This window comes from Cornus florida, unplaced genomic scaffold (genome assembly GCF_030987335.1).
Source record: "Cornus florida cultivar Cherokee Brave unplaced genomic scaffold, ASM3098733v1 CherokeeBrave_3.0.0_Hap2_Chr11, whole genome shotgun sequence".
Taxonomy (NCBI): domain Eukaryota; kingdom Viridiplantae; phylum Streptophyta; class Magnoliopsida; order Cornales; family Cornaceae; genus Cornus; species Cornus florida.
The window spans coordinates 113,942,550-114,086,728 of record NW_026775581.1 but is presented as its reverse complement, the minus strand read 5'-3'; the positions used below and the strand labels follow the sequence as shown (position 1 = coordinate 114,086,728).

General features: G+C 34.3%; 10 protein-coding genes and 1 long non-coding RNA gene across 16 annotated transcripts in view; 7 read left to right on the top strand and 4 right to left on the bottom strand.

Moving 5' to 3' along the window:
* LOC132284879 (myb-related protein 308-like) overlaps positions 1 to 655 on the bottom strand; it is a 1,616-nt gene extending 961 nt beyond the window's left edge. Inside the window, exons 1-2 of one of the 2 annotated variants that reach the window (XM_059787014.1) lie at positions 417 to 655; positions 142 to 271 (exon numbers count right to left, since the gene is read on the bottom strand). In XM_059787014.1, coding sequence (XP_059642997.1) covers positions 142 to 271; positions 417 to 513 — 227 coding nt within the window. In that variant the 5' untranslated portion in view covers positions 514 to 655. Of the gene's footprint in view, positions 1 to 141; positions 272 to 380 lie in introns of both variants that reach the window. The other variant, XM_059787013.1, reaches the window with a different exon arrangement.
* A 2,884-nt stretch (positions 656 to 3,539) lies between these two features.
* On the top strand, positions 3,540 to 14,863 carry LOC132282386 (actin-interacting protein 1-2). Its single transcript, XM_059784049.1, has 6 exons — positions 3,540 to 4,114; positions 5,318 to 5,479; positions 8,400 to 8,586; positions 9,854 to 10,276; positions 12,009 to 12,416; positions 13,757 to 14,863. Exons 1-6 carry the CDS (start codon positions 3,723 to 3,725, stop codon positions 14,012 to 14,014), a joined length of 1,830 nt encoding a protein of 609 aa, XP_059640032.1. The 5' UTR covers positions 3,540 to 3,722; the 3' UTR covers positions 14,015 to 14,863.
* Positions 14,864 to 16,221: 1,358 nt separating this feature from the next.
* Positions 16,222 to 19,551, top strand: LOC132281902 (beta-glucosidase 44-like). The gene is made up of 11 exons (XM_059783560.1): positions 16,222 to 16,438; positions 16,592 to 16,650; positions 16,836 to 16,911; positions 17,053 to 17,124; positions 17,779 to 17,864; positions 17,989 to 18,237; positions 18,353 to 18,468; positions 18,576 to 18,796; positions 18,920 to 18,951; positions 19,069 to 19,171; positions 19,274 to 19,551. Exons 1-11 carry the CDS (start codon positions 16,222 to 16,224, stop codon positions 19,549 to 19,551), a joined length of 1,509 nt encoding a protein of 502 aa, XP_059639543.1.
* Positions 19,552 to 26,581: 7,030 nt separating this feature from the next.
* LOC132283860 (beta-glucosidase 44-like) lies at positions 26,582 to 32,882 on the top strand. Of its 2 annotated transcripts, none has more exons than XM_059785893.1 (12): positions 26,582 to 26,807; positions 29,771 to 29,919; positions 30,050 to 30,108; positions 30,202 to 30,277; positions 30,434 to 30,505; positions 30,749 to 30,836; positions 31,001 to 31,253; positions 31,383 to 31,498; positions 31,591 to 31,811; positions 31,959 to 31,990; positions 32,136 to 32,238; positions 32,387 to 32,882. In XM_059785893.1, the coding sequence occupies exons 1-12, from the start codon at positions 26,608 to 26,610 to the stop codon at positions 32,662 to 32,664; spliced, it is 1,647 nt and encodes a 548-aa protein (XP_059641876.1). In that variant the 5' UTR covers positions 26,582 to 26,607; the 3' UTR covers positions 32,665 to 32,882. The 2 variants fall into 2 exon arrangements, with proteins under 2 accessions (XP_059641876.1, XP_059641877.1); XM_059785894.1 differs by having other exon boundaries at positions 26,673 to 26,807; positions 29,695 to 29,919.
* Positions 32,883 to 37,501: 4,619 nt separating this feature from the next.
* Positions 37,502 to 41,378, top strand: LOC132282288 (beta-glucosidase 44-like). Of its 2 annotated transcripts, none has more exons than XM_059783902.1 (12): positions 37,502 to 37,742; positions 38,399 to 38,567; positions 38,748 to 38,806; positions 38,927 to 39,002; positions 39,130 to 39,201; positions 39,325 to 39,412; positions 39,595 to 39,847; positions 39,961 to 40,076; positions 40,183 to 40,403; positions 40,511 to 40,542; positions 40,677 to 40,779; positions 40,931 to 41,378. In XM_059783902.1, exons 1-12 carry the CDS (start codon positions 37,629 to 37,631, stop codon positions 41,206 to 41,208), a joined length of 1,581 nt encoding a protein of 526 aa, XP_059639885.1. In that variant the 5' UTR covers positions 37,502 to 37,628; the 3' UTR covers positions 41,209 to 41,378. The 2 variants fall into 2 exon arrangements, with proteins under 2 accessions (XP_059639885.1, XP_059639884.1); XM_059783901.1 differs by having other exon boundaries at positions 37,502 to 37,786; positions 38,422 to 38,567.
* Positions 41,379 to 41,700: 322 nt separating this feature from the next.
* Positions 41,701 to 47,212, bottom strand: LOC132282287 (alpha-dioxygenase 2). Its single transcript, XM_059783900.1, has 10 exons — positions 46,903 to 47,212; positions 46,108 to 46,368; positions 45,633 to 45,782; positions 44,865 to 44,998; positions 44,365 to 44,578; positions 43,931 to 44,076; positions 43,518 to 43,742; positions 42,714 to 42,916; positions 42,371 to 42,614; positions 41,701 to 42,246 (listed from the first exon to the last, which is right to left on the bottom strand). Exons 1-10 carry the CDS (start codon positions 46,993 to 46,995, stop codon positions 42,021 to 42,023), a joined length of 1,896 nt encoding a protein of 631 aa, XP_059639883.1. The 5' UTR covers positions 46,996 to 47,212; the 3' UTR covers positions 41,701 to 42,020.
* A 5,227-nt stretch (positions 47,213 to 52,439) lies between these two features.
* Positions 52,440 to 76,901, top strand: LOC132287150 (uncharacterized). 3 transcript variants are annotated; one of them, XR_009472938.1, is made up of 12 exons: positions 52,440 to 52,965; positions 55,416 to 55,933; positions 59,579 to 59,778; positions 62,083 to 62,253; positions 69,947 to 70,261; positions 72,895 to 73,053; positions 73,132 to 73,281; positions 73,366 to 73,572; positions 73,651 to 73,689; positions 73,840 to 74,070; positions 74,167 to 76,312; positions 76,439 to 76,901. XR_009472938.1 is itself a non-coding variant. In XM_059789668.1 (11 exons), exons 1-11 carry the CDS (start codon positions 52,605 to 52,607, stop codon positions 75,869 to 75,871), a joined length of 4,056 nt encoding a protein of 1,351 aa, XP_059645651.1. In that variant the 5' UTR covers positions 52,440 to 52,604; the 3' UTR covers positions 75,872 to 76,901. The 3 variants fall into 3 exon arrangements, 2 of the variants coding, with proteins under 2 accessions (XP_059645651.1, XP_059645652.1); XM_059789668.1 differs by having other exon boundaries at positions 74,167 to 76,901; XM_059789669.1 differs by lacking the exon at positions 52,440 to 52,965 and having other exon boundaries at positions 55,419 to 55,592; positions 55,678 to 55,933; positions 74,167 to 76,901.
* A 2,360-nt stretch (positions 76,902 to 79,261) lies between these two features.
* On the bottom strand, positions 79,262 to 82,578 carry LOC132281661 (small ribosomal subunit protein RACK1). The gene is made up of 2 exons (XM_059783342.1): positions 81,618 to 82,578; positions 79,262 to 79,582 (listed from the first exon to the last, which is right to left on the bottom strand). Exons 1-2 carry the CDS (start codon positions 82,494 to 82,496, stop codon positions 79,484 to 79,486), a joined length of 978 nt encoding a protein of 325 aa, XP_059639325.1. The 5' UTR covers positions 82,497 to 82,578; the 3' UTR covers positions 79,262 to 79,483.
* An 11,421-nt stretch (positions 82,579 to 93,999) lies between these two features.
* On the top strand, positions 94,000 to 106,679 carry LOC132282976 (peroxisome biogenesis protein 3-2-like). Its single transcript, XM_059784828.1, has 7 exons — positions 94,000 to 94,218; positions 94,561 to 94,722; positions 94,835 to 95,034; positions 95,182 to 95,312; positions 104,555 to 104,682; positions 105,349 to 105,576; positions 106,182 to 106,679. The coding sequence occupies exons 1-7, from the start codon at positions 94,214 to 94,216 to the stop codon at positions 106,441 to 106,443; spliced, it is 1,116 nt and encodes a 371-aa protein (XP_059640811.1). The 5' UTR covers positions 94,000 to 94,213; the 3' UTR covers positions 106,444 to 106,679.
* An 11,519-nt stretch (positions 106,680 to 118,198) lies between these two features.
* Positions 118,199 to 138,550, top strand: LOC132282775 (pre-mRNA-splicing factor SPF27 homolog). The gene is made up of 7 exons (XM_059784562.1): positions 118,199 to 118,484; positions 123,051 to 123,226; positions 124,475 to 124,558; positions 136,475 to 136,544; positions 136,778 to 136,911; positions 137,014 to 137,067; positions 138,183 to 138,550. The coding sequence occupies exons 1-6, from the start codon at positions 118,248 to 118,250 to the stop codon at positions 137,060 to 137,062; spliced, it is 750 nt and encodes a 249-aa protein (XP_059640545.1). The 5' UTR covers positions 118,199 to 118,247; the 3' UTR covers positions 137,063 to 137,067; positions 138,183 to 138,550.
* Positions 138,551 to 141,666: 3,116 nt separating this feature from the next.
* On the bottom strand, positions 141,667 to 143,028 carry LOC132284869 (uncharacterized). The gene is made up of 2 exons (XR_009472388.1): positions 142,276 to 143,028; positions 141,667 to 142,103 (listed from the first exon to the last, which is right to left on the bottom strand). It is a non-coding gene; the product is annotated as an uncharacterized LOC132284869 (long non-coding RNA).
* Positions 143,029 to 144,179: the final 1,151 nt, after the last annotated feature.

Below are 144,179 nucleotides of genomic sequence, written 5' to 3'. Positions count from 1 at the left end.
TAATTTGTTATATTCATACCAAAGAGAAATCATTTGTTTTATTATCCTTCCAAAAGAGAAAGAAATTGTGATATATATATATATATATATATATATATATATATATATATATTCATATTCTTCTTATCTTTAATTAATTACCTGTTTCCTAGGAGAGCATGGAGCTTGATGATAAGGTCATCTTCATCTTCAGCAAAGTTGCCTCTTTTTAGGTCTGGTCTCAGATAGTTCATCCATCTCAACCGGCAACTTTTGCCACAACGAAGCAATCCTATATAGAACAATATATAGCAAATTAAAAACATTATATATATATATATATATATATATATATATATATATATTCATTCTTCACTGTATATACATGTGTGTGTACACACCTGCAGCCTGAGGGAGCAGGCGCCAGTTACCCTCACCATGCTTTTGGATATAATCAATGAGCTTCTGGTCTTCATGCTTCGACCATGCTCCTTTGTTTGTGTCTAATTGCTTAACATGACTAGGTTTCCTCATGGATGGATATATTACTTTGAATATATTGTCAACTACTATGTGTGTAGGTGTGTGTTTATGAGAGAGAGAAAACTAGAGAGAGAGACACACTATGAAGAACAGGAAGAAACGTAGATAATCAATATGTAACTATATAGTAGCAGAAGAGTACGTACGGCGTGGTAGTGTATTAATATCCTCCTTGTAAAATTAAAGGATTTTACATTTGACTTGGACTGGTGGTTTTCTTGGGACTTTCTGGTGAAGAGAGGTGATGAAAGATGGATAGGAGAGAAAATTTGATTTACACTTCTTAAGATATCAAACAATTGTTCTCATTGGTTGATTTTGGATCGAATCAATATTCTAGACGCAAACAAATTAACAATTGTGTCAGTGTTTGTAATATATGGATATGATAGATCAATTAAGTTACACCTGCCTTACCTTTCAAAAAAAAAATACACCTGTCATTTTTTTTTAAGAGATGTTAACGGGTCCGGACCGGGCATTGATCCTTTTCCCAAATTTGTTTCTCTAATGATTTTTTTTTTTTTTCTTTTCTAAATCCTGTTCGGAACGCCCTGATATATATATATATATAAATAAGAGAAATAATTCAAACTTGAATAAATTTAATTAAGATAAATTTTGTAATTTTTTTATAGTATAATTAAATATTTAACAATTAAAATAACAAAAATGTTGTTAAAATTTAAAATTATCATAAGAAATAAAGAAAAAAAGAAAAATGATAGGTACCAAAAGAATATTTATTTTTATATTACTTATCAATCGAGTCGGATTCAAGGCTTTGCGAGTTCTAAATTTCCTTTCCAACTCGTTCCTATCTCGATTAGGATATAACCCAAACCCATTTCAATAGAGCCGAAATGGAAAAGAGACGCGGTAAGGCGGGTTCTCTTTTTTTTTTTTTTTTTTTCACCACCTCTCTCCCTCTTTCAAAAAAAATAAATAATTAAATAAATAAAAGATGAAAAATTTGTGTACATATCAAAAAAATGAGAACAAAAAGTTAGCTATGCCCATGAGAATGGGCCTAGACAACAAGGCCGAAGCCATATAGAAAATGCCTATACAAATTCTTAGGGCCCAGTCTCACATACAAAATGACTAGAACATAGGCCCATGATAATAGGCTAAGACAACAAGTCCAAAGCCTTACAGAAAAGATTAAAATTTGATTAAAACAGTGAAGACACAAGCCCATAAAATGGAGCATGAAACCATAATTAAAATATTATACATAGTGATACTGAAATCGAGTCAGCATAAATTGACTTGGTGTTAGGGCAATCTTGTATCGGATTGGATTCGGATGTAATAAGGTAAATATATTGGGCGTGTTTGGCATGCGATATATTTTAGGACCTTTTGTTTTTTATTAATACTAAAACAATCATTTTGTTATATATGCATTTTGGGTAGAAATAGGAATTATATTTGATAACGAAAATTTGTTTTGAGGAATACAAAAATTTGTTTTAGTTTCTTCCGTTATAATAGCAAAACACACAATATTACTAATTTGATGATATTGATTTGGGCAAAAAAATATAAAAAATTTAATATGTTTTGAACTGTTCCAAACTAATATCAGCAGCGTCTCAAACATGATATGGGCTTAAATTTGAAAACTAATATAAGAAAAACAATATTATAACACATTCCAAACAAGGCCATTGTATAAGCACCTGATCTGTTGCCCTTAGATTTAGTGTACCCATGTTCCATCCCCTCCCCTTAGTTCAGTTTTGAAATATTTTAACTAATAAAAATTGTTATTGGTGAAAAATATATTAGGTGTTTAATGGCATATTATAATAAGTAATTTTTGTAATTAAATTGTTCTTATTTTTTTTTTTTTGGTAACAACTAAAATTAGTAACAATTAAAAATAATTTTAATAATTACCAAACACATCTAAAAGCAAATTTTTTAAAATAAAAGAACTATCAAGTGGTTGAAAAGCAATTCCTAGAGGGCTCTTATACATCTTTGTAGATATTTATAGATTTTTATAAAAAAAGAATATCTTTTAAATTTTGTTAGCGTCATCATTTTCTTTTATTTTTTAAAGTGTGTACCTTACTAGATTTTAGTAGAATACAAAAAAAAATTCATAAGTACCACGCACCATATAGTTATAGTTAGATAGTTTATTTATTTTATTATTGTTTTGAATATGTGGCGGTAAAAGAAATTTTTAAGAAGAAAATGAAATAATAAAAAAAATATGAGAGAATTTTGAAAGAAAAATTAGGTTTTAATTGTAGAAAGAAAATGCAAACGTTTTTGAAGATGACAAAAAAATAAAAATAAAAAAATTGAAGAATAAGAAGGAAAATGAATAAAAAATTAAAGATGTTTTTAGAAATAGATAATTTTATGAGAATAATTTATAAATTTTATGGGAATATTTTATAAATATTTACAAATTATACGTATAAAATAAAATATAATATAATAAATTCAGGGGCAAAAGGGTTATTTTATTAATTTTAGGGAAGCATTTTACCACCATTTTTAGTGGGCCAGCATGGGGTAGGGGGAGTTGCCTCCTGGGCACATGCCAGCTCCGACCTTGGTTCTCACAATTTTTTATTAGTAGAGTGGCTCTCATAAACAAATAATAAAATAAAATAAAATTTGTTAGATAGTTGGTACGCTGGTTTGTTACTAAAAAAAAACAAAATAAGAAAAAAAAATAATAAAAATTATGATCTTAGAGTATGGAAAATTTTAAAAACTATACAAAATTATGGTTGGTTGAGTTTTTTCGAAAACAATTGTATGAAAATAATAAAAAGTATGCTTTCAGTCTTTGATAATTATTTAACAATATTTTTCTATTTTATGAATTATTCATAACTTCTGAGTGACAGCTGAGCCAGGTATTCAAGTATATATAAGTGTGTATATATATTTTATAATAAAATTTTGATGGGTGCAGTTGTTTTAATTAAAGAATTTTGATTACCTAATAATTTATCCCTCTTTTTAGGGACATGTTCGTTGTGAATTCTCTGTTTAGAAGACGTGGAAGGCCTCACTGCACGATCGCTCTTTACATCTCACATCTCAACTGTCACTTTCCCGAAATTTTCCTGGTTATATAGTATATACATATACAAACACATATATATCCATTTCCTTCAAGAGATCACCTTGAAAGAGAAACTAGAACGAGAAAGTCAAAACCTAAAAAAATGGCGCAGCTCTCTGAGACCTACGCCTGCGTACCGTTGACGGAACGTGGACGAGGGATCTTGATCTCCGGCGATCCCAAATCTAACTCGATCCTCTACTGCAATGGCCGATCGGTTATCATCCGATACCTGGACAGGCCACTTGAGGTCTCGGTCTACGGCGAGCACGCGTACCAGGCCACTGTTGCTCGGTTCTCTCCCAACGGCGAGTGGATCGCCTCCGCAGATGTGTCGGGGACGGTCAGAATTTGGGGGACACGCAATGAATTTGTCCTCAAGAATGAATTTAGGGTTTTGTCGGGTCGAATTGACGATCTCCAGTGGTCGCCGGACGGGATGAGGATCGTTGCTTCCGGTGAAGGCAAGGGCAAGTCCTTCGTTCGAGCTTTCATGTGAGTTTGATCTCTGTATTCATCTGTTTTTGTTAAGTTACGTTTAAATTTTTCGGGCATTGGTAATATAGATAGAACACAGAGAAGAAAAGCCAATTATAAGAAAAAGTTGTGTCTTTGTTGAATGAGTGTTGGACACTCCTCCTCATGTTCCGAGCACATCTTGGACATGGCATGATCTAAATATAAAGTTCTTAATTTTGGAAGCATTTTTTATATATTTAATTCTTAATTTTGAAAACATTACTGACGTGTGGCATGTGACAAATGAATCTTGATTGTTGATGTGACATTCTATTTAGCATAGAGAAAGCCTAACTGTAAGAAAATCAAATTCAATGTTTATAAAAAACTGGTATAAGTTTACAAGTTTTACAGTTTTTAAAAACAAAAGATACCATAAATTTTTATTGAAAGAATGGATGTTACATGTGAGAGTAGGAAGCTCAAATTATGTGTATATATACATTTATATATTCACACACACACAAGTATATGCATACAAATATATGCAATGCACTTATCATATCTTTTTCTATTCAAATGAGGTGGTGGTAATTATATGATTTACCATTTTCATCCTTCATGTTGCAGTTATGAAATACTAAATCTACTTAATGGAATGCAATTCGCGGTTTCCGTATTCATGTCCTCCCTTTTTTTACTATTTGTGTGTCAAAACTTGTTAGTAGTGTATACAAAACATATGCATTTCAATGAAGAAACATATAGAACTTGTTGTAACGACACACTTTCTCCTTTATATTAATTTGAAGTAGAGAGATTATGTAAATAAATTTAATGCAAGAAACCAGTTCATTGCAATGCATTATTGTGAAATGAATGTTCTTGAATGTATCATAGCAGTTTTAACTTCCAACCAGACCGCACTAAAGTATAAGTTTGTACATTAAGATATGTTTTTATGCGCAATGTATAACTTTCCAAGTCATAAAAGATTTTAGACTCATCACATTGATGCCATGTTTACAACGAAAATCTTTATTTTGTGTTTCTCTTTAATAATCAAATAATAGTCAGCATAATCTCACTCTCTCTCTCTTCATCTTCTTCATATATTTATGTTTTATTTGAAATATCATGACTACTTATGTTTTATAGATTCATATTACTGTTGGCATGCTTTTATTTGTCAATTAATACTCTGTTATTGGCTGTAGTTGATAAGAATGTCTTGAATAGGTGGGATTCAGGAACCAACGTGGGAGAATTTGATGGTCATTCAAGGAGAGTTCTAAGCTGTGCATTTAAGCCAACAAGACCATTCCGCATTGTCACATGTGGGGAGGACTTTTTAGTAAATTTTTATGAAGGGCCACCATTTAAATTCAAGCTATCTCACAGGTTTGTTGTAATGAAAATTAGTATCATGAAATTTCAGTCCGGCATGATATCTTTGAACTATTTATCTTATAGTGTGGTGTATATTCAAGGGGTGGTTCAGGAATCAGCACTCTGATATGTGTCAGCCTCTGGTTAATATGGTAGTCATACTCAAGGTTCAGTCGTACCAATATAAACTTCTTGTATGTAACTGAATGCAATAACCTTTCTTAATCAATGTATTGAGAATTATAAATTATTTTGAGAATAAAAAACATATGCATAAGACTAATAATAATAATAAAAATTATGTAGGAATGTTGGATAGGTTAGAAGAGGGCTTCTGTTTATGATTAGGCTAGGAAGTACAAAGTTCCTCAGGCTGTCATAGGCCTGTGAAGGGTATTGCTGAACAGTGAAGGGGTTTGTTGATGTATGTTTTGTGAACTAGGTTTCGATTGGAAGGAGTAGGGGTTTGGGCATGTTAAATAGAATTCTAGTATAGCAAAAGTGTTAAAAAGGTCCGCCATGAGGTTTAAAAGCTTTTGAAGTGCAAATATGTAAATAAATGAAGGAAAGAAGAAAAGTTAGGCATCTTAGCTTCTCTTAGTTATTATGTTTGGGAGTAGAGTTTTTATCATACAATCTCTAAAGATAAAATTTCTTTTTCAAATTTAAGGAGTTACATGGTTGTATGTGCCCTTTAGATGATGCATATCAAATCAGTTGAAATGGTTTGGTCATGTGCCTAGTTGAACTCTACTCGTCCTTTTAGCGAGCTCAAAAATTCAGCTCATGCTTGAATCATTTGGAATAACAAATATAACTTGGACGATCTTTTAGTGATTGAAGGTTGAGGCAAGGTAAAGGAGCTTGACTTGTTCTATAAATAACCTTTACAACTTTGAGGGACCTCTCATTGTATATGCATAAGAGTGTGAACAGATTTTGTGTTCTCTTGAATAAATAAATTATTAGAGTGACTAAATCATGGATTATTAAAATCGCACGCAGTTTAACTGCTGTAGAACTAAGGATGCTTTTCATTTCCCAAGTTACTGCTTTCAACAAGGAACTAAATTTTGTTTCAGTCCAAAGTTTTTTTTTTTTGAAATTTTTTTTAATGGTAAAGTAAACACACACACTTTTGCCCACACCCGGGATTGAACCTCTTCCCTCCTCTTTGAGGATGGGGAGGTTTCAGTCTGAAGTTCTTGTCAGCTTGGAAATATAAAAAAATGTTTGAAACTGCAAAATTCATGAAAGTTGAAACTCTTGGAAATGCTCGAAAGCATATAACTAAATAATTTGTATGTGAAGAGCAACCAAGTAATTAGTTACTTGTGTTTAAGGCTTAAACTCTATCCGCAGTAAGAGGCACTAGTTTAGAACTAAGTGAATACATTAATGTGATCTTGACAGTTCATGAACAATATAGAAGTTCCCTACAACGTAGTAAACAATCTTTATAATTTTTTTTAAAGATAAATTTCTAAAACTGATGGAATAATGTAGTTACACAAAATATTATGGGGAATGCTTTAGGCAACAATTGGTAATTTGAGTTGGCACAAAAAAGTCTTCTCATTTGAGTATTATTTATTGTTTAATACCATTAGCAAAATTAAAAGAGAGTCCTGCTTGAATTCAAAAGAAGGAGAAAGGATAGGAACAAGGGCTAACAGCAGATCAGATAGAATACTTCTTTTACTTCTTTTTTTCTTCCTGTAAGAGTCACTTCTGTTTCAAGTGTAAACATCCATGGCATGCCGGCTATGGATCCCATGAGTTTGGAGAGACCAGCCATCACAATGACATCTAGTTTGGAAAACTTGTTGAGAGAAACAAATGGAAGAAATGCCCCAGTTGCGGTTACTGCATTGAGCGTGTTGCCAGTTGCCATCAAGTAAGATGCAGGTACTCTGTTTATATACATGGAGTTTTGGAGTGCAACTTTTAAATTCATGGACCGGTGTTTTTCAAGGCCCTACTTGCCTTTTAAGAAAAAAAATACGTGATTTTAAAAGACATTGGCTTTGAGTCTATGAATTTGAAAGTTACGCTCCAAAACTTCATGTATTTGTAATTTTTCCTATATACTGTAAATGTAATATGTATGTATACACTAATGCAATTTTTTTTCAACTTTTAATCTTTTGGATGTAGGTTTTGATTGTATTAGTGTATACATACATATTACATTTATAGTATATAGGAAAAATTACAAATACATGGGAGTTTTGGAGTGCAACTTTCAAATTCATAAACTCAAAGTCAATGTCTTTTAAAATCGTGTATTTTTAAAAAAAAAAGGTAAGTTGAGAAATTCATAAACTCAAAGTCAATGTCTTTTAAAATCGTGTATTTTTAAAAAAAAGGTAAGTTGGGCCTTGAAAAACATTGGTCCATGAATTTGAAAGTTGCACTCCAAAACTCCATGTATATAAACAGAGTACCTGCATCTTACTTGACAGCAATCGGCAACGCGCTCAATGCAGCAACTGAAACCGGTGGCATTTCTTCCATTTGTTTCTCTCAACAAGTTTTCCAAACTGGATGTCATTGTGATGGCTGTTCTCTCCAACCTCATGGCATCCATAACCGGCATGCCATGGATGTTTACACTTGAAACAGAAGTGACTCTTAAATTTTATTTTCTGAAAATATAAATTGTAAAGAAGTAGATTTGTTTGGAATTTCGAACTGCTGTTTCAATACAGGCATGTACTTTGGTCAAAACAAAGTTGTCTCACTGGAATTCGAAGGAAATGACTTAATTACAGTAAAAAAGCATCACTTTCTATCTTCAACAATGATTTTGTTTCGGGAGCATGGGAAAGTGAAAAATGTCCAGAAACAAAAATGTTCTGCTGTTTTGATGAAAATGTAACAAAATTTTATTCTTTGGTGTTACAAAAAATTTCGCTTTATTGCTCTGCAGGGATCATTCAAATTTTGTCAATTGTGTAAGGTTTTCTCCAGATGGCAGCAAATTCATCACTGTAAGTTCTGATAAGAAGGGTTTACTGTATGATGGAAAAACTGGAGAGAAAATTGGAGAGCTGTCTGCAGAGGATGGCCATAAGGGCAGCATTTATGCTGTTAGCTGGAGCCCGGATAGTAAACAGGTAACCTTGCTTCAAGTTGATTTTTAAAGTTTTGATTGTTGTGCAGATTTCATTTAGTGAAAATTTTGATCCTCCCTTATGTTCTTAAAAGATGGTTTAACCAAATTTTTTGGAAGTGCTCGGAAAGATTAAAAAAGTAGCATCACAATGGCTTGTGATAACTGTGAGATTTATTAAATTATTTCACACAAGATCATTGTTTGGTACAAGTTTCTTGGTTGCATGATTAGTAAGATTGTGACCAGCATACGTGAAGAGATAGACAGGCGGACCAGATTAATTGAGTTACCTCCTTAACCTCCCAAGGGGATTGGTGAGGGTTTGAATCCTTATAGAGACAAAAATGGGTGCGTAAGTTTCTTGCCAATGAAAAAAAAAGAAAGAGATTTTTATATTATTGTTTTTATTAAATTAAATTTATAGATTAACAGTTATATTTTTTAATTGTGACTATTATATAACACAAATAATTTCTAGTGGCAGTTTGAGATTTATATATTATTGTTTTTATTAAATTAAATTTGTAGATTAATAGTTATATTTTTTAATTGTGTCTATTATATAACACAAACAAATAATTTCTAGTGGCAGTTTCTTTGGTTTAAATTTAACAGCCCTGTGTTCAAATCCTTATTCCATTTGTTGTGATACTTTTTACTCATTATTTCCCTTCACAACACACGCTCGTGTCAGTCATATACCCACAAAATGTGCCAATTCGCGGATTGCAAAAATGAATTTGCGCTCTATCAATATTGAGTTCGCGGATTTTCAACGAATCTGCTCCCAGTTCGTGACCCATGTATACGAATTATGTGACCTAGGTCCGAACCAGATAGGCATAAATAATTATTTTCATTTTCTTTTGCTTAGAAGTTACCCATTTCTCCATGCGTCTTTCCATGTTCGCTTTTAGAATTTATAGATAGAGGGATCATTGTTTGGTGCAATGGTAAAAGCTTGGACTGTTTAGTGTGGGTATATGGGTTGAAGACTGAAAGCAGCTGCTTTTTGCAAAATAATACCAAATGTTAGGTTCCTCTCCACTCTTTCTCTCCCAGCACCCCGCATAGGTGGGACCAGCACTGAAAAATGACATTTTTTGTAAGTGGGCATATAACTAACTCGGTAACTTATATATTTAACAGTAGAATCTTGCATTAATTGAACATTATATTTGTGTTTTCTGTATCAAATGCATGCTCTCATGCCAAAATTTTTCTTAACTCATGATGTACCAATATTAAGTAGTGATTCATCATTGTAGGTGCTGACTGTGTCTGCTGACAAGTCTGCAAAAGTATGGGATATCTCTGAGGATGGTAATGGAAAGGTGAAGGAGACACTAACTTGTCACGGCTCTGGTGGAGTTGATGACATGCTAGTTGGGTGTCTCTGGCAGAACAATTATCTAGTCACTGTTTCTCTTGGTGGCACAATTAGTTTATACTCAGCAAGTGATCATGATAAAACCCCTCTGTTGTTATCTGGACACATGAAGAATGTTACTTCGTTAACAGTGCTCAACAGCGACCAGAAAGTTATATTATCCAGCAGCTATGACGGTATAATAGTTAAATGGATTCAAGGCATTGGCTATAGTGGTAAATTAGAAAGGAAGGTGAATTCTCAAATCAAATGTTTGGCAGCTGTTGAAGAAGAGATTGTTACATCTGGATTTGACAATAAGGTGATTAATTGTTTGATAAATGCACGCATATATCCCTCAATTAGTATGTGGAATGATTATCTCACTTTTTTCCTATTATTTTTTGTTTATATCTTTAAGAGGAAACTGAGAAGAATTTGTCTTGGATTCTTTTCTTGGTATCCTATTTATTCTGTCTAAGCAGTATGCACCATGGTTTTGCATTATATTATGTTATATACTGCAGCTGGTCACTAAGTGCACATATGAACTGATATAAAATTTCAAGGACATATTGATGCATGCATGACTCGTATTTCTCATCAAACATTTCGTCTTTTCCTGTGTCTATCATCAACATTTATAATAATTGAAATATGATTTCTATAGACAAATTTGATAAACTCATAAACTCACTGTTACTCTTTGAGTGTTTCTAAATGGCTGCTATAGGTTGTATGCAACTTAGATTGGAACTATGAAGTTATGAATCTATAATGAGTAAAGAAATTAGATTTAGTTCTCTTATCTTTAGTTTCACTTTTCATCGAGAGTATGACAGTAAAGAATGTGTGATAATTTGCTGTGTTTATGCTCACTGCAATAGATATGATGGCTGACACTGCACTTGTGTGTTCAAAGATCGCTATCGAAGATGCACTTTATTGGTAGATTAGGTACACAATTAGATAAATTATTGGTGGGAAATTCACAAACTATGCCTGGAAAAATTGTCTCTGGTTAGAGAATCAATTGAATAGTTTCTATTAGTAGACCCCAAATATTGATAATGTCTTTTTTTTTTTTAGATAAGTGATAATGTCTTATATTAAAATTATTAAATGAAAAATGAGATAAAATAGCTTTGATCAACTACTGTCTAAAAGTCACTAAATCTGGGCACAATTTCACTTGCCATTTTTCACTTCGATGCAATGGAAGATATTTCCAACTCTATGTGATGGATTTTTGTTACTTACAGTTGATAATTGGTCTTATTATTCTGGGAATATTTTGTCTCTTAAAAAAAAAATAGTGATTTTAACACATGAATTCTTTAGTTTTAGATCATATCATGATGGCAACAGTGTTTTTGTCCAAAAGTTGCAAACGTTTGATGGCAGGTGGTAAAAGACAAATCTACATTTTCATAAAATGAATTGTCCTTTATGAAAAAAAACTTTATGGGAGGATGATGTTTTGTAATCCTTGCATCAAATGTGCTTTTAATCAGATTCCTTTATCGTGGTGCGTGGCACATCCTCTCATTGTCTCCATTAACTGTCTTCCAGTGTTGTAATTGATGATTCACGTACTGACCGGCACTTTCAAGAATCAATGGTTGAGTTGATGATTCATAATTCTGTGTGGATATTGTTACATCTCTATTCTTGGCAGAAAAATCATGGAAACCCAGACATCAAAACAATACAAACTAGAGCATATTATAGATTTTGGTCCCGTAAAACATATTAAACAGAGAGAGAGTTCAGTTATGCCTAACTGAACCTTGATCAACAGGAAATTCATTGCGCTCAGTTGAACCTTGATCCCAATACCAGTTGTTAATTTATAGGAAGAGTTAGTGCGAAAGTTCTTCAATGAACTACTTCAATGTTTTTCTTTTCCTTTTCCGTTCCCTTCTCTCTTTTCTTTTTCCCCCTTGGTGAAAGATACATATAACCTTTAATTAAACTCAAGATCAAACATAAATTATTGATCAAAGAAGTTGTATGCTACTTCTGATTAGTATCTATCCTTTTGTATAACACAGATTTGGAGGAATTCTCTACATGGAGATCAATGTGGGGATGCAAATCCCATTGACATTGGCAGTCAACCAAAGGACTTGAGTCTAGCCCTTCGTTCTTCTGAATTGGCCTTGGTTTCAATTGATTCAGGAGTTGTCCTCCTTCGTGGTACAGAAATAGTCTCAACAATTAACCTTGGGTTTGTTGTGGCAGCCTGCACAATTGCATCTGATGGAAGTGAAGCTATCGTGGGTGGCCAGGATGGTAAACTACACATTTATTCTATCAAGGGTGATACACTTACAGAAGAGGCAACCCTTGAAAAGCATCGGGGTGCTATTACTGTCATACATTACTCTCCAGATGATTCCATGTTTGCTTCAGGAGATGTCAATCGAGAAGCTGTTGTCTGGGATCGTGTCTCACGAGAGGTACTTTGTTCCTCTCTCTCTCTTTTTTTTGGTACATCATTTGGCTCTCTAAGTATAGTAATGTTAAGATTGTTTGTATTAAGAAGAAAGTATTTGCTGAGTCATTAGTGTTAATCCTGCTATTTTGTCTGCTGAGTCATTTTTCTGATAATGAAAGCAAATTGAAATTCTGTATTGCTAGTATTTTGTGTTGGTAAGTCAAATAGATGATTTCTAGAGACATGTTGAGTACATTTGCACGTGATTGCCATGGGCAAGAGCTATTTCTTTGGCTTATGCAACAATAATTGGCACTGCATTTTGGTCGGTACCTTCATTATGTATATATATAGGTTCTAACCAAAATCTCATCCCATGATAATTGTTACTCAGGTTACTTTATGATGTTTTGTTGCCTTAGCTGAATAGCATCTTTTTCGAATGTCTAGCAGCATTTATGATTAAACTGCAGAAAATAATGAGATTGGATAGTTATCGTCAGTTAATAAGATTTATTTTAAAAATAGTAAATACTGTGCTATGTATTGATCTGCTCCAATTCTTTTAAATTACTTGCTGCTAAGTCTTGCATATGCTCGAGGAAGATATTTTGTTTTGATTTTGCATTGGTTTTGTATCTTCTGTAAAGTTAAAGTAAGTTCAAAATTTCTTTTGGATACTTCTAATTTTACGTGTTTTTGAAGAAAATTCAAGTTTTGATATTTTAAGGATTGACATCGTGACAAAAGTTATAATATATTTATTTATTGTTATTATTATTATTTTGTTTTAAATATCGAACTGAGGTTTCTAGTCACATGTTTTTCTTTCTCCTCCTTTTTTTTTTTTTTTTCCTTTTATTTATTTTTTATTATTATTATTTTGCAAGTATGAACATGGGTTCAAGTGAAGGTGGGTGTTGAGTTTTCTCTATTGGTTAAACTAGAGAATGACAATTAAACATGGGTATTCCAAAACTTATTCATATTGTTGGGCATTATGCACACAAATAAAAAACGTTTATTCTCTTTTTTTTCTTTTTGTCATAATTGTGTAAAGGATGGTACAAGTTGTTCATTATATTACCAAAAGAAGGCAAATTATATTCTATATGAACTAGGGTCACAACCTGTTCCAGTTCATCCTGGGAACTTCTTAGTGAAGAGGTAGATATAGTATCATCTGAGATTCTCAGCCAATGGGCCTGATTGTTATGATTTACTGTCAAATAGTGTCACTTGGAGTGACAGTGCCAGCTCATTTTTCTTCTACTTAAATAACAAAGGACATCTTCATTTTTGTTTCTCCTTACCTAGTTATTATATCACACTTGGTAACTCGTTTGACAATTTCTCTTGCAGGTGAAGCTGAAGAACATGTTATATCACACTGCTCGAATAAACTGCTTGGCCTGGTCTCCCAACAGCAATATGGTTGCTACTGGATCACTTGACACGTGTGTTATTATATATGAAGTTGGCAAGCCAGCATCAAGCCGTATAACCATCAAGGGAGCTCATTTGGGTGGGGTTTATGGTTTAGCTTTCACCGACGAGAACAGCGTGGTGAGTTCTGGTGAGGATGCCTGCGTGCGTGTATGGAAGTTAACCCCACAATAATCTAGACAAAGGCCATCCGTGGGGTTCCCAGGTCATGCATAGAGTTTGTTAGATGTGCCATGTTTTGATGTGTGTTCTTTTGTGAATTCGTGTGCATTGAAGCAGGAGAAAAGGACTGGGAAATTTGCAAAGAAAGTTTGATTTGCCTAAAAATTGGTCAGTGTCGTGAAAAAGCATACCAGCTCTTTCAGTTCCATCTGCATATTCTGTTATCAACTGCTAGTAGGATGAGCTGTATTTGGATATTAGCAGCTTGTGATGGTAAGGTTTTCTCTATCATTACTATTCATTAGTGATCAAAATATAGTTGCTCTGATACAACGACGGTGCGGATAGATCTTACTCCCAATTAGGTTCATTGTGAGCGAGACCGTGTGACCATATATGAAGGTGTAGACGATGGTATTGTATAGGATGATGTGAACCTACGATATTTGAACCATAGAAGTCGTTGCACGGTACATTATCAGGAGATGATCTTGCCAACAGAGATTATGCTTATTGGAATTGCTGGAGAATCATCGAGTTAAATGTCTCTATTTGTATTGGGTTTCAGGAGAAAAGAAACTGTTACAGATATTACGGGCTGGTGCTTGGAGTCGTTTTTGTCTATTTATTTATTTTAATTTATCTTTTGACAATTGAGGTTTCTGAATGTGAGTGTTTCGTTTTACTTTTGTAGTAAACGAGCTCTATTTAGAGGAATGATTTCTCAAATGCAGCAAGTCCTGAATGTATGGTTTTAGGGTTTTAAATACTAACGCCTATTTGCTTCAATGTCAACAATATTATGGGAGACTCCTGGTGGTTTTATATAAAATTCCTCTATGACTCTGCATATTTTACCTATTCAAAGATGTTTGGGTATCTGGATGTGCATTGCTATATTTACAGCCCATATGGTATGAATTTATGAACACCCCACAAAATTTTCTCAATTGTAAACAAATATCGTTTTCAATAGTGAATTTGTATAAGAAAATTAGTGTTAGCTCCCAAATTTTTCTAAATTTTTTTTTTCTAGTATGGTAATTGAAGGTGGTTTGTGAATGAAATACTTGTGATTCTTTCAAAGTCTTTAATATTGCTTTTAAATTTTCAAATCTAATAAAAAAAAAAGTGTTGTAATTTCTTTCTACAATATAATATTACTATGTTTATATATACATATAGATACACATACAAATATATAAATTACTTTTTATGATTTAAAAAGAAAAGAAAAAGAATAGTGGACAATTGACAACCTCATTTATCTTAAGCAATCTTCTCTCTTTATTTTTCTTGTATTATTTATAAATGTTTTCTAAAAAATGTCACTAAAAATGCACCCAAAAAAAAAAAAAAAAAAAATTTGTTATAATTATTTTCTTTTATTTTATATTACTACTTCGGTCCTCCAAATGAAAATTTCTGGCGCCGCCCTATTCATTTAGGCGTGTTTCAACATTCTGGTTGCATTTTGTTGGATGAAAGTTGAACAAAATGTGGCGGTAACCCGATGTAGAAGGAAGTTAAAGCTTCAAAAATAGCAGTTGGTAACCGTCTTTTGATTTCAAACGGCTCCTTCGTGGCTCAAATTAGGCCTTGGGCGGCCAACTTGGTCCAGTAAAATTCTTTCATTTGGGCCTATCCTTCCTCGCCCAACACATACTTATGACATGTCCGTTGCAATAAATAAAGAGTTGGTCATAAGAATTCATATAAGTCAAACTCTCGCACATTGGGATGTAAGAATTTTGCAGTGACTCTAGCTTCAGCACAATCATACAACTCCATATCAACTATAATGGTTATATCTATATTCTTTGAAGATTGAAAGAAATTTCTTGGGAAGTGAGACCAAAAAAACCATTGCCTATATATATAAATATATCTATTACAAAATAAAGTAAAATAGGATAATGTTACTACTACATACAGTATATTGCAAGAATTAGAGTTCAGATATAAGTCCATGCATCCAATGGAACGAGAGAGTTGGTGCATGCCTGCATGCATGACTCTATCTATTACGTACAAAAGTAAAATACTCGTAGGATAAAATTATTGTTAATAATTAGTGTTCAGATATGAGTTCATCTATATTAGGTGTCCAAATCCACGTCAAGTACTGTGGACTTATTTATTGGCTATAAATTGAGACGCTCTCTAACTTTCACAATCACCAAAACATTATTGCTATTTTTCTAATATTAGTTGTGAAGATGAAGAAATCACTGCTAGTGTCTGTGCTTTCTCTTCTTGTTATTCAGTGCTGCTTGGCGTATGAAACCAGACATGGCAGGAAAGGAGGGCTGCTCAGAGAAACTTTTCCCAAGGGCTTCTTGTTTGGGACGGCCACTTCAGCTTATCAAGTGGAAGGCATGGCGGACAAGGACGGCCGAGGTCCCAGCATCTGGGATGTCTTCGTTAAAATGCCCGGTATATATATATATATATATATATATATAGTTGCTTCCTAGCTTGTTTAGTTGTTAATGTCTTTTTTCCATCTACAATCCATTTTCTTTTTCCTTTTTCTGTTAATGTGTTTTGCTATTGAATTTAATTTATTATAATATAATCCATTCACAGGAATTGAAGAGAATAATGCTACTGGAGATGTTGCTGTGGACCAATATCACCGTTACAAGGTAAGATATGTTAGCCTTTGCTTGGCACAAAAGCATGTACGAATATAATTAATTATTTACTAATATACCCCATGTGTGGGGTGATCATAAATTCATACCATATGGGTTGTAACTATATATTTAAAATTGTCAATCATAACACAAATATATGACATGCACTTCATCTCTTAATTCTCTGATGACAGGAAGACATTGATCTCATGGAAAAGCTGAACTTTGATTCCTACCGCTTCTCAATTTCATGGTCCAGGATATTTCCAAGTAATTAACTCTATATATTACCACATTAATATATATATATATATATATATATATATATATATATATATATATCTCACTACTCTATTTGTGTCTGTACTTATTATACACACACTCTGAAATCCTGTGTGTGTTTTAATGTAGATGGAACCGGGAAGGTAAATGAAAAGGGAGTTGCTTATTACAACAGGTTGATCAACTACATGCTCGAAAGAGGTACATATATTAATTGCTTTTATTGATAGCTGTATATCAATATAATATACAGATACTTGTACACACACATGCACAAAGGGTAGGGGTGACAATTCTGGTTCATGGATTGTATTCGTATCGTGTTGATGTAAAGGTATTATATTAAATAGGTAAACTCAAACCCAAACCCAACTCATTTAATAATAGCGTCAAAAATCTTAACATTAATCCAACCCGTTTATTAAACAGGTAAACGTGTTAACCCATTTAATGATCTGTTTATCAAAACGAGACCTTTAATATTTAATCAAATACTAAATAATAGAAAAAAAAATTGACATAATTAATCCAAATATTCAAAATAAAAAGAAAAATTATAAGGCATAGACAAGGTTTAAGTTGAAATAACATAAATATTCATAGTAATTGGGTTTAAATAGATAACATATTACATAGGTCATATTCACGATTATAACATGTCGAGTTAAATGGATCATAAACGGGTTACATAGGTTGAACCCCTTAACCCTAACCTGACACAGTTAAATAAACGGGTTAATCGGGTCAACCCTTTTATGATCCAAACCCAAACCTTTTTAACTTGTGTCGTAGACAAAAATCCGAAACCTGTTCAACATTACTGCATTACTGCTTTAAATCATGTTTCGGTTGCAGGCATTACTCCTTATGCCAATCTTCATCACTATGATCTTCCTCAAGCACTTCAGGATAAGTACATGGGATGGTTGAGCCCTCAAGTTGTGTAAGTACATGTACTTGATTTATACACTTTTGGTATATATATAATTTCCAACATGGAACTTTTGATTATTATGTTTTAATGGTGCAATTAATTTAATAAATGATTCAAAGATCCACAGGGAGGACTTTGCCGATTATGCAGATTTCTGCTTCAAAACATTTGGAGACAGAGTGAAGAACTGGTTTACATTTAATGAACCAAGAGTAATGGCTGCACTTGGGTATGACACCGGATTCCACGCGCCCGGAAGATGCTCCAAATCATATGGGAACTGCACTGCTGGAGATTCTGCAATTGAGCCATACACTGTCACTCATCATTTACTCTTAAGTCATGCAGCTGCAGTTCAGAGATATAGCGACAAGTACCAAGTAAGCCCCCTATTTTTTTTTTTTTCAAACACTCTGCCCTCAGTTTAATTAAATGTTTCACAAAGGATTAAAAATAGAACTAATTATGTTAACCAATATATGCATATAATTACAGGAAGAACAAAAGGGAAAGATTGGCATTCTCTTGGACTTTGTCTGGTATGAGCCTCTTACAAATTCAAAGGCTGACATTGATGCAGCTCAGAGAGCCAGAGATTTTCATGTGGGATGGTAAGAACCAAATACACACTCTCTCTTGACACTGAATTCTTTCTATAAACTTGAGTTATATGGTATTATTGAGTGGTTCTTTCAAATTTTGATGATTTTTGGCATAGGTATATTCATCCCCTTGTATATGGTGAGTATCCAAAAACAATCCAAGAAATTGTTGGAGATAGACTGCCCAAATTCAAAGAAGAGGAGGTCAAGATGGTAAAGGGATCATTTGATTATGTTGGTATCAACCAATATACTTCTTATTATATACAGAATCCACAGAATCAAACCAAACCAACAGAGCTGGGCTACCAACAGGACTGGAATGCTGGATTTGTTTGTAAGAAATTGTCCTACTCTTCTTAGCAGTAAATATATATATATACCATCTTCATTGTAAACATAAATCCTTCTGTTACTAATTATATTGACCTCTTTTCCCGAACTTGGGCTTAATTTGCAGATGAACGTAACAGAACGCAGATTGGTCCAAAGGTAATTTTAGCCACATTGTACATTGATCTCTACGTCCAAGTTCACATCTAGATTTTATTGATCTTTTTTTTTGTTTCAATTGCTCACAGTTTTAGCTTTTTAATTGCATATCTGCAGGCATATTCTGATTGGCTTTACAATGTACCTTGGGGTCTGTACAAAGCGATGATGTACGTCAAAGAAAACTACGAAAATCCTCCCATTATTTTGGCTGAAAACGGTATGTATTTTTTAACATTTTAAATCCATACAATCAGATCATTTGATAGACAAGAATATATGAGGACTAGTTGTTGTGTTTTAATTTACACATGATTTGCAGGCATGGATGATCCGGGTGATGTGACCCTCCCTATGGGTTTGTTCGACACCACAAGGATGAATTACTACAAGGGCTATTTGAGGGCACTGAGACACAGCATTGATGAAGGAGCAAATGTGATCGGATACTTTGCGTGGTCATTGCTTGACAACTTCGAATGGAGATTAGGATACACTTCAAGATTCGGCATTGTTTATGTTGATTACAACACCCTCAATAGGTACCCCAAGATGTCTGCCTATTGGTTCAAGGAAGGTCTTCGCCGGAGCAAGCATTAGGCCACCACCCTATTTGTGTTTATAAATGTTGAGGCATACTGTATATATATATATATATATATATATAGTTAGGTTTTAGTTGTATTTTTTTAGAAATTAAACAATCAGTGTTATGCAGTGAGGTAGCTTTAGTCAATGACTTCATGCTCTTATATGTCTTTACTTTCTTAATAATAGTTTTTTTTTTTAAGTTATGAATTTAATTTCTTTTCTCTCTGCAATTGCAACCTTGCTCATTTTGTTTTTGAAACTTAGCTCATTGATTTTACCCAAAATTAAAAAATAAAAATGAAAATAAAAATTTATTCCAATTTGTTTTAAGCAACAATACCATATCCCCAAATAGATCTATGAGAATATGATGGTTTGTCCATGTAAGATCACATATTCAAGGGCGGATTTAGGAATTGTTATTGAGGTGGGCTAATTTTCCTTTGGGTGGACTAATATTAATAATACTTTTTTTTCTTTTTTGGACCAGGCTAAAATTGCCTTGGTAAAAAAAAATTCTTTTTGTTTTTTTTTTGGGGAATGTGCTCAAACCCACCGAAGCCCACCCTTACATATGCCCTTCTCATATTGTGTCTGTTTGCTATATCTATTGAAAGTTTGGATACACACACACATATATATATATGCGAGTGTCTGTGCGCACGCGCCAAGTTTAGCTGGATCATGTATTGTTTCTTGGTGCCAATCACTCTTGGCCTCGCTTTACTGTTAGGCAACCACGGAGCTTTGATTCTACTTGTTGGGGGACCGTGTAGGGCGAGGGAGGGGTGAGCCCACCCCCAAAATTTTTTTTTTTTTTTTTTTACTATACTACTTTCAGCCCAGTCCAAAAAAAAAAAGAATTTAGCCCACCCAAAATTAGCCCAATCTTAAATTAGCCCACCCCAATCAGTAATTTTGGATCCGCCCTTAGTGTTGGGGAAGAAGTGCAACCATTCTCAAATCACCAATAACGCGCACCGGAAGTGCATGCGACCAGTTCAAAATAGTACAACTGCGATTGGACTTCGTCATAATACAGTTGTAACAACAACAACAACATGGAAGATCTAATCAAACAATAAAACAATTACACACATGCATACACAATTCACCCTAAATCTGGGTTACGAAGGGGATTTTGATCATTATAATGATGAGAATATATTACAACTTTTAAAGTATGACCCACACCTAAATAAGTTATTCGGGCGGAGGTTAAGATAGCTGAGCCTTGCATCGTTACTGCAAGACAATCTCTATTTTGGACCACTCTATTTACTATTTCATAGAGTCCAATCATGAATTTGACTAAAAGATTGATGTAGACATTAAAAAAATACTATTCATTTATTCAAGTCACAAACTACCCTTACTAATTTAACAACGGGATCAAAAAAATAATTAAATTTTGATCACCGATCATCAAAATGGTTTGAATAAAAAGTGATACATGTGTATACAAAAAAATGATATCTGTGCACATAAAGTGATACCACTATTACATTACCAAAATCATGATAGCACTCTTGTGCATATAACTATTTTTGTGCCTAAAGGTCTACCCTTTTTTGTGCAGACCATCCATATATATATATATATATATATATATATATATTCAGCAATTCAGAGGTATAAAATAAAAGGAAAAATAATTACATGAATACGAGGGGAATTTCCCCGGCCCAAACACTTGTGCACAGTAAAGGGCAAATACATAAAAACAAGTCCACACTAGTGGCCCAAACAAAACAAAGAAAGCTAAAAAAAAAAAAAAAAAAAAAAAAAAAACAATACTTCAGCCCAGCCCAAAGTACATTAACAGTTAAGTCAGATACACCCAAGCAAAACTAACACCAATGCATAGCAGTGGCACGGTGGCCGGCCGGGATCAATCAACAAAGATGAAAGTATCATATTACGGTGGGCTGTGTGGTGGTGGTGTAGGGAATGTCTAATGGATTCGAGGGAAAGAAAATAACGGATTTGTTCACGTCGACCTTTTAGTCAAATTCATTTTTTTTTTTTTTAAATTCTCAGTTCTTTGACTCCATATTAAATAATGATTTAACTGTCTATTTCGTTGTAATCTTGGCAACATTTTATTTCCTCTTTTGAAAGGAAAATAATCAAAGTTTAGTGGTGGATTTCAATAGCTAAAGGAATTAAAAGTGTTTAGATGAAGATAAGACTATCGTTTTGAATGCAAGTCCTCCACTTATTTCCTATATCATCGGCATTACTAGTAAAAATATTTTTTTTTTTTTTAAATACAAGTCATGTAATTCACTTTGACACTTATCACGACTCAAAAAAATTTCACCACAAATCCTATTGTCACCATACACGTTATTGTGACGAAGAGATTTGATGCATGCATGACTCTTTAGGTTTTTGCATCATATTAGGAGATAAAATTCATGTCCAATAAGGGTTAATTATTGTCTATAAATACAGACCCTGTCGTTAGAAAGATTCACAATCCACCTAAATATTATTACTGCCATCGATCTTTCTTTGTTTATCTAATACTATACTAGTATTGTGAAGATGTACACATCATCATCATCATCATCATCATCATCATCAACGTTATTAGTTATACTTCTAATATGGCTATGGTGGGAGTGGTGAAGGTGAATAAATCATTGCTATGGCATATGAGACCACGCATGGCCGAGGTCCCAGCAATCTTCCTTAAAATTATATATATATTACTTTATCGTATATATAGTTGCTTCCTTGTCTTGTGTCTTTTTTTCCATTCACAATATGGTGGTTTTTTTTTTCTTTTTTCGAATTTAATTTATTCTAATGATCATTCTCAGGAATTGAAGACAAAACTGGTACTGGAGATTAGGACACAAGATGTCTGCCTTCTGGCTCAAGGAAGGACTTCGCGGGAGCAAGCATTAGTAGTTGTTTAGTCATAATATACTTTTGGTTGTTTAGATATATTTTAGTTATTTAATGTTTTAGTTGTTTAAGTGTATTTTAGTTGTTTAGGTATATTTTAGTTATTTAAGGTTTTAGTTGTTTAGGTATATTGTTTAGAAAGAAAAAAACCAATCAGTATTATGCAGTGAAGTAGCTCTAGGCAATGACTTAATCCTTATATATTATTTACTTTCTTAATAATATCTTTTCTGTCTACTTTCTTAATAATACTAGAGTCGAATGGTGAATTTCTTAAAAATGAATTTGACTAAAAGATTGATGTAGACATGAAAAAAATACTATTCATTTATTTAAGTCAAAAAGTACCCTTACTATTTTAACAAGGGGATCAAAAAAATAATTAAATTTTGATCATCGGTCATCAAAATGGTATGAATCAGAAGTGATACATACATGCACAAAAAAGTGGTATATATGCACACAAAATGGTTCCACGTTCTTTTACATTACCAAAATCATGATAGCACTCTTGTGCATATAAGTATTACTTTGTTCAGAAATGTCTACAATTTTTTGTGCAAACCATTTAGATGATGATCACCGGTCAAGGAAATAGTAAGGGTAGTTTAGTCACTTGAATAAATGAATAGTATATAGATATATATATTTCAGTAATTAAGAGGTATAAAATAAAAGGAAAAATAATTACAAGAATACGAGGTGGCATTCCCCCGGCCCAAACACTTGTGCAAGCAAAAACTAAGAGCAAATAATAAAAAAAAGTCCACACTAGTGGCCCAAACAAAACAAAGAAAGCTACAAAAAAAAAAAAAAAAAAAAAAAAAAAAACAATACTTCAGCCCAGGCCCAAAGTACATTACAGTTCAGTCAGATACACACAAGCAAAACTAACACCTATGCATAGCCATGGCCAGGATCAATCAACAAATATGAAAGTTATCATACTACGGTGGGCTGTGTGGTGGTGGGGGAGGGAATTTCTGATGGGTTGGAGGGAAAGAAAAGAAAATAAAAGAAAAGGAAGGATTTGTTCATGTCAATCTTTTAGCCAAATTCATTTTTTTTTTTTAAATTCTTCACTTTGACTCTATAAAATAATAAATAATGATCTAAGAACCTATGTAGTTGTAATCTTCACAAGAATCACAACATCTAAAAGGAAAATAATGAAGCTAGTTTAGTGGTGGATTTCAATAGCTCAAGGAATTAAAAGTTTTTAAATGAAGATAAACTATCGTTTTTAATGCAAGTCCTCCACTTATTTTCTATATCACCGGCATTACTAATAAAAATAAAAATAAAAATAAATTATCTTCCTTCGGTTCTACCACTCTTCGTATATAAAAAAAACAATCCAAATTTTTTTTTTTTTTTTTTCTCTTCTAAATACAAGTCAAGTAATTCACTTTGACACTTACCACGATATCTGCATACTTGATAATTCATGAGACGTAAAAAAAAAAATCACAAGTCAAGTTATTGGTCACAATTCCTATAATTACACGTTCATTTATTGAGATGTCTCATGCCTTTATAGAAATTAAAAATATAAAATTTTAAGACAAAATTACCCTTTAACTTTTTTTTATCTCTCCTTTTATTCTCCTCTCCTCGGTGTTATCCCTTAAATCTATAACATTTTAGATTGCCAAAAAAAAAAAAAAAAAAAATTTATTTTATTTCCTTTTTTTAATTATATTTTAACTATATATATATATACTATATATGGATTCACGTTCGTTTCCTATAATCACTATTCATATTATTTTCTTTCTTTTTGGATTTGCCAAAACAAGTAACATTATGAGAATTGATTATTTTATGTCTTTTTTTAAAATTATATTTTAACTATATATATACGTGCTTTATTTTGATAGCAAGTGATATATATATATATATATATAATGACATGAAAGTAATTGAAATAAAAAACTTATACGTATATGAAGGTAGTTATTTATACATACATACATACATACATACATACATACATACATATATATATATATAATATGTAATATATATATATATATATATATATATATTACATATTATATATATGCATGTACATCAATTAAGTGAGGAAAAAAAAAAAAAAAACCTCTATGAATTGTGATTATAGGAATTGAACGTAAATCCATATATAGCATATGTATATATATAGAGAGAGTTAAAATATAATTAAAAAAAGGAAATAAAATAATCCATTCCCATAATATTATTTGTTTTTGTAGTCCGAATTGAAAGAAAATAATATATTCCTCTTTTTATTTTTTTGGAATGTTATTGATATAAGGGATAGAATTGAGGAGATGAGAATAAAAAGAGAGAGATAAGAAAAGGTTAAAGGATAATTTTGTCTTAAAATTTTATATTTTTAATTTTCATAAAGGCGGGAGACATCTCATAAATGAACGCATAATTATAGAAATTATGACCAATAAGAATCACAACTGGAAATAAAAATTCAGATAAATAAGAATTACCAAATCCTATTGACCAAGAGATTTGATGCATGCATGACTCTTTAAGTTTCTTCATCATATTAGGAGATAAAATTCATGTCCAATGAGGGCTAATTATTGTCTATAAATGCAGATGTTAAACAGATTCACAATCCACCATAGTTAAAATATAATTAAAAAAAGGAAATAAAATAATTCATTCCCATAATATTATTTGTTTTGGCAATCCAAATTGAAAGAAAATAATATATTTCACTTTTTTATTTTTTTATTTTTTAGAATGTTATTGATATAAGAAATAAAATTGAGAAGATGAGAATAAAAAGAGAAAGATAAGAAAATGTTAAAGAGTAATTTTGTCTTAAAATTTATATTTTTAATTTACAAAAAAGTTGGAACGCATAATTATAGAAATTGTGACCAATAAAAAGATGTATACATCATCGTACTAAATACAGACATGTCGTTGGACAGATTCACAATCCACCTAAATATTATTACTGTTATCTTTCTTTGTTTATCTAATACTATAATAGTATTGTGAAGATGTACACATCATCGTCATCAACAACGTTATTAGTTAAACTTCTAATATGGCTATGGTGGGAGTTTTGAAGATGAATAAATCATTGCTATGGCATACGAGACCACGCATGGCCTAGGTCCCAGCATTCTTCCTTAAAATTATATATATATATATATATATATATTACTTTATCGTATAATAGTTACTTCCTTGTCTTGTGTCTTTTTTTTCCATTCACAATATGGTGGTTTTTTTTTTCTTCTTTTTTTTTTTCTGTTAATATTTTTTTCTTTTTTGAATTTGATGTATTCTAATGATCATTAACAGGAATTGAAGACAATAATAGTACTGGAGATTAGGACACAAGATGTCTGCCTACTGGCTCAAGGAAGGACATGGCGGGAGCAAGCATTAGTAGTCGCTTAGTCATACTAATATACTATGTATATTCTTAGTAAGGTTTTGGTTGTTTAGGTATATTGTTTAAATTTAGTTGTTTAGGTATATTGTTTAGAAATTAAACAATCAGTATTATGCAGTGAAGTAGCTCCAGGCAATGACTTAATCCTTGTATACTACTTGCTTTCTTAATAATATCTTTTCTGTCTGCAATTGCATCCTTGCGCATTGATACACTAACTTAACCCAATGAATGAATAATAAAAAATTATGAGTCACAGTTTATAAGGAGAACATTTAAAATAAGACAGAAAATTGTAATTCACCACCAAATACATAGTAATGTAATCCTTTTAATATAACAATAACTTAGTTGGTATAAATATAAATAAGTGGTTATTGTAATACTATCCAACTTAAGTTTTTGAATTTTTTTGATAAATGGACAAAACTATACCCAATCTTTGAAACGCGGCAAGGTTACAAATGGTATGAATAGGTAGGCATGTATCACTACTTAATAGTTTAAATTTTTGAATAAATATAATTATTTTTTTTTTTTTATGATATTTGATTGTCCTAAATTAATTTTTGACAAATTATTATATAGTCCCATGAACTCTGAAAAAGTAAAAATACAAAAATATATTTTACCGGAAACAACCCTAGTTGAATGGTGGTTGAGAGGGCAAACTTTTAAAAAGACAGAAATGATCCTAACAACCGTTATATGGGTTATATATACAAATACATGGCATGCTATACAAAATCCCCAATTTACCATCTTGGCAGCTCTATGTCCCTCTATTTGTTTTAAGCAACAAAACCCGAGCCATCGTGTACTCTCGGTCTCTCCTGGCCCATGATTTCCCTGGGTTGATCCACAAGTCCATTTACTTCACCGCCGAGCCTTTCATAACAGACTTGAAGAAGAATCGGTGGTGTCCCTTTTTGAGGTAAGTATTGCTCATACTAAGACTACAAGTTTACTATGTCGTGTTTGTATATTGCATAGGATAAAAAAAAACGAAAGAAAAGAGAGAAGAGTCTTGGAAAAATGTTACCTTTCAAATTTACTATCTTTATTGTCTCATCATTACATTTGAATTAAATCTCTGGTGAGAGATGATGCAAATACATCATTTGAATAATGCAGCTTAGGGTTTGATGTCTTAGCTTTTGAGTGGGTTAAAAAGAGTGTCAGATTGTACATATGGTTGAAAAAATCGATATTAACTGAAACTAAAGTGATAAGGTTATGATGCGTGTCGCATTTTTATTGGACAATAGATAGATTACGTTTGCCACCTCATCAGCTGCATTAGGATATGTAATAGGTGAGCGCTTACCCATTTATCTAAAAGCTCGAACTAATAGGTAATGTTGCATATCCATCCTTTTATATAGAGTTCAACCTCATCCAAATTCGATGTGGGACAAGTTTTACTTGTAACATTCTTTCCTACTCGAACCCACGCAATGCCCTCGATCGGACCACCCTGCCTATCCGGCGACAAACCTGGACGCCTTCCGGGCAGGGCGTTTAGCATAATACCGGATTAAAAATTGGGTCTGGTTCTGATACCAACTGTAACGATTAGGTACTTGCCCATTTACCCAAAAGTTTAAACTATTAGGTAATACTATATACCCACCTATTTATATACACTTCAATCCTTCCAAATCCGATGTGGGGTAAGTTCTACTTATAACAGGATATAACTACAAACGCTGCCCTTTAATTTAAGGGCAAAAAGGTCATTTTATTTTTCTATTAACGGCCGGTTCCTGCCTTGTCCTTACTGTGTGCATTCTGGAGGTTTAGTGCAATTAATTCTACAATTTTATATAGGATAAATTATACTGATTTTCTCTTAAATTTCGTTAATATACACAAACTTTCATCTTTTTTTTTACCAAATTACATATACATCCCTTGAAGTTTATATTTTTATAACACAGTCTTCCCCTCTGTAACCCTGTTAGCTGCTGTTAGTGGTCAGCATAGACGACCTTACATCAGCAATTGTTATGCTTTAAAATTCCTAAAGTGTCCTTTTACTTATTGTGAAATTTGACCTTACTTACTCGAATAAATTTATCAAAACACCCTCCAATGATATTATTTTTTTACAATTGCCATTGTCTTCTTCTTTTAAGTCCTGTTTCTGCAACTGGACTCCATTAGAGCTACTCTCTAAGCTTTCCCTCTCGGCAAAGTCTTCAAATTTTTTTTTTTTTTTTTTGTTATAAAACTATTTAATGCAATAAGGTATGTTCCTAATATAATAGTTTTCTTTCTTCATTACTCTCAGGTCATTACGGGTCTTCAAATTTCAAATGCTTATTTTGGATCTGAATTATAGTTGGTTTAATTGAATATTCACTAATAAAATACATTTTCTCCTCTTTATCATCATCAAGAAAAAACATGTTCTTCTCAAAATGTTGAACTCTAGGATCAACTTCGTTAGGCCTTCAGGATCATTTAGGCTCCAATATCATTTTGTTGACTTTTGTTTTGATACTACTTTGTTCTAAATAAGCGTCATAGATACACACACAATACTCAATAATTTTTGAAAGAGAAGTAGATGGAGGAAATATTTTATTTCACTTATATTATTCCATCTTATTCATCTTATCTCTACATCTAAAATACTTAAGTACATGAGTTTGTACAGGCTTCCAAGACATATATGACCAATAACAGTTCAATTACCGATTACTCTCATTAACATATATATATATATATATATATATATGATATATCCTTTAGTAGGTTTTACATGAGTATAATTTCCATGCCTCTTGCTTTTATGTAACCATCACCATCACATTAATTCCCATTAAGATAATTTAATATTCACTAACATGCTAAGTGCACAATACTTAAAACCGCTAATTAAATACTAAAATTCTAAAATCAAGTTTATTTTTCAACAAAAACCTTTTGAGTTTGGTCTCTTCAATACTAATGTCCAGTAGTGGACTGCTAAATCTTCTTCACCACAGGTTCTTTTTCTTCTTCCTTCAAAGGATTGTATATGTGTATCAATACTATATGAGTATTGATGATTAATTGAACATGTATATATATATGTGTGTGTGTATTTATAAAAATATATCTATTAGAGTTTTTTTAAATAATGAGGAAGAAGGAAAATTGTTCTCAAATGTAGTTGAAGAGTGAAGTTCTGTGGTTTAGTGTATTGTTCTTGAGTGTATTGATTATTTATTGACCATGTGGCTCTGCTGCAACATGGAATTGAGTTTTGAGTGTTTATGATGGAAGACGAGGGGGTTTCGGAATGGACTGAATAAGTTTTGAGAAATGAATAAAAGATGATGGACCTTTTTGTCTTTTCAAAATCCATCATTTTTACATTAGTGAAATACAATAATATAGTGAGGATAGGAATGTAATTTCATATGATATGTTACACCATCCATTCAATAGATCTGATAAGGGAGGTTAGTTTTATTTAACAAATAAGGGGAAAGGTGTGCGTATATTGACGAGACTTTAAGAGAGGTTAGTGTAATTTATCTTTTTATATATTAATGTTGACTGACATGTTTGTGAAAAAGAACTCCCATTTAACCTAAGTAGTAGATACTTTTGGTAGTATTGTATACTTTCTCCTAATGGACAGTCATGCTTTTGAAAAAAAAAAAAAAATCTCCATTTTCTATATATCAAGAGCAAATTGAGAGTTTTTATTACTGTTTATTGATTGGGGTACCTTTGCAAGTACTCCCTAGGTGTTGTATACTTTCTCCATCCATTTTAGATGTAAGTCGAAACTCTGGCCCACATGGATGTTCTCTTTCTCATGCTAGTTGTGAAGATGAAGAAATCATTGCTAGTAGTTGTGCTTTCCCTCATTGTTATTCCGTGCTTGGCACATAAGCCCAGGCATGGCAAGAATGGCGAAGGGCTGCTGAGAGAGGGGTTTCCGAAGGGGTTCTTGTTCGGTACGGCCACTTCAGCGTATCAAGTGGAAGGCATGGCTCACAAGGACGGCCGAGGTCCAAGCATCTGGGATGCCTTCATTAAAATTCCCGGTAAAATATATAAATATATATAGTTGTTTCCTTGTTTTATGTCTTTTTTTCCATCTACAATCCACTGTTTTTTCTTTTACTTTTTCGGTTTTTTTTTTTGAATTTAATTACTATAATAATACATTAACAGGAATTATAGAGGATAATTCTACTGCAGATGTTGCTGTTGACCAATATCACCGTTACCAGGTAATATATACTAAGCTTTTCTTGGCACAAAAGTAAGTATATTGTTTTTAGAATTATATATTTATTTATACATGTTCTCTTCTCTGATGACAGGAAGATATTGATCTCATGGCAAACCTGAACTTCGATGCCTACCGCTTCTCAATTTCTTGGTCCAGGATATTCCCAAGTAATTAACTCTATTACAACATTATTTTCATCATTTCTTTGAATATATATATATATATATATATATATATATATCACTACTCTTTTTGTGTGTATATATGAGCGCACACATGCACACACAAATCCTCTGTAATTCAATTTTTTTTTTTTAATGTAGATGGAACTGGGAAGGTAAATGAAAAGGGAGTTGCTTACTACAACAGGTTGATCAACTACATGCTCGCAAAAGGTATTAATTTATTCCCTTTATTGATTGATAGCTGAGAAAGTATACAATACCCGGGTACTGAAAACTCTCTATGAACTCTCCACTTCTCTATTATCAAGGAAAACAGAGTTTTCATTGGAATAGATTCCACGTGTCAAAATATTCGGGATATTGTATACTTAATTTCTCCACATGGGCAAAGGGTTGCAAAATCCAAAACCTGTTTGACATTAATACTGCTTTAAATGTATGTTTTTGTTGCAGGCATTACTCCTTATGCGAATCTTCATCACTATGATCTTCCTCAAGCACTGCATGATAGGTACCTGGGATGGTTGAACCCTCAAGTAGTGTAAGTATGTCATTACAAGCAATAGCATACTTACCATGTAGTTTCGACATCTTGATTTATATACTTTTGGACTATAATTTCCAACATGGAACTTTTGATTTATGTGTTAATTTTTTGTTCTGCCTATGGTGCAATTAATTTGATAAATGATTCAAACTCTGCAGGAAGGACTATGCGGATTATGCAGATTTCTGCTTCAAAACATTTGGAGACAGAGTGAAGAACTGGTTTACATTTAATGAACCAAGATGTATGGCTGCACTTGGGTATGACAACGGCATCCATGCCCCCGGAAGATGCTCCAAATCATATGGAAACTGCAGTGCTGGAGATTCTGCAACTGAGCCATACATTGCGGCTCATCATTTGATCTTAAGTCATGCAGCTGCAGTTCAGAGATATCGCAACAAGTATCAAGTGAGCCGCTTATCTTTTTATTTTTTTGTCAAACAGTACTCTGGCCTTACTTTAATTGTTAAATATTTCACAATGGATTAAAAAGAGAGCTAATAATGTTAAGTGATATATATGTGCACATAATTACAGAAAGAACAGAAAGGAAAGATTGGCATTCTCTTGGACTTTGTGTTTTATGAACCTCTCACAAATTCAAAGGAAGACAATGATGCAGCTCAGAGAGCCAGAGATTTTCATTTGGGATGGTAAGAACCAGACACTTAATTGTTCTCTCAAGACACTGAGTGGTTAATTCTTTCACATTTTTGTAATATTGTTGTTAAATTTTTTTGCATAGGTTTCTTGATCCCATTGTATTTGGTAAGTATCCAAGAACAATGCAAGAAATTGTTGGAAATAGACTGCCCAAGTTCAGAGTAGAAGATGTTAAGATGGTAAAGGGTTCATTTGATTATGTTGGTATCAATGAATATACTACTTTTTATATGGAGAATCCAAAGAATCCAACCAAAGCAAAAGAGCTGGGCTACCAACAAGACTGGAATGTTGGATTTGCTTGTAAGATATATTCCTCCTCTTCTTGACAAGAAAAATTATATATTTTATACCAAAAAAAAAAAAAAAAAAATCCATCTTCATTGTATGCATAAATCCTTCTGTTCCTAAATTATATTGCTCTCTGTTTTTTAAACTTGGACTTTGCAGATGAACGTAACGGAGTGCCAATTGGTCCAAAGGTAATGTTAGTTCACATCATACATTGATCTCTATGTCCAAGTTCAGATCAAGTTTCCGCAACAGATTTTATTGATGTTTTTTGTTTCTATTATGTATGAAAAATGGAGTACTCTTAGTTTAAGCCTTTTAATAGAATATCTGCAGGCAAATTCTGGTTGGCTTTACATTGTACCTTGGGGAATGTACAAAGCAGTGATGTACGTTAAAGAACACTATCAAAACCCTACCATTATTTTGGCGGAAAATGGTATGTATGTTTTTTTTTTAAACCTTTTTCACATTTAAAATCTGATACAATCTGCATATGGTATTAATTTCTGCAGATAATTGATAGGCAAGTATATAAGAGGTCTAATTATTATTATTATTATTATTTATCTACACATGATTTTCAGGTATGGATGATCCCGGTAATGTGACCCTCCCTAAGGGTTTGGATGACAAGACAAGGATGAATTACTACAAGGACTATTTGAATGAACTGAAGAAGGCAGTTGATGAAGGAGCAAATGTGATTGGATACTTTGCGTGGTCATTGCTTGACAACTTCGAATGGAAAGCGGGGTACACTTCAAGATTTGGCATTGTGTATGTCGATTACACAACCCTCAAAAGGTACCCCAAGCAATCTGCCTATTGGTTCCAGAAAGCACTTCGCCGGAACAAGTATTAGGCATTATGTTATAGTCCGGGATCATGTGGTCTCGGCCAATCTATTTGGGACTTGTATGATATTGGAACGCTTGTCTAAGTTCTGCAGGCCACCTACACGAAAAGAACCAGGCGGAACAAAATGGTATTGGTGTCAAATCCACCGGGAGTCCATGATCAATGCAATATTTCTGGACCTATCAAATTATCAATGCTATTTAATGTTAATTTATTTACTAATTTTGGCCTGATTTTGGTATTAAAGAAAGTAGAATTGATCACATCTAAATATACCAGTCAAAAAAATGGGGATCTAAGTTGCTACAAAAAATTGGGATCTACGTTGCTACTTGTGGCTGTTGATCACAACACTTTTCTTATACATTACACATACGAGTTGTGAGCCATCCAAGCTGATTAAGAACCAAGCAAAATGAAGAAAATAAAATGTGAATACCAATTATGGAAAAAATAATAATAATACCATACTGACAGTTTCATGTCACAGTTTTGTGACAGAAAACCTAATAGAAAACCACAGGTCCACAATATATATATATAATAAAATTAAATTAAACCACATATATAAAGTACTCAAGATATAGTTTATTAACTTCTCATTATAACATACATTATACAAATATTACCAATAATCTTACATAAATTAAGCTTATGGATTTAGTGCCACACCTAAGAGTCATTCCAATTAGACCACATTAGTGAATACGTTGGGGTAGATCACGAATCAGATCAGTTCGGTTTGGGATAAAGTTCAATTCGAACCGATCCTTACAGATTAGAGAAATTTGAAACCAAACCAATTCATGAAAACCTTCAATCCGAACCCAATGGATCCGTGAAATAACGGATCGGATCCTACGGACTGAGCTTTTCAAATGGTCCAATATGATTACATATTATGACCCATTAAAGTATCAAATTAGTAATTAAAAACTAATAATTAAAACTAGAAAAAAAAAAAAAAAAAAAAAAAAAAAAAAAAAAAAAGAGATTTTTAAATCATATACAAGGTAACAGGCTAACAGTAACAACAATAAAATTTGTAAATCATATATCTAATAACAGCAATAGATTTGTAAATCATATACCTAATAACAACAATAGATTTGTAAATCATATACCCAATGAGTAATGAGTTTGGGAGCTAGGGTTAACTTAAAAAATAATGAATAAAAAAAAAAGAAAGAAATACAGTAAGTATATTCAATATTGTATATATATATATATATATATATATATATAGGCAACGGTTTGAACCGGATCAGTTTTTTCAAAGCCTAATCGGTTAACCGAACCGCAAATAGCAGATTGCTATTTTTTTAAACCATCACCGAACCATAAGATCTGAAAACCGAATCGAACTACACGGATCAGATTGGTTCGGACCGAATTGACAGATTCACGAATTATTTGCTCACCCAATAGTTCTCTTATATCAATAATTTTCAGTGAATTTGTTAACTTAAAAGGCCCAATAAGTAGCTAAAGGCCTCGAAAACCCACCCATTTGATTTTTTTGAAATTATGCACACCATTATAAGAATTCAAACACAGTCTCTCTCAAATAACCAGAACCCACTATGAAAATGAAGAAAAGATAGAATAAAAATTTTAAAAATAAAATAAAATACCTCCAAATTATTTTGTCACGACCCTAGATCATAATCCAGATTGTGAATATAAAACAGAACAAATAAATGCTCGTATTCAGAAATGTCTGACCGAGCCCTGGAACAATGTCAAAAAAAAAAAAAAAAAAAATAATAAAACTTTAATGTCCATAGCTGATAATAGAAAAATCCCTTGATTCAAAATCATTTTAAATAAAGTTCCCTATTCACACATTATCTCAAAATATGAAAGTGGGTTTCATACGTAAAATCCCATAATCATTTAAATACAATATTTAAACACGATCTGTTTGGAAAACATATTTACAAATATACATACTGGTCTCAAAATATACATTTCCCATTTAGACAAAGATAAATAACCAAATAGAACCCAACATCTATCCATGGCTGTGGAGGAAATCCCTCTACGACCTCTTGTCCATAACCTGAAAAAAAATGTATATATAATAGGAATGAGCAACCACAGCTCAGCAGGAAATGCCTAACCACCACTCCTTAATACCCCCATGAATCCAAACAAAGAATAGGAATCAGAAAGGGAGTCATGCTAGTCAGGAGAAAAATAATCATCACATAATCATGCTATCACACAAAAACAGTCAACACAGAATAGTATAAAGTGCCATATAAGCAGAGTCAAAATCATTCCCCTTAATACAACCTTCTATACAAAGTATCACCTTTCTAATTAGCACAACCATCAGTCTAAAGGTAAACTCCTGTACCGTGAAAAAACTACCCCTTTATTAATACCTAAGGAACCCTTTAGTATTAATGATTTACTGTACCTAGACAAAAGGATAACCACTCATGTCTAATCATAAACACGAACTGAGAATATCCATCTCTATTACTCCATAATTACCACATTTTTTCCAATCAATACCTTAGCTGGTCCTACACTATGCCGGGAGAAAAATAACCACAATATCACATTTATAAACCAAGTCATGAATGGATATGCCATGCAATGGGTGCAATGTCATGCGATGTCGCTTCCCATTTTTTTCAAAACCATTTCCATTATCATTTCCAAACCGTTAGTAAACCCGTCCCATGGCAACTCCATAGCGGCACGAGAAGAGGATTGGTCATTATCCCTGACCCATGGCAACTCTATGGCGTCATTTGGGGCCAAGTAACACAACCACACTAGGGCGATCTCCCTAATCCCCTCTAGGCCTCACTAACGCCACGGTCCCTAGGCAACTCCTAGGAGACCGGGTTTTTCACAAAATCCTTTTCAAAATTCATTTCCAAAAATCCATATCATTTCTTTCAAATCATTTTTTCTCATTCTTTCCCAATAATATGCATGAATGTCACATGCTTCACAATATTATAATACCATATCATTACTCACGTCAAAATCCTATTCTATGGACACACTTTGGCAGCAAATTTATCATGCAGCATGTTTCAAGGACAATGTATCATTCAGTTTTTGAACACTAATACAACACCAAACTTATAACAAAACAGCCCATAATTGAAGTGAACTAAATATATAATTTCCAACTTGTCAAACAATAACAATATAACCATTGTGATTAATAGAATTTCAGTTTTAGACACATAAACACCAACATTTTAAGAGCTCAAATTCCATATTTAAAACACATAACACATCATTTCTGTCTAAGTTACAAAATTTCAGATTTTTATTACACAACATACTTGTAAAGAAAGCCTAATTTAAGTCATATAATGGTTCAATTTAAAATATTTAGTTCACAAGGAAACAAAGGGTGTGAGGGTTAAAACAACTCCTACTAGTTATTAACAATTCATACACAGCTTGTTACCTCCATCTTTGAAAATTCATAATAATTTCAATTCTATGTCAAATTGAGTGATTCCAAAGCCTAATGAAAGCTTAAATAATGTACTTTGAAAGTGTCAATTTAGTTTAATAAAATCCCTTCCCAATTGGAACAGTTTTGACCCAAAATTTCAAAATAAATTCTGCCCAGAAAACTGATTTCCAACCTGTTGGTTCCAACTTTGAAAAATCATAAAAAATTCAATTCTCATCCAAATTAAGTGAATCTAAAGCCCATTGAAAGTTTAAAGACTATATTTTCAAAATAAAATCTTACTTCACCAAAATCCCTTACCATTTAAATCAGGTTTGATGAGACTCGGACAAAATTTGCCCCAACCCAGAATTTCCAGCAAGAACACTATAACTTCAAAATTTCGTAATAAATTTATTTCTCAACCAATTTTAATGAAACCAAATCTCAATGAAAGCTAATTAACTATATTATCATAATATCAAATCATCTCTAAAAGATAAATTACGAATTTACATGAATTTGAGCAAAACAGTAGCATATAATTAAGTTTCAGCAGCACAGAATTTCAATTTTATTTGTATACACTTTGCAACTCAAAATTTGAAAGAAATTAACTCACTAAAGGCAAAGAAATTGAGGGTTAGACAATCCTACCTTTTAGCAGCTTGAAAACCCAGCTACCAACAATTTAAAGCAATCCAAAGTAAGCTACCAATTTTGCAAAAAGATGAAGAACACCTCTTGAAATTCAACCAACCGTTCCCTTTTCAAATCAGATTATAAAATCCCAGTAGTGAAGAAATGATTGCAACTTTGCTACCAAAATGAAGCCCAAGACATCAATTACACTTTTCATTAACAAACCCTTCTCAAAATTCCAACACTAAAGCTTCAAAATGTCATGTAAAGAAGACTACTATGAAGGAGAACAAAAGGGACGAAAAATGGCATTATGCATGTTGTGTTTTGTGTCTATTCTATTCAATTGTAATGCTATATGTCATCACACACACACACAATATGTGGCCATGTGAACCCCCATGTGTCAAGCTCACAATTAGTCAAAAGCAAGACCAAGCAAAAATGACCAAAAAGTTCTTCCATTATTTCTAAATGCCAATTATGCCATGTGCCTACTAAAAGTTTACTTTGCCCTATATAAAATAATGAAATACCATATATACCATTTGTAAAACAAAAAGTCTATAATGCCCTTTATGAAATAAAAAAATGACATTTAACTAAATTAAACACATTTGCAACTTAAATCATAATTTCCGACAATAAAATAAAAATGCATGAATATCAAAATAACCAGAAAAATGATAAAAATGCAAGTGCTCACATATTTTCCCATTGATTTTTTTTATTTGGAAGGTCAAACAAACTACATTATATATTACAGCGGAAAAAAGAGAATTTACGAAGAGTGGGCTGAGCCCAAAAAGAAAAAAAGCAACGGGCTAAAGCAAACAGCCCAAGGGCACCAAGAGGCCCAAACTCAATTACAGCGACTGTTGTAACGGTTAGAGATGAGACAGTGGCCTGGATTGCAATGCTTCGCGCCAAAGGAGAGTCTCTATATGAGCAAGACAGATGATGCAACGCAATCAGTGATTCCCTTCAGAATCGAGGAGGCGGTAGAGGTAGAATATTTAAAGACACTGGCATTCCTTTCGAGCCAAACATGGTAGATATTGGTTCAGAGTGCAAGTTTGCACACCAAGTGTTTGATAATTTTACGCCCTTGCCAACTAAAGCTGCTGTTCTCATCTCCTTGTCCATCTATTACATGTTCTCATCTCCTTGTCCATCTAGTATTAGTAATAAAGATGAATTCTTGAGTTGGCTCAAACTTCTGTTTTCTTGGAATTCATTTTTATGTTTCTTATTGCATTTCCATTGCAATAAATAAAGAGATCGATAGTAATAAGAATTCCTATATAGCCGAAAGTCTCGCCCATGGGGATGTACAATTTGGGCGTGACTCTATTTTCCGCACAGTAAGACAAGTCCCGACTGTGTCATATCTATATACTTGAAGATTTATATATCTATTACAAAAGTAAAATAGGATAAGATTGCTTATATCGTTTTGCAATAACAGACACCAAATGGAGTTCAGATATAAGTCCATCCACACATGCATGACTCTTGAAATTAGGTGTCCAAATCCATGTCCAATAACTACTAATTTGTTGTCTATAAATAGAGACCCTCTCTTGGATTCACACACACCAAACTAGTTGTGAAGATGAAGAAGTCATTACTAGTAGTTGTGTTTTCTCTTCTTCTTATTCAGTGCTGCTGGGCATATAAAATCAGGCATGGCGGGAATAGAGGGCTGCTCAGAGAGAGGTTTCCCAAGGGGTTCTTGTTCGGGACGGCCACTTCAGCTTATCAAGTGGAAGGCATGGCGGACAAGGACGGCCGGGGTCCCAGCATCTGGGATACCTTCGTTAAAATTCCTGGTAATATATATATATATATATATATATGTATGTATGTATGTGTGTGTGTATTTATGTAGTTGCTTCCTTGTCTTATGTCTTTTTTCCACTGTTTTTTTTTTTTTTCTTTTCTTTTTCTGTTAGTTTTTTTTTTTTTTCCTTTTCAATTTAATTTAATTTATTATAATAATGTATTCACAGGAACTATAGACAATAATGATACCGCAGATGTTGCTGTGGACCAATATCATCGTTACAAGGTAAAGATATATTCAGTTGTTCTTGCCACAAAAGCATGTAGTATAGTATAGGTAATACCATATTAGCAAAATATATTGTTTTTAAAAATTATTTATACATGTTCTCTTCTCTGATGACAGGAAGATATTGATCTCCTGGCAAAACTCAACTTCGATGCCTACCGCTTCTCAATTTCATGGTCCAGGATATTCCCAAGTAATTAACTATATATATAACTACATTATTTTCATCTGTACTTTGAATATATCACTATTCTTTTTGTGTTTGTATATACACACACATACTAAATCCTCTGTAATTCAATTGTTTTGTTTTAATGTAGATGGAACTGGGAAAGTAAATGAAAAGGGAGTTGCTTATTACAACAGGTTGATCGACTACATGCTCGAAAGAGGTATTAGTTGCTTGTATAGATAACTGGGCTATACAAAGTGCACACACATGTACAAAGGGTGACAAAATTAATCCAAAACCTGGTGGACATTAATTAATACTGCTTTAAATGTTTTGGTTGCAGGCATTACACCTTATGCCAATCTTCATCACTATGATCTTCCTCAAGCACTTCAGGATAGGTACCTGGGATGGTTGAGCCCTCAAGCTGTGTAAGTATATCATTACAAGCAATAACATACATACCATATAGTTTCAACATATATGTTGATTAATAATTGCTATGTATACTTTTGGACTATAATTTCCAACATGGAACTTTTGAATTTTTTGTGTTAATCTTTTGTTTCTACCTATGCTGAAATTAATTTGATAAATGATTCAAACTCTATAGGAAGGACTATGCAGATTATGCAGATTTTTGCTTCAAAACATTTGGAGATAGAGTGAAGAACTGGTTTACATTTAATGAACCAAGATGTATGGCTGCACTTGGGTATGACAACGGCATCCATGCCCCCGGAAGATGCTCCAAATCATATGGAAACTGCACTGCTGGAGATTCTGCAACTGAGCCATACACCGTCACTCATCATTTGCTCTTAAGTCATGCAGCTGCAGTTCAGAGATATCGCGAGAAGTATCTAGTAAGCCACCTGTGTTTTTTTGTTTTGTCAAACACTCTGGCCTCAGTTTAATTGTTTCTCACAATGGATTAAAAAGAGAGCTTATATTAACTGGTATATGCATATAATTACAGCAAGAACAGAAGGGAAGGATTGGCATTCTCTTGGACTTTGTCTGGTATGAACCTCTTACAAATTCAACGGCTGACATTGATGCAGCTCAAAGAGCCAGAGATTTTCATGTGGGTTGGTAAGAACCAGACACTTACTCTCTCAAGACACTGAATTCTATCTTTAAACATGAAGAATTCTTTCATATTCTGAAGGTTTTGTAATAATGTTAATTTTTTGAGTAGGTATTTTCATCCCCTTGTATATGGTGAGTATCCGAGAATAATGCAAGAAATCGTTGGAGATAGACTGCCCAAGTTCACAGCTGAAGAGGTTAAGATGGTAAAGGGATCATTTGATTATGTTGGTATCAACCAATATACTACTTATTATATGGAGAATCCACAGAATCAAACCAAACCAACAGAGTTGGGCTACCAACAGGACTGGAATGTTGGATTTGTTTGTAAGATATATTTCTCCTCTTCTTGACAGGAAAAGAGTCTTCATTTGCAACATATATCCTTCTATGTTAATTATATTAACCTCTGTTTTTAAACTTGGACTTCGCAGATGAACGTGATGGAGTGCAAATTGGTCCAAAGGTAATTTTAGTCACGTCATACATTGATCTCTATGTCCAAGTTCAGATCAAGTTTCTATAAGAGATTTTATTGATCTTTTTTATTCAATTATTAATGATAAATGGAGTTTTATATTTTTAATTGAATATCTGCAGGCACATTCTTATTGGCTGTACAATGTACCTTGGGGTCTGTTCAAAGCAGTGATGTACATCAAAGAAAATTATGAAAATCCTGCTATTATTTTGGCTGAAAACGGTATGTATTTTCTAACCTGTTTCACATTTTAAATCTCATACAATCTGGCATATGATCTTTCTGCAGATCATTTGATAGACAAGAATATAAGAGCCTTAAGAGGTCTAAGTTTTTTTTTTTTTGTTTTTTTCCATCCACATATGATTTGCAGGAATGGATGATCCTGGTAATGTGACCCTGCCTATGGGTTTGTTCGACACCACAAGGGTCAATTACTACAAGGGCTATTTGACTGCTCTGAGGAAGGCAGTTGATGATGGAGCAAATGTGATCGGATACTTTGCGTGGTCATTGCTTGACAACTTCGAATGGTTATCAGGCTACACTTCAAGATTTGGCATTGTGTATGTCGATTACACAACCCTCAATAGGTACCCCAAGATGTCTGCCTATTGGTTCAAGGAAGGACTTCGCCAGAGCAAGCATTAGGCGGCCACACTTTCTTCATTATGTTAATAGGTTTTTAGGCATATACTATATATATTCTTAGTTAGGGTTTAGTTAATTATAAAACAATCAGTGTTATGCAGTGAGTAGCTCTAGTCAATGACTTGATTCTTATATATACATACATTCTTAATAGTAACAGTTTTTTTTACTCTGCAATTGCAACCTTGTGCAGTGACGCACTAACTTTAACCAAAAAAAAAATAACTTAACCCATTAATTTGTGGCTGCTGGTCTTTTACAGTTTGCAATATATGTACACATTTGTGAGTGTGAGAGTATAAAGACAAATTGAAAGATGGGAATGGAATATAAATGCATTATATTTATATATACTCACATATAAACGCAATATATATACACTCACATATATAGAATTGGAAACGAGCTTTAATAACATCAAAGGATCGGAAATCGGAATGGAGAGGATAAATCTAAGAAATTTTGCACAACTCACACAACACATAAACAGAGTTTAAAAAAACTCCTTACAGATTCACTGCATCATTATTTCAAAAAACTCCTTACAGATTCACTGCATCATTATTTCAAAAAACTCCTTACAGATTCACTGCATCATTATTTCAAAAAACTCCTTAAAGATTCACTGCATCATTATTTCAAAATACTCCTTCCAGATTCACATTGGTCTATCATTTACAAACAGTACATTTTGATTGAAAGATGCATAGAGTTTGTGTAAAGATTGATTTCAACTTCCTGCAAGTAGTTCATGTAGCTGATGGCAAAATTGTAGTAGACTAGACTTGCTATACTCATCAGAACAAAGCATATCATGGCGCTGGCCGCAAATAAAGGGGTATGTAGTTTGATGCAGTTGGCACTGAATCCCACACTGAGAACGCGCTCGAACATCTCATCCATTTCCTTGTCATTTCGGGGAAATGCCGATCAATCACATCTTTTAAGTTTTCTGTCTTGTTAACCCAATCTAGGCCTTCTTGTGTGTAGGTTCGGGCATTGAAATTGGTTGTGAAGAAACGATCAGCTTCTAGCCTCCTGGACATGATCACCAAATGTAGAAGAATAAGGAACTTGAAAATAGGATACGAAAATCGAATCCATGCATGTCATCAGGCAAGAGAAACAATTGGTTCAATTAGTAATCAATGCATTACCATACCTTGAGGCAATGAGCAGAAAGATAAAGAAAGCGGTCTCACTGATGGCGAAGCCTTTGATCTTTTTCTCTGCATGTAGACCTACTAGAATATCTAACTTCTCAACATCTTCGCCATAAACATCACGGAGTGCTTCAACCACGTTTTCATCATCTGTTAAATCTTCCCACTTACTAATAGGAATCATCAGTAAGTTCCTTCTGAACTCATTGAAGCGCGCGACTCTTCTCTCTCTGTCTCTGTAAACTGATCAACCAGTTCTCTTATAACTAATCCAAAGATGAGAGATTAAGGGAAAATGTTGCAAAAAATTAAAAATTTAAAAAAGGGGTTGAAGATAGTTACTTTCTAAGGCAGCCATATCAACTAGATCTGGTCTATCTTCTCCATTAATATCATGAGCAACAAGGTTCCTCATCCATGATGGGTAGTTCCATAATGTGACAGCTCCACATGCTTGATGACCCATTGACACCAGCATTTTCTCCATTCCAATTTTTGACAGTCTTCTCTCTCCTTCTTTCCCCACCATTTGCTTCATAGACACTCTGTAATCATCATATATGCTAAGGAATTAGACATATACAAGGTCAAAATCTCAGTAGTACATTTTTTGCCATCTTCTGAAAGGGAAAGAATCAGAAGGCAAAGAATGTGCATTTTAGATGAAGACTAACTATTGCTTTAAATGTAAGTACTCCGCTTAATCTCTATATCACCGGTATCACCATCCAGCCACCAATTCTAATGTTAACTCCATTGGTTCTTACCAGACAATGACATCCATCATCTCATTAACCACCACAATGCGTGCCAGTGATTGCTACCTGCACCAATTGCATTGCTTCCTCCACCTCCATGTCATGAACACCGTTTCTTCACTGATATCTCCATCTCCATTGCCACAAATACCACCATTAATGCAACAATGACACCACTGCCCCTACCATCATCACCATTATCATTGCCATCGGTGCCTCTTCTGTTTATGCTTCCTTGCAACTTGTGTCTGTTTTTTGTTTAATTTTATTTTTTATTTTTACTAGAAGGTATGTAGCCTAGCAAATTGCTATTTTTCCTGTATGGTTTAATCATTCACACATGCATCTGCAAATTAAATAGAAGAGAAACCGAGAGGAAGATAATTACTCTTCTTGAATTGGCGGGCACATTTCTTCTGAAGTTGACTTGATGTCCCTTAGGATGAGTTTATCAGGTAGAAGCGTGTGCATTCTGTAAACGCTTACAAACTCTTCAGTCAAGGAATAGGGAATTCCATGATCTCTCGGCCTCTTAAGACCAACCAATCCATTCAATATTGGTCCACATATATGTCCAAATAAATCCTTGAATTTCTTCCCCAGAAAGCCATACCTGCAGCAAACATAATTGATCAATATTTTCTTCGAATAAATTCTAACCAACAGCTATTGCATTTAGTTTGATTATTCCAATTCCAAAATGATTTTCAGCCCTTGTATGCACTTTTAATTCTTTGGCCGAGCATTTGTCTCTCTTTGTTAAGAAATTCTGTTTTCTTCAAGATTTCATGATAGTCTTACCAGTTGATCCTCATTCCCGCCAAAAGAGTATCAGTTTTTAGGAGTTCAACCGTCCAATCAATGGTATGTATTTTAGCAATGACTGCCGACGTCACCAATCTTGCATGTTGATACAGCTTCTCATCCTCAAGATCAGTGTAACGTTCCTAAAAATAAGTAAAAATCCACTAAACCATCAACTAAACAAAGATGCTGTTGTTCTTTTACACAAAAAAACATTGCTTGCACACGAAATAAAAAATAGTAGCATGTGGTTATAAAAATCTGCTAAAACAACAAAATGCTAAAATTTGAACTTTGGCATACTGCAAGCATTGTATCTGAGACACTTTTGAGTGCATAGAGAGAAACTTGATTAATGATTGAAATTTCAAAGCATTTAGTGACTACCAACTGCACATAAGATTGAAAAAGAATCAAGAAAAATTACGAACCTTAAGCATATCGCAAACAGCATTGTGTTCTTTGACAAATAAGGCTTGCAAGAGTGAGAAGCCTGCCCAACAATTCCGGACATCACCAGAGATAGGAATCCCTTCCTCATCATGTTCAAGAAGTCCGTCCCATGAGATCTTTAACTTCCCGTCTTTAAATGTCCTCACCCTTCCCATACCCTCCTCGTTGTTGCCATAGATTACACTCCCATCCCTACTCAAGTCAGATACCAAAAATTAATGATACTTAGAATGAAGAAGGCAGACATGAAGAATCATCGTACGGTTGTGTTTATTATAATGCTTACACAAAATTCATGTTTGTTTCATATGATAAATGTAAAGCAATTTAATTTCTTTTTATTCTTGCTACTATCTATCTTATATATCATTTCTCAAGCAGGTTATATATGGCTAAATCATTATCACAAGTTCACAACACATTTAATAGAGCTAAACTAATTCTTAGAGCAGAAATCTAATATTTGTTACACACTCACCACCATGGGGTCCGTGAATTCAGAAAACCGGACTTCAGATTGGGTGTGCCTATGGGAACTTGTTTGCTCTTGAAGAACTTGAATGACTTCAATGGACACCCATCTGCAACTTCAGCAGGAGCCTTAATCTCCACCTATTAATAGAATCAATAAAGAATCACTTCTCTAGCACTTGATAACACAATATATACATATATAATTATATATCCATCCATATCACTCTATATTTGAGCCAATTGATATTGAAATTTTCAATATTCTTATCGATTTCGTACTTTTCTCTGTACAAAACCATCAAAACGAAATTCAATACCTTGTGTTATGGGTTCTTGGGAATTCCTTTGGGATTTTTCTCAATGTCTGCTAGAACATCTTGATCACACTGTTACGTTTTCGTATATAGTTAGTTTTTAAGGCAAGGTGTGAAGGATTCATCAATTCCATTGTGCTGCATTTTACTTGCAGAAGAGCTACTTATGGTAAAACAACATTTTGGTTAATACCTACCACCCGCTCATTGTCCCGTTATAATCTAAGTCACACAAGTCTTTCTTTTCGCGTGGGCTCTTACTCGAATTCTCATTTTTAGTGATTTAAATTTTGCAACTTTCACGCTCCCACCCTAACTTCCACTTTATATAACTTACGATATAATCTTACTCTCTCGAAAGGAGTACTGAGAGTTCGAACCCCGTAGTGAGTATTTGTGGAAGGTGTACGTGTGAGTATTTTTATCTATAAATAAAAAAGGAACATCTTGACGAATACCTGTTGGGTGTCCTCCATATGATCAATCCAGTCATGAATCATGAATTGTATCCATGAGCATGCGATCATGTTGAATTGCTTTCCATTATCTATGAAATGTTTCCTTTCCAAGAGCTTTGTGGCTACAACTGTTGGATGAGGCTCCAGCAACTACAAAATTAAAAATGTGAATGTAAACATCTGGAAATTTAAGTATAAAAAAAATGGGGATATTAATTCTCAAAATTGCTATATCTAATAAATTAAGATTTAAAGAAAAGTAAATTGAAATAAAATGTTGATCATAATTTTCAAATATATATAATATAGTTAAAATTATAGATATATAAAAATTAGAGTTATAATTCGGTTCGGGTTGGTGACACCCAATTCAATTTCAAATCATAATTTGGGTTTTAATTTTTCAAATAATGCACCCGTGTGTAATTAGAATAAACCTCTGGTAATTTATTGAGAGATACTTGGCGATTCTTACCCCATAAGGTGAAGTAGATGGAGGCATGTTGCGACCGAAAAAAGTTCCTTGACTGCCTATCAAATTATCCATGGGATGATTGCATGAGCCGTCAGCCGTCCGATAAGAGAACTCGTCGGTGTCATATTTCTGGCCGTCGATCCTTCCAACATGCAAGAGATTATACCTTTGGTGCAAGTGTCTTCTAATTCCCAAGTAAGCCAGCCCCAAAAGTACTGGTAGCCTATGCCATACCTCAAACTTATCCACTATGTGTATGATCTACAATCACAAAACATATTTGGGTAGTGACAATTTAAACCATAATTAAGAGAACAAAATCAACTATTTATAAAAAAAAAATACATTTATTCATACAATTATATAACTTGACACATGTAACATACTCAATTATATATTTTTACAAAGAGAGAATTTATTTAACTCCAAAAATAGTCTTTTGCACTCCAGTCTCATGAATTGTCATAAAAAGGAAATGACAAGTATGTAATGGCGTGTGAAGAACTTTTATACATCAAATGCAAATATCATTTTCTTGTATAGGTATGTATATATCAATAATTGTATATGAATATGTAGAATTATAGATCAATTATATATCAATCTATATACCAAAGAAGACATACAATTATACTAATTCATCTTAATTATAATACAAACATAATACACCAATAAAGAAAAAACAAAAAAGGAAAAGTGTTATTGAATTTGAATTAAAATTTATTACAATTATAAGATATATCAACCCCACGCACACATATTATATATATATAGAGAGAGAGAGGGCTAACTTACATAGAACAATATAGTGTCAAGGAGAGACATCTTGGCTACAATAGGCCTTAGTTGAGGATGAACGAAGGACGAAGAAGATGAGAAGAAAGCCATTGGTTTTGTTGAAGCTATTGGTGCTACCAAGAGAGAAGTGAAATACTACTTTAGGAATGATTTTGTGAGTTGGGGGATGTGAATAATTGAGAAGGGAATGAATTTGGTTTTAACTTGGCTCTCTTGCTCCCAAGTACGTCTGTCTCCTCCTTGTATCATTCAATGGCACCATAAGCTGTAGGGCCAAAACCTCGTTGCATAAGCTATATATGTATATATATAGTCATCTTGTTGCATAAGCTGTGTGTGTGTGTGTGTGTGTACGTGTATATATAGTCATGATGATTCACTATCAGTTCATATGATGATGTTGAAAGAATATACAATCCAAAAGAAAAACGACATTTTCACTTGTCAAAACAACACTGTATGGGTGGGGACTGTGTGCATGTGAAAACTTTTACCAGAAGAGATGAGAAAAGGCCAAGCCTTTAGTAGTACTCCTATGTCATTTTACACAAATGAATAATTATACAAATAATAGAGTCCTATTTATATAGGAAAGGATTGGTGTGGTAGAATATTACATTAGGATCGTATTTTAATTAACATAATAAACCATATTAAGGATAAATCTAATAGATTTTTTTAGTACGTACACGCAAGAAATTTATAAGGAGTAGCTTGCCTAGCTCTAGAGGAAGAGGAATTTGATTCATGGGAGAAGGTTGGTGAGAGTTATACAAGGTAATTAAAGTTAAAGAAAGAATATTGCATCATAATAAACCAGACTACAATAATAAATATAATAGATTTTGTAATACAATAAGAAATGAATGGTGAGTAGCTGTAAAGAAATTTGATTAACAATCATGTTAGGGGTTGCGCAATTCTAATGTGCGCCAATAAGGCCTATCATTTATGGGAATCGATTTGATTAATTAACAACCATGTTAGGCGTTAATATCTATCATTTATGACACATCTTGAGTGTCACAACAAAAATAATTTCATTTTATTAATAATCTTATTATTGGGAGAAGGTTGGTGAAATCTATACAAGGTAATTAAAATTGATGACAATTATATAGGATAAGCAAATCATAATAAACAATATGAAAATAAATCTAATAGATTTTTTTTTTTAGGGCATTTGTGATATGAAATGAATGATGAATAGCTGCCTAGCTGGTAAGAAAATGGAATTTGATTTAGGTTGACACAAACACATTTTCTTAACACTCCATTATCTCTTCCCAACTGATAAAGAAAATCTGAACTTATGGCATACGACCCATACCAAAGTGGTTATTAACTAATTTCAAAATTCCATATAATTTTAAATGTTTCATTACTTTTTCTGACCTTGAAAATAATTCCTCAACAACACTTGACTGACGTGTCTTTGCATCTTCAGTTGACCCACAGAAGTTGGTGATATACATGACTTGCCGCCCTTGTGGGTATATATATATATATATATATTGAGAGAGATATAGTATATACATACATGCACAGACACATATGTTGTTACGTTGATAAATTGATAGTAATAACTTTAGAGAGTGACGGTTGGGTGTTGAATCAACCATATCCACTTGAAATATGGAGATTTTTTATTATTATTATTTTTGCATTGACCTTTTGCACAAAGTGTCTGGTTGGGGACCAAAGAAACCAAAATTGTGGTTTGGTATTTTAAAATGTCATTTCACACGTCATCATACAAATTCCAGACTCTTCCGCTAGTAGATCAAATGTATATATCAATTTATAATGGTCTTAAAACGAGTAACATCAACTTTAATCATCCCAAATACCATTTTGATGCGTATCAAAACCAAGTAGTTTAAAATTTTAAATTATTAACTATTTTTATAAGTAAATTTATTTTTAAAAATAAATTTACCTTCAATTGCATCTTAATAAAGAGGATGATTTAATAATAAATTAACAATGGATAAAAAGTCACTTGTTTGGAAAAATCTGATTTCAGAAACACACACCGTAGTAATGTGGGGAGCAGCTGCACTTTGTACCTTCAATTAATGTGAATTGTGGTATGATGTCAATTTCAGTTCCAAAAAAAAAAAAAAAAAAATTCCAAATGCTGCAGAATATATATATATATATATTGGGCGCTTAAAATTTTATGACCCATTGTTCTGACTCAATCAATAACGGATTGAAAAATGATAAATCTTCTAACTTCAATTGTCGACTACTTCTCCAAATATAACGTGATTGGAAATGAGTCGAAGAGAAAAAGATGTTTACGATAATTTTTTTAAGAGCTCCAACGGGATCCAACCACATTATAATCGGAGGAAGAATCGGCAATTAAAGTCGGAAGACATTATTTCTCTAACGGATTTCAAAGTTCTCGTAGAGATCTCAAACACTTCATGTTTTTTTAACGGTATATTAGCAATTATTAAATTTAGACTCAACTGAGTTCGTTAAACTTAAAATGATGAACATTCTCTCAACTAAAATGTAAAATTATTATTTAAAAATAAGATATGACTTATTGTTGTTGAGTCATACTTTTTCATCTACCAAAATAAAAGATTAAAAATTTAAGTACTCAAAAAAAATTTGGTTACACAGTTGTTGTAAAATAGGGTATGTTTCTCTGTTCTTGGTATCCATGTAATCTTGCCCTAGAACCATTTTCATTTGGCACTCGTTGAAACTAATAGTATGAACTCAACTTGCGATAATAAGATTTCTTATTATTATTAATTGTGAAGAACTAATTATAAAGTAGACCATGCAATAGAAAAATATATCCTCATGGCCAGGATTAAATATTATTTTATTTTATTTTTATAAATTTATCCTGAAAAATAATACATATATATTCACTTCATCCGGAGACTTCACTCATCCGAGGCAATCAATTTCAATTTTAAAATGTTTTCTTGCTAGTTGCTTCACAAATCACATTCAACATTATAAAGTTGTTGTTCTTGCACAATTTTTTAATATTTTTTTTTTTGGTAGATATAAATTTTAAAATTTAAAATTATCTATACTTTCAAATTTATCAACTTTACGATAATTTTTTTCAATTTTTTATTTATGTGTCAATTAGTAATTGACCAAACCAATAGTTCCGAGATCCTAATACATAATAGCAACCATAACTGTAGTTGTTTAATTAGGAATTTGGCTCTAAAATATGGAACAAAATCCTCTCCTGTGCTATAGGAGAGCCGGTCTCTTCCAATGAGTTAAAATAGTAAATGTTAAAAATTAAAAAAATAAGACTTTTGCATACAGGTACATACGGACCAAATCAAAATGAGATCAACTTCTAACTCTCTTTTTCTCTCTCTACAATTTATCTTTACACAAACTTTAAAGAAGAGTGATTATAGCTAGAGTGTACTAATCAATCTAAAGCAAAATCAGAGCTCTTCCGAGCTTCATGATTTACACAACACAAGTTTACTGACAGTAAATAGTGATGCAGCTTACAACATCAATAAATTTGAGATACTTTGGTATATATGTTAGGAAAATGTTACGATGTAGGTTAGAAAAATATTGGGATAGTAAATATGTTCCAACAGGTGAGGATATTTTGGGATGTACATTAGGAATTAATGTTGGGATGCTGATAAGGAGAAAGTTAGGATATACGTACATTAGGAAAATGTTGTGATGCAAAGCTAACGTCCCAACATTTTCCTAACATATATTTAGACTAGTCAACGGATCGGATTCGGACTCGATCATGGTCGATCCAATCTGAATCCGATAAGCAAACTGAGTGATTCGATCCGATCCGATAATCCGACGGATTCGTCTTTAGTCGATCCATGTCCAATACTCATTTTATCGGATGTCCTATCGATTAGAAACTTTACTTTTTGCATTTATATAAACACAAATCACACAAAATTGATTTACATTAAAATAAATTAGATACCAAATCTAGAATAAATGATTTTTGCTACTAAAAATATGATTCATAAATGGATTCAAAATTCGGGTAGAAAAGATAGACTGAAATGGGTTCTGTAACAAAGAATCAGAATCTCCATAAACGTGAAAAAGAGAGAGATAAAAGGAGAAAATAAGAAAATTCTGAAACAACTTTTACTTTTGAAAGATGAAAAATTAGGGTTTGTAATAGAGAAAATAAAATAAAAAATAGACTTACACATTCATTTCCCATTCCCCATTCCCCATTGTGCTTGTAATAGAAGGAGAAGAAAAGAATCAGAACTTCCTCCTTTCCCATCGTGCGTCAATAGATGATGACTCTTCTTCACCTTCGTTTCTATTTGGAACTAGAAGCACGTTATAGACTTACAGTGTGCAGTCTATGCAGTTCTCACGTCTTCAATGGTTTGATATTAGGGGAGTGATCCTATGTGGATGAGGACACGTAGTAGTATTGTAAATATAACATTTTAATTAAGGTTTTTCATTACATAATTTACATTTACACAAATCTAATATTTGAAATATATATATATATATATATATATAATAATATAAAATGTAAATATAATTATATATTATTTTAGTTGGATTGGATTATTAACAGATTGGATCAACCCAGATCCATATTCGATTTGTTAAGTTAACGGATTAACAGATTCGGATCATTATCAGGTTATCGGATTTTTTGCTCAATCCATATCCGACTAATTGGACTGGATTCGGATCGAGATCGTATCCATTGACAGGTTTACATATATCCCAAACAAGAGAAATAAATGAATAGTAGACCGTATTCCAGTTGGTGAGATACTTTGGGATGTAGGTTAAGAAAATGTTGGGATGTACGTTAGAAAATGTTGGGATGTTGGTACAGAGATACTTTGGGATGCACATTAAGAAAATGTTGGGATTTACGTTAGGAAAATATTGGGATGTTGATACAGAGAAAGTTGGGATATACGTTAGGAAAATGTTGTGATGCAAGGCTCTCAACTTTTTCCTAACATGTATCCCAAACAACAAAAAGAGATGAATAGTGAATATTAATACAAATTGATATATATACATTAATACTCATTTATATATATATATATATATATATATATATATATATATATATATGCGTGTGTGTGTAAAAAGGTTTTGTCATGTTCGATAAAATTTTGTTACTAAAAATTTGTCTTTTTAGTTACCAGTGACGTGTCACAAGGAGGAACACATGTTCCTCATCGGATGGAACCGGCTCTCCTATAGCACATGAGTGGATTTTGTCCCCTAAAATATACTTATATTTTTTTGTATATATGTATTTATATATCAAAATCCTACTTTTCAATTTTATATGTATTATTATTTTATGGAATGTAGTTGTTGTGGGCACCACCACTTAAGAGGTACACTTAATTGGACCAGGCTAGCCTAAGGCAGTAAGGAGAATCCAATTTGAGCTAGTAGCGCCTAATATTCAACTAGTTGGTTGAGTTTCATTTAATTTGGGCTGCTTTTGGGCTAATCCAATTCTAGCTTTGTTGGAACAGGTCCAAACGAAGCGTCCTCCATTAACATCTTGTTTGTGTGTATATGTTTGTGTGTATTTTACCGCCAAACTGCAGCATTTCATCTATTATATAAACCCTAACATGCTTTTAAAACTTTAAATACTGAGAACTTCGATTCTATTATCTGTTGATTGATTGATTTTTAAGAAATCAATGGCTTCGAACACAGGAGACGACAAAGACTTCTCTGGAAGTGACGCTGGCGACGGCTTCGAAGAGGACATGGAAGCCCTAAGGAAGGCGTGCATTCTCAGCGGGACCAACCCTGATGACATTCCGTGCCCCTCAGCCACGGCCACCACCGTTCCAGGTGGCGCCTTCTCTGACTCTGACGACGATGACGACCTCAAATTGGTCCGTAGAATACAGGAGCGGTTCTCGATTCCCATCGACGATGATGCTTCACTCAATATGAAGCCCCTGTGTTCGCTTCCGCCGGTTACCTGGGACGATGATGATGACGATTTCGAGATTCTACGGGCAATCAAGAAGCGGTTCGGTCGGTATGATAATGGTAAGTATATCGATTTGAAATCCCTCTCTATTTATTTAGTTGAAATTGAAGTTGTTGTGCAATTTATTATTAGTTTCATGGTTGTTTTTTTTTTGGCAAGCAATTGAGTGATTTTGGACTTTTTTTTGGATTTGAACTGTTAGAAAGATGAATATTTTGTATAACGATTTAGTCGCATAAAAATTTTGGGGATTTAGGGGGAAAGACTGTTGTAGTGCACATAGTGGTATCTCACTGATGACTCAGGTCCCTCCGGGAGGAGGCCTTCTTTGCCCTCCAACTAAGCTGTGCAGAAAGGCCAAAGCCAATCCCAGGGGAAATTTGTTTAGTCAAAAATTAATATTTGTGAACAATGTGGATATCATGTGAAAATGAGCGAGAAACTTTATCTCTTTGATGCAGCCATCTGACTTGGAGTACTTAGGAATCCTAAGGATTAGAACATTAGACAATAGTGTTAGATAGTTGGTTCAGATACATGCCAGACTAATTGACTACGGTGGCAGTGATTTTAGTTTATGCGATTGGTGAGAAAGCTTAGAGAGTAGAAGCATGCTTTCTCTTTCCGTTGTCTAAAGAAAACTATATGGTGGGATCTCAAAAGAGAATAATTAAAGATGATGTTGTAACCAGATGGAGAGAGAATAAAAATAAGACAATTGAAATTTTTATCATGATACTCTTAGGCACTGGTTGCATCGATTGAGGTTTGATATTTTTCACTCTGTAGGATTATTCTATTGGGCATAATTTGGAAAAGATTTAATGGTCCCTGATTATTGGCAGTGTTGTTTATTTGATGATATCATTTTACAGGTATTCACGATGTTTGTGGAAAATGGCATAGAATCAAGTTAATTTTAGCAGATATAGTAGTATTTATTGCCAAAGATGCCCATGAGCAACTTTTTTTTCCTTGCATTTGAAAGTGGAGGAGACTAAGTGGAGGTTATCCTCGATGAAATGTAAAAATAATAGCATGTTTCTTGTAGTGTGATGAATGCCTATCAGTTGAGTTAATGAAAGGATTTTAAATACCTTATAAGAGTGGCGATCCTTTATGGTAAAGTATTATGCAAAAAAGAAACATGTTTTTGTAATATCATAACCATCCATGAGCATGTCAGTTGGACCATTACAAAAGTTGGAATGACAAAGTTATTGAAGAATTGATTTATTAAAACTGTTGCATTAGTGATCAGACCTTTTGGTTGAAGACTCTATTACGAGGGAAGACTGAAAGGAATGTGTTGAAAATATAGTCGAAGTGTTATTGAAGGATACATGGATACCGCTCTAGTTAGAATCTAGAGAGGAACGGTGAACGAGGGTCTCTAGTTAGTATAACTAGCCCTGCTGTTGTGATGGGAGTGTCTGAGTTGACTCGTAAGATGTTACTTGGACAGCTGTTGATAGGTGTTCTTTGTGCAGATTTTCCTCTTTTATATATGGTTTTTCTCAAGTTGCAAATTAAAAGGATCGAATTCTTTGAGTGGCCACTAGATTCATTGTTCCTTGTTATTTGATATTTGGTACTAAATCTGCAAAGAAAATTTATCATTTATTTATTAAATGAGAATACTGATGGTAGTGGATTTTATTTGCTTTGACATTCTTGCATTGAACTAAACAGTAGAAATGAAAACTTAACCCTTAGATTGTGTGGGATTATTAGTTAAACAAAACTTTTGGATGTGCTGGTGATCCAAGTTTGATGTGAATATGGTAGAGTTTTGGTGGTTCTCTTCTGCTTACATGTAAGCTGGGGTAATAGGTTTTTCTGGCTACACCAAATAAAGTTGGCATGCTAGTTGGTTGTATTAATTAGAATCTGCATCTTTTTTACTGTTGCCCTCACATGCCTGTTGCAGCTTCTTGTTGTTCCCGATATAATAGATTGTTCATTTTTCTGTTTATGAGTTTTTCACTGATCCCCTTTTCTGATAATGTTAGAATTTTCTTGTACCTATTTTTTTTTCAATATCTAATACAATAACGGCAGTTATGTCGCCATTCTTCCCTTCATAATTTCATGCTTAAAACTATATCCATAAGTTCTTATGCCATTGATGTACCTCATAATTGCAGCTTGAATGTTACTGGACTATTAAACTTACATACATGAGATCCTTTGCCTAAATTTGGTCTGTTTTTGTTTTGTTCTCTCCTTTTCTTTTTCTTGGGAGAAGGGGGGGAGGGGGGGGGATGGTTAAGTTCTTTTGCTTGTATGTTTGTTTCAAGCCCTTGTTGGTGAGTGACAGTTTCATAGTATGTGTCCTTCTGAGTCATATGTAAATGCAAATAGAGATTCATTCTTGAGCTTCAGACCAAATTGGCTTTCATTTTACTTTACAGTTGCATCTGCATCTTTTGAGATTTTTAATCCTTCCTCTTTTGATCATGCCCCTGAAAATTTTTAAATATATATATTTTTTCATATTCTAATGCAGGCAGTCAGAAACACGGCACAGAGAGTTACTTACATAAACCTGAGCAGGTTCATACCACCAACATATCCTCGGAGAGGTACCCTACTGATAATTTGTCAGCAGACAGAAGTAATGTTTTTGAAGGATGTCCAGATTGTGTGGATCCTTGTACCATCACCCAGAATTTGGAATCATTGAGTAAGAATATTCCTGGGACCCAGCTTTCTGGTTTAATTGACTGGCATGAATTAGGTGGTCATGATTTAGCTACCTTGCCTTCTAGAGATTCTAGGTTCCCGAAATCTGCACTGGTGTTCATTGATGCCATTAAGAAGAACAGGTCCTGTCAGAAATTTCTTAGAAGTAAGCTGATTCAGATAGAAGCAAGGATTGAGGAGAACCAAAAACTGAAGGACCGTGTTAAAATCCTCAAAGACTTTCAGTTTGCTTGCAGAAGAAAAACTGGGCGAGCATTGTCCCAGAAGAAGGATGCTCGTGTGCAATTAATTTCAGTGCCAAAGCAAAGAGCAAATGCAAAGGTTATTCTCTCATTCATTCTTTATTCTTTTTATATTGTTTTTTATATAAATTTTCACTGTGATTTGTTTGCACTTTCAACTAGATTTGAATACCATATTTACTAAATCAGTTAGTGATTCTGTTTTCTAGTAAAAAGAATCTAATCGTAATATGGTCACCAGGGAATTCTATGAAATTGATAGTCGGAAGTGAGGTCCAACCCAGGGTTACCACGAAACACCAATACTTGGTGATATAAATTCAGATGTTAGGACTTACAATTGGTTTTGTCCCATCTATATTGTAATATTTGTTGATTTATCATGATTTTCTTTTATATTTGGGTAAAGTCCCAAAAAAAAAAAAAAAAAAAAAAAAAAAAAAAAACCTTGCTATATATAGAATGTGCAAATACACCTCTGGTGTTAAAAAAAAAAAAAAAAAAAAAACCCTACATTTTTCAAATTGAGCAAATAAGGACAATTCTTCAATTTGAAGACTGAAATACCCAAAATGCTCTTATGACAAAATAAAAATAAAAAACACTTATTTCAAAATTTTGGAATTTTGGTTTTATAAAAAAATATTTGGTCAAAATTGTTGACCATGGGGCAATTTGCTACAAATTCTCAAAATACAGGGGTTTATATGTACTTCTTAAAAAGTGGGGTTGTTTCTTGCACATTCTGTATATAGCAGGGGTGTGTTTTGCACTTTACCCTTTACATTTTTATTGATATTATATGGCAAAACTCTAAGAATTAAAAATTTTGTTTTACGTTACTCATTCATGATCATAGCTGGGAGGTAGCTTCTATTTCCTAGGTTGTTCCGATTGAAATTTTAAGTACTCTTGCATTTGGAATCATATCAGTGAAGCCATATCCATTTAAAAGAAGTGGTCTTCAAAATCAATTAGTAAGCACTAAGCAATATGTATTCTATTACTTTCAGAATTAGTGGATATTTAACAGTCTTATACAATACATTATGCCGGAAATGCTAATAGATCGTGACTGTTGATTACTTGTTTTAAAGTTAACAAGTAAAAAATTAAGCTTGCCCTATCTCTTGAAGCCTTCAACCAGAACGAAAATCAAAATTAATCTTGACGGCAGTGTTTAGGCAGTGTTTAGGCAATCGTTGTCGACTTGGTGCTGGGGTATTCTGAAGGATCGCAATGGAGAACTTCTTCTAGCTTCCTCTGTGCCTTCAGGTTCAGGATATGCCATCGAGGATTAAATTTTGGCTCTTGCGGAAGGTCTTCAGAAAGCACAATTCCTTGTACATCATCATTGCCTAGTGAAGTCAGATTTTTTTAATGTTTTTGTACTGGGTTGTCTAAAAGAATCCTTTGATCATTTTTACAATCAAACTTACCAAGTCTGCCAGTTAGAGATGTTTGTGCTTCATATACTGCTTCCGTTGGCATGCGTTACAACTTTCTCATGCGGGAATTGGCACCTTCATAGCTCTATCTTAATGTCCATTGCTTTTAGCTGCATTTTTGTGTTTTATTTTCTGCACTAAGCTGAAATGCATTACTGGGTGGGGGAACTTTTTTTTTTTGTTTTTTTGAATCATTGTGTTTTTGTTTATTTGATAAAAAATTTGGAAAATGTTTGATTTTTGTTTTTGGGCTCACTTGGGACCTTGATAATAAAAAAATTTGTTTCAGTAGCGGCATATTCAGTGTTCCTTTTTATGTTAGTATTCTACTGGTAAGTTCTTTATGTAATCCTTTATATTTTAGGATTTAAGGAGCATTTTAAGTGATTTCTATATTTTCCGGACGAGAGCTGCAGCTGGACAAAGTGTTAATGTGGTTGGTGACGAAGAATTTGGAATGCATAGATTGTGGCCTTTTCTCTCTTATGTGATTGTTTTGCATAAGAGAAATTGAATGACTGACCAAGAGACATACTTTCCTCCTCTTAGTTGAATAAGATATTTTTTGCATACTCAATTTTTTATATTATAGAATCATATTCCATATTAACAGATCCTTTTGTCGAGTAGTCATTATTCTTCTTGTCCTAATTGTATGTGGCTGAGTATATGAATTCTTATGCTCTTTCTATCACAATCTATATCTTTGTCCTATTTTATTCCTTAAGACCTTTCTTATAGTTTATTACATTTTAGGTTTGGTCTACCTCTTCTGATTTACCTTTTATTTGAACTAATCTTCCTTTTTCTTATTAGTGCTTCTACTGATCTTTTAGTCAACCTAATATATTTCCATACCACTTAAGACTACTTTTCTTAAGTATCACTATTAGATGTCACCCTTAATTTTTATCCTAACGTCAAGTGGCGGCACCTCGTGAGCCCCTATAATCCCAAGGAAGTCTCAGGAATGGCACCGCACCCATAAGCTCCCAACCCAGCCCCCTACCCCGAATGGAGCATATTCAAGTTCCAGAGGTTAAGCTCGTGGAAGGGGTGAACGGGCATACTATTTGTATCTCGTCTGATTATTCCAATGATCTATTTCATCACTCTCATTTTTGTGACATGGATGCATTGTTCTTGTATTTTTTTAATGCTAAATATTTTGCTTACTGTAAGATAGATGGCCTAGTAGCCGAATGACGGTTCCTTATGAGACATTCGATACAATACAAGTTTTAGCAAGTTGTTCCTTTGAACTTAAAATATAGCTCACCACCTCACCACCTCCAACTATAAAAAAACATTTTCAATAGTTGAGAGGGGGGGGGGGAGGAGGCGTGGTGTGGGGGGCGCTAATTGCATTCCAGGGGGCAACTTGCATGACTTATGTAGTACAGGTGGGCTTTTTGCATCAACTCACAAAAGAATCTATACTTTGGGAAATATGGATTTTTTATGTTGCTATTTTTTTAGAGTTGTATACCCCATGTGTCATCACCAATGGGGGTATTTGTTCCTTAAACCTAAAATTTATAATTCTCAGTACAAAAGACCATTCTGCAGCACTGTTCTGCATCAATACTTTTTGCATCAGTGTTCTTCTACTGATCCTACATTATGCACTCGGAAGATGATGTCTGTAATTCTGCCACCCACTTGCCACCTGTAGGTTACTTAATTATTAAGTACTTATTAATTTCCTTGAGTTCCTTAGCTCTCTAGTATTTATCTTCTTAAGAACCTCCTCCACTGGGTTATATATAGGGTATGCAACTTTTCATTCAAAGCAATAGATTGAATAAAGATTTTGTAGCCTATTGTGTTTTGTAGTAAGATACTGTACCTTAGTACTAGATTAGTTAGATGCTGATGATGATGTTGAATATAATTGGCCTTTTTTTTTTTATAACAATTACTGTATAATTGCCATAGATAATATGACTTGCCTAACTTTTGAGTGATGATTATATGGGTCTAACCCTGCATGTGGGGTTGTTTTGAATTTGGAAGGTTTAGAAGTAAAAACTGCTGAGCTTTTAAACTATCCAGTTGTAATGTGACTCTTCTGGTCAACAGTCTTAACTTTCGTAATGTATCTTATTTTGTTTGGGCAATTTGTAACAGATTCTGGTCTCCCTTTTCTTCGATCACATTTTTGGAACATACCTTTAGACTCACAGGAATATTGGTTTTGGTGGTTTGATAACCTTCATACTCTGATAATCAACGATATTATCTTGATGTTTGATGAGAGTCTTCGGTTTTTGCAGGTTAATGAGAAAAAGGTTCCTGCTATATATTATGGCCCTGCGGAGAATTCTCATGTTTCTAGTTATAGAATGGCATTGACAAAATTTCCAGTCTCATTCAGTCGGGAAAAGTGGACAAATAAAGAAAAGGAAGATCTTGCAAAGGGAATAAAACAACAATTTCAAGAAGCGTTGCTTCAGAAATCAGTTGATCAATTCAGGTATTCTCATATTCCGGTGTGATATAATTTCTTACTTCAGGGTTTGGAGCAGTCACAATGCATACTCATTATGTTTTAATTATGCACCTCTTTCATTAAAATTAACGGAACTTTATAATTTTCTTTTTCCTTTTAAATGAATTATCAATACTCCCACACCGAATTATCAACCAGCCTATTAATTTAAAGGGATATTTGTTTGCTGGCTTACAGTGTTGCTGTATTAATTTTCAAAGTTCAGTAAGAATAGAAGGTACAATATGAATGGATGACCGATTCGAATTCTTCTATACCTTCAGAGCTAGGATTCCTTTTTTAATAAAAGACAACATTTCCTTAAAGAGTTTGTTAGTAAGATTCAGAATGGTCCTATAAAAAATAAAAAAATAAAAAGTAAATGGACAAATAAAAGCCTAATTTGATAAAATTGTTTCAATTTCAAGGTGGGAGCTGTTAGGGAGCTTGATGGGTTTGAAAATTTATGTTTTTAAGGCTCTTAATACATTTTGATGTCATCAGCTTTAGGCTAGGTATGTTCTGAATTATGTTATCTGGGGTATTTTGGTATGTTGGTTTTGCATTGTAGAGTATCGTAAGCATGGCAGTTTCTTGTTTGAGTGCTTTTTGCTTTGGATTAAATCTTATAGGTTTAGTGAGCTTAAATAAAGATTGAAGTCTTCGTCTAAGTATCTTACTTACCCACCAAGTTTATATGGCTTCAGACCTAGAATCCATTTTATGTAGTGATGTGTTTTTGTTTTGAAGTAGTGAAGACATTTTACCTTTTGTTTAAAGTGCACGATGCGTCTTCTCTAGCATGATTGCCTAAGAATCTAGGCGTGATTGACTAGACTTCTCTCTTCTGTTATTTTCATCTTTCTTCTTCTTTAACCTCCAAGTTCCAGAAAGAATTAAGTCGTTCATCAGGTTTTGGGTGTAACAGTGATCCGATCTTACTTTAGTTGAACTTCTCAACCGTTTCACCTGTTCTCTTGCTTCTCTGTTATCTTTCACCACTAGCCTTTTTTCGTTTTAACACTGAGAAACTCTTCTGCACATTCATCATGTTATAAGGCTATGGATGTAAGACAAAGGTTCTGGACGTGGTAAAAACAAAAATAGAGCCTAACATTAGAAGTCATTAAATAATAGACCAAATTGAAAGTTTTGTCTTAAAAGAGTTTTATATTCTGAACCTTTAAAGTGGGTCTATAACGCTGCCATGAGGCAGCCAAATGCACAACAACTAGAAACATCTCTACCAGGTAACTACAGTGTTTTTGTTTATACTGATAAAAGGATGTTTGGTGTAAATTTAAGTAACAAAATTTGGCAGCCACGAAACACCCGTCAAGAAGCATTTGTTGATTATTGGATCTCCTTAATAAATCGGATATGTGCATGTGCAGGGTGGGTGGGAGTTATGACAAAGGAAATGGAATGACTTTGAGTTGCTGGATTTGCTCAAACTTAGGAAATCAATAAGGGGTAAGGTTTCATTTTTTTATTTAAAAAATAATAAATAAATAAATTTTAGGCAAGCTTTTACTGAAAACATCAACTTAAAATTCAATAATCTATAAAAATAAAACAAAAATCACTTAAATTAATCAAATCCCATAATTTATTTGAGTGTGTTGAAAAAATTTATGTATTGGTGAATTTTAGATCCTATATGCGAGGTAAAAAAAAAAACACGATCGCGATACCCAGTTCCGTTATGTTATGGCTGATTTGTCCCCGAGTCCATTACTGTGTTTGCATCCGTGTCTGTATCAGCGTCAACATATGCAAACCATGGTGTGTCTTCTGCACACGTGTACTTTTTGTGGATATTTTAGTCACCATCGAAAATAAAGCAAACTAACTTTGGCTACTTTATGTCTAGTGTCTTTTTTGTCTAATTCGTCTGTTGTGTTTGGAGGTTTTAATAGAAGTTAATGGGTTGTACTTCTACTTTTATGATTCTTAGTTCTTTGCCTTTATTCTTTCATTTTTTTATGGAACACCTTTAAATTTTCATTTTTGCAATTAGATTATGTAGATAAGTGTTGATCAAAATCTAAAATAAAAAAGGAAAAAGTATTGATTTAGTGGAGTCCTATGATGATTGATAAGCTATTTATATATATATTCCTTAAGTGAAGCTCATGTTGTGACTGCCTATTGGTGACTGTTATGTAGCTCATGGGAGTTTAGCCTTTATGGCTGCATCTTAAAGTGTGTATCTGACATTTATTTGGAATATTAATTTCTTTAAATATTTTTATTTCTTAAGCATATTTTCACTTGTTTACATGACAGTGGTGTTGGGAATTCTTCAGGAGTTGCAAATGATTTTGACAGCATTATTGAATCTATCAGGGATCATGATATCACCCATGATAATATTAGATTATTTCTGCCCAAGGTTAACTGGGATCAATTGGCTTCCATGTACATTCCAAGTCGCTCTGGAGCAGAATGTCAAACAAGGTAACTTGATCTTCTCTCCGCAAAAATGAAAAACCTAATCTATAAAGCTCTATTTTCACAGTATTTATGTATATTCTTTGGTGGTTTCTAAGTTACAAAATTAAGATAAACGGATTGTCCTTTTATCTTCTAAAAATGCTCATATGAATAGAAAGAGTATTGTGAGGCCTCCATTGATTCTTATAGTCAAATGCTCATATGAATAGAAAGAGTATTGTGAGGCCTCCATTGATTCTTACAGTCAAATGCTCATATCAATAGAAAGAGTATTGTGAGACCTCTATTGATTCTTATAGTCTTGCTATCTTGCTTATGAATCACTTACCAGACTGGGACTTAAATTTTTGAAGGAGCTTTAGACTGATCAAATCAATTTAAGAGCCTTGAGCAATTTGAAGAATTTTTTACACAAGAATTAGCCTGTGGATTTTAAAAACCTGAGTCTAGAACGATATAAAGACTAGAAAAGGAAATTTTTGCTCAAAAGTCAAAACATCAACTACAGATGTCAATTCTTGGATTAATGAGTTTTCCAGTGGAAGGTGAGTTTCACGTCAATCTGTGGAAAATGAGCATTGATAAATATGCAAATTATCATCTTAATTCATGGATCACTACACCATCCATATAAGAAGTGCTTTTCAACCACATTATCTTTATAAAACACCATTTTCCAGCTTGGGTCTCAGAATGGAAGGACAGAAGGCAAGAATTTAGATGATTTCTGTTGAGATCACTGAGAATCTTTGATAATAGAATTGGCATCTGAATCTTGTGAATGGAGAATATAATAACAGTTGCAGAAAGGGTATATTATCACAATCATTTACCAACCCATGCCTGACCCTTTGTCAACATATTTCTACTTTCAGCCGACCCTGAGATTTAGCGGAGGGCACTATCTAATTCAGTGTACCAACACCACCTTTGGACAGCTGGAAAAGGCCTCACAGTACTCTTTTTTTCTACCAGTCTTTACCTGGGGCTTGGGAGTTAAAAGACCCAAAGCCACCAAGACAAAGGTAGACCGTTTAAATTTCCTTTTTTCTTCCTCCTCTACCCGGCTACATGAAATTATTTTGTATTTTTTTTTTCTTTATTTAACATTTTCAACAGTGACATCTAAACAGATTTGGATTTTCACCAGCTAAGTTGAATGTGAATATCCTACTTCATAGGGATAATTAGTTCTTTCTTCAATGAGATCAGCCGTAGGTCAATCTTTATGATCAGATCTTAGCATTCAGTCTTCTCAAACTTAGTCCCAAAGGGTAAGTATAATTATTTCAGTGGCTAATTATTAGTATTGTATTTTAGGTCTTATCTTAAGAATACAAAAATACAACAACGCTATTGATGTTAATTATATTTCATATGCATTCTGAAACTGATATCAACAATGAAAAATCTCTAGCCAGTGATGGAAAAGAGATGTTCCTAATACTCTCCTTGCAATCGAAAACGGACAACCATGTTGTCTGGATGCGACAAACGGGAGATACAAATTCTACTCCCCCCCATCATGAAGCTTTTATTAATTATTTGAAGGAACCTTGATTTAGCAATCTATTCAACAGATCTGCTACCAAAGGGTGTGTGTGTGTTGAGAGAGGGAGAGGGGAGAAGGAGAAGATACGCAGTTAAGCTCATAGGCTTTGTTCGAATTCATGAGAGAGAGAGTAAGTGAGAACAAATGTGTGTATATTGTATATGTATTAACCCTAAGCGAACAAAGGCTTTTATAAAGGAAAAGAGTAATAACCTAATTACACAATGTTACCTAATTACACAATGATCCTAACAACTATGGGTAATTACATAATCACCCAACATATATATATATATATATATATATATATATATATATACATAAACATTCTAACACTCCCCCTCAAGCTGGAGAATATATATCAAATAATCCCAGCTTGGAACAGATAGTCCTTAACCGGTTATGACCCAATGCTTTGGTAAACATATCAGCTAGTTGATCTTCAGACTTCACAAATGGAGTAGAGATGCTCCCACTTAATATTTTTTCTCGAATGAAGTGACAATCAACCTCAATATGTTTGGTCCTCTCATGAAACACAGGATTTGATGTAATGTGAACAGCTGCTTGATTATCACAGAACAATGGAGTAGGAGCTTCAACTATCAACCCAAGTTCTTTTAGAAAATGTTGTATCCGTGTCAACTCACTAGTGGTATGGGCCTGTACTCAGCTTCAGCACTAGATCGAGCTACCACCGTTTGTTTTTTACTTCTTCATGTAACAAGATTTCCTCCTACAAATGTGCAGTAGCCTGTAGTAGATCTCCTATCTGAAGGAGAACAAGCCCAGTTAACATCTGTAAAACCTTCCACCTTGAGATGACCATTTGATTTGTATAGTAACCCAAAACCTGGAGCTTGCTTGAGATATCGGATAATCCGAAGAACAACAATCCAATGTGGCATTCTAGGAGCTCCCATGAACTGACTTACAACACTAACTGCATATGAAATATTAGGTCCAGTGATAGTGAGATAAATTGATTTCCCAACAAGGCGACGAAATCTGTCTGGGTCATTAAATAGATCACCTTCATCAGACACAAGTTTTGTATTTGAATCGATAGGAGCATCAACCGGACGACCACCTAACATACCCGTTTCTTCTAGCAAGTGAACACATATTTTCGTTGAGATAAACTTATACCTTCCTTGGATCTAGCAACTTTAATACCCAAGAAGTACCTAAGTTTTCCCAAGTCTATAGTGTGGAATCGATTTTGCAGAAACAACTTCAACTTAGCAATGCCTTCAGAATCATCACCTATGATCACAGTATCATCTACATTCACCACAAGAAAAATGAGGCTAGCTTTAGTGCGCAGGTGAAATACCGAATGATTGGTCTAGCATCTGTTAAGACCAAATTCTAATGCCGCCTCATAAAATTTTTCAAACCAAGCCCGTGGAGATTGTTTCAATCCATACAGGGCATTTTTAAGTCGACAAACAGTGTGACGATACTCCCCCTGAGCAACAAACCCAAGTGGTTGTTCCATATAAACTTCTTCAACCAGATCACCATATAAGAAGGCATTTTTGACATCCAATTGAAACAACGGCCAGTTACAATTGGTGGGAATGGAAATAAGAACCCGAATAGAAGAAATCTTAGCAACAGGGGAAAAAGTCTCATCATAATCAACACCATAAGTCTGAGTGTACCCTTTTGCCACTAGACGAGCCTTCAACCGCTCAATAGACCCATCGTGAAGGTATTTAACTGTGCAGACTCACTTACAACCAACCGTTTTGGAGCCCGGAGGTAAGGGAACAAGATCCCATGTTCGATTATGGTGAAGGGCATCCATTTCATCTACCATGGCTTGGCGCCAATCCGAATCAGAAAGAGCATCCTGCAAAGTCTTGGGAACAAAAGTAGCAGACACTTTGAATAAAAAACAAGATAAACAGGATGAAATATGATGGTAGGAGACAAAGTTAGAAATGGGATGTGCAGTAACACACGACCGAATACCTTTACGGAGAGCAATAGGCAAATCGTCAAGCAAACTCAGAGGATCCAAAGACTCTGAAGGAAATGGAGGGAGCGAAGTAAGCGGTCGAGGTCGTGGAGTATAAACCTGCAAGGGACAACGGAGCGAGGAGGTGCAGAAGCAGGAAACAGAGAGGGAACCGTTGGCATAGGTGGCTCAGGAGTAATATCGAGAGGAGTAGTAGAATCAGAAAAATATGGGAGAAACTCAGAAAAGGAGACATCAGCAATCGTGAAATAGCGTTGAAAATGAGGATTGTAGCAACGATAACCCTTCTGAGTGCAAGAATACCCAAGAAAAACACACTTAGTGGCATGAGGGTCGAGTTTATCTAGATCAGGTCCAAGGTTATGGGCATAACACACACATCTAAAGACCCGAGGAGTAAGATTAAACGATGCGGAGTCGGAAAATAGATTAGAATGAGGAGATTTACCTTGTAACACTGACGAAGGCATCCGATTAATAAGATGACATGCCGTAAGAATAACATCAATCCAAAAACGTTTGGGAACATGCATATGAAATAAAAGGGCACGACAGACTTCCAGGAGATGAAGATTTTTACGTTCAACTACTCCGTTTTGTTGAGGAGTATAAGTACAAGATGATTGATGAATGATGCCTTTAGTATGAAAATAAGTCTCAAAAGGGTCCAAGAAATATTCTTTGGCATTGTCACAACGTAAAACTTTAATGGAACACCCAAATTGAGTTTTTATTTCTTTGCGAAATATTTAACAAATAGAGAATAACTCAGAACAATTTTTCATTAAAAACAACCAAGTCATACGAGAATGATCATCCACAAAAGTCACAAAATAACGAAATCCATTAATAGAAATATGTTTTATTGGTCCCCATACATCTGAATGAACTAACCGAAAAGGACTAGCAACGTGATTACTAGCTCTCGGTTTGAAAGATACACGACAATGCTTACTAAGCTGACATGCTTCACAAGACATGGACTCAACACGACTAAAACCGGGGACTTGACGCTGCAAAACTGATAATGATGGGTGGCCGAGACGACAATGCCACTAGAAAGAAGACAAAGATGATTGAAGAAGCGTGGGAGATGGTGCAAGATCGAAGTAATACAAACCACTTACTTCATGTCCCGTACCAAACTTCTTCTTCGTCTTGAGATCTTGAAAAATACAACATGTGGGATAAAATGTAACGGAGCAGTTAAGAGATTTAGTAATTTTACTAATGGACAACAAATTAAAATGGAATTGAGGAACATATAGCACAGAGGAAAGGGACATAGAAGAGGTGAGATGAATAGTTCCCAAACCCAAAACTTAGTTGATGATCCATTAGCAAGAGTAACACTTTGAGAGGAAGGAATAGACTGAAAATCAGATAAGAGATGAGAACTACCAGTCATGTGATCGGATGCGCCAGAGTTAAGAATCCAGGGACTTTGACGAAACGACACCATGGAAGATGAGGTGGAAGGCCGTTGTTGAGACTGAAACTGAGCATACTCATCGCGGGGAATCGTGACCATAGTAGGCTCAACAGCCACGTGTGGAACAGTGGGTGTGGTTGAGAAAGAAGAATCCCCTTCATTAGAAGTCACTTGATTTGCATAGGAAAAAGGTGGCGGTTTCCCATGAAGATCCCAACAGTAATTGACAGTGTCATTAATAACACCGCAGTGAGGGCAAAGTTTCGAGTCTCTGCCTCTGCCACGACCACGACCACAAGTAAAACGACCGCCACCGCTACGAGAAGACTGAAAGCCACCCTGGTTCACAACTAAGGCAGAACGTTCACTGGTAGGAGGAACAGTGACACCACTTGAAGCACCCCCTGAAGCGCCACTAGATAAAGTAACACACTAGAGTCTTGGTAACGTATTAGGAAGAGAGGGAAGTGCAGGGCTACCCAAAATATGTGCTCGAACAGGTTCATACTCTGGTGACAACCCTGTGAGAACCCGAACAACATTAAAATCCTCACGTTGTTGTTGCATGCTTTTCGCATTAGAGGTGATGGGTTGATACAAGTTCATTTCTTCACAAAGTCCCATTGCCCCGTGAGAGGTATTCTTCTAGACTGTGAGTACCTTACTAGAGGTCAAAGAATTGTCTGCACACCTCATAAATTCTGGTTATATTACCAACACCCGAATATAACTGTTGGAGTCGGGTCCATATCTCCTTGGCAGTGTCCAGATATAACAAGTTGGAGCTAATATGAGATTCAATACAATTCGGCATTAAAGAAATGATCTAAGCATCCCTTTGTTCCCATGAACTGATTTCAGCATCACTGTCTTTAGGTTTATCCTTAACCAAATGGGTGCCAAAGCCTTTGGCTTTCAGGAAAATGGCTACTGATTTGGCCCATAAAATATAATTTTTGCCATTGAGCTTGACAGAAGTCATGGGAGGATTGAAGGAGATAGAAGATAGCAGGTCTGAACTGGCAGCCATGGAGAAGAGAACCAAAAAAAAAAATGCAGAATCTATATTCTGGCCAGATCTGGGCAAGCAGGCCGGATCTGGGCAAACGGGCCAGATATTGGCAACCGGGTCGGATCTGGTCTGGATTAAAACCAAGTCTCTGCTATCCCGGTTTTAGTAAACCAGGGTTGGAATAGCATAACCGCGTAGCCAAACACGGTTGTTCTTTTTCACAACCTCACAGACAGACGCCGACAAGCACGCAGCGGCGACGGCAACCCAATCACAAGAAGCGGCCGACTCAATAAGCAGCGACACCACACCAAATCAGAACCTCTGCAACTTCCAGCCAAAAGAAAAGACGAATCGATGAAGCCTCACCTCTGCAAATAACAACGGTGGATGTCGGCGAGTCGCTGACAGCCAAAGCGGCAACAACTCGAGCAGCCAAATGGGCTTCAGGTCTGACGACGACGAATGAGGCTTCAGATCTAAGGACGACAAACGAGGAGCCCTCAATCCTGTTGGCGACCAAACCTCCAACAAAGACACCAACACCACAATCGCGATTCCGATCGCGATTCCAATCTTATACAAGAACAACACAATTGCCATTTCCCACACCGATGAATTCATATAGCTTTGATACCATGTTCGAATTCATGAGAGAGAGAGAGAGAGAGAGAGAGAGAGAGAGCAAATCTGTGTATATTGTATATATATTAACCCTAAGCCAACAAAGGCTTATATAAGGAAAAGAGTAATAACCTAATTACACAATGATCCTAACAACTATGGGTAATTGCATAATGACCCAACATAAATATATATATACATAAACATTCTAACAGGCTTAAAGCCAATGGAATCCTACACATCAGTTTAGTGCAGAAGCCTTTAATATCATGTCTAATTAAAATAATCCCAACTAGATCACATAGTACGCTGTTCAGAAATCAGCACATTTGGTGCTAGATTTTCTAGTTTCAGTGGAACTTCAATCACCTACAGGCACTGCTTGAAGCTTTGGCCGATGCTGAACTAAAGCATTTTCAGAGGCCATTTCAAAGACAACATCCTTGAGCTTGTTGGAGAGAACCTTAGCTATATCTCCAGCAGATGCTGGTGAGCAATCTAATTGGAATGCATCCTCCTTCCTTCTCTAAAAATGTGAAGAGTGGGTGCATTTCTCTACACTTTCTTTTTCTCTCATTTGAAACATAGTAGAGTGGAACTTGTCCCACCCCCTTTTTCTTTATTAGAGAAGTTATATCTCTACTAGGTAGATTCCAATTTAGGTTTTTACAGATCTATGCACTGTTTTTCCTTTTTCCTAGGAAATAACTCTTGAACCCTCCACCTTCCACTTTGAATATAGAGGATATACCACTAGGTGATTTATGCAGTGCTTGACTATAGTTGCCTTTTGATTTTCTATGAAGCATGTAAATTCAAGTACCAAAAATGTTTATGATGGCAACCATCACAGAACCTTTACCAATGTTAGAACTGAATGAAAGCTCAAGTCAACATAGGTCCTCATAAGGTGTGATTCACGGATTATAGTGTTTTACTCAAAACTGTGGTGCTAAATGTGCCTGCAATGAAAAATCATCACAGATATCTATGTTGCTCTCATATTTTTCTGCTTTTCTAACAACAATTATCCTGTGGATTGCTTTGTTTGCTTGCTTTTTTATAAATGTAACTGGTAAATTTCTGCAGGTGGCTGAACTGTGAAGACCCCTTAATCAATCACCATACGTGGACTAACTTGGAGGATAAGAATCTTCTGCATATTGTCCAACAGAAGGGGATCGAAAACTGGATTGATATCGCAGTATCACTGGGAACCAATAGGACACCATTTCAGTGTTTAGCACGATATCAAAGAAGTTTAAATGCTATGATACTGAAAAGCGAGTGGACTGAGGCTGAGGATGATAAACTTCGTGCTGCTGTAGAAACTTTTGGCGTGAGTAATTGGCAGCTAGTAGCTTCTACTTTGGAAGGAAGGACGGGTACCCAATGCTCTAATAGGTCAGTTAGCAATCTCAATGGTGATTTGAGTTTGCATTGCAGTTTGAATGTGGCCATCTAATAAATAAGCATAATAGTAAAAGTTAACACTACAATTTTTTTTCTCTGTTGAAGAAAGAGCAGTGGAGTTCTTGTGGACAAAATCTATGTGCATTGATTATCTGGTAATGTGATTTTCTAAATATTTATATATTCTGATGGGTCATGATATGATCTATATATATATATATATATATATATTATAGATATAGATATTCTGATGGGGCATGATTTGATATTCTTGCTTCTACCTTGTAGAATTTGCTACATCTACCATAGTATTTCTGGTGGTACAATCATATGTATATATAATCAGGATAATAATGAAAACTGTACAACTTTGTTTGCACTTGTGTAGGCGCATTAGAGAATTTTGGTGCACTCAATCCTGTTCTTGTTGACCTTTATATCCACTCCATGAATGAAAACCCCTTTATTTAATATATGGAATATGAAGATGAATGATTTCTTAAACTAAGACGTGGAAAGTGGAAACAAATAGTTTATGTAGTTGCACAAGTGCTTATCTGCAAACTTTTAGTAGTGGAGTAATAAATTTCTAACCTGTCAGTTCATTATTTTTAAGAAACTTTTAGATATTAATACGAATGCATATAAAAAATGACTGATGATTTCAGTCACTGGGTTTATAAGCACTGTGCATAATTTAGAATACAGGATTGGGATAGAGCTAGACCACTTGCCATAAAAAGTAGAGCAAGACTAATGTTACCCATGTCTTACCTGGGTCTGACACATGACACTTCAGTTTGAGTACATGCTATTGTGTCTGACTTGTCTGGTTAGACATGCACCTAGGTTGTATTTCGGATAATTGAAGTTTTATATAGTTGCACATAAAGTTGTCTGTCCATATCCTGTTAGTTATGTTATTATTTCAAAATGAGCGAGGTGCCTCATGTTGAACACTTTATATCACGAAAAAATGCAAAATTGCTGTGTATTTGTGTTTTAAGGCTTGTGAGTTTGATAATCTGATTATTATGTGCATACCTTTACCTATTCCATATATGTACGCAAGTCCATATAACACTAATCAAGGCTTTAATTCCCTTGAGGAGCTGGTCCTATTTTAGTTGTTGAAAACTGGTGACAGCGCTATACTTTCTTCACATGGGATGCACTCTGATTTATATTGTATTATGCTATTTAAAAATTCTGTTATACAAAAATATAAGGAAATAATGCCAACTTGAGTTGCATTTAGCTAGCTTACTCCTATGGGCTTTCGACTGTGAAGCATGCTGAAGATGCATATGGAAAACTCAAATTTGAAAACAGCACTATAAAGTCAATAGGGTACTTGAGGAATAGGCATCAGTTGTCAGACAAACTAGTCGACTGCCACCATAAATACAATGCTTCGTATAAGTGTTCATGCTTAGTACGGCACTTTAGTATGTGTATATGAAATGTGGCAGACATGTATAGTCTGACGTGCCCCGGATATGTGTATTTAATGATTAAAGGTTATTATATAGTCTTACAGATAATTTTCTTGGAGAGGGTGTTGATTGGGGGCCCAAGCCCGTGATTGTTGGAAGCTTACGGCTTTGTGCATTTGTTGGTGCTTATGGCTTGAAGGAAAGGAGAATCCTATTGGTGTGTAGAAGTATTCCATTATTAGCACTCTTTTTTGTTGGGTTCTAGGGAGAAATTGTAAATCCATGATGGAGTTAGTTTATTCTTTGGACTCTTTTGAGAGTTTAGAGGCCCTATTTGCTTTGTGTAGTTTCTAAGGGATGTGTTGCCCTTTCGAACACTCTTGTTAATACATACAATCTTACTTATAAAAATAAATAAATAATAAATAATAAATAATACAAATAATAAAAAAAACTTTGTGCTATATAAAAACACTACTTTATCATGCAATTTCTACTAATAACCTAGTAACATTTCCAAATGACTCATGACACAAATATGCCATGTGTATTTGATTGATATAGGACTGTTCTGTGATACTGTAGGTTCAATGTGTCAACGCATTAGCTTACCTGAAGAAAAAAAGAGGAATGAAAAAGTAAATATTCATGGTAGTTGGATTTTCTTTGTATTTTTGTGGTATCTAAGGCTTTTGGATGGCTTATTTCTCAAGTTGTTTATGAGCTTCTTTGTGATGTATGCTCCCACTTCAGCTAAAAGGGGTGTCAGCCAATGATGGTCTCCTCACCAAGGTGCTAGGAAGGGTGGACTAAGTTAGTGACCTAATTTTCAAGTTTTCTCTATAGCTACACTTGACAGCCCAAGCTTTTATTGTTGCACCAAGTAATCGCTGGTTTGCCTTCTTTACTAAGATTATTAGGTTTTAGCTTGTGCACAGTAAGGTGATAACTACTTGGTGTTTCTTGTCCAAGTATAATCATGTTAGTATTTTTTGTTTTCATTTTAGATGGAGTTCTTCTTAAGCTAAGTAAGATGCTTAGTAGAAATTTGCTTTTTGGTTATTGTTAATTGGTGCAATTGTGAGACATTCTGTGGATGACTAGCAGTTTAATAATTGATCCTTTTGTGGCTTTTTCGCAATAAACCAGTTAAATAACTTATGAAATCGTGTAATTATGAAACTGCAGATGGAAACAATCCCTTAACCCGGCCAGGCAAAGGGTAGGGAAATGGACTCCAGATGAGGACAAACGCTTAAAGGTGGCTGTAATGCTTTTTGGGCCCAAAACCTGGAAGAAAATAGCTCAATATGTGCCTGGTCGGACTCAAGTACAGTGTAGAGAAAGGTATGATAAATTAAATTTAAAAGTTAGTGTTGATGCATTTGATGTGTTTAAGTTGTGAGGCTTTGGTTTTTGTGCCAGATGGGTCAATTCCTTAGATCCTTCTTTAAATCTTGATAAATGGACTGAAGAAGAGGATTCAAGGTTGGAAGCAGCAATTGCAGAACATGGATATTGCTGGTCTAAAGTTGCTGCATGTGTGCCTCCACGTACTGATAGTCAGTGCCGGAGGTATGAAGTTTTGAACCCATCAAATTCTATAAATCACACTATAGTGATCTGAACTTTTTTTATTTGACTTATTTGTCTCAAAAGGAGATGGAAAGTGTTGTTTCCACATGAAGTGCCTTTGCTTCAAGCGGCTAAAAATATACAGAAAGCTGCTCTCATATCAAATTTTGTTGATCGGGAGTCTGAACGACCTGCCTTGGGACCTAATGATTTCGTTCCATTAACTCTGACGAATTCGATTCCTGAATCTGAAAATGTAAATCCTTCTGAGAAACGGAAGAGGCAGTCGAGGTATGATGGTCAAACATTTTTTATCTAGGATTCTGTTGTTTTACTTTTACTATATTGGTTTTTGTGCATTATGTGCAGGAGGCGGCTAGAATCCAAGGCAAAAGCCAATTCTTCTAGGTAAATTGCTTTCTAGTTGTGTCTCTTTATCTATCTTCAACTTTTTAAGGGATTAGACCTATCACTTTTTTTAGTTTCAAAATCCTAAACATGCGCCAAGGCCTGCATTACGTATGAATATGACTTCTTATTGCTTTTGTTGAATTGCAGCGACAAAAAAGAAAAGAGTGAGAAAGTTTCAAGGTTAATGAATAATGAGCTTGAGAACTCCGGTCGGGGTGATGCCACTTCAAAGAAGAAAAGAGCGAGAAAGTCATCATCACTTTGTCCAGAGCCAACACTGTCAACAATAACCAATAGTAAAGATGTCGGGGCATCTGATAGGGATAGTGCTACAAAGAAGAAAAAAGCTCCTTCTGGGAGACAGAAGAGGAAATCAAGGTATGCTACTCAAAACACTTCAATTTAGTATTTCTATATTATTGTTTTCAGTGCCTTTGCTGGTGCTGATTATTGTGTGATTCATTTGGTCTGCAGACTGAGGGCTGAACCCAAGGAATTTGACATAGCTTCTGGCAACAATGCCATTTCAGAGAAGAGAACACTAGCAAACCCATTTTCAAATGAGAATAAAGGTAGTGGTCCAACAAAAGAGCAGCCATTATCCTGTCCAGATTCGAACTTATTAATGATCACCAATGGTGAAGAAGCTTGTGTATCTGGCAGGGCTGATGCTACAAAGAATAAAAAGTCTTCTAAATTACATCCAAGGAAGAAAAAATGCATTGAACTACCCAAGGAAGTTCCAGAAATAACAAACTCTGATGAGGTTGAGACCTTTGGTGGAAATTATTCCATTTCAAAGAAGAGAAGAAAGGTAACTAAATCAAACTTGATGAAGAGTAAAGGTGGTGGTCCAACCGAATGTGACCTAATGATAGGCAATGGTGAAGAGGTTTTTCAATCTGGAGGGAATGATGCTGCAAAGAATGAAATGGTTTCAAAACTGCGACCAAGGAAGAATAAATGCATTGACATACAAGAGGAAGTCCCGGGGATGACCAACTCTGATGAGGTTGAAACCTTTTGTGGAAATGGTACCATTTCTAAGAAGAAAAGAAGGGTAACTACGCCACACTCAAAGAAGATCAAAAGTACTGATCCAACTGAAGATCATTCATTACCTAGTCCAAATTCAACAATGTTAGTTATCGGCAGTGGTGGAGAGGATGCGGCATTTAGTCGAGACAATGCTAAAAGAAATATATGTACTCAACTACCTGAGAAAATTACAGAGAGGATCAATTCCAATGAGGTTGAGACCTTCAGTGGAGATGAAACCATTTCAGAATGGATGAAAAGGTTGACTGAGTCACATTTAGAGCAGGATAAATGTATTGATCAAGTTCAAAATCATTCATCATCTTGTCCAGATCCAAAATTACATAGGGCAGTAGGTGGTGGTGATGCTCCTAATCGACATTTGAGGAGTATATACACTAAACTTTTGCAGGAAATCTCAGAGATAAATGATTCTGTGGTGGTTGAGGCTTTAAGAAACAATATTGCTTTTCCGAAGAAGAAAAGGGCAACCAAGCGATGTTTAGAGAAGAAGAATGAAGAGTTTGAGGCATTGGATGGAAATCATGCTACGGTGAAGAAAAGGGTTCCTAAACCATGTGCAAGGAATAAATCTACTGAGCCTTCCAAGGTTGGCCAGAGTCTTGTATCACTCCCTGCAAGTCTAGAAATAACAACGGCTGACACTGATGGCATCGAAACCTTGATTGAGGATGATGGTGGCCTGTGTAAGAAGGGAAGAGCTTCTAACCGGCATCCTAGGAGGATCAGATGTGCTGAACGGTCAGGAGAACAGCTGGAGTATGCAATATGTTCTGTAAAGGCAGCTAAATCACACACAAGTGGAAGTTCTGAAACACTGGAGGGCTCCCAGAGTATTTCATTAGCTCCAAAGTGTTCAATTTCTAAGATGATGGATCATGGAAATTCAGGGGCATCTAGTGTTTGCCAACATGCCAAAATGTCAAGGACTAGAGATAAAACTTATTCCAACCAGATTTTGGAAAGAAATGATGGGGATGACACGACTCTAACTTGCTTTCTTCGTGATAAATTGAAGAAGAGAAGGGTTGAACTTTCTGAAAATGGTAATGGCGCTTGCTGTACTGGCTGTACTGGAGGATCTGATTTTGCTTACCAAGGGAATAGGTCAACTTCGTGACATAAACCATGAAACAAATTGCTTTCTTTCCTTCAATTTGAAACTTGGACAAGCTGTAATGATGCCTATATTTTGTCCTCAGAAGATGCAGTTAGTCATCCAGAGGGGGTTCGAACCATTTTAGCTGTGATTAGTTGCAAAAAAGAACATTATTCGATGGTGGGATATTTCTTCTGCATGAACAGTACAAAAATTAGTAAGCATCAAGTGTGGAAAATTATTCTCAGATCCGCACCCGCCCAAACCTGGCTGGTGATAAGTGGATTTGGATGACTTATTTTTCTGAGCAGGTCAAAAACGGGCTGGACAAAAATAAGCTGCTTAATTCGGGGGTTAAATCGGGTTGAATATGGGTACCAGAATTCCATCCACTATAAAGATTAAAGAGAACCAGATATAAAGATTAAAGAGAACCAGAGTGCGTCAATTTAACCTAGCATGGTCTCTCTCTTCTATCTGCCTCTCTTACTCCTTCTCTCTCTTGTTCAGCCCTTCTCTTTCTCTTCGATTTCCATCCCTAATCATCTCCAAATCTTCTCAGCCCTAATAGTTTGTGATATCTCTCAGACGATCGAGCATGAGAAGCATCGGCTTAGGGTTTGAATCATCGGAAGAATAGATCAGGTTCTTCTCTTCTTTTTTCTCAGTCCTAGTATATATATTGGGATTTGTAAGACTTTGTAGCTGTTCGGTTTAACTGGGTCACCGTATTTATCTTTGTTTGTTATAGGTTTTATATATATGTGGGTGTATATTGGTATGAACAATGTGTTTGTTAGTTTCTGATTTCATTGGGTTAACTGGGTCACCATGCGTTTCTTTTGAGTTCTGATTATCATATTCTCTACTTGAGACAGAAAGCTTAGGTGGGTACGTGTTTTTTATTCTTAGTTTTCATTTAGTTTGCTATGTAATCGATTTTCATTCATGGTTTTTGTCAAAATTACTAATGTGGTTCTTCTTAAGAATTGCTTTTGAAATTGTGACTTGGCAGATATATATAAAGAGCAAACACTAGTTTTTTTTGTTCTGTGTGGTATTATTTTAATCACTTATATATAGAAGTTGATGAATCAGTGGTAAGTATATTTAAAGTTGTTTCATTTCACCAATGGATTTTATGGTATAATGCAAAATTGAAATGTTTTTTCTTCCCAAACACTTGAAAATTCATCACCCAAATCAGTATTTCTGTCACGAGTGACAAGTTCGGGATTTGTGAGGCTTAGGACCTTCAAGTTGGTCATAAATAAGGACATTTTAGTTGTGACATTAATGTTTTTAATGCTACTATCCTTTGGGTATGGGAGGCGACGTGGTTGATCCCATCGCATAGAACTCTCCTCTAGGAGCTCTGCTTCCTAATTTCTTAAAAACTAGTCATGCACCATATATTGCATTCTACTCTGAGCTAACTTAATCCATTTACGCTTTTGATTCAACGTTAATGGAAGAGATCTGAAATAAGGCTTTGTTGTTCTTGTTGTTTTCATTGTTTTATATATGTGTTCACTGAAATATGAGACGCTTCTTGTAACTTTGGAAGAAAATATTTTTTTAACATGAATTTCCTTTCCCACTCTCAGATGCTAACTTAAGATTTTTTATATCTTCTCTCGACTCTGAGATTCAAATTATTTTTAAAAATTCAACAACAAATGCGTTTGTGGCTCCTGTGACACTGCCTGGGCTTTTGAGAGTATCATTATAATTTGATTCCTCGTTTGAAGGATAGTGGCAGTCAGAGCTCAGAGGAGGTGGTTCTGGAATTAGGTGCTAGCCTTCAGCATTTCCCTCATTTCATTTTGATAATGGAAATTCTGTGGACTGTTAAAATATGTAAAAAGTGGTTCCCTGGAGTAATGAGGTGAAAAGGACCCTTCCAATGTCAATTGTCATGAGTTATGTGACCTATTGTCTAGCTTGAATTTGTTATCAGTTAGGTAACCAACAAGTTTCAAAAGGCACTTGTAGTCATGTTGGAGTTGATTTGTCAATAAACTTGAGGAATTTGAACCAGAAACATTCATCTGTGTCTATATTACAACTCCACCAGGTTTAATTATCAGTGATGTGCTAATCTTTGTAGAACCTTGTTGTGTCGGACCTGACGGTGTCTTTTGAGATAGCTTGATCAGGCGTATATTTTTGAGGTTCAAACAAAACAACTCTCAGCAGTTTTAATAATCTTAATAAGTAGCATGGAAAGTGCCAGAACCTAAGATCTAAATTTCTAAATTTTTGGTGGTATGTATGACGGTCCTAAATGTTATTTTACCTCCAGGGAGTCAAAAGTTTAAACTTTGTTTCTACGGTGAATTTTGAACCCATAATTACTCAACTCGATAGTGATTCAAAAGCCTTTGACTAGGTAAGTAACGGTGGCTCTCGGGGATTTTTGGTCATTGTTCTTGTGACTATATTAATGAAAGTGATAGAAATATGTGAGTTGCAAAGATTAATTAAATGTTCTGTTGAACATTTAATTTGTTTGCAGAAATGTGAATTGATAGTAAACTATATTGGCCCTTCATCCTGATCTTTCAAAATCTGGATCTTGAACCTGCATTCTTGGGTTTTCAAAATTTTAAGTTCGTCTGTGTTATGGGAGATGACTGTCGGGGAGTCTTCTTGTACAAGTTTACCACAAATATACTCGTATTTCATTATACTGTATGGGTGCTTTGAGGAAGTATTCGTTCTTTCGGATGTGCATCTACGTTAATTTCATACACAAGGGCACCCTTTCCTTTCCTTTAGGACCAACTCCATTATGATTCTTTTTGAAGGTTTCAAGGGAAGAATGGGCCAATTTTTTTATGGTGCCGAATGCTTGTACCAAATTGATTGAAATACTTTGCAGTGTGGGTATTTGATATTGTAATTCAAACGATTTTAGGATGGGGAGATATTGTTATAGTCGAATGGATTTCTTATAATCTCTAGCCAATGTTAAATTATGAAAATAGTTGCATGTAATTCTAATAGCCCAAGCTAAATACAGATAATTAGTGAGCAATAGTTATATTTCGTGTATACTAATTTTCACAAGTCGAAGGAGTTGGTAGTAACTCTAAAGTAACACCAGTAGCTTCAGGTAACACAAAAAAAAAAGAGAGAGAGAGAGAGTAAACTCAACCTTGGTAATCTAATGCTCCTCTCTCCTAGTCGCCCTTTCTTTTCTACCCCAAGAGTGAAAGAAAAATGAGATCTATCAAGAATTTTCCGTGTCAAAACGGGTACTGCTCCACTAGTGCACATTTTCTGAGCATAGTAACTAATGCGCTTATAACCACAAAATTCATTCCCTGCATCAAATCATGTACTAGAATGCAATCCTATCAAGGATTATTATGTCTTGGCAAGAAAGGTGGTTTCAAACAAATTGAATAAGCAAAACAACTTGGATTGATAGTCTGAAAACCCGATATGACAACACCAACAAAAATATCCAAAAATACCAGTGGCCTCAAAGCCATCAAACAACATAGATAAGAGAGTACAAATATCCTTCCAACATATTTCAACTGAAACCTAACAAGGCTCTTGATGCTATTATGAAAGCATTTGCTAATTGCTCGCCTAAATCTTTTAAATTTAAATCTTTCAAATTTAACGCCCGATAGTCCAAACCCTGACTATACCATCAGTGTACCCGCTGAATAATGTGCTTCCATCAGCACTCCAATTCAAGCTGGTGCAGTATATGACCTGCATTCATAATTCAAAATGTTAAACAACTAAAACAACCATTTCAACATCACTACTTATTACTGGACCATTTCTGAACTACACAGATTACAAATTTCATTTGACAATAAAAAAATGAGAAATAAAATCACTAAAAAGTGATATAATGTAGTGTGTGTTACATACTCTCAGCTGCAAAAACTGCAGAGGGTAAGAAAGGCCGAGCTTCAACTTCTTATTTATACTTAATATAACATGAATATACACAAACTCCATCATTCATGTAAGAAATGAAATACCATGTGGTGAATGGACAAGACTCCAACTTCTTATTTATACTTAATATAACATGAATATATGCAAACTAAGTGACTATATATTCAAAAAATTAATCCAGGACAATAGCGATGCACCGGATTACTTTTGCAGTATTAGAACCACCATCAATATACTTCATAGGATAATATTAAACAAAATTAAGGAGAAAAGGACTTTACAAACCTTTAATGCTGGCCGTATAGTTTAGTCTATTACTTAAGCACAACCTTGAGGCAATCGATCTAATCAGACCACTCAAATTAACAGTACAATGAAAGCTTCTAATTAACATAGTAAGCCAAAAAAAAAATAACCACAAAGGATACTCAAATTAACTCAAATTAACAGTACAATGAAAGATTCTAATTAACATATTAAGCTGATAAATTATTACAGATTTGAAAAAACAACCAAAAAGGATAAATTAACTAATGATATCAGGAAACAACTTGTAAAACAAAATTGCAATCATAAATTAGAATGAAAACACCCGCTATGTTAGAGGATAGCTCAATTGTTATCTGAAATCAAGTAGAAAGAGGCAAATGCTAGCCCCAGCGAAAAGTTCATTTTTAATTCTTGACATAAGAGCCAGGGCATTTATTTTGTTCACAAGTTATAGTAATTCCAAACAATATCCCAAAAAAAAATAATGAAACAAGGTTTCTTTACATGCAAAGTGGCAAAGGTGTTATGTATTTCTACTAAATGCAACAACTTCCTCCAACACAGATAAATTAGCAATTTTTCTAATAAAAGACAAAATTGCAATCATAAATTAGAATGAACTCACCCGCTATGTTAGAGGATAGCTCAATTGTAATCTGAAATCAAGTAGAAAGAGGCAAATGCTACCCCCAGTGAAAAGTTCATTTTTAATTCTTGACATAAGAGCCAGGGCATTTATTTTGTTCACAAGTTATAGTAATTCCAAACAATATCCCAAAAAACAATAATGAAACAAGGTTTCTTTACATGCAAAGTGGCAAAGGTGTTATGTATTTCTACTAAATGCAACAACTTTCTCCAACACAGATAAATTAGCATTTTTTTCTAATATTAGAGAGCATAACAGGAAAACTCAGCGAACAATATCAGCCAACAACATTAACAAATGCAAATTCCCAAAGAAAAAGAATTGAACAGTCTATGAAAAGTATATTGAGTCATATTGGGTAAAAGCAATGTCAAAATTAACAATTAGAAAAGTTAACATATGCCAAAAACCATGCAAAGATTACTTCCAACTGATTTACCAAAACAACTAAAAAAAAATAATATAGGGATTTGATGAATCAAAGAAAATAGGATGAAAATGTTTTGAGGTATTTCTAAATTTCAAATAAGATACGAGTGTTGCTCCAATTACAGCACATAAAATAAAGGATACCAGAACTAAATAAATTAGACAAATGTCAGCTAGTAAAAATATGACTTTTAGCAACAAAAGCCGAGCATGTGAAGAAAGATATACTCCGTATTAAACAAAGCATGCATAGTAATGGACATGCATAGTAATGGGCATGAAGAAATAATCAACATTTATGAACCATATGTTAACATTTTATACATTAAAATGTATAAATATTTTAATTAAGGCATGCTTATATGCATATATAAGTCATAAATAATGAAACAAACACAAGCACAAACATCGATAAAAATGCTAATAATCAACAACCCAACAACAATCCAATAATATATATACGTATAGATAAAGGGTACGATTATAATAGACCTTGTTCTTGCCCACAGCTGTTTGGGTTGTGTCATTCATATCGGACTCATTCTTCAGATCAACCCTGAGCTCCGCAACAATGCTCTTACTCTCCAAGTCCCAGATCTTTATGCTTGCCTCCGTGGCCGCGCAGAGCCAGTACCGATTCGGACTGAAGCACAGCGAGTGAATGATCGAACCGGCATCGAGCGAGTAGAGACGCTTCCCCTCCGACAAATCCCACAGCAAAATCACTCCGTCCTTCCCACCACTAGCACACAGCGAACCATCCGGCGACACCGCCACCGTGTTCACGTAGCCACCGTGGCCGGCCAAAGTGGACTTCAGCTTGCAATTGGTCAAATTCCAAATCTTCACGGTCCTATCCCAGGACGACGACACGATGGTCGGCTGGAGATTATTGGGGCTGAAGCGGACGCAACTCACCCAATCAGAGTGGGCGTCGCCATCCTGAATGGTGTACTTGCACTCACCGAGTGTGTTCCAGAGCCTGATCGAACGGTCACGGGAGGCCGACACGATCTGACGGTTGTCGATGGAGAAGGCGACGGAGAGCACGTCCTTGGTGTGACCCACGAATCGGCGAGCGGTGGTGCCGGCGGCGAGGTCCCAGAGGCGGAGCTCACCGTCCCAGGAACCGGATAGGGCGAATTGGCCGTCCGATGAGAGGACAACATCTTGGACGAAATGGGAGTGGCCAGTTAGCCTACGGCGAGGAACACCGTAGGTCTTCTCCTCCTTGGTGAGGTGCCAGAGGATGATTGACTTGTCCCGAGAGGCGGTGACGATCATGTCGGAGTTGTCGATCGGTGTAGCGATGGCGGTGACCCAGTCGGTGTGAGCCCTCATAGTTCCTTTGAGGGTCAGATTCTCTGCCATTTTTTCTCTCTAGAGTATCTACTTCCTCTCTCTAGGGTTTGGGAGTGAGAGGCTGATGAAATGTGGTGAGAGGAAAACCCTAATCGCTGAAGTGTGGTATATATAGGGTTGGCCTTTGCGGCTGATTTTAGGGTTTTTGGAAAGAATGGAATGGATCAATGCGACTTGACTGTGTAAGTTGGGTCGAGTTATCGGGCTTCGGGTAACCGAATCGGTTATTTACTTAAGCTTCATATTTACATAAAATTTAACTTTTAAAATTTTTGTTACTTAATTTTCAATTTTATCAAATAAGATCTGAATTTCAAATTTTTAAAATTAATGAACTAAACCATTCAAGACTTTTCTATATTTAAATTTTTTTAGTATAACATTTTTTTAAGAAATACTTATCAACTAAAACTTTTAAAAGTAAAAATTCATAGAAAAAAATGTGTATTTCTATGTAAAAAGAAAAATTTATTAAAACCGCTTGATTTACGTACTGCGTCACCAAATACTGATTTGATAGAAGCAACACTTTTTTTGGCAGTTCTACATGAAAAAAAGTGATTATTACAAGTTAGGCATGTCTAAAAAATCAAAGTTAGAGCACGACAATAATAATGTAAAACTGTATATTCAAACATGTGAGTTAAACGTAACACAGTAACAAAGATAATTTATCAAAAAATATAAAAGTATATGTCAAATAATAAATAAATAAATAAAAACAACAATATATAAATACAACTTAGAATTATAAATTTTAAATTACTTTTTAAAAAAACCATAAAGCAACATTTGTGCTTTAAAATTAAATTTATAGAGCTGATAACGTGTTGTTAAAAGTACTGCTGTAATTTTTTTTTTTTTTTTTTTGAACTCCCCTGGGCAAAGCCCCAAGGACCCAAAGGGAAAAGTCTGAAAAACACCCTTGTGATTTTCAATTTGTGCGAATTACACCCTTTTAGTTAAATTTGTTTATATAAATCCCTACAAGATATAAAAATATGCAATTAAGCACCTCCGGTGAGAATTCTGGTGAGAATTCTACGTCAGTTGGTCATGTGCCATGCACATGACCATTTTAAACCATTTATTCCAAAATTGCCCTTCTTATATTCCTTTACTACCCCTGACCATATATATATGTATAACCCAAATCTCTCTCTCCATCTCAGTCTCTCGCCTCTTTTCATTCTACCTCCTACAAACCCATTTGTATCTCTCACCCAATGCCTTCTGAGTTCTGAACCAGGTGGTTCGATATTAAATGAAGACCTCTTAATTCTTATATATATATATACTCCTTATATTTTTGTGATCACAATCTAATCAATTTAAGGGGTGTAAGAAAGGGTGTGGTTAGGAAGGGGATGGAGTTGCATGGATATGTAAAATGATTCGTGTTCGAATTAAGGACACACAAGTTAGATGTACTTGAATCTGAATCTCTCTTAAAAAGTTCTTCACACAGAGAATTACATGTGTGCATGTGTGTGAGAGAGAGCTCTTTATCGTTCTCACATATATTCACTCTTACACTGTCCCTTGACCGCAGCTAAAATGCGCAGCAAGGCGAGCTTCGCCTCCTCTAGAGGCACTGCCGCCATCGTCGGCGTCGGCCCCAAGCTCGGCCGCTTCATCGCCTGCAAGTTCGCACACGAAGGCTACACCGTCGCCATCCTGGCCCGTGACCTAGAGATCGATTAAATATGATACATAAAGAGATTATAATATTGATACAAAGAAAAAGTAGAGAGAGAAAAATTGCAAAATTTGTATGAAGAAATTAGAGAAATTTTAGTTACTAATCGACGGATTTTTCTAGCAGACAAAAAAAGAGAGAAATCTGAGAAATCGTCGTTCACTCGATCGAGTTCCTTCCTCTTCATCTTCAACGGCAAGTACCTTGCCATGCTTTGAACTCCAACAAAACAAACCCTAACTAAACTAAACCCTAAAAATTCTTAATCATTTGTACTATATATATATATATATATATAAAGCTATATTTATGAACAACCATGGATGCTCTCTCCTTCGTGAGCAGAGGATCGAATTTGCCCCCGTAGCTGCTTGTGTCGAGGGGGTTCCATTTACCAAACATATGCTCTGATCCAATCACATCAGAAACAAAGCTCTCAGGTCAAAAATAAGCAAGGAGCGTCGCGATCCCTATTCTGATCCCGAACGGCGAACCCGAACTGGAATAGCAGGCGATGGAAACCGAAAGATATGGGTTTTGATTTTTTGAACAATCTGAAATGGAAACTGAAAAATAAGGGTTTTAATTTTTTGAACAATCTAAAATGATATGCCGATATGGGTTTTGATAGGTAATAGGTTTTGAACTTTTTTTTTTCTAGTTGGTTTTGAACTTTTGATTCTTGCCATATGGGTTTTGAACTTCTGATTCTTGTATGGTTTTGAGTTTGCAGTTGCAGAGAGGCAGGGGGCAAGATCAATGTCGAAAAGGAGAATAAAGATGGAGAGGGCTATTTTAGTCTTTTTATATTTTATGTTATAATATTAGTTTTTTAAAATCATAAATAGAGGGTTATTTTAGTCTTTTTGTAGCTCCGGTACCGGTCAATAGCGGTCAACGCCCAAAATGCACTAATTCACACCATTTTTAAAGTATAGAGAAAGTAAACAAACAATATGGGGTTATACGCACTATCTCGATATCACAGGGGTGTAAAGCGCACGCGACCCTATTATAAATTCAGGTTACTGATTCATGGATACAATGAAATTAACAAATTATTTAAAAAACTAAAATTGCATGAAAATAAAAATACATGCATACATATATATATAAATTAACTATACTTTCCTCCCCTTTAATCTTGATTTATTACACTTGCTTCTCTTATGTTTTGAATAATTACAACTACCTCCCTTTTAGTTATACATTATGAGCCCGTTTGACATGCGCTTTATTTTGTGCGTTTTGTTTTTGGTTAAAACATAAATAGTGTTTTTATTGTGGGAGTGTTTTGGAAAAAATTTATAAACACGTTTGGGAACGATATTTTGCTATGGAAATGTTGGAAACAAAAACATGTAAAACATGTTTAGTAGGTCGTGCATTTCAAAAATTTTGAAAACAAAACATATTTGGTCAGTCCAACTGTTGCCAAAAAAAATAAAACAGAAACAAAAAAACATGTTTGGTTATCTTTGTTTTTAATTTGTTTTATAAATTTAAAGTATATGTATAAATAGTTATCATATATTTAAAAGATATGGAGAAATTTGAACACACAAACATATATATTTATAATTTATATATATATATATATATATATATATATAAATTTTTGCAATAACCTATTTATAAGTTGTTTGCAATAACCTACTTCAATTTTATTATTATATTACATGTATAGTCCAACACAACATTAAAAATAAAACATCTCTAGTCACATTTTACTATATTACATGAGAGTCAACATTTGTAAATTTTTTTGTTCAAACTTAAACTCAATGTCACATTTTATAAAATGGTAAATTTATATAAATAGTCATTAAATTTTATAATTTATTTACAAAAATGTCTACAAAGTACATTTTAATAATTAAAATGTTATCAATATTTTTTCATATATAAACTATATAATAAGTGGCTATAAAAGCCCTAAAAAAAAATTTGCAATAACCTATTTATAAATTGTTTGCAATAACCTGCTTCAATTTTATTATCCTGTTACCTGTATAGTCCAACACAACATTAAAAATAAAAACAAACCGAACTGAAAGTATAATTGGAATAGTGTATACCATTTACAAGTGCTTAAATATTCAACCAACAAATTAAACAAGATTAAGTTCTAAATAAAATGTTTGGAACAAAGCATTAACAATACATAATTTGTCACTAAAAATTGATAATATGTTCATAAAGTGGATGACAATGGCAACAACACATCATCTTCGTAACAGCACATGTGGCCTTCAAGAGAGTATCAACACACTTTATATCTGCAATAATAGCATTTAAGTTAAAATATATTAACAATAATATCAGCCAGTAATAGTAACAGCAAAATAGCAGGGTGTAATAATTTTTGCAGTAATGGTGACAGTAAAAATGATATATATTACAAGTCCACAATAGTAACAAATATATTACATATAAAATAAAAAACATACCATCACTTTCAGAAGGATCAAGAATGCCGAAGAGAATTCCAAATTCGATCAGCAATAATATTACGTAACTGATCCATTTCGCGAAGCTGAGCCGAAGGCACATGCTCAACAATCTCATCATATTCACCATCACTTAAAGAAGGATCATTGATACTGATTTCTAATGAAGTTATATAATGTGCAATAAGCCATTATAATCAATACTTGTGTTGGAAACTTATAAGGAGGCATTGCCTTCAAATTAGCGAATCTCATCTTCAACAACCCAAAGCATTGCTTAATTATATTTCTCAAAGATGAATGCCTATGATTGAACACTTCCTCCCGACCATGAGGTTGTTTAGTCATACGATATTCCTGAAAGTGGTAAGTATGACCTCGAAATGGAGCCAAATAACCAGGCTTGTTGGCATACCCTGAGTCCACCAAATAATACTTATCTACCATGTTTAGAATATATAAATATATATACACTATGATAAACTAACCATATATTAAGTGAATTTGTAAGATAATATTACCTGGTGGTGGAGCTGGAAAGTTCATTGCCTCATTCTCAATACACTCCTTTAGGATTCTCGAATCATTAGCGGAGCCTTCCCACCCAACTATCACATATGTGAACCTCATGTCAAAGTCACATACAGCCATTACATTTTGTGTGGTACAACCCTTTTCTACCACGAAATGAAAGTTATGTACCTGCTGGCAAAGTTGCAGGAATGTGGGTTCCATCTATAGCTCCCACGCAATTCTTGAAGTAAGGGTAAAACTTAAAAGACTTTTTATTCTTATTCGGAATCACAAAAAAATCAGGAAGGGCAATGATATAGGTGCCCAACTGACATACTGCATGCAACACAGCATGGACATGTCTGGAAATAGTTTTAGTGTAGTGTTGAAATCTCTCTGCTACAACACAATTCCTTTGACTATGAGATAAAGTGAGCAAAAAGATTGCCACTTGTTCATAAACAGTTAAAAATTTAGAATCCTTTAACCCTATACCTTTCAAGGTACTACACAATGTACTGAAAACTTCAGGGTACATCCTAAAATTTTCATAACATCTTTCTCTGTGACCGTTTAAAATCTCCATAACATACGTTTCCCCTTGTAAAATGGATTCCCTACAACGCCTTTTTTTATAGAAGTTATGCTCTTCTAAAAGAGCAGCAAATATTAAGACACTCTCATTGTCCTCCTCATCGTCATATAATTGAATTATTGTTCTTCCATGATTCCAGATATCCATTGCCATATTTAAAGATTTAATACAAGCAAAGCATTTAAGTTAATAAGTAAAGTAATTAAATAATAAACAAAACATTTGAGTTAATAAGTAAAATATTTAATTTAATAAGAAAAATATTTAAATAATAGCAATACAGTCATCCAAGAAATAAAAGTATTTAATTATTACAGTCATCCAAATGTGAGATAGTAATAAGTTAAACAAACAATAAAACACAATCATTCATAAAGAAAGACTCAAACATTCGGTGCCTAACCAATTCTCATATCCTCAGGTAGTGAAAGAAAAAATTTCTGCCACTTCTGAGAATCATGTAACAACTTCGATACATTAGTGAATTGAGCCATCTCAATTCCAGGTATTTTTTGTAAAAGGAGCATACAGGCGTCAAACATTTCATCATCTTTGTCATTTTTAGAGGGAGAGAGAACTTCAACATCTCCTCTCTCACACGAAGATACACGAGTAGAAGTAGAAGATGCTTTAATTGTTTTCCCTGTTGCAGCTCCAATTATCTCAGTTTTCTTCGCATAATTCTCACCCACGTTTAACAATAGTGTAACCATACTGGGTTTGGCTTTCTTACCTTTACGTAAAAGAATATCATGATTATAAAAGGTGTCTTTTGGGCATCACACGGAAAATAATGTAGACATCATCTGTATTGATAGTATTCATTGCATACAACAAACGAAAGCAGACATCACTTAAAGAACACATCAGCTCTTAACTTACATGCTAATTATTGAGAAAATTCAACTTAACTTTGAAAATTTTAGAAAGCAAGAATTGAAAATTTAACCAAAACCCATTATTTTAAACTGAATTTAAGATGGTTTACACATTCAAGCAAATGAAATCACTATAATTAAATTAAAACCTTACATTCTAAAGAAGATGGGCACAGATGTCTATATAAGACCATAAGTACAACTTTAATAGATTTGAAACAGCAAAATTAGGGAGAGCCCATATTGAAAAATAAATATTAGAAGAGATTTAGCACAATTTAAAGCAAATGGTTATCAATAAAACTTTGTACAAATTAACAAATACAGACCTATTTCAAGATTACATCATACATTGAAGACCCTTTTCATGGAAACGCTGATTGACAACCCACAAAGAAGAAATAATGATCTATAAACAGATATGTGAACTACTATAGCACAAAAAATTAAGAATGTACAAAATGCAGAGAAATTTGGATGTAGCCAATAGAATATATGTGTCTACAAATGGGAAAAACAAGATAATCATATATATATATATATATATATATATATATATATGTAGAAAGAGAGAGAGAGAGAGAGAGAGAGAAAGTGAGTCCTCAGGAAAACGAACTTTGGAGTGGACGGCTTTCGCGTGATAGTGTATGGTCAGTAAACACAAGAAATATTGAGTTCGCCATCAGTAAAAGAAATATAGAAATATTGAACTCCATGAAAATATTTTTCTTTCAAGCATTTTACCAAACAATCAGTAAATCAAACCGGATAAGTTTCAGATTGAGGTTATCTAATGGTTGGTACCCGTGACTCTCGGACCACATAATGGTCATAACTCGCTAGGTAATCAATAGTCCTGTCAAAGATTCACAATGCATTCATATAAATTGTTCACCCAATCAATATCCACTTTTGGTGATTGTTCATGGGCAAGCCTAAAAGTAGTTCCTATATGTAGAGTCAATACATTTAAAAACGAAGGTATATTTAACTCGTTAGGTAACCAACAACAACCCAGAGCATTGAACACTAAAGAACAAACAGCCTACAAAGAACTAGCTTTTAGATTGGTCTTTCCATCGTCTATTCAAAGTGAAACCAAATATTGTAATGCTAAGAAATCTTCCGAAAGCAAAACTCATTGTTAATTAGATATAAAAATAAAAATAAAAATCATGAAATCCAAACAAATAGAGGTTGAGTAATAGACATCGATGACCAAACGCAAAACTCTTAGAAAAAAAAAAAACTCAAATATTGTAGATTTGCAACCGCAAAACAAAAAAAAAACTCAGATATTCAAATAAAGTCGTCAAACCTGTCGAGATCGTCGAAAATAACTGCAAAGGAATGCAAATCGTTGAAGGTATCGGCCAAAAACAGTAGTGGAACCTTGGATTTATACGTCCTTCAGTTGTTGCCTAGCAGTCACCAAGAATCGCCAGAGCAAACATGAACCTTAGATTGTTGCAGCTTTTTTCTTTTATATGTCCTTCAATTGTTGCCTCCGCTAAAGTAAAATGATGGTTTTTGCTTCTTTACAGTAATTTTTAGCCCAAACAATACCAAAACAACAAAAAACACCAAAATGGTGTTTCATATTTTTGGTCCGTTTTTTAAATTGTTTTGCAACTGTTTGAAACACAATAAGCCTAACCAAACATGTTTTGGGCTTGAAATGGGCTACTGTAGTAGGCCTAAAATTAAACAAAACACTTGCCAAACAACCTCTATGTGTGTGTACCAATTTGAGACCATTGCCATCAATTTCACTAATGTTTAAAGATGGCCCAAGTTATGCAAATTTTCTATCTTCATATGACAAATATTCCTTTAGGGTTCATTTGGTTAGGTAGAACTAGCAAGAAAAGAAAAGAATTGGAAAATATTTAAATTTTCTGTGCGTTTGTTTAGGATGAAACGGAAAATTTTCAGGAAACTGAATTCTCGCAAGTAGCTAATTTTCTTTAAAACGATTCCTGCATAAAACACGCGAAAATTTTTATTTCTCGGGAAAGTTGTTAAGTTATATTTTAAATTCCTATTATACCCATAATTATCAGTTGGATAACTTGGGTTTCCTTTATCTTTTTGTCCCTTTTTGATAGACATTTTTTTTTTTTTCAAACGCAAACGAAATCGTGAAATTGGAGAGATCTTATTTTTAGCAATTTTTTTTAAAAATCTATTTTTATTGCTTTATTCTTTTTTCCCTTTTTTTTTTTCTTCTGTTTTTTTCCCATTCCAAATACATATATACATGTAACATATTATGGTGGATATTTTTTAAGTGCATTATATTAATTTTCAATATGTATATATACATATCAACTAGGTTTTAGAATTTTGATACTAGAGTTATTATAAATTTTTGGAAATAAATACGTTCCTTAAAAAGAATAATACAAAATATTTTATAATTATATAATTCTAGTTGAATTGAAAAAGAAAACCCTTATAAACTTGGTTGTTATGTGTAAAATTCTATTGGTTTTAGTTATTCTATTATATACAAACAAACATCTAGTGAAACAATCCTAATCTTATTCGATTTCATCAAAATCCTTACAATTACTATATAAATTGTAAGGTCAAAATCATATATATATATATATATTTAATATATATATATTAAAATTTTTTGAGTAACCAGTGAATTGGCATCTCACACAAGTTCAGAATATTATTATCAACAACAAAATTTGATGCATGAATTAATTTTACTCAAATTTATTTATATTTTTAGTATTTAAAATTATAAGGGCAATTTTGACAAGTACAATCATTTTCTTTTCTTTTTCATTCTATCCAAACTAACAACATAATATTTTCTCACAACTTTCTTGAAAATTTTTCATACTAACCAAATGCACTATGGAAACTTAATTTTTTTTTTCTTCACTTCACTTTCATTCACTTTCACTTTCCATCATCTATTTCTATCTAACCAAACAGACCCTTAGAAGTGAAAATGATTTTGCCTAATGGCTGTGCAAATTTTTTTTTTTTTTTTTTCTATGTCTTCATTGAAGCTCGAATCCTAACCCTTTTTTTAGAAAGTAGGAATCTGATACTGACAATTTTTTCTATGTCTTCATTGAAGCTCGAACCCTAACCCTCTTTTTAGAAAGTAGGAATCTGATACCGCTAGATCACTGATATTACAAAAGGACAATTGTACTCTCAATTCACGACATTTATTTCAATTTAATTTTAGTTAGGTAGGGGCTTTGCATAATAAGTATTGGACTATTTTTTCTTCTTTTTATTTTGAAGGAAAATGATAAGGGGGCCTAAGGGTAATCCCCGAAAAAATGATCGAATCTAACGTGGCTTGGCATGTCAGATTCTCTAAAATTTCTCTAAAACTTCTTACGCGTGAAGAGTAAAAGAGCCATCACGTGCTTAGTTCACCCCTAAAATAAATAAATAAATAAATAAAAAAAAACATTTGTTTGAGAAGGTAATGTAGTGATAAACATTGTGAAGATGACCAAAAGAAGGTGTATATATACAAATAGAAATATATATACACACACAATTACATATATGTTAGTAATAGATCATAAATATTCAAAGATTTTTTTCTACAAATTTCTCAATAGATTTATGTATTACTCAATGATATGATTTTAAGAATTACATGATCATCTTGTATTCGAATCACGTACAAAAATTCGGGAGTATTCACAACATTACTAATTGATTCGGGATTGACTCTTTCTCTCTATCTAGGGTTTTGAATAAGTTTGCTTCTCCAACAGCAATTCAATCGGTACAGTGTAAATTCTTAAATATATCAATTATAAAAAAAAAAATCTAAAAGATACTACATAACAAGATAAAGATAAGTCGATTCCTAAAAAAAAGTAAAAATTGATAAAGATAAGTTTTTTTCTAATTATGGAAACTATTGAGCTTTACGGTATTCCTTTTTCACGATCACCTTCCCACCTTCCTTCCTTTTTTTTTTTTTCTTTTTTTTTTTTTTTACCTGCACATGATGAACTCTTTTGCTCCCTCATGCAAAAAAAGGGTGAGAATCTGACGTGGTCACGTCAAGTTCGGTGATTAATTCGGGGGATAGCTGCTCTATTTTTAAAAAACAAAAGTTTCCATGTCAATTTAAATTTAGTTAGTTAGGGGCTTTGCACGGTAAGGGTCAGTTAGGAGGAAAGGAAAGGAAAGGAAAGGTAATGGAGGGTGATTAAAAAATTATGTTTAGCAAAAATGGTTGGAAAGAAAGAAAAAGAGGTTGGTTTTGGAAGGTTATCAATAGGCTTAAATAGTAACTTTTTTATTTATTTATTTTTTATTTTTTTATTTTCAAACATTTTTTTAATATATATTTTTTTAAAAAAACAAAAGTATCCACAATAAGCAATCATCCAATTTAATATTTCAGTTACGCTAATTTTTTTTTTTTTTTAATATTTCAGTTTTAAATTAAATAATTTTTTAAATAAGAACTACACACTTGCACATTTTGGGATTTCAACACATTTTAGTAGTTTTATCCACAATATTACCCTTGTTAAAATTTCGACAGTTACAAAAAAAATACATTACCTTATTAATTTTCTTTCTAAATGGCACATTTTGGATTAGGGACGCATTTGATTGATGAAAGCGTTACCATTGTTTATTCCCATTGTCAGCATGTGGGTTCTTGGTTAGTTAATTGATTGTTGATTATTTTGAGTATTTTGTTTTTCTTAGTTTATTTTGAGTATTTTTAGATTAATTTATATAAAAAAAAATAGAGAGTTTATACATTTTAAAACTAAATCATTGTTATTAATTTTCCTCCTAAAATGTCACATTGTTTCTTTTTTCGTAAAGGATATACATTCATATATATCACTTTTGAATTTTATAATTTATTTTATATTCACTAACCAAATTTTGTTTTTTCTCAGAATTACATTAATAAAACAAATGAATCAAATTAATTTATAAGTTAATCTCAAAGAGGTTGATTTAACTAAAAAAATGCACCCGTAAAACTTCATTTTAAATATTTTATTAATTTAAATAAGTCATATATGAGTTGAGTTTCACATCTTATTAAATATTTTTATTTGATGATTATAGTCAACTATTTTTTCTTTTTCTTTTTATATTATGATTATATTACCCAAATCATTCATTTTTTTTATGTTAATATTTTTTATTTGTAGTCCATTAAAATATTAGTATTTAATTATAGAGTTCTTCTACATTTTTTACTCGTATAACTAAAAGAGGGATAATTGTAATTATTTAAAATATAAAAATATCTTCTAAACTAGAGGGGAAGGTAAATGTATTTTATTCAATAGATATTACTCCAATGAGTGTGTGTTTAGGGGGAGGGAACTTGTTTCCCTACCTTTGTCTCTCTTTGGTTCCAAACAAACACCCATATTTTATTACTGACTGCGAGGTGAGTTGTTCGAAGTCCCTCGGACCATTGTATTTCTTGAACCCTTTCCTAGAGTTTCCTTCGTTCTAGAGAGAGAAAGAAAGAGAGAGAAGCCCCGGCCACGTTCGAGGCCGGTGGGAAAGCGATCGAACGGAGCTATAAAGACCGGCAAACGAAGAGAGATTGAATGTGGTTGGTTTATTTCTGTTGTTCATTTCTAACTGATACTTCCCTTATCTGTATTTTTTTCTGCTTGATTGTATAATATTTTGTTGAAATTGGTTTTTTTTTTGGGAGGGTTTGGAGCTCAGAGAGGCCGTATACTGTGAGAACTAACTTTTGTGCCTCAAATACCCTTTGTTCTTCATCTGGGTCCTTTCGTTTTTGTAATTTCTTTTGTAAGACATGATTTGTTATCTTGGAAAATACTGTTTTGAGGTTCAACTACTTGTTTTTCGGCTGGATAATTATATATGATCAAATTCAAAGTTTGATTGGTACTTCAATTGTTTGTGATGGATTTATGTGTAATAGGGAGTTTTGGAGAAGGCATAGGAGGAAGGTGTATGTTACTGTTGGCGTTTTTGGAAGTGGGTATCTTTTCTACAAGCTTTATGATACTTACACACGTAGGCTCTCTGATCTGGAGAGAGAACTTGCCAGCGAGCTTGAAAATGATGAGCTCCTTAAAACCCAGTTAAGTAAAGAGCCGGATTCTGGTATTTCATTTTGTTGACAAGATTTCTATTCTGCAGAGATGCATGTTATTTGGGTTCTGATTTTTTTTAGGGTTTTTGATTGTTGATAGAATGCAAGCACATTTTGAGAACATTCAAAGGATAGCTGATACAACAACTTTACCTCATGCAATGCTCTATTTGAGTAGTCGGGTGGCAGAAGAGTTGGACCTTCTGCACCTGACAGAGCAGCTAATGAAAGGGAAGGGTCAGCCCAACACTTTGAATCCTTCGCAGAAACTTGAGCTATGGGAGAGACTGAAAATTCTAAGTATGAATTGGTTAATCTTTTTACTTTTTTTTTTACACTGCGGTGCCTGTAATATTAATACAGTATAACTTAGAATTTTCCCTAATCTTATTGCAATAAAAAATCATGATTAGCTTACCTTGTGTGCGGCTTTTGCGGTCTGTGCAGGTTTCACAAGAATGGTGGTGTCACTTTGGACAATGACAGTGCTTAGCTTATACATTAGAGTTCAAGTCAACATATTAGGGAGACATCTTTATATTGACACTGCACGGGGTCTTGGAAGTTCCCATTTACTTGTAAGAGTTGCTGCTTTTTACCTTTTAATCCATCGGTGACATCCTTCACTTGTAGGTGTTGGTTGATAAATTGTCTATGTTTTAACTCCAGTGAAACTCGTTTATATTCCCAGTAGCAATTTTCCCAGTCTAAGTCCAATGCAGTTATTTTTTATGCTAATATATGGTTGAGATTTCCTCAAAAATTAAATAATCCAGGCATCCTTAGCTAAATGTTGCCATTCATTGTTTCCAAGAGTTTATCCTTGCAGTTGTTAGAAGGCTTCCAACAATTAGTTACTTGAAGACATCTATTCAGTAACAAAACCTATATGGAATAGTTTTCAGCAGCGTGGAATAAACAGTGAATGATTAAGTATTTTGATATCCTAAAATATGTATAACCAGTCTACAAAAGTACGAAATATAGTCCATTATGGAGTTTTGTCTAAGAGGTCTTCAGTACTATAATGTTCTTCTGAGGAGGTAGGAGCAACCTGAGAATTAATCTCAGCTATAAGGTTATAGTTGGTCGGGAGGTGGCATGCCCATTAAGAAGGTCATCATTTTTGGGGCATTACCTTAGAGCAGCTAATTTGTGCAAAATATTGTAAAAATCTATGTTTTGGGGATCCGGTCTGTGTATTGGATGCAGTTGCATGTTTAAATGTTGGAATTCTCTAAATCCCAAATGTTAGGATAAAGGGGCATCACTTAAAATGTGTCTAAAAGTTGTGTACGGGTATGTAAACATGCCATGCGTATTGTAATGCATTAGATGTTATATAATAGTGTAATATATCATATTATTTTTCTTTAAGTATACAATCAATTATGCTTTTAGTTGAATGGAATGTGGTTAAGAAAGGAATTCTATCAATCTTATAAGTAGGAAACTCTTTTCTATTATCAAGTTTGAGCTTATTCTTCTTATTTTTTTCCTTCCGTCATAATCATGTATATTAAGAATTAAATTTACAATTTGGGTTTGTGTCTCGGACACCTATTTATATATATATAATTTTTTTTTTGAATTTGGTGGTTTGATCTAGAACGAATCGCAAACGCATATATCTTATCCATGCCCATGGTGTATCTTGTCAACATGAGTACGCTGAGTGGATAGGAGAGTCCGTGTAACACAAGTAAAAAGGTTAGGTATGTCTATTGTCTTTCCCTCCAAGTGTCACACCCCGCTGTGTATACAGTGTCCGCTTTGTACACTCTCCATGCTCACAGTTTTCAAAACGTGTCTACACAATTAGGATTTAAGGGGCCTCTACATAGTTAGACGTGTTTTGAAAACTGTGAGTATGGAGAGTGTGTAAAATGTACATTATCTATACAGCAGGGCGGGTCGTGACTAGGGCTGCAAATGAGCTGAGCCGAGCTTTGGCATGTTCGGGCTCGGCTTGTCAAGATCAGAAGGGTGCTCGAGCTCGGCTCGTGAGTTTCTTGGCAAGCTCGGGCTCGACTCGAGCTCGTTTGGCCCAACACACCCATCTCATTCTCGTGCGTGTGTGTGTGTGTATATATATATCTTATACTGAGGAGAAATATACAATACCAAATTTATACAAGAATCCGTGTATATATGAAGAAATCCATGTATACAGTTCAGACCTTGACTTTATAAGCCAAGCAACTTCATCCATTGCTCATCGATCTTCTCCTTCTGTCTCCATCGCGATTGTTGACCATCTCCTCACAAATCACATGGCTGCTGAAGATGTAGCGTGGATTAACTACACCAGAGTAAGAGAGATGAGACATGAGAGATGACAAATGAGAGATGAGCTTGGAGATGAAGTGTGGCGGCAAGAATGAGATAAGTTAGGCTGAGAGATTGGTGATGAAGTGTGGCGGCAAGAATGAGATAAGTTAGGGCTGAGGTGCGTATTAGCCTGGAGATTTTAGTTTTTTTATTTATTTATTTATTTTTTTTATTTTTTTATTTTTATTTAAAATTTTGAATGCATATGGGCTTATAAGTTGGACTTCTAAAGTAAAATTATAGGCCAACATTATGATACGGGCTTAAGTGTAATTTTAATGGGTAATTATTTATTTGGGCTGAGAATAAATCAAATAAAATTTTACTAAATGAGCTTGTTCACGAGCTTGCCGAGCCGAGTCCAACATTGTTCAGGCTCGGCTCGTTTACTAAACGAGCCTAAAAATTGGGCTCAAGCTTGGCTCATTTGTTTAACGAATGAGCCCGAGCTGTTCATGAACAACTCGGTTCATTTGCAGCCCTAGTCGTGACACTGGCCTACTAAGTAATGGCCTTTTCTTACCTTAGGATTTGAATGTCATATTCTTGAATGTGGCTGCCATGTTAGTGGTCTGTCATGTTCAACTTGTATTTCTTTTGTAAGGTAGTTTTAACCTATGTGCAGTGTTGTGTTCAGGTGTGCTCTTAGCTTTGGTTTGCTAGATTGTCTGTGATCCAAGTGAGGCTCAACCTCTCCTGAGCTTTCGAGTATCCTATGGGATTATCACTCTTCAAGGTAGCATCTAAGTAGTTGGGTAGAGCACTTAACAAACTTGAGGGCAGGCTGTTTCTCCTTCCCCTTTCCCTCTCACTTTGCACCTCTTGTAGTTAACTTAGCTAGAATATAACGTTGATGACATTCTTTAGTTTTTACTTTTTGCCTTTGGTAATATGCAAGAATTTTGTAGATTCTTTGGTGCAAGTTTGAGAATTTGACAGTTAAACTCTGCCCATGTGGAATTTGGGTATAAGAGATTATTTAGCTGATTGACAGGGCAGTTATTCAAAATTGTACAGTCAATGTATCAGCTTGTTAAACTCTGCCCTGGTGGAATTTGCACATGAAAATTTTAGTTAGTTGATTGATAGATCAGTTTTTCTTCAAAATGGTATATGGTCAATCCATCCCTCTCATTCTAGAATAACCTTTTATTCCTTGTGTCAAAAGATGAGGTATATTGATGATTACAATCAAACATATCCTAGAAATGCATTATTTGATAATTTTTTCCTATGTCATTCTTTGATAATTTATACAAAAAGAAGATGGTATCATGATTCATGGTAGTAAGCAATGATATTAATGATGACTATTAGTAGGTTGTTTCTATGGGGTTTATTTAATTGGAAGTCTGTGCAATGGTGTGGGACGCAATGTAAGTGGAACTATCTCATAGCCTTACAATATGCTGAAAACTTTGGTGATCTTGCCCTTCTATATGCAGTCAAGTTTTTCATTCTCCTGTACTTTCAACATATGTGTGAGTATCTGCCGTTAGTTTCATCACCGGTAACTTTGGACACGTCCCGAGTATGGGATATAGTTTCAAAGACCTTCGTTCAAAGTCCCCAAATTTCTTACATGGCATTATGAAGATGGTATCGGGTACATATGGGATGTCATGGCTACATACGTTTACTTACAGATTTTAACTTGATCCTTCAATTTCCATGTTTTAAGTATTACATGCTGGATTTTATTCCATGTTTTAAGTATTACATGAACAGTTGCATTGTGTTTAAGTTGGGCACTATTTATGCTACTGGAGCAAGTTTATGTTCATAATGCTGTTGCTCTGGCTATAAGTAGTAGTGTGTATTTATCTTTGGGGTTTCACTAGATGCTGGGGTTATTTTAATCCAATGGCTGGGATTGCTTGTTATTAGGGATTTTGGTTTAAAAAGGAATGAAAGGATAAGCTTTACTTAGGGTGTAATTTGCTTTTCTTCTAAAGAAAGTGCCTTTGGGAGTTTCTTTTTCTCTTCTTCCCCCACCACACACACACACACACACACACACACTCACACACACACACACACACTCTCTCTCTTCTTACTGTCATTTATTCTCACTTCCCGACATCTTCTGAATTTCTTGTGACTTAATCGCGTCATTGTTTTTTTAGCCAACCATCCTCTATAGGTCATCCATGCAAAATTCCATCATTCTTTTCAGTGGTTTTAATTGCTTTCTTTCTTCTTCTTCTTCTTCTTCTTCTTCTTCTTCTTCTTCTTCTTCTTTTAAGTCACTTACAAGTCATTTTAATCATCTTTGATAATCCTTAACTCCACTCCCAAAATTCTTTTCCTTTAATTGTTAGTCATACCTAAATAAAGTTACAGGAAACACTAATCCTGATTGCCTGTTAAGGACCTGAATTATGAAGCCTGCATCATGCCCTTGTATTTCAGGTTGACTAATTATGTACTCGTCAAGAACAAATTGTTTACTTTAGGTGGAATGGATCTATCTGATTCTTGACCAATTTAATCGGAGGACAAACTATGCTCCTTCCATAAATTCACACACAATATTGCATGAATCAAATAGAACAGCTATTACTTAATATTAGAAATATTACTTGCTGAAGTACTTCACTTTCACCCTTAGTTTGGCCATTGTGTTCTCTAGAAGACTGTTTTCAACTGTGTTAGTCAAGGTTGATGTGCGGAAGGGGAGAAGGTGGGAGGTAGTGAATTGACTTTCTTACCTTTTTCTGACATTGAGGATTTCCCCAATGAAGACTAATTAGAGCTTTGCAGTCTTGCACCAAATGATATAAAAAATCGCAACAAGGCCCAGTGACATACTGCAGATATACTTAAAGAAGAAACTAACCAATAATTAGCCCTTCCTTGAATGATTCCAGAGTTCAATCTGTCTGGAGTTGTATTTTGCTCTCTAATACCCAATACAAAATAATTGATCCCTACTATAGAACCTTAGGCACAGAGAATAATATTGAAAAGTGATTTTTTAAAAGAATCTTACTGCACTAATATTACAGAAATATGGGTACTCGATTGAAAACTCTGGTATTATATTGTATCTTATGGTATTACATGTATTGGCTTCGATTACTGATTAAGTGATTATACATCAAGAAGTCCAATTTTCACTGCCTCTCGAGATTGCATTACCTAATACTTTCTTTTTTACAGAGATGACGGGTTTCTTGTTGATCTTATTGAATCTTTTATGAAATTGTGATATATGCTGTGCTAGTTTGATGGCAATCTGTCCAAAAATTAATGTGACTGGGAAATATTATTTTTATTGAGCATTCGATATCTATTTGGCTGCTTATTTGTCAATCTTCCTTCTTACCTTGTCTTCCCGTACAATTCTTCATTCAAAGCTAAGATGCTGTAACTGTGATATGTTTATTTAGAGAGGGTAAATCTGAGATTAGTGAGGTGGAAAATGATGTATACCTGTCGAGTTGGTTGATTAACTATTATCAGAAGTATGTTACGTAGTCCTCCATGGTATCTGTTGTAAAGAATAAAACAAGTAGAACACATAAATATTACATGATTCAGCCACTAGGGCCTACATCCACGGCACAAAGAGCCAAAGGGCTACATCACTTTTATTATAATCTCTCGACTCATATACAGTACAATGGTGGAGGCTCCTTTATATAGGAGAAGAAATTATGAGAATGGAAAGAATTAGAAAATAGGAAACAAGGAGGATTTTTCTCCATTGATTCCTCTAGTAACACCAAATCTTCAATAATAGGAAATAATATCAATTACTGAAATATTTTCCTCCGCTGATTCCTCCATTAAATCTTCAATACTTCCCCTCAAGTTGGAGCATGAATGCCCAACTTGCCATTGAGATGACGAGTAATAACAATTGTGAATGATGAAGAGAGAAGTGAGAAGACCAAGAACAATCCCACCGAACTCGCCGGCAACCCAATAAAAACTGCCGAAGACACGGCAAAGACAAAGACAATGCTACCGAACACACCGGCAGTCCAACTAAGTCAACAAAAAACTGTCGGAGACACGGTAAAGGCGAGGACAATGCTCTCAAACATACCGGTGGCCCAAACAAGTTGATAAAAATTGCCTGAGACACGGCAAAAGCGAATAACATTACTGCCGAACAAATTGGCAGTCCAAACGAGTCACAAATAGTACCGAGAAACCCTTAGCAACATTTTAGATGCTAAGGGAATACCCCAAAATAGGGGTCCGAACCTAGGAAGAGAAATTAGGCTCTGATACCATGTTGTAAAGCATAAAACGTATGTGAAGAGAAATTAATCGAGAAAAATACGAATATATTACGCGGTTCAGCCATTAGGGCCTACATCCACTGCACAAAGAGCCCAAAGGGCTACATCACTTTTATAATACTCCCTCAATTCATATACAATACAATGATGGAGGCTCCTTTATATAGGAGGAGGAGGAGAAAGTATGAGAATGGAAAGAATTAGAAAATAGGAAACAAGGAGGATTTTTCTCCATTGGTTCCTCTAGTAACACCAAATCTTCAATAATAAGAAATAACATGAATTACTAAAAGATTTTCCTCCACTGATTCCTCCATTAAATCTTCAATAGTATCTTATATTTATCTGTGTCATTCTAATTGTGTTGGTACCATGGACCTCCTTCTAGGATTCCAAGGTAAGAATTACTATTATCTTGACCAGGGCTCCGGGGATGTGCCCTTATAAAGAAGTAAGGAATTTGGAGTTTTTCTTAGAGTAGGAGTTTGGGAAGGAATTTGGAAGGGATAGAAGAGCTTATGAAAGATACTGTTTATCACTTGATTAGTAGGGGATCTTATATAATAAATCAATGTACAACACAAATATAGAGTTGGTCAATTTTTTGTTATTATCCATGCTTGCGAATAAGGGCTTTTACTCTTCTCTTTGTTCAGGGTAATTTTAAGTATTGTGGAGTTCAGTTATTGATGTCATTTGTGCTAGAAGGTTTTAATAGCTTCTCCTTATTTGAAAGATTTGCCTCCTTATTTGAATGTTTAGGATTCCTTCTTTCTTTAATTTTAAAGGGCCAATGTGACCTTTCTTTCTGTCTTCTGTACCTTTTTTCTTTAAGAAATGCTTTTGATATCAAACCAAAGAAATTATTGAAGAGAGGATATTGATATGTTTTTCTTTAAGAAATGCTTTTGATATCAAACCAAAGAAATTATTGAAGAGAGGATATTGATATGATGTTAAGGTCGGGGAAGATGAGAAATCCTACTTAGCCTAAGCATGAAGAGAAGGAAAAGAACAGCGGAGAAGGAACAATTGGTAGAAAGGACACAACCAAGGAAATGACCCTCAACCCGGAACTCCCTCAATGAGGGTAGAAAAATGCCCTGTTCTCCAAGGTGTTAGGTCACTCTGCCAAAAAGTCTGTCTCCTTATTCATCAATCTGAAAATCCACTTAATCGTCTGCTAGAATTTGCATTCCCGCTCCGATTCCTTTAAAGAAAGGGTCATTGGTGCTTAAAGAAAACTTTGAGAACGTTTAACATATTATATCTCAATATGATTTTGAAAAGATGAAACTATGAATTTATGCCAAGGAGATGGATCAAAGTTTAAGGAAGGAATTCATTGAAGCAAACTATGAATTTATGAATTTACTTTTTTTTTTTTAGGTATTCATTGAAGAGCGCCCAACAGGGGGATGCGGCCCAGAACAACTCCACAAAAACTTTAGCCTCAAGCTATCTACAAAAGACAAGAATCTCCATAGATTTACAATTGGAACCCTGAACCCAAAAGAATAGAGAACTAATCATAGAATATCCACCCCCCATCCAAAAATAAAATAAAATAAAGGATCTCCCATCCCTCTCCTTCCAAGGAACCCACCGCAAGAAAAGAGGGGTTGTCCTCCACGCATTTCTTGGGGCCACACCCGGCAACCACCCTTAGCGAGTTAGCGGCAATCAAGCTAACCGCGGACTCAGGATCCCAAAAATAGCACAAAGCATATCCCAACCCTCCCTAGCTCAAGGACGATGAAGAATAAGATGATTAACTGACTCCTCCACCCGCTTGCACATGCGGCACCAATTAACAATAATCTAATGTCTCCTCCTTAGATTGTCATGGTCAAGATCCTCCCAAAAGCTGTTGTCCAACCAAAAAAAGGTCACCTTCAAGGGTGCTCACGAGCGCCAAATACATCCCCCAAGAATCCATCAATCAGCAATAGAAAGAGCAAACCTCAAATCTCAGTTGAAGAGTGTAGGAGTAAGCAAAAAGATCTACTTGTGATCTTTATAGATTTAGAAAAAGCATATGATAGTGTCGAGAGATCTAATTTGGTAGGCTTTAAAAAGAAAACAAATTCATGTAGAAACGATAAATATTATTCACGATATGTATGTAAATACAGAAATTAGAGTTCGCCCTACAGGTGGTGAGACTAGTTATTTTTCTATAGACGTAGGATTACACCAAAAGTCTACACTAAGTTTATATTTATTTGCAATAATATGAAATGAATTCACAAAAGACTTGAGGGAGACATTCCATGGTGCATGTATTGGACACTTTTAAAGAGAAACGAGTAATAAAATTAAGAAGGTGGAGGAATGCATCAGAATCAAAAGGTTTCAAAATTAGGATTAAAACTAAGTATATGGAATGTAAATTTTATTAAGAGTCGGATATTGATGATACAATGATCATGCTTCAAAACCAAAAGATAATCCAAACTCCAAAGTGATCATTAGAAATGATTTTTAAAAGTTGAATATTATAGGAGAGATGGCTTGTAATAGAAAAGATTGAGAAACGAAAATTCATTCAGCCGAACCATTCATATGAAATTAGGCAAGGATATTGATGATGATCTGAATATGATTGAAATTTGATGTTGAATGGACTTTGCCTTTCAAAAGCGCTTAAAATAAAGTTTTGTGTACCCTTTGGAGGAGGATTCCAGTCACGTTGAATTGTCTAATCAAACCCTCTAGAAGAAGTAACAGCTTTCTTGTCGTATAAAAATTAAGCTCGAGGGCATCCCTTTGAATCGAAAAAAAATAAGTCCCAAAAGGTGGAAACAGAAGGGGGGCCCTGAGATCTTCTTTCTTACATTGCATGTCAAAAACTCACATTCCTGTAAATGCCAATATTCCAAATATTAGACAAGCTATATGCTAGTATAAACAAGTACAATGGATTCCAAATGATATGACACATAATAGGTTTGACATATGTAATTTACATGAATTCAAATATTTTGACACAAGTATCTGCATAATGGACACTGTTTTTTATTAGTTTTTTAGATTGCTCTTGACATATGATCATTTCAGTGTTTTTGGCTGTTTCTGTAAGCTTCAAGCTTTTTTTGTATTTCTGATAGAAACAGAGTTGTTTCAGGTTTTGATTTTTCACCCATCTTTCTTTTTGGTTCATTAGGAAATAGAAATATTTTTTTCGCTTTAATGGAAACAAAACAAGATTTTGATCCATGACTTTTTTTCTACAGGAGGAAACTGATTTAATTGATAGGAGTGACCAGCAACAGTTTCTGGCAAGTTCCGATTTTCTCTGTAATTATGGCATGCCCACCTTGATTTCTAATATGCAGGCAGCAGCAACCGAAATTCTCAAAGAGTGAGCCTTCCATTACCACCTTGAAATTTAGCATGTGTATTTGGTACCTAATCATCAGAAGGGACCTATCTGAACTATTTTCTGTACTGTTTATATAGAGCATCGAGACTCAGATACAACAAAAGGAATACTGTTTCCCTCTTTCCCTGACCCTGCACGGAAAAGACAAACCAAAAAAAGTGCGGGAAAGAGGGAGTAAAAAGAAGGAATGCAATATGTTGTGTTGTTTCCATTGTTTTTAAGTCTTGTGAATTTTCCTTACTAAAACCTCTTAAAGAGATCAACGCCTTTTAGACTTACGATGTAGATTTTTACCATATAACAAAAGAATCTGATATTCCTTTCTTCCCATAAGTCTATTGAGGCATTGCTAGTTGGCAATTGTTACCCTTGTGGTTGATGGCACTTTAAAACACCCCCAAGGAAAGATCCCTAAATTTTGATCAAGAAGCTCCAAAAAAGTTCCTATGGACAAGTGAAAGATATCCAAGCAAAACTAAGATGGGTGATAATCTCTCTTCTTTCTCCTCCAAGAGTCTGTTTGGATTAATTGAGTTCTTTCTTTCTTATTTTCTTTTCTGTAACTAAGTTCTGAATTTGCACAGAATATTTTAATTCAACCTATCTCAGGTCCTTCAAAACTATTTATAAACTTCTTCTGTGCAGAAAGCAGTTGATGGATATCTTCAACACCACTGTAATTCACGATACCGTTGTGAAGATACTGGACATTTTCATGAGCACAGGGAGCCCTCATCATTGGTCGAATTATTTAATGCCTGAGGACGCTAGATTCTACAAATTTATCACATCCTCCAGCAGTGACAACACAGATGCTTCTGATGTCACCAAATTTGATCAACTTATGGTTGAGACACGTGCAGTGTTATCAAGGTACTATTACTTCTAGATTTCAACAATTTTGAAATACTAAGCTAAATGTAGCAATTAATTGCATGAGTCCATTGTGAGTGCAAATTTCAATTATGGCTGTAATACATTGGCCAACGGTTGGTCAGAATCCAGGGAAGAAACACCATGCAAGACAATTTCAATTGTTTCAAGTGATTTGCTACAGCCTCTTACTGGACTGGTGTTCTTGCATGGAATCGGTAGAGAGCCGAACCTGTTAATCAGCACTTTTTAAGTGACTGGTTGGAAGATACTCGATGAAGAATGCATTGTAATAACGTCCAGGGGGCATATTATCCAGTATATACTACAACTTCTGCTGTTTAGATTTTCTAAAACTTTGTTTACAGTTACAAAATGAGAGAAGTGATGCCGTACAAAAACCAATATAATAGATTTACTTTTAAGCTAACAAAAAATTACTTGTAGGAGTTCTATTTGATGGCTTCTTCATTGAAGTACTTCGGAATACCCAAAAATCACATTGTTTTGTTTTTGGACAGGTGGGACTGAAATCTAAACATCAGCCAACCAAAATTCAATTTGTTCAATCTTTTTCCCAGTAATTTCTGTTTTTGTGCTTGCAGTGCTGATTTCGGAAATATTGTTGACATATCGTTAAAAACGGTGGTGGATGCACTAATGGAAGATATCAAGGTTGTTTGTGGAGAAGCCAATTTGTTGTCAGGGATGCCTCTAGCCAAACTTCTGCCACGAATCGCACAGATGGATCCACTACTGCTTGAAGAACCAAGCAAGAACAGGTTTATACAAATCATCCAAACCATACCAGAAGTTCAGCTATTCTTCACTCTTCTTTATGCAAACATGCCAACCTTTGTAGAATAGTGAGAGAGATTGTATTTTCAGACATTTTAAGCTTCAAATCTGTTGAGCTAGGTTTGGGTTCACGGTTCTCCCATTTTCAACAAATTTAAAAAGAATAAGAAAGATGAAGATAGTTGAGTGAATTTGTAAAATTTCAGTTGCCATGTTGTTCGTTGTATTATTAGTTTGCCGAGTCTTCCTGAATATTTTTTTGGAGGCGTAATAAATTAGAGCTTGATCCCGGAGGGTTTCACCAACTATTTTTGCTTCATAAAAATATTTTCTGGAGTAGAACTGCTAATGACTGCCTTGAATAGATAAAGTGTTGCTTCTACATATGTTTCTAGGTTTCATACTTATATACGTCCTGTTTCTACATATGGCTTATGCATCCTGGAAGATCATACATTATGTGGGTGGTATGTGTTACTGTGTATTTACTATTTAGTGGACAATGTGATCACTCTTGTTTCTATTGCCATCGAACAAAAAATCTTCAAATTAATCTTTATACAGTATTTTTTTTTTTCCTAATTGGGGGACACACACCGTGCCTCCACTGAGGTTCGAATCCCTGATTTCCCTTTCGAAAGTATGAGACTTGTACCGCTAGGCAATATACCTGTTAGTAATCTTTATATAATATATAACTCTCGAGTTCTCAACACAAACCTCAGATGAGTCGTTGGAGATGGCAGAGTCGTGAAAGTGTTGGTTACTAGATTCTCCCATCCCTGAAACTACAGCTCCAGGATGTTTATGATTAAACCTGACACTTTAAAAGGAAAACCTTTTGTGTGTGTGTGTGTGTGTGTGTGTGTATAGACACACATACTAGTACGCATTGACCATTGTTGAATGTTGGACCGACCATTGTTGTTGTTGAACAGGATGTGTAAATCACAGAACTTGCCCACTGCTGATCTTTGAAATAGAGAGGCGAGAGAGACTTAACTTCTAAAATCAACCAAGATCAGAACTCAGTAGGATATGGGCGGGAAGAAACTGAAATGTAAGCTTGGGAAGTTGGGGATGAAAAGAGTCAACAAATTGTTACAGCCGGAGGTCAAAAAAGGAAGTAGGAGACCCTCGTGTTAAGAGAAAGTATACAATACCTCATGGATACTCACATTTTGTGGTCACTGTCCCTATCAATTCAAAGTCATAAAACTTCTCAATTTATTTTGATAGATGAGAAATTGGGAGTTTTCAAAAAAGAAAATCTAAAATTATGTTTGTACATTAGCCAGTGATATCATGTATAGAATACCCCTAAAGTATTGTATACTTTAACTTTGACACTGTTGATATAGAAAGTTGGGTAAAGTGTAAAAAAAACCATCAACTATATTTCAATTTGCAAATAAATCTTTAAGTATAATTTTGTGCATAATACTCTATGAACTATTACATTTTATTGTAAAATGTCTCAATGTCTACACTATATTTCATTAAATGACCATAATGCCCTTTTTAAATTTTTATTGAATTATACTTAATTTATTTTTGGTATTGAAATAAATTATAAAAAAAATATACTAATTTGATGACATACTCTCTATTAAATTTTCATAAATTTATCTTCAATTTTTGAAATTAATTGTTTAAACAAAAATATTAAGTAGAAAATTTTAAAACAATTTAATTAATCTATTAATTTTATATGAATATATTACATAAAAAGAAGGTATTATTTAAGTAATTTACTAATTTTTCATCAATATAATGTATGAAGAAGAAGGTATTGTTCTATGATTAAAAAGTTAAACCGAGTATAATAAATTTTATTATAAATAATAAAATTTTAATAATAAGTTAATCATTTTAAAAAATTTAGTTACAAATCTATTTATTTTTTGTCCATTTTTATGATAAATTGATACTAATAATAAAATTAAGGCAAATAGTATAATTATTATTTAGATAAGAGAAAAGATAATAAAAATAATTTAATAAGAAATAAAAATTTTAATAAGAAAGGGTAAAATAGTGTATTGCGGCGAATTTGTCGTTAATTAGAACAAATAAGAAGACAATTTTTAATTAGGGAGTTATTTAATTTTTTGCATGCATTTTTTTATATATATGTAACCTATGTGGCATAAATAAATTAGAGAGAAAAGGTGCAAACCTTCTTTCTACCGAATCAATAACCGCTCGCGTGTCATTTTCCTCGAGCTTAAAACTGAACAACATAGCAGTCTCTATGAATTCATTAGAGAATATATCAGCACAACAAACACAAAACTCAAATGTTTATATCTATGTGTGTGTGTATATATATATATATAAAGCGATATAGAGAGAAGGAAACCCTTCAGTCCAAGACGAGACAGCCATAACCAAACTCAGCTCCTGCTTCGTTCGATCAAAAACACATCCATGCCAACCAAATTGATATGTTCACGAACCAACGAGTCAGCAGCAGAGATCAGTCTCAGAACTATCTTGGTTAGACTGAAGAGCCTCCTACTATCTTTCTCTCTCTCTCTAACCCACTAGAGAGAGAAAGAGAGCTGTGATGATGTGAGATGAGAAGGCAGACTGATGGAAGGACTCTTTAATGGCCATGCAAAGTCAGCATCAGTCCCACATTTCCCGCATGGTTTGGAGGGGAAACATAGGTGTCTTGTCTTTTTACATTTTGAAGTTTAATTTGAAGATATATATATATATATATATATATACATGCACGAGGAATATTATTATCATCTTTTAAAGTAACAAATCTTTGATGCGATCATATTTATTAATTATTGAATGCTAATATATTTACATCAATTTGAAGGTACGGTGGAGAATCTTTTGAGTGCTACCTTATTCCATAACTTGCTTGTTATGTAATTAAACAAAATCAGTTCAAACTGAGCTGTTAATTAAGCATCATCATATGCTTGGTCTCATCTTTAGATAGACATCACCATGTGGCATGATGCTGATTGACTTTTTAATGAAGACATGCTCCAATTCTACAGAAATGGAAACTACATCGTAATGCATTTTTATATATAAGAATATACAAGGATATATCAAATGCCACGTACGTTGGCAATATAAATATATATATATATATGCGAATATATATATCACAGAATTAATACAAAATTCCCCAATGTTGATCCAATATAATAAAATTTCCTGTCGAAAAAAAAATATATAATAAAATAGTAACTGAGAAACATATTATATATATATATTTTTTTTACAAATGATGAAGTTTAATGGATCAAGGATCTAACCCAATGGTATAACTCGTGAGAGTGGGTGCGTGTTTTTTACTATAGAAAAAAAAAATTTAGTTTTATGAAAATGAAAATGATTAAAAAATAAATATATCACAATCATATAATACAGCGATGTAATAGTAAAATAATTTCTACAAATAATACAGTTTGTTGGGAAGGAACAAGATTACAGTGATGGGATAATTAAATAATTTTTACAAATAAATGAAGTCTAGTGGTAATGAAATAGACAGCCAACCATGAACGATTGTCTGTGAAATATAAACAGAATGAATGATTAAAATTTAAAAATATTAGTGTCATATTATATACAGCGATGGGTATTGCTTTTCTCATGGTGGTTTGGAGAGTATAACCATAGGTACCGTGGTCGCATGTTCACAACCTTTTCACTCCTTGATGCAACAACCCAATTACACTAATTTTGTTCCTCTACTTGGCTCAGCATTGATGGGGACAATTTGGTCAATTCGCGGACATACCCGGGCCTTTAAAAGTTTTTCTCTTTTTTTTTTAACTTCAACTATCAAAATTCTCTCATGTCGTGCTATGTATCTGCCCCAGTCGGTGAAGAGGAGGTCATGATGCACTTTAGAAAAATATTAGGATGCAAAATTAAACGTCACAACATTTCGTAACGTGCACTATTTTTCTTAACCGACTGTGACAATTCTCTTCACTCACTACGACAAATGCTGGAGAGTATTTTAATCCACCTTCATTGGAGAAGTTGTTGATAAAGGGCACTCTGGGTAGCAAAAATAACCCTCTACTGGTTCTTTTAATCAGATCCTGTTCTAGGACTTAAATATAAGTTGAGTGCACAAGTTTGCCCTAGCAAAAGGAATGGAGGGTGAAACTTAATTTTAAAACAAAATGTAATATTTTATTTCTTAAATGAAAATCAAAACATGCAATGAATGATCAATTAAAGTTCCCTAGAAAAAGATTTGCAAGCGCAAGACAAGGAAACTAAATGCAAGTTGAAAGGAAAGTACATGTGGAAGAAGCAAAAGAAATACAAGTAAAGAGATTGTTTGTTACTGTCATTTGTAGGGTTGTAGGGTTGATGTTTCGATTCATGTATGAAAATAGGTTCTAGCTATATAAAACTAGCATACGACATTGGAAATGTTTTGAGTTCCTAAACCGAAGCAAAGAGAGGAATTGGTCTGCAAGCAACTTATGTCCGCTTAGGATACAGAGTTTCAAAAATAAAAAATCACTAGAAGTAATGCGATTTAAATTTGTCAACTTTTACTCAATTTATTTACGATTATATAATTATCTGTGTATCAGGATTACATTATTCGTACTATCTAATGAGAAAAAATCTTAACGTATTGATGCTAAACACCATCCCCATCATAAATAAGAAGTTCGGAGACAAAACGGGTGTTGGGGAGGAATGGCCTTCGATTTGACAAAGTTGTTGAAGGGCATTTATCATGAAATGACTCCAAAAAAGTGTCAGAAAATTGAATTAAGAGGCCCAAAACTCTCAGCTTTCGTCCGAGTCCGTCTTCGAATTTATTTTCTAAGCTTATTATTCTTTGATTAGAACGATGGTGTTAAGCTTAAATATACTCCACAAATTTTAATAATAAAAAATGTAACAATAAAATTAATCACGTCAATGATGGGACCATGCCCCCACACGCACATCAAAACATTCAAACAACCTTGGGTTCTCCATTCATGACTCAAAAATATATTCAAACAAGTCTGACCCTTGGATTCTCTATTCACGACTCAAAAATATACTTTCAACCAACCAAGGGTGGAAAGGAACACGCTACACGACAAATATAAAAAAATAATAGAATAGTGACAGTTATACTAAAAATTTGTAATGAATTATCTAATCAAATAATTTTTGCTTGATTATTTATGTTAAATATAAATAAGTGAGCAATTAAAAGTAATAGCTCTAGTAATTCACTGTAATTAATTGATGTAAAAATTACTTTTCTAAAAAAAAGAAAAGATATGGGTATGACGGGGCAAAAAATATATATAAATTTTTTTTTAAAATGTATAATTTTAATGTGTTTTTATTATATTATGAATCTAAATGCAATCATTAAAATAACATTAGAGTTTGTTTCAAAACACATTAAAAAAAATTAAAAAAATAAAAAAAATCCCTAGCTATCACTTAATAACTTTTGAACTTTTCTTAACAATTATATTATGTTATAATTATTGAAAAAATACATTTTACTGTTCAAAACTTGTTAAAAATGTGTTAGCTAGGAAGTATCGCCATCGAAGTATCTTTGAAGTATCAAATACGTGTTAAAAATTAAAAAATACATTTTTTTAAATTATGGATACGCTTAAGAAGTATCGGACATGTATCTGTGAGTATTCAAGTAGTATCAATATCTAACACGTATCCGATATGGGTACATTACTCTCATAGAAATATCCGTGCTTCTTAAGTGGGAACCAATAGATGTGGTCTAGGAAAAATCGAAATACAAAAAATTTATGATTTTATTTTTTAGTTTTAAAGCTATAAGTTTAAAATGAAAATTATAATAATTAATTTTATTTATAGAAACTAAATAGTAAATAATATAAATTATTGAGTTGTTCCCATATTCTATTAGGAATGTGTATTATTAAATCTCACTAGTTTAAATCACTCACAATCTCGGAAAAAAAAAAAATGCTTGTCACATAATAGTAGTCACTGAAGCGATTAAAAGACTAGAGTGGCCTTATATAATTGAAAAAAAAGAAGTGAAAATTTAAGTAAATGTAAAATAAAAAGCAAAAACAACATTTTGCAAAAAGAGACGAAAATGTAATTTTTATATATAATGGTAAAAGGGGCATTTTGGGGAGATCAAAAGGGTATTTTAGAAATTTTATAGCTTAATATAGTCATGTGCAACGCACATAACTTCTTAAAGGTCATTTTCTAACCTAATATAGACATTAAGCCTTTTTTTGCCAAAATTTTTAAACTTAAAAGACTTATATACTCAAAATAAAAGATATGATATTATTTGTCTAAAATATAAAGGTTAAAAATATTTTTACTCACTTTGCCCCCTTTATTTAATATTTTTTCCTTTTGTAACGTTTGGGCAAGTTGAAGTGTTAGAACTTTGGACTTGGACCGTCCAGCCCACCGAAGTCCGGGTTTTGACCTAATCCTGAAAAGGGTAAAGATTTAAAAAGTAAAAAAAAAAATTTGGGCTTTAAGTTGAGTTGGGTTTGGCCGCCTAAGTTTACCTAATTCCTTATGGTAACATATATCTGCACACATTACTCATTAGACGAAGGACGAGGCGAGTGTGAGGTTTGGTATTTGCAACAATGGCGGTGGCGAACAGCGGAGAGATCCTCATGCTGGAAGCTCCTCCTTCTACACCACTGGCGTGGTCCACCAGTGCTGAAATTATCGACGCATTGCTTACATAGACGACGACTATGGTGACCCCAAAGTCAAAGAGGTTGACTGTTTAGCCGAAGATGAGATACGGAAGAGCTCCAAGAAACCCTCTGATTTCCTCAAAGACCTACCTCCTCTTCCCAAGTTCAAATTCGAGATTCAATCTCTCTTCTCAGTCTCTCTCTTCATAAACCTTACTCTTTTTCTTTTTGTTTTAGGGTTTTAAAAATGGTATCATGTGGATTTTTGGGATTTTGTTTTGAACCTTAGGTTGTAAAGCCATTTCGCTGTTTTTATGCTTCTGTTATTCGTTTTTTATTTTCACACGCCTTACAAGGCATGTTTTTTCAACATTTAGTTGATTGATGCCAAGGTAATCAACCCTATCTCTATATTTATAGGCCAAGGGTAGCAAGGCCATAATTTTAGAATTGAATTTTAAGATGTGTAAGAAGAATAAGATGTTTTTAATTGTATATTCTAAACAATGTTATACAAGTTTATACAATTTTTTAGAATTGAATTTTAAGATGTGTAACAAGAAGATGTTTATAATTGTATAGAGAATTCTAAACAATTTTATACAATTTATATTGTAGAGAATTTTAAAATGTCTTGCCATCTACATAGTTGTTAGTCTCTCGGAACCTAGCAAAATCTTTCGAGGTGGAAAGGTGACACTAACTGTACATTAGTACACAATCAACTATCAAAATTCTCTCATATTCTGATGAGAAAGTTGTGATGCACGTCAAAAAAATGTTAGAATAGGATGCAAGGCCAAACGTTGTGATATTTTCGTAACGTGTACTAATTCTCCTCACCAAATGAGATAAACGCAGGAGAGTATTTTAATTCGCGCTACAGCCTTCATTGGAAAAGATGTTGAAAAAGTTCACTATGGGTAGCAAAAAATAACCTTCCCTACTGGTTCTTTTACTCGGATACTGTTCTAGGACTTAATTCTAAAGTTGAGTGCACAAGTTTGCCCTTGAAAAACGAATGGAGGGTGAAACTTAATTTTAAAATAAAATGTAATATTTTTTTTCTTAAATGAAAATCAAGACAATGATGATTAGTTAAAGTTCCCTAGAAAAGATTGGCAAGCGCAAGACAAGGAAACTAAACGCAAGTTAAAAGGAAAGTACATGTGCAAGAAGTAAAAGAAATACAAGCAAAGAGATTGTTTGTTACTGTCATTTGTAGGGTTGACGTTTTGATTCATGTATGAAAGTAAGTTCCAGCTATATAAAACTAGCATACAAAGTTGGAAATGTTTTGAGTTCCTAAACCCAAACAAAGAGAGGGACTGGTCGGCAAACAATTTATGTCTGTTTAGGATACAGAGTTTGAGAGATGAAAAATCAGGAAAAGTGATGCGATTTAAATATGTCAACTTTTACCTGATTTTATTTATGATTATATGATTACTTGTGTTTCATCGAGATTACGTTTTCCCAAAATATCTAATAATTTATTGATGCTAAACACTATCCCCATCATAAATAAATGCTACCTGACTTAGGTCACTGTCATTTGTAGGGTTGAGATGAGAAGTTTGGTGACAAAATGGGTGTTGCGAAGGAATTGCTATCCACTTCGATTTGACAAAATTGTTAAAGGGCTTTTTTTTCGTGAATGACTGAAAAAGTATAAGAAAATTGAATTAAGATGCTCAAAACTCTCAGAGCAACTCCATCAGTGGCTTTTTTTTTTTTTTTTTTGGGTCAAAGTGGCCCAACTTTTCAAGATGCAATGCTCCAATGGCATATGGGAAAAGTGGACCCCATAAAGAGGTTCTTGATCCAGGTCGCCAAAAACCAAGATTGGTTGGTGATTCACAGGCCTGCCATGCGGGCCCGCATCAATTTTCTTTTTCTTTTTTAATTCTGGCTCAAACAGTGTTTTAGCCCAGAACACTGTTTGGCTGGGAAAAAAAAAAAAAAAAAATTTTTTTTCCTCAAAATAATTGAACCAAAGAGTTGTTAAGGCACTGTTTGGCTGACACAAACAGTGCCTTAAAGGCTTTTTTGGGCAAAAAAAAGTTTTAAAAAAATAGATAAAAGTGTCTTTTTTTAAAAAAATATTGCTTTTTAAAATATTCCTATTGACATATAGTCGTTTTAGGCACTGTTTAGTAAACCCGAACAATGCCTTAATGGCTATATTGGCACAAAAACCTATTTTTTGAATTTTTTTTTAAAAAAATTCATTCTATATATATATATATGTATTTAAAAAAACTTTCATTTTTCCTCTATAAATACATCAACTCCTACTATTATTCACCTCATATCCAACCCATCTTCTCAAGTTTTCAACCTACAGCTACAACTACTAAATCATTTTCTCAATCTTTTAGTTATATTTTTTACTCAAGTTCAATTTTATGAATCCTCCACCACCATATTACAACTACAACTCCCAATTCAACCAATCAAATGATAATTTTGATTTTATTTGTTGGAGAAGAATCTCAATTTGTTGGAGATGAATCTTAATTTTCGTCTCATCAACCTTCTCAAATTTTCAACATTCCTACTAAAGTGCCACAATCCAATAACTCCCAACCTCCCAAAAATCAAAGGGTTATTCGGCCTCCTAATTGGTCACAGCTGAAGATGAAGCCTTATGTTATGCGTGGATGGCCATTAGCACTAATGCTGTCATCGGTTTAGACCAACAAAAGGCAGCGTTATGAATCCAAATTCAAGAAAGTTTTGAGCAACACGTTAGTGGTGCTGGTACACCTAAAAGAAATCATATCGCCTGCTTGAATCGTTGGTCTATCATGTAACAAATGATTACCAAATTTTCTGGATGCATAGCCCAAATTGAAAAGAATTACCCCAGTGGGCAAGACAATGAGTACAAGGTAAGCTATTTATTATATTAAATTTAATTGGTATATATTTTAAAGATTTGTCTTCTAATAATTATTGATTTTTATTTTTTAACATGATAGCAGCCAAAGAGTTGTTTGCTCGTCAAAATAACACAAAATTTAAGTTTGACAGTTGTTGGAACATTTTGAAGAGCAACAATAAGTGGCATTTACATTATCAAAATGAATTGACATAAAAAAATAAAAATAAAAAAAAACAGCCGAAGAAGATGAGTGGAATCCACATTGATGATAGTGAGCCTATTGGTCACTAAAACCCATCTACTCCATCAAATAATGCAGCAACGATACCAAGTTCGGTTGAAGGATTGACGCATATAGGCGAAAATGATCCAACGGATGTTGAAGAATATCAGCGACCAGAAAGATGAAAAACAGCGAAGTAGAGATGAAATAAGGATAAAAGACAATCTGAAAGTCAGAATGATTTCATTAGCAAATTCGATCATGCAACAACCCTTTGACAATCTAAAACTCTTGAGGCCGCTCAAATAGCACAAGAGGCACGCAAAACAGATAAAGAAAAAACCAGACAACTCGAACTTCAAAGCAAACTAAGAGAGATTGAAAACAAACAAAGAGCTGAAGAGATATTAATCATGCAAAAAAATCCAAAATCGATGCTAACACAAGCCGGGAAAGTATGACTGATTGAACGCCAAAATGAAATATTAGCAATTATAAGCGCACGCGGTAACTCAAGCTTTCCATAAGATTATCTCAAGCATTCCATATGATTGTTCTGTTTTTCATAGTTGTTATGTTTTTAATTCATGTCGTATTGTATTGTTTTTTATTTTTATTGTATTGTTTAAATTTATATTGTATCGTATTGTTTTTAATAATAAATATTGTATTGTTTAATTTTTTTTTGAAATTTTTTAAGATATAGCCGTTTTAAAAATATAACCGTTAAGAAAAAGTTAAAAAATAAAATTTATTACAAATTTTTAAAATATTAAAATACTAATATTTTTGGAGAGCGAAAATGCACCATTGGAATATATCAGATAATTAAAATTTGGAGATTCTAAAATGCTGACGTGACTATACGAAATGCTAATATGGCTATAGAGAAATGCTGATGTGACAAATTCGAAAAGTCTAAATTCGAAAAGTCCATTAGAGATGCCCTCAGCTCTCATCCGAGTCCAAATTTATTTTCTAAGCTTATTATTCATGAATGGTTCTTTAGAATGATGGAGTTAAGCTTAAATATACTCCACAAATTTTAATAATAAAAAATATAACACTAAAATTAGTGCACGTCAATGGTGGGGCCATGCCCCACACACTCACATCAAAACATTCAAACAAGTCTGACCTCAAAAATATACTTTCAACTAAAAGGTAGAAAGCCCACAAGCGATTTGCGAACGACAAATATAAAAATAAAAAAATAAAAAGCAAAGAGTATAGATATACGAAAATTTATAATGAATTGTCTAGTTAAATAATTTTTAATTAATTATTTATACTAAATACAAATAAGTGAACGATCTCATTTTCTTATTTATTGCATAAATGATAAATTAAAAGTAATAAATTTAATATTTTACTGTAATTAATTGATGTAAAAATTATTTTTCTAAAATAAAAATAAGATATGAGTACGACATGATAAGGTAAAAAATATATATATATATATATATTAAAAAATAAATACATTTTTCATATACCAAAAATATATATTTTATATTAAAATATATAATTTTAATGAGTTTTTATTATATTATAAATTTAAATGCAATCATTAATAATATAACATTAGAGTTCGTTTCAAAACCCATTAAAAAAAATAGAGAAAAAAAGGAAAAAAAGTACACAACATCCTTAGCTATCACTTAATAAATTTTTAATGTTCCTAAAAATATGTTAGGAAGTATCTGAGTAAAGCTAAAATAAAATGATTTATTATATATATTATCATAGATATTAACCTAACTTTGACACACTGCTTTAAAAGTTTAAAATGAAAATTGTAATAATTAATTTTATTTATAGAAACAAAATCATAAATAATATAAATTATTGAGTTGTCCCATATTCTATTAGGAATGTATTATTATTAAGTCTACCGTCCAGCCCATCGAAGTCCGGTTATAACTCAATCCTGAAAAGGGTAAAGATTTGAAAAATAAAAAATAAAAATTTGGGCTTAAGTTGAGTTGGGTTTGGGCCGCCCAAGTTTTCCCAATTTTTTATGGTAACACATATCTGCACACATTAGACGAAGGACAAGGCGACTGTGAGGTTTGGTATCGCAACAATGGCGGTGGCGAACAGCGGAGAGATCCTAATGCTGGAAGCTCCTCCCCCTACACAGCCGGCGTGGTCCACCAGTGCTGAAATCATCGACGCATTGCCTTACATAGACGACGACTATGGTGACCCCAAAGTCAAAGAAGAGGTTGACCGTTTAGTCGAAGATGAGATACGGAGGAGCTCCAAGAAGCCCTCTGATTTCCTCAAAGACCTACCTCCTCTTCCCAAGTTCAAATTCGAGGTTCCATCTCTCTTCTCAGTCTCTCTCTTCCTAAACCTTACTCTTTTTCTTTTGGTTTTAGGGTTTTAGAACTGGTTTCGTGTGAATTTGTGGGTTCTGATATTGTTTGTTTTGAACCTTAGGCTGTAAAGCCATAAAAACAACGCTTCTGTTTTTTTTTTTTTTTTTTAATTAAAACGTTTACCCCACTGAAAGAAGACATAGCGTAATTAGCTGAGGTCCTGAGGAGACAGCTATGTACTTTTGATAAAGCTCTGTATATTTCTGTATATACAATTTTAAAGCATGCATATACATATGCACAGATGTAGGTAAACATAACTACATGTTACAAGTTTGTAGACAGAGTATGGGTAAGTATCAAACCCATACTAGAACACCTAGAATCCTTGAACTTCGAATTGAGTACAATACAAAGAGATCCTACCAAAATTTGGTTAATTTCTCGTTGAAATTGAGGTTACCACATTACAAGTTATGGATTAATAAATCCCTCAGAAAGAGAAGTGGTTGATATGTTGAAGTTGATAAGGCTATATGACTATTGTACATGCAAACACTAGAATGTCTCGACATAATTAAAAAACTTGGTGATGTACCAAATAGTTACCAGACATGTTTTGTCTGTAAAATTGAAGCGAATGTGGTAGGTCACTTTTGAAAAAATAACAACAGAAAGGTAAAATGTAGGCGAAGATGAGGTTTGCACCACATTAGCTAGCCACTCGGCATTAAAAAGTGCCACCCACATGCTCGCATGTCTAATGGGAAACAAGTCAAAAAAGTTCATTGCGCAAGGCTTTGAAGGAAAACCGTGACTCGAAGTGAGCAATAAGGATACTTTGCACAACCTTTATCTCAGCATCCTTTACCAACTCGTTTACATTAAAGGCATATGCATGTATACCGGTTCCTATATGTGGTCCAACCATACTTGGAACATGAATTATATTATTGGTTTGTAGAACTGGAATGGGAATTGGGCATGTGACGCACACTGAAACTTGGTATTATAGCTTAACTCCAGTTATACCATGCTTAGCATCTTGTTCCCACATAGCCAATCATAAATCCAAAAAGAGGATGTTTGCTCTAGGTAGTTAACACCAAGGTTAAAACCCTTGTCAAAGCTTTCTAAGTAAATGAGAAATATCAAAGGTTTTTATTGAGCAACTGCATAGAGACAATGCTTGGGTGCTTCGAAAATGGGCAAGGTTTGGTTGTCATTCGGATGAGGTGAACAGGTAGGTTTCCATACTCTTCTAGAGCACTTGAAGAGAAATTGGCAAGATGGTAGGCTTAGAGTAGCATTTGAATATGGTAACATTGACTGATAAAGGGATCCTTGGATAGAACAGAATAGCAAAAAAAAGGGTTAATGTAGCCGATCCCATATTGATAGGGGAATGCTATATTAAGCTGTGTTGAACTTACAGATAATGGAGCAGAATTGGTAGAAACTATTAAAAATTAAGTGAGTAGGAGAGAGAGAGAATAAAATTGAAAGTACAAGATTTTATCTCTTTTACAAGGGAAAATTTAGCGTAAATGGAGTAGGGTTTTCAGCATTAGTAATTCATAAGAACTTAAAAGAAACAATTATTATTACAAGAATAGTATAAATAATAATATTAACAGAACTCATATTGGAATAAAATGTGGTTAGTGTAATTAGCACTTTAATTGGATCCAATAAGTACATTGACTCAATTTTGGAAATATATGGATAAATTAGTTTAAGGAATGCCTAGAAAAGGAGAAATTAATTCATATGAGACTTTTAACTTTTAAGTGTTTATGTAGGAAACAGTTGTGATTGGTCTGAGATGGTGCCTTGTGGATTTTGGATTTGGAAACACAGCAGATGCTGGACAGGCTATCTTGGACTTCACAATGACATACGATTTTATGTTAATGAATGCCTATTTTAAAAAATGGAGATAAATATTTGACAATTGGATTTAATAGAACTCATATTGACATTTTTCTACTAAGAGTACATCTAAAAATGAGACAGATGTGCTAAAATAAAAGTCAAATTCATTTTACTAGACCAATCAAACTTTAGATGATATAATATTGAGTGATTGAGAGACAATATGTTTACAAAATGATCGTGGTCGAAATGTAGGTGTTGAGATGGATGTGTGGTAGAAATGATAATTCTAGAAATGGTTTACATTTGATGAGATAGTTGAAGTCACTCTTGAGGAGATAAAATGAGAGAAAAGTGACAATAACGGTCTGAACATGTGAAGATCAATAATTGCACCAACAACGAAGAGTTACGTAGTCCAATTAAAGGCAATGTAAGGAGAAGGGAAAGGACAAAATTAGCACAGTTAAGATAGCAAGTAAAGATGTGATAACATTTGGTTTAACTAAAATCATGGCCTTAGAGTAGAAAGGCAAAACATGATTCATGTTGTTGGGTTTTCTAAAATCATGGCATTAAATCTTATATAAAAATTTGGTTTCCCTTTTCTCTTTTTTGCAACTCTTAAGCAAATCACACTTTTTTCTGGGTGGGGTTTGGCTTAATTCTGAACCAAATTTTAATTGAAGGAAGAATACAACTAGGAAAAAAAAAAAAAAATTAATGAAAGGAAGAATAACTAAAAAACAAGGGAGAAGCCTTACTTCGAAAAAAAAAAAAAAACCTAAATATTGCCTAAAAAGGCTGCAACTAGGAAGAAGTTTGAAACATATCTAGTATGTAAGAACTTACAATGGCATATATATAATTTTATCACCCCTTTCAAAGCGTTGGATATAGCAGCAAAAGAGTTAAAAGAATAATGGAGCATGTGTCATAAGCCATACTGGGGCAAGAAATATAAAATTTGATTGGACTCATGGGCTGCTGAACAGAAATTTGCATCAAAGATGCCAGGGATATTTAGTACAAAACCTGCCTATTATCTCTAGATATACCTTTTTAGCATATATATCAAAACCTTTGGTTTTGATTCAATGAAAGACCTGATAAAACCCAAATAATTTTGTTTATGAAATAGCATTGATTTTTGACAGGTTGCAGATCTTGTGCTTCCTGCTCATACATACCCGACTGATTGATTTGTTATTGGATTTACCAGACATCAAGTTGGCTCTGTAATAGTTTTTCTACCACCATCTTTACTCTCAAATTTCTATTACTATCAAGTTAGTCAGCCAAAATTGTGAAGTTGACAAACAGAGGTCCTCACTTTATTCTTCTGATCTTTTCGTATTCCCTTCAAGTGACTGATCTCCATATCCAATGTACTATTAAATAAAAGTTTGGTTCTTAGATTTGATATATATATATATATATATATGTGGAAGGCTCCACCCCTTCTTACCTGAAAGTTGTTGGGATTAAACTCTGGTTGCTGCCTCACTCATGCCCCCAACACTATCAGTCGACTCATGACCAAGTTTCCTTAATTGTGATCAAGTTGACTCATTTTGGTCTGTCAACCATCATCTTTTTTCATGCCTTCATTTGCTTTTTTTCTTTTCCTTTTCTTGCATTATTCTAATTTTTTTGGTGCTGCTAGATCTAGAAACAATGTTGCCACAGAGGTCCTTACTTTATTCCTCCGATCTTTAGTATTCCCTTCAAGTGACTGATCTCCATACCCACTTTCTCCAATGTACTATTAAATAAAAGTTTGGTACTTAGATTTAATATATATATATATATATATATATATATGGAAGGCTCCACCCCTTCTTACCTGAAAGTTGTTGGGATTAAACTGGAAAATATTTGAGTCCATAACTAGAATTCCCGTTTCATTCTCAACATCCCATGCTAAACTCATCGTATTTTTTTCTGCAATGTGATTAAAATTATGCCAATTGAATTATGAATAAATCTACATTTCTTCCTGATCTTCAGTGTCTGGTTGGTCTGGTGGTTAAGTTTGGTGGCATTCTTATTTGAACTGGATTAGCATTTTCTAATTGTTTGAACACCCTCTTCATCCTTGACTGCTTACAAGCTAATAACTGGTGAATCCCAAAACCTTTCTTGCTGCCACCACCACCAAAAAAATGGTAAAAACCTTCACCCAACACCCATAACTTTATTCCTCTATAATTCTTTTTTGGATATTGAAGAAGATATCTACTTGCACCTTCAATGAAAGAAAATGCTGCTTCTAAAACTTTTTTGAAAAAAATAGAGAAAAAGATTAAAACCTTTTTTTTTTTTACTAGAATAGTTTTATTTTCGGAAATTTGGTGTTTTTTTCATTTGATTTTTGTTTCTTCTTCCTTCTTTGTGCGCATGTGCACAAAGAAGGAAGAAGCTTTTAAGCTATATTCTTCTTCTTCCTTCAAGTAGCAGGTTTTTGTTCTTGGTCATTTTTTTTTTAAGTTCCTAGGCTCTCTCCTCAATCTCTCTCAAAATCAGGTGATCGGCTTTTTAAAGTTTTTTGGAGTAACTGAAATTTTTGGTAACTTTTTTTATGTTTTATTTATATGCTTATGAAAATTGGTGTTGCTTAATCATTGTAGTAAACAAAATTTGATACGAAGAACATGCTTTAACATGTTATGACCACATTCATTTCTCAGAATCATCCAATGCTTGCTAGAGAGTACGAGCGGGTGAGAGCTGGGAAGCCTCCAATGCCACTTGATATGTCACGATATGGTCTTGAAACGCCATCTGTAAACAAACGGAATGATGAAACTGCTTGGAAGCAAGCGCTACAAAAAGCTCAACGCTTATTACAACATCAAGTGATCAGGTAACATGACTTGTGATTTTGTAAAGTTTGATTTGTTGCTTAGTCGATTCTGACGTGCTTTAGATTTTCTAGAAAAAAGAAGAAACAAATAACTTGGTTGGACTATAGGAGTGATTTGATTAAAATACACATTTAATTAACATGATTTTTTAATATCATTCAATTGTTTTTATAATCACTCTTGAAGATAAAGTCGTTAATAACTTTTGAGATTTATTAGTATTGAAGCATGTTTATATATGGAAAGTGAGAATCTGTATGAACTTATATGAACATAATGATCTCTTGTTGGTGAAATTGCTATCTTCTTCCCTTTTGAAATAATTAATTTTCCATATAGGTGTGGCAGCATGTTTATGTATGGGAAATGAGAATCGGTTTCATCTTAATACGACATGGGTCCATCAAATATTTTTTATACATCACCAGTGAAATAGCTCTGATTCTGCTCAACCACAAGTCATTTGAAATAATGCCTTGAAATTGTCGTTGTTGTTAATGTTGCTCGGTTGTGAAAATATTACTGATGTTGTTTTATGTTACTGTTATGAACTGAAGGTCCTTATGCTCTATCAATCAATAACTCAATGAGTACAGGAATTGTATATGGGTTTTGGTTCTTTCCATTGTTCTTCCGTATGCATTTCATTTATCCAAATAACTTCTTTCTACTAACTCCGGAACATGCTAAGAGTTCATTTTGTGGGAAATAGGTGTGTAGTGTTGCACTTTTTAACTTGCAAATTTCTTGATGTAGTACCCTAGTTAATCCCAAGTGGACTTTTAGATGGAAAGAGTAGGTTTCCAGTAATATTAATATGACCTTCAACTGAGCTAAATTTTGTTCCTTTTTTCTTCTTCTTCTTCTTCTTCTTCTTCTTCTTCTTCTTTATTTATTTATTTTTTATAGAAAAAATTACAGTGTGTCAAATTGGTGAATAATATTTTTCTGAAATTTATCGTAGGAGTATGATTTGACTATTTTGCAATTAGTATATCTGATTGGAATTAATGTGAGAAAACTTTATAAAAGTTATTCTAGTATGTGTAAAGGGGCATGCTTTGGATTGTCACCACTTCATTATTGGAAATTCAGTGATAAATCATCCCTCCCTCAATTTCTTCACCTCCTTTTTGTAGTCCCTTGATTGTGTCTTTTTGTTCTTTCGCTCCTCTGCTCCTCTTTCCTCCCAAAATCTGATATTGACATCTTTCTGTTTTTGTAACTTGAGTGTTTAATACTTGTAGGCTAGAAAATCTGGAGTTTATGTCAAAACATGGTGCTGAAGTCTGGAAACAACACAACCAAAGATTGGAGGCATTCTTATCCAGGTTGTTCATTTCTATCCCTTATGAAGTGTATCTTTCGTTTCTGCATCGTATAAAGAAACACTTGGCTTTTGCTTTAATAGATGTTATTGCATTGTTTTCTTAAACCAGTTCATTTACATTCTTTTGAGTTTGTTATCTTGCATTTTCACTTATCTGCCGCGGGGTAGTTATAATTTTTCAGGAAACCTTTAGTTGTGCATCGTTCACTTGGTACCTTCAAATATCTTTTGTGCTTATTTAGGCCTTTAGATAAGGTAAGGCATCACAATTGTATATTTCCAACACGTCACGTGACAGGCAAGCCTTAAGCTGCACTTTGTTTGCACGTTTGAATAAACGTGTGCTACATTTTCATAAAACACAAATAATGAAATAATTGACTTCCCCCCTCCACCCGCCCCCCCCCCCCCCCCCCCCCCCCCGCCCCCCTCTATGTATGAGAAGGGAAAAGAAAGAGAACAAAAGAGTAGGAAACTCACGTCATATACCTCAAAAAAGAAGAGGAAGAAGGTGTGGGCTCTAAGTCAAAGTGCGGATGGGTATTGAGAGAGAGAGAGTCTAAATCCAACCAGGTTTGGGGTCACTGACCAAATCCGCCTCTCCTTGCCTTGGCCCAATTAATTACAATAACTCAATAACTTTCATCCCAAGTCAAGGTGTGCATGGGTATTGAGGGAAACTATAAATCTAACAAGGTTTGGGGTGGGCTCAAACCCACCTCTCCTCGCCTTGGCCCAATTATATTATAAAAACTCAATAACATTCATCCTAAATCGCTTAGGAGTGGAACCGAAAAATCTCTAACTCCTCTATAGAAGGCATGACATTCCCCTACAAAGACTTGGTGAAGCTGGGTTTCTTGATGAAGCATGTAATTTCTCCCTTTAACATAGTATGTCAAAAAAAAAAAAAAAAAAAAAAAAAAAATCGAACTGTTTGGGCACCTTTAACATCTTCCAAAGTGGAAGGGTTGAAGGAAAAGGAAGTACAAAGTGGGAGGATGGAAAGATGAAATCGGGAGGATATGCTATACTGGAATAAATTAGTTATAGAGTTAGTTATTTAAAGTTCGTTAATTAAAGGAAGGGGACTAGAACATGAAGTTCTTCAATAGGTTGACTAACTCCTAGAGGCTATTTTTTTTTATAAGTAATAATTGAAGTAAAAAAGGCGTTCAAGAGGGGAACGCATCCCTTATACAAAAGTGGAACTAGGGATTAAGATCCCAAAGAAGCCAAAAAAAATAATTAAATCTTCGGAAGAAGAACAGGACTTCCTCTTCACATAACTAAAAAGAGAGCGTATGATGTGAAGTTTCAGAATCGCCGTGGACGATTCTTTCCCTTCGAACATTCTACTATTCCTCTCCTTCCAAATGCACCACCAAACACAATGTGGTACAACTCTCCAATAATCACGAACAGCGCTACTCACACGGCATCCTCTCCATATACAAATCAAATCCTTAGGATAACGAGGTATAACCCAATGCATATCAAACAGACAAAAGACAAGATTTCAACAATCCCTCGCTGTAGGACAATGCATGAGAATGTGAGCAACTGACTCACCATCTTGTGTGCACAAACAACGCCAATTAACAAGACAATTGCCCCTTTTCCTTAGATTATCAATCGTAAGGATCTTACCCCAAACAATGGTCCAAATAAAGAATGCCACTCTAGTTGGAGGCATAGAACGCCAAATAGTCTTCTATGGAAAATCAACAATATCGAAATCAGAAAGACATAAGAATAAGGAATGAACTTTAAAGAGACCATGGGAAGAGGGAATCCATGTCATAACATCAGTACCTCTGCCAACTGCCCCCTGTCGATACAACAAATCCATGAAAACACATACCTCATCCACCTCCCAATCCTGAAAAGAGCGTCGAAATTGCACGTCCCACGTAATCCCTCTACTATCAAGTTGATAACAGTTGGCTACGTAGGCAAGTCTATCAACTGCAATACTGTATAACCTGGGAAATAAACGAGATAAAGGCTAGTCTCCACACCAAAGATCCTCCTAAAAGCATACACATCTACCATCACGAACTTTGAATCTGATATGAGTAGAAAAAGCATCCCATCCCTTCCTTTTGAATTTCCACTCCCCAACTCCTCCCACTAGAGAAACCGGACAAGTAGACCAACCACTACTCTCTTCCCCATATTGACATGAAACTAGCCGTCGCCACGGGCGATGCCTTTCCCTTCCATACCTCCACAGCCATTTACCCAGAAGAGCTTGGTTAAAAGGGACCAGTCTTCTGATAGCAAGACCACCAAACTTCATTGGCTTGCAAACTTGTTCCCAATTGACAAGGTGATACTTAAATTCATCACCTCTTCCACCCCAAAGGAAATCCCTTTGAATTTTTTCGATCCTATCAACAACAGAGCATGGAATTTGGAACATGGATAAAAAATAAGTAGGAAGGCTCGATAAAGTGCTCTTTATAAGCGTAACTTTCCCTCCCTTAGACAAGTATTGCTTTTTCCATCCCGCTAATCTCTTCGCATACCTATCAATCACAGGGTCCCAACACCCCACTATTCTAGAGGAAACCCCTAAAGGCAAGCCCAAATACTGAATTGGAAAAGAACTCACCCTACACCCAAGGACTTCCGCTAAAGAAGAAATATCCTAAACATCTCCAACCGGCACAAGCACACTTTTAGCCACATTAACTTTCAGACCAGAGACAGCCTGAAAACAAGCCAAAATGCACCTCAAATATCTAAGCTGAGACACATTAGCATCACAAAAAACCAAGGTGTCGTCTGCAAAAAGTAAATGAGAGACCTCCATCTGATGAACAGGATCTCTTCCCACCATAAAGCCCTTAATAAGATCAAGATCCTCTGCTCTTCGCATAAGTCTGCTTAAGCCCTCCATAACAATAAGAAAGAGGAAAGATGACAGGGGATCTCCTTGTCTTAAACCCCGAGAGCACCCAAAGAAACCAACAGGAGACCCGTTCACAAGAACAGGGAATTTGATTGACGAAAGGCATGTCTCAATCCATTTCCTCCATTTACTTCCAAACCCCATTCTCTGAAGCAAATAAAGCAGGAAATTCCAATTCACATGATCATACGCTTTCTCAATGTCAAGTTTGCACAAAACTCCAGGAACTCCACTTCTCAATCTGGAATCCACACATTCACTTGCAATAAGAACTGAATCAAGAATTTGTCGTCCTCCAACAAAAGCATTCTGGGAATCTGAAATAATCCCATCCATCACTCCCCTCAACCTAAAAGCAAGGACCTTAGCCAGAAGCTTGTAGATACAACCCACTGAGCTGATAGGACGAAAGTCTTTAATGTCAGAAGCACCTCCCTTCTTAGGGATAAGGGCAATGAAAGTTGCATTAAGCGACTTCTCAAAAGCAGCAGTAGAATAAAACTCCTGAAAAGTGCCTATGACATCATTTTTCACAACTGTCCAACTTTCCAAAAGAAACCGTATAGTGAACCCATTTGGCCCCGGAGCTTTGTCCCCATTACAACTAGATAAGGCCTTTAGAACTTCTTCTTCAGTAAAAGGAATCTCAAGCCCTTACCTATCGATCTCGGAAATGGCCTCAAAATGAAGACCATCAAGTTTGGGTCTCCAAACAAGCGGTTTAGTATAAAGCTTCTGATAAAAAGAAGCAATCCCATTACGCACATCTTCCTCCTTCCACATCTCTACACCTTCTACCCGAATACGTCCTATATGATTACTTCTTCTATGAGCGTTAGCAAGTCTGTGAAAATTTTTTGTGTTGCGATCTCCCTCTTTTAACCAAAGAGCCCGAGATTTTTGTCACCAAGATATCTCCTCCATACTAGCAATCTCTGCAAAAGCTGTTTGACAAGAAGCTCTCCTAGAACGCAAGAACTCCACATCCCCACCCGCCTAAAAGAGGCGATCAATCTCATAAAAATCAACAAGGACTCTACTCTTCCTCCATTCAAGATTCCTAAAAACGTCTTTATTCCACTTTTTAAGATCGAATTTGAGAGCCTTCAACTTTATAATTAACATGAAGCTAGATGAGCCTATGACAACAACTCCCTCCCACCAAGACTGAACTTTCCCTTGGAAGTCCTCCGCTCTTAGCCACATATTCTCAAATCGAAACGGAGACCTTTGAGAACTTAAACCTCCACAATCTAAAACCAAAGAAACATGATCAGAAATGACCCGAGCTAAAACTGCTTGAACGACATCCGGGAATTTCTCTTCCCACTCCCCAGAAATCAAAAAACGATCCAGCCTTGAAAAAGTGACTGGGTCCCTGCCATTAGACCATGTATAGGCTGCGCCTTCCAGAGGTAAATCGATAAGATGATGCTCGTCAATGAAATCGGAAAACTGATCCATTTCAGAAGACCTCCTACCTCCTGTGGACCTCTCTAATGGGAATCTAACAGAATTGAAGTCCCCACCCAAGCACCAAGGAAGAGACCATATTTCTTGAGCATGATTAAGCTCCTCCCAGGAAAAAGGCCGATCAATATCAACAACTGGTCCATAGACCCCAGTGAAAACCCAACTGAAGTTGTCCTCTTCCAACTTGAACTTGCAAGACACTGAGAATCTCCCCACCCACACATCCAGCCGTGACACCCATCTACAATCCCACATAATTAAGATACCGCCCAAAGTACCTGTAGCAATCAAAACCTCCCATTCTACAAACCTTCCTCCCCACAAACTCCTAACCACTCCATCCGTAATGGATGCCAACTTTGTTTCTTGCAAACAAACAACATGGGCCCCCCGCTTCCTCAAAGCAACCTTAACCACCCTTCTTTTATTCGGGTCGTTGAGACCACGAACATTCCACGAAATAATTCGTAGCTTCATTAAAAACCAGATAAGATAATCTCCCCACCTCCTTTCTTCGCGCTCCGACTCCTAGTCCTTCCTCTCTCCTTCACCACCCCTTTCTTTCCTTCATAATTGACTTCAGAGATCAGATTCTTGATCTCCTGTGCCCCTTTCCAGGATGATAAAGGCCTCGGGTTCACCACCTCTTCAGTCACAACAACCTCTCTGCCTTCTACTATAGCTTGAAGAATGGAAAGTGTCTAGTTACTGTTTCCCTCTGAAGAAAAACCTAGCAACTCACTAGCAGCTCCCATGTTTTCAATCATCCATTCCTTACCCAAATCAACATTTGTTATTGAACAACCAGATCTCTCAATTGCCAAAGGTTCCTCCTCTATCACTTCAGAAAAATCATTCTCCATCCAAGGTACAAACTCGTTAGAACAGACTTCTTGGATAGAAACCAAATCAGTAGCCATCTCCTCATCACAAGCCCCTCCAAAATCAAAAGGCTCTGAAAACGAGTCAGAATCAGTACAGTCTCCCAATCCACTACTCAAGAAACTAACCAATTTTTTCTCCTTTTCCCCATCAGACGATGTACAATTAAAACCTTTTAAAGCAACATAAAGGCGAAGTTCTTTGAGCAGAGCCATGGTTGACTCATTAGACAACTGAAAGTGAAGGTCTCTTCCAACTCGAACCAAGACCCCATCTGATGAGTCCTGAACTTCACAATTGAGTGAATCTGCTTGGCCTAAAGTGACAATTTCGCTGGCAGTCGTCCCTGTAACCAGCCTATACTATTCATCGGGTGCCGAAGGCACATCAGACATAACACAACTCTTCTCCATTGACATCTCAACATCGCCCCTCACCTCTCCAGAAAGGGTGGAAGAAGAAGGTTCGTTAAGGAAGCTCTGAGAATGAGAAACAGAGGACATACCTGGGTCAGTGGAGGTCCATTTCTATTTATCTTTCCTCGACCATCTATAAACATGGTTGCTTCTGTGAGAATCCCGAATTGAAAGTCTAGAGCTGCTTTCCATTATCCGAGATGTAGCTGGAGGGGGCTTGAGTGAAGAATCAGCGCAACACTGTAGATGACGAAAACCCTTCTTGTCTGTTCCCGCACCAGCCTCATCTTCACTTAATTTCATCCACCTCCTCTTCTCTGGTGAGCTCTAGAATTTCACAGAGGGAACATAAGGAAGACGATCCTGTATATGATCAAGAATTAGTTTGGTGGCTAGGCTGGGTTTTGTTTTAAGAAAAGAAACTGATTTCTTATTATTGGGCCCCAATGAACCAATCTTTTTAAGTCTTCAAATGGCCCAATACGTAACTTAGTATTGTTTCGGCTGGACTTGGGCAAATGTGGGTTGGGCTTATCATTTAGGAAAGAAATGGATAGCTTATTGTTGGGCCTCCACATAATATTCCTTTTAAGTGAAGCTTGTGGTCCATAAGAACCTAAAGACCCATTGTTCAGCCCAGAAAAAAGAGGCCCATACTTACGCCCATTTGATTTAGCTATATGAAAGGCCCTCGTGAAGCCACGTGGTTGCCCACGTGGTTGATTACCATCAAGGCGATCAAGACGAGGATTTGAAAAGCGTTGAAGACGGGCGTTATGCGTACGCCTCGGAAATCTGTCTACCACACTCACTGCTGGCGCGTCGGCGAACGCTCTTCGTTTTCCTTGAGAACTCATTTGAGTTTGCAAATGCCGATGACACCCGCCATTGAATTCTCCATCATATGGGAGGGGAGAAGCCTTACCACACCCATAATAGGATTATGGAAGAATGCAAGGTAAGGTTTCCTCAATCAACCTGATCTTGAAGGCTACTCGTTGGTCTTCAACAAAAACAAACTCCGGCACCACAGTTCTAGCGGAAACAAGAAGGAGAACTCGTTCGCCTCTTAATAGATCATCCGCTTCCACTCCTCTAAACCCACCGCAGAGGTCTCCGATAGCTACAAACAGTTTGTGACACCAGAGATGGAGGGGCAATCCGAACAACACCACCCTTCGTAACCTGTCACGATCAACTACGGCTGAGCAACCCACCGCGAAATCCCACTTGTTGATGTGTAAGGAAGCTTCACCCCATCTCTTCCTCCCCACATTCAAAACTCTGCAAGCTTCGGCCTCCGATGGTAGACGGAACAAGAACAGGTTGTCAGGTAGGGTTGAGACTTTTACTCCACACGAGATCTGCCAAGATATCGTCGCCCACTCCTCGATCCTTTTAGTGCACCCCACATCACAATCGAATCGACCAACCAGACAAGATTTCAATACGGATTCACGTTCTGCATGCTCTGATGATCGACCCTAAGGACCACATCTCTATCAATTAAACAACTTTTGATCTTCCCGTGAAGATTGAGACATGGTAGGGTCGCTACTTTGAGATACGAACATAGCATGATCTGTCAAAACCAAAGATCCGGCTCCAAGAAAGGAGAGAGAAGAAAAAAAAGAAAGAGAACGACAGACGCCGGAGTAGAAGACTCCGGCGTCAAAAGAGAAAAGAAAAGTTGAGAGGAAAGTCAAACATCTAAAGTTGAGGCATTCTTCAATCAATGGACTGTTAACTCCTAGAGGCTATTGGATCACATAAAAAATATTAAAGTCAGTGGTGTAACCTCGAATACAATGGACTTATATGAGATCCTATATTCATAACCTTATTAGTATTATACTAAACCGGATGGGCTGAGTTTGACAAAGTTGAGAAATGGAGTCTATTTTTTAGGCGGTGGAGGCAGCTTTGAGGAGCTGCAATGGGGATAAGCTCCTGGGCAAGATGCTATTACTGTGCCAAGCTCATGGGCAATATTAATGGAGCTTGAATGCCCATTTTATAAGCTTGGTTCCAGAGAAGATGAGCTGTGGACTTGAAGGATTTTTGGCCGATCATGGTAAAGGCTCTGGCTTTGCATCTGTGGTAGGTGTTGGGGACTACTATTTCAGGACCTAAGAATGCTTCTAGTGGGTGTTGTCAGATTCCTGGTGCAGTATTTGTGAGTTCTTAGATTTGGAGCTCAAGAGTTTATTAGATGGACATGGGAAAAAAACATATGATCATGTGCATTAGGGTATTTCTTAGTGGATAGGAACTTCATGCTGAAAGTAGGTAGTGGTTAATTTTATATCTTTATCATGAATTTCTCTATTGTTATTAATGGAACGCTGGAGGGCTTCTTTAGCAGCTCAAGATGTCTATAAGACAAAGTGATCCAGTGAAGGGTTTCGGTGTAACAACCACCGCCACCAAAGGCTTTTCCCAATTATTTGGGGTTAGCTACATGAATCCTATGTTTTCATTCTGCTCTACGGCCATGGCCTCAGTCAAACTGCATGTTACGATATCCTTCCTTACTAACTCTATCCACGTTAAGTTTGGGTTTCCTCTTCCCCTAGTATTACCCTCAATGTGGACTGAAGAGTTTCAGTGTTCTTTCCTGTTTTTGGTTAGACAGTAGATTGATAGTTCTTGGAAAGATTCTGACCATTGATAACGTGCTAAGAGAGGCTGTTTTATAATTGTTGTAAAGCATAAAACGGAAGTAAAGAGATAAATGAAACACGGAGAACACAAGGATATTACGTGGCTCAGCCACTAGGGCCTACATCCATGACACAAAGAGCCCAAAGGGCTACATCACTTTATAATATATTTTCTCTTAATCTTTGTATACAATAATCACCTCTATTTATAGGTGAAAAAATAGAGGTGATAAATATGGAAAATACATTAATGGAAGATTCCAAAAATCAATACCATTAATCACTCTAATCAATATTATATCATAGGCTAAAATCTCTCCTATGATATTCTCCTATCAAATATTCTGTCAAGGAGTAATTTAAGGGTTCTTATAATAATATTTTCCAAATATAACATCTTCTAACACTCCCCCTCAAGCTGAAGGGTGTATGGAAATAATGCTTAGCTTGCCTATCAAATCATGAAACAGATCATTTTCCAACGATTTGGAAAAAGATAATAAAACTGCTAGAGACACGTTGAATGCAAAGAACAATGCTACCGAACACACCGGTAGGCCAAACAAGTCCACATAGCACCGAACACATGGCGAAGGTGACGAACAATGCTATCGAACACGCCGGCCGCCCAAACAAGTCCACATATCACCGAACACATGGCAAAGGTGACGAACAATGCTACCGAACACACCTGTAGCCCAAACAAGTCAATAAAACTGTCGAAGACACGGCAAAGGCGAAAACATTACCGTCGAATAAACCGCCAGCCCAAACAAGACACAAATAGTACCGAGAAACCCTTAGCAACATTTCAGATACTAAGGGAATACCCCAAAATAGGGGTTCGAACCTAGGAAGAGAAATTAGGCTCTAATACCATGTTGCAAAGCATAAAACAGAAGTGAAGAGAGAAATGAAACACAAAGAACATAAGGATATTTCGTGGTTCAGCCACTAGGGCCTACATCCACGGCACAAAGAGCCCAAAGGGCTACATCACTTTATAATATATTCTCTCTTCACTTCTGTTTTATGCTTTGCAACAGAAGAAATAATAAGAATGGAAAGAGATAGATATAGGAAACAACATCAATATTGAAATATTTTTTTCCACAAATTCCTTCAGTATCTTCAATAAAAGGAAACATCAATAATGAAGGATTTTCCTTCATTGATTCCTTCAATAACAAATATAACAGTAAATCTTCAACAATAGGAAAGAGTATCAATACTGGAAGATTTTCCTCCATTGATTCGTCCAATAAATCTTCAACACTCCCTCTCAAGTTGGAGTATGAATGGCATGAATGTTCAACTTGCCATTGAGAAGACGAGTAGAAGCAAGTGCAAATGATGAAGAGGTGTAACAAGACGACCTCAATAAAATGGATCCAAAGATCCCAAGACGAGTAGTAGCAACCTCGATTGATGAAGAGGTGTAAGAAGACAACCTCAATAAAAATGGATCTAGAGATCCGAGAAGAGAACCAAGAACGGCTCTGATGAAAAAAGAGAAATGAACAAATAACGTTGCCTGCTCTGATACCATGTTAAAATTGAATAGAGAAACAAAGTATGAAGAACACAACGCAAGAATATACGTGGTTCAGCCACTAGGGCTTAGTCAATTTGTTGTTGTCTGTTAAATGGGACGGCAAATTAGTAGGCCACTTCTTGTTGCGCTTGTGACGGCTAAAGATTTTTTTGGCCCTTCTATTAATGCTGTTACATATTTATTAGGGTATAGCCACCGCATTAAGTGGTGAGGTGCTAGCTAGCTGGTTTGGCTTTAGATTGGGACAAAGACTTGATAATTAAAACCATGTAGTAGGCAACTCTTTCATGTTTATGACAGTGTATGTGGGAGGAGAAATGGAGATCTTTTGAAAGCACAGTGATGCCTATACTCTTTGAAGTATAAAATGTCTAGATCCCTTTATTTGTGATTGTTTTGTAGAGATGTATGGATACTCTTTGTAGGAGTTGTGTGTATTGTGAATGCACCTGCTTTCATTAAGCTCTATTGAAAATTTAAGTCAACAAAATATCGGATAAAGAATGGGGTTTCCTGAGGAATGAAAGGCTGAACCATTCATTACAACTACTGAGGGACTTGTATTTTAGTAAGATCTTAGGGAAATTGAATATCAATTAATGGATTGAGGTTAGAATTTTATAAGCAAATAGCAGGAGCTGTAGGTTAAAGGCATGTTAGTGTGAGGATGATGCATGGCTTGGGAAATGGCAGCGCTTTAGGAGAAATATCAAGTCGTTTGATCCACTATATTAAGGTGTGATCTAAATAATGGATGCTTGAATACTGAATAGTGTAGACTGTAGAAGTTAGGAGAAAATATTGTTGCAGTGCGGAAAAGAATGTATGAAGACCAGTTGATGATAAATAAAGATGGAAGGGTACAGAATTGAAGTCTTTAAGGGCATTTGATGTACACAAGTTGGACTGTTGGATCATTTCTCATAATTCTATTCAGCCGACATGGATTTGTGATCTGCTCTTTCATTTGCTGATGTTACACGTTGTATGTGTTTTTTCCTTTAATATTTCTATTATACATGGGGGAAAAAAAAACAATAACTATTGTATCGACACTGTCACAGTCAGGAAATTAGACATCAGAGAAGTTTCTTCATGTAGTTAATAGTAGTAACTACAAATCAAGACTTATCTTAGAGCATACAAAATTGAGAACAAAATGCACTTTGCTAACCCAGGCTAGAACCAAAGAAATCCAGGTTAAGGGTGGCAGATTATAGTGGTGGGTGAACAGTATACTTATTTGTCATTATCAGGGTTGGTTAAAGTTAATCCAGTTCAGACTTCAGAATTGTTGTTTTAAGTTTAGGTTAGCGAGTTTCTCTGTGGCAGTTGAAAATTTTAATTCTCTGTCGTTACAAGGGAGAAGATATTGATTATTGGGTGATCCGGGCATACCACGTCATTAATATACCCATCAAATCAGAATACACCATTCAAGTTAGTTGAGGGAAGTTTTTTATTTGGGTGGGACCCATTTCACTAAATTGTGTATTCTGATTGGACGGGCATGCAATAACATGGCATGCCCAGCTCACTCAATATCTACTCCATAGGGTTGCTCAAAAGTCAACCCAGGTCAGAACTGTCCTCTAAAGCCTTACATTCCGGTTTGGGACCAAGCTGGCTCCGTACCTGGTCTTATATATGCTAACCATAGTATCAAACGTTATACAGAGAAGTGTAACTCATGTAGAAATGGCGTGTGAATGCGAAACATGATGAGTAAAAAGTTGAACTGAATATTTCATTATGCTTTGTGGCAGCGGCTGTTGAGAAGTGTTGTATTAAACACATGGACTTGGATTAAAGGCTATTTGATCTCATTCTTATATAGACCTTGTAAATATGCTTCCGACCTATCTACCTCACTATTTACTCAGCAATTAAAAGTTTTAACTTTCATGCAGATCCCACTGAGCTCTTTGTGTGATGTTGTGGTTGCTCTTGTTAATTTGTAATCTCTATTTATTTCTGCATGTTTCTTAATCGTTGCACTATCTTTCTCCAGAATGCGAGCACAAGGTGTGGAACTAAATGAGAAGATAGAAATTGTGAATCGTGAAAGAAAATATCACCAGGTGATTCAGTTTATATTTGTTTATTTATTTTTTCGTTTGGTAGGTAAGCAACACAACACACACTGTCCCACGTGGAGCTTGAACCGCTCACCTGTACTTTGGGAAGGAGATCTCATACCACCTGGGCAAATGGCCCAGTCAGGTTGATTCGCCTTTTAAATAACTCTTGTTATGTTTCAATACTGCTCCTGCTATTTAGAATATTAATAATTTTTTCCTGTGTCATTAATCAGCAAAACACTGCATATGAGCTTAATGCTTTGTCTGCACAATGGAAGGAGCTTTGTGAGAAAAATATTGAAATTGAAGCTGCATGCTTTCAAATTGACAATCATATTGAGGAACTGAAGAAAGAAGCTATGGAGAAGTAATCAACCTTTTGTTTTTGGCATTTTCTTTCCCTTTTTCTTTTTTTCTCTTTTTTGGTGCATTTTTCTGTGTGGGAGTTAACCATTTTATATCTATTTAGAGGCTGGAATTTGGAGGTCAGTATAGAGAATGGCTCCTTGCTGCAGTAAGGAAGGTAATACTTTTCTGATTGATAAAGATTTGATTCTGTTACGGTTTCTTGGTGTTTTCATTCACAAGAATATTTCCATTGAAAAAAAAGAGGACTTTTTTTCCTCCATATAGAGCTCTTCAAGGAACAAGCATGTTTGAGAACTGTTTTAATTGAAATTCAAAAAGTGTTTGTTTTATCATGACTGAAACATAATAACCTAAATGTATTTTCTGATTGCTTGGTTCTTCATTGATAGCTAAAATTTTAACAAAATGCCCCCGGGGGCTTGGATGAGATGGGAGAGGTCTTGGCTTGGGCTATCACTGGCCCGGGTTCGAGTCTCTCCCCCTCCTTTATATCCTCGACTGAAATTGTTGCTGAGGTGTGGGGTCGTCGATAGCATCCCTGGTTTGCAGCCTAGGGTGGGTCCCCAAGGGGCCCTACCCAGGGGAGTTCCGGTGCCAACCAAAAAAAAATTAACAAAACAATGTTAAAGTGGGATGTTATTTAGTACTAGTTGCTATTAAAATAATGACATTGGATGTCTCACGGGATCACTTTATTGATACTGTATCTTAACTATAGTTGATTTATGATAAAATTTTGGACCCTCAAGCATAAGAATATATGAACGTGACGACCACCCTTTCGTGTAAATATAGATGAAGATTAGGTGTATGTCTAGTATTCCGGATTATGTTTTTTTATGATACAATCACAAGTATAAAAAACTTAAAAATAATATGTAGGGATTGATGCTTAATATAAGAATATTTACCGGCCATTTTATAGCAGTAGGGCCATTGCTATAAGAACCTCAAGGTTGTCTCTCGAGTGCGAGACCATGGGTTTGAGTTGGAGCAATTTCTTTATGAGGTAAAAAAGCCGAGATTTTTCTTGGTGGACCTTGTCCAACGCCCTACATCCCAGATCAATCAAGCCCATGGGGACAAACAGTCACCCTGGATTTTGACTTTTATTTTATTTTAACATGGGAACTTTTAATGAAATCTTCTTGGCAATGGTGGTGGTGGATAAGTGAATCTTCAGGCCCCTTTATTGGGTCAGATGACTTTGTAGCATTATTATCTTAATAAGATAATTGTGGTTATAGTTGGTTATTGGATGTGTTACAGGGTTGTAGAAAGAGTGACAGAAGCGAGGAATGTTCTTGATGTGTCATGGATTCCTCCATTTTTGCTGGTCTTGTTTTCAATGAACTGCAGGGTGTTGCTGACTTCTGTATGGAGGATGAGTTGGTTTCAATCTTCTACTAGTTTGTGGGTGCAGTTCATTCTTCAGTGAGCTTTTTGTTCACCCCCCCTTGAGCAAGTGAATTTTTAACATGTATGTTGTATTTATCCTCATTAGTCTGAATTCTTCCCTCATTTAAGAAAAAGTGAACCGGAGGCTAATAACTTTTACAGATGATTGCTTTTTCATATATAAGAGACGAATGAAAACCATAATTGATTTATATGTTGTTTCCTTTTTACTAAAGCAACCTAAATTTTGTAAAGTTGATGTTTTTCTCTTGCTGTGATGGGATTTATATAGTGTCTTGGCTGGAGAAAATAAGATCATCAATTGTAATGTATGGGTTGATGAAAGCAAAAACAGAAGAAAAAAATAATAATAATAAATTGTCGACATGAAGAATTGATTGTAATAACACGAGTCAAATGAGGTTCAGAGGTTCTTCAATGGGTGTTGGCTTCTTGAAATGTTAAATGAAAATGTGTGCATAAACCTATCAGCATCATTAATGAGTTCATGTGAACTTGAATCTTCTTGGCTTGTGCTGAGATTTTAGAGGAATGTGTGAGGAAGGAATACCAGCTTATTCTCAAGAAGATTGAAAATGGAGTTCTGCAAATAGGTGTCAAGTTCTAAAACTAAACTACACTTCTCTAATAGACTAAACTGGGTAAAAGGTTGGGGGGCGGGGGGGGGGGTTGCGGGTTGTGGGGGTGGGGGTAGTTGACCTTTTTGGCAAGTTAGGTTAAGTAACAATTGCTTGCTTCCTTGTCCTACATGATATGGGATTGGAAAGAATTTTAGGGTGGGCCCAACGGGGCTTTATGCATTTTTTCTGGTTAAAGATTTGACTACATGCTAATCCTGTTAGAAAATCCAATTTTTAAATGAAAAGGTAAAATTTTCAGGATTCATTTTTGGTAGAATGTGACATGAATGAACACAAAAAGGCCCTTAAAAGACGATTACATGCTATTAAGCTACATATGAGTAGAAATTATGGTATCTGAAAGTTGTTTCTAGCTCTGGGATAAGACTGGAATGCTTGGCTCTCAACTCTTCAACATTTGAGCTTGCTAATCAATTTGAACTCCATCTTGATGAAAAGAAAATTTAAATATTAAGTCCTTTAAAAAAGAGTCATTTTCACGTCTTCGTTAAGCAAACGAACTCAGTAGAATTCAAAAAGATTATCCTGGTTCCTCAAATCTCGATGTGTTTAATAGAGTATGTTCTATCTCTTAATCATTTTAGAGAATGAGTACTAACAGATTTAATTACGCTTAGAGAGAGCGAGAGACCAAAGAGTTCCATTTTATGAGTGTTTAGAAGTAACATCAAACTTTTCATCTTGCTTAAAAATTTACAAGAGCTTTCTGCTGCATATACTATCAGCCTATATTATCATCATTCTGATTTCTGCGAACTGATCAACACTATCCACAACCTTGACTACAAACAAAATTTTTGACCAACATTTGTTATTCGACATTGGACTTGTCTATTTCTCATTTTCCAATGTAAACTCCTCCTAAAAAAAATTTAACATAAAATTCCCCCCTAAGATTTTTTATTGTTGCAGCACTGCAATCTAATGACGAAAATACCCTTTTAAGTTTTTAAAAAAAATAATAATTTTCATTCTAAAATTTTAAAATAATTTCAATAAATTTTTTTAAAGTTACAAGCCATTTAATAAGGACACAAATGCTCTTTAATATAAATTTTAAATATTAAGTTTTCTTTAAAATAATTTTCATTTTTAAGGTTCTTTTTTCTTTTAACTTTTTATAAAATAAAATTTTAAAAATTAATTTATAGGTTTTTTTTTTTTTTAATAGACTCACCTTTATTATTATTTTTTCAATATTAACTGAAATAAACTACGTCAAATGAAATATTTATATTAATTTTAATCTTATATTAGGGACAACATCTTTTATATATATATATATATATATATATATATATATATATTAAGGGGTGCATTTTCTTAAGGCATATTTTTTAAAAGGACTTTGCTAATCACAGTCGCCTTGCGCGACTGTAAAGCCACAGTCGCTTGTCCTATTAGTATAGGAATTAAATCCCATTAAATGTATTAATTACTTAAGTTTCAATTTTAGTAAAACTCTACAAATATTATTATTTTAGACAAATATACCCTTTTAAATTATTTAACCTTTCTTTTCCTCTTCCTTTTTAATCTATCCATATGAAAATGTGTGCGTGTGTTTTATATATATTACAACTATCTTGTGAATGAATTATTTGTTTTTTTTTTTTTATTTCATTTAAACAAGGATAATTGTAAAAATAAAAATAAAAACAAAAAGAAACAAACAAATAAATAGATTTTTTTTAAAAAAACAAATAATTTATTCACCAAGATAGTTATAAAAAGAAATATACGTGTGTATGTAACTAATTTTGTATTTTTTTAAAATCTTAGAATCTATTTTGTATATGAATTCTTTTCTGGTTCTCTTTTATTTTTTATTATTATTTTTTCTTTTCTAATTTTGTTCTATCTCTTTTTTTTTTTTTTTTTAGAATCCATTGAGAATGAATTATCCTAACTATAGTTTTTTTCCTTTTTCAGAATTCATTCACATATCAGTAGTTATTTTATATATATATATATATACATACACATACACGCGTACATTTTCATATACATTTCTATATAGATAGATTAAAAGGGGAGAGAAGAAGAAAGGTTACATAATTTAAAAAGTTATATTTGTCTAAAAAAAATAATATTTGTAAAGTTTTACTAAAATTGAAATTTAAGTAATTAATGCATTTAGATTTGATTTCTATACTAATAGGACAACTACTGTGGCTTTACAATTACTCTAATTAGCAAAGCCTTTTTTAAAAAATAGACATATTCACACATCAAGGATCATTTTCCCCCAAGGGTAGTGTTGTAACAATAAAAAAAATACTTCGGTTTTATGTAATAAAATAGATTTGAAGGGTGTTCTGAAAATTTAGAGAAACACAAAATTTCCTATTTGATTTACCATTGACCCTGGTTAAAAATAAAAAATTTCTTCTGACCAGAATTGATAACCTTTGGATACAATTTGAATACTTTTGAGCAAAATTTATCAAGTTTAATTTATGTATAGGATATATATAGCTATTTGTTATTATGACATGACCAAAAGCAAAAGAAAAATACAAATCAGATGCTTTTTAATTGGTTTAACCAATCACAAAAAGTATTAAATCGAGAGCTGTATCCGGCCACGAATAAAACCATGCCTTTAAGATCGGATTTTTTTTCAATTAATTAGACGTCATTTATAGAGAGAATTAATTCAATCATACACAGTAAGCATAATTGGAAAGTCATTGAACTAAAAAAACAAGAATTAATCTAGTTCAGATAATGTTGACTTTATCACAAGGATCTAGCAAAATTGTCTACAATCATCCCATTTAATGATGTTACTATATACATTTGAAAATTATACATACAGATTGAGAACTTTTCTTGAACAAAATGCTTTACTAATTTTCATAAATTATCAACATATTCCATCTTGAAGACCCTTAAACGACAAATCTCCAACTCTGACGAATCAATCAAAAAACCTGTGTTGTGGTTTACAAGATGAGTTACTAAAATCCATATGCTTTAAAGAAATCCGTGTTCTTGAAAAAGAGTCAAGAAATGACGATTCTGCAACCCCTTGCATACACCCTATTAGGAGATGCCTGTAATGAAAAAGCATCCAACTTCCTCCAATAAAAGCAGAAATATAAATTGTACGGAAGATTTAGCCCATCTGCACATGGATTCAAAATGGAAAGACTTGTCATATGAAACAAGATTTTTGGTCACTAAAAACATCCATCATATGCATACATAAAACCAAGTCAGAAATCAACCAATAAACTAGAGAATCAAAATAGATATATAGATATATATATATATATACACATATATATACAACTTACCATGAAATGAAAAGAGAAAAAGAAGGTGAACAAAGAGATTATGCGTAGAGCTCCCTTCAATCCAAATAAGGATCTAACTTGGGTAATACAGCTCCTGACATATGCAAGCCACAACCCTATCCATTACCACGCTTAACATGGATAGGTCTGAGGGATCCATAGGTCAGCAGCTCGATCTTCCCAGTATTATCCTCTATTGGATTTCAAGGAGCTCCACTTCAAAACCCTAATTTCACACACACACACACACAACCTAAAAACACACCCTCTCACACACAAACCCTAACACCACTCACTAAAACCACTTCCCTAAGCATAAAACATGAACGTTTGGAGAGACAGATCCAAAAATACACATACAAAAACAATACATGGAAAATCTATACTAATCTACGACCCTCCTTTCATAAAAACCCTAGATCCACTTTTTATAGTTCTTAGATCCAGGACCATCAACCGCAAAACCCTAGGGACGTTTTAGTGTTTCCATATGGAACAACCATCGTGAAGCTTTATACCCAAACCTAACCACACATACTGGTTTAGCTTGAACTACAGTTTTCGAATCTACCATCTACAACCACCTCTCAACCCCACCAAAGAGAGGGCGACCTTTAGGTTAAAAAAGGATGAAATTGTTGAGGGGTATATGAAGCAATTTATAAGGCCTTGGGATGATGAGAAATGGTGGGTGGGGGGGTCGGCAAAGATAGCTGTTTTCTACTCTACACATATATCGTTGAATAGTCTCGGGAAGCGTCTTTGTTTAATTAAAGATTCCCTACCACTGATCGATATTTGAAAATCACATGCACTTGTCACCTCCACTCGATATTACTACTATATCTCTTCATCTATATATATATATATATATATATAGGATGGAGTTTTTCCATACTATTTTTGTGTACAGTACGTGAAACACTGTAGGCAGTCAAAGTAACTTTAAAATAGCTATATATATATATATATATATATATATATATATATATACACACCCATATATACATGTATGTATGTATATATGTATGTATGTATATATGGGTGTGTATATATATATATATATATATATATATATATATAGCTATTTTAAAGTTACTTTGACTGCCTACAGTGTTTCACGTACTGTACACAAAAATAGTATGGAAAAACTCCATCCAACATTATAGAATGAGTAAAGGCATTTGGTGGGAAGCCTTTCCAACTGTAATTCGTTGTCCAAAAGACAGGGTTGATGGAGTTGTTATCTAGTATGTGCTAGCCTATGTTAAGGCATCTTCAACTACTATTATTTTTAAAAATTGTGTTGGAGTGTTATGCGTTCCCGTGGATCAATTTTTCAATAGAAAAGTTAATTTCATTTTTAGTGGTTTATGCGTTCAATAAAACTAGTTATTTATTCACATTGTTGTGTACAAGTTCAACAAGATTTCGTATAAAACAAGTACTACTAGCTTTATTGTTTGTCAAAATATATTTTATATGCATTCCCGAAAAAAAAAATTATATATATATATATATATTGTGTGAATATAATTTGATACGCGCTTTTTAGGAAAAAAATATTTCATATATATATATATATATATATATTATGTGAAATGTATATTTATTAATAATTATATATACATATTGTATGAAATGTATATTTAATAATAAAATAATAATAGAATTATCATGATAATTTTTTTGATTGATTATTGTAAATTTTTAAATACTAGTATATATATAACAAAAAAAATATAAGGATGGAGATATCACACTTCAGAACAAGGGTTATAATAACAAGGGCGGAGATAAATTTCAAGCAGAGAATTTACTGGAAAATAAAAATAAAAATAAAAAAAAAATACGGTTTGGATAAAAAAAACATACAAAGCTACTTTTTTCACTTAAAAATTGTG

Coding starts and splice junctions, on each gene's coding strand:
- LOC132282386 (XM_059784049.1), top strand. CDS start 3,723: ATGGCGCAGCTCTCTGAGACCTACGCCTGCGTACCGTTGACGGAACGT. Junction 8,587..9,853: donor GGAGCCCGGATAGTAAACAG/GTAACCTTGCTT, acceptor TCATCATTGTAG/GTGCTGACTGTGTCTGCTGA. Junction 10,277..12,008: donor CATCTGGATTTGACAATAAG/GTGATTAATTGT, acceptor TGTATAACACAG/ATTTGGAGGAATTCTCTACA.
- LOC132282775 (XM_059784562.1), top strand. CDS start 118,248: ATGGCGGTGGCGAACAGCGGAGAGATCCTAATGCTGGAAGCTCCTCCC. Junction 123,227..124,474: donor TTACAACATCAAGTGATCAG/GTAACATGACTT, acceptor TAATACTTGTAG/GCTAGAAAATCTGGAGTTTA. Junction 136,912..137,013: donor AAGAAAGAAGCTATGGAGAA/GTAATCAACCTT, acceptor ATATCTATTTAG/AGGCTGGAATTTGGAGGTCA.
- LOC132281661 (XM_059783342.1), bottom strand. CDS start 82,496: ATGGCAGAGAATCTGACCCTCAAAGGAACTATGAGGGCTCACACCGAC. Junction 79,583..81,617: donor CAGCTGTGGGCAAGAACAAG/GTCTATTATAAT, acceptor TTATGAATGCAG/GTCATATACTGCACCAGCTT.
- LOC132283860 (XM_059785893.1), top strand. CDS start 26,608: ATGCTATACAAAATCCCCAATTTACCATCTTGGCAGCTCTATGTCCCT. Junction 26,808..29,770: donor CGGTGGTGTCCCTTTTTGAG/GTAAGTATTGCT, acceptor ACATAAGCCCAG/GCATGGCAAGAATGGCGAAG. Junction 30,109..30,201: donor ACCAATATCACCGTTACCAG/GTAATATATACT, acceptor CTCTGATGACAG/GAAGATATTGATCTCATGGC.
- LOC132287150 (XM_059789668.1), top strand. CDS start 52,605: ATGGCTTCGAACACAGGAGACGACAAAGACTTCTCTGGAAGTGACGCT. Junction 62,254..69,946: donor GGAGCAGAATGTCAAACAAG/GTAACTTGATCT, acceptor AAATTTCTGCAG/GTGGCTGAACTGTGAAGACC. Junction 70,262..72,894: donor GGTACCCAATGCTCTAATAG/GTCAGTTAGCAA, acceptor ATGAAACTGCAG/ATGGAAACAATCCCTTAACC.
- LOC132281902 (XM_059783560.1), top strand. CDS start 16,222: ATGAAGAAATCACTGCTAGTGTCTGTGCTTTCTCTTCTTGTTATTCAG. Junction 18,238..18,352: donor GATATAGCGACAAGTACCAA/GTAAGCCCCCTA, acceptor ATATAATTACAG/GAAGAACAAAAGGGAAAGAT. Junction 18,469..18,575: donor AGAGATTTTCATGTGGGATG/GTAAGAACCAAA, acceptor TTTTTGGCATAG/GTATATTCATCCCCTTGTAT.
- LOC132282288 (XM_059783901.1), top strand. CDS start 37,629: ATGAGACAGTGGCCTGGATTGCAATGCTTCGCGCCAAAGGAGAGTCTC. Junction 38,568..38,747: donor TACCTTCGTTAAAATTCCTG/GTAATATATATA, acceptor ATGTATTCACAG/GAACTATAGACAATAATGAT. Junction 39,202..39,324: donor CGACTACATGCTCGAAAGAG/GTATTAGTTGCT, acceptor TTTTGGTTGCAG/GCATTACACCTTATGCCAAT.
- LOC132282976 (XM_059784828.1), top strand. Junction 95,035..95,181: donor GGAGAGACTGAAAATTCTAA/GTATGAATTGGT, acceptor CGGTCTGTGCAG/GTTTCACAAGAATGGTGGTG. Junction 105,577..106,181: donor ACACGTGCAGTGTTATCAAG/GTACTATTACTT, acceptor TTGTGCTTGCAG/TGCTGATTTCGGAAATATTG.
- LOC132282287 (XM_059783900.1), bottom strand. CDS start 46,995: ATGGCTTTCTTCTCATCTTCTTCGTCCTTCGTTCATCCTCAACTAAGG. Junction 45,783..46,107: donor CATCTACTTCACCTTATGGG/GTAAGAATCGCC, acceptor TTAATTTTGTAG/TTGCTGGAGCCTCATCCAAC. Junction 44,999..45,632: donor ATATGGAGGACACCCAACAG/GTATTCGTCAAG, acceptor TTCTATTAATAG/GTGGAGATTAAGGCTCCTGC.